This window comes from Cyanistes caeruleus, chromosome 8 (genome assembly GCF_971803275.1).
Source record: "Cyanistes caeruleus chromosome 8, bCyaCae1.hap1.1, whole genome shotgun sequence".
Lineage (NCBI taxonomy): Eukaryota > Metazoa > Chordata > Aves > Passeriformes > Paridae > Cyanistes > Cyanistes caeruleus.
In genome coordinates, this window is record NC_141708.1 from 3,688,899 (window position 1) to 3,799,734 (window position 110,836).

General features: G+C 43.2%; 1 protein-coding gene and 1 long non-coding RNA gene across 4 annotated transcripts in view; both read left to right on the plus strand.

Annotated features, from left to right (window-relative positions):
• The window catches only part of LOC147651826 (uncharacterized), a 10,148-nt gene extending 2,647 nt beyond the window's left edge, over nt 1-7,501 (plus strand). The window contains exon 2 of the long non-coding RNA XR_015289648.1: nt 7,219-7,501. This is a non-coding gene — a long non-coding RNA (uncharacterized LOC147651826). The remainder of the gene's footprint in view (nt 1-7,218) is intronic.
• A 34,544-nt stretch (nt 7,502-42,045) lies between these two features.
• CHST15 (carbohydrate sulfotransferase 15) lies at nt 42,046-85,972 on the plus strand. 3 transcript variants are annotated; one of them, XM_086899169.1, is made up of 9 exons: nt 42,179-42,240; nt 55,809-55,903; nt 67,087-68,154; nt 68,887-69,226; nt 72,888-73,034; nt 77,499-77,655; nt 81,442-81,598; nt 84,026-84,173; nt 85,323-85,972. In XM_086899169.1, exons 3-9 carry the CDS (start codon nt 67,612-67,614, stop codon nt 85,511-85,513), a joined length of 1,683 nt encoding a protein of 560 aa, XP_086755295.1. In that variant the 5' UTR covers nt 42,179-42,240; nt 55,809-55,903; nt 67,087-67,611; the 3' UTR covers nt 85,514-85,972. The 3 variants fall into 3 exon arrangements, with proteins under 3 accessions (XP_086755293.1, XP_086755295.1, XP_023785766.1); XM_086899167.1 differs by lacking the exon at nt 55,809-55,903 and having other exon boundaries at nt 42,046-42,240; XM_023929998.2 differs by lacking the exons at nt 42,179-42,240; nt 55,809-55,903 and adding an exon at nt 59,055-59,167.
• Nucleotides 85,973-110,836: the final 24,864 nt, after the last annotated feature.

Here is a 110,836-nt window from a genome sequence, read left to right on the forward strand (position 1 = left end):
GCAGCATTTAGGTGGTCAGCATCTCCTTAAAAAAAAAAATAAATCAATCCTAGCAATACTTGATACATTTTCCCTAGATTAAATCATAAATTTAAATCCATTTATTTCCCTTCCCCCAAATAAATAAATAAAAGAAAAAAATTAAAATGGCATTTTTACTTTTAATGCTTTTAAGAAAAAGCATTTCTCAAGAAGCTGCAAGTGGAGATTTGTTAACATTTCATTTCAGAAGATTTATGGCGTGAACAAACTCTCTCCTGGTGAAAAATGAATCAGTTTTTTTTCAGATCTCTCCTGAGGGTTTAGAGGAGTTTTTAATTATATAAATGAGATACTGAAAGAGAAAGGTACATATGTGTTTTCAATGCTTGAGAAATGTTTTCTCTGAGTTCCACACATGCTGCTGGACTGCTCTGCTGAGCATTTGCAGCAGCACAGGTTTGTAAAAGCCTCAGGAAAACAGTTGCATAATTGTATTTACTGAGTTTTCCCATAAAGAGCAGTTTTCCTGCCTGAGAAAAAACGTTTTCATTACAAAAGGTCTAAGTAAATACAGTCATGTTTCCAGAATTTATTACTTCTTGGGGAAAACATTTTATTAGGAGTTTTATTCCATTACAAATGTTGAATAGGAATTCTGGAGGAGTTGTGTTTGTTTTCTGAAGCGTGCTTAATTTAAGCTTCACCATTGGCCACAACTTCTTCATTACCATACTCAGTAATGGACTTGCATACATTAACATCCATTTCTATGTCCCTAAGAAGATTTTCAGGGGAAAAAAAACGAGCATTACATTAAATACCCCATTTTCTACAAGAAGAAAAAGTTATGGCAAATTAGGGATGCAAGATCCCAGCTCCCAGTGATGTCAGAGAGCCGAGAAAACAGGAAGATGTTTTTTATTTGACAAATTCCCTAAAGTAACTTGTCATTTCTCAGCTTTATTTCTCTCTATGAGTAACCTGAAAGTGACTTAATTTTTTGTTTTATTCAATTTGTAGTCAGCTAATTCCCCCTGCAGAAGGAGAGCTGATGAGCAGAGAGGGGAAAGTTTGGAAGTCCCACATGGGAAAGGTCAAGGATGGCTGATGAACTCAGAAATGTAGAGCCCTGCTTGGGGGTGAGCAGAGCTCCCAGCTGTCCTGTCTCCAGAAAGCTGAGAGAACAAATGAGGATCGGTTCCAAATCAGCAGATTTGAGTTGTATGAGGGAAAAATGGGATTTGTGTTTGAGGCTGGGTGGAGGAGCAGTCACACACTTCAGTGGAGAGATGCACCTCCTGTGTCAGCTCATCCCTATGCACATAAAGCCAAGGGGCAGGACTCAGGAGATGGGTTTGCTTCACAATTATATTATTCACTCACAGTCTTCCCAAGCTGTTTCATTCTTCTTGGCTGTTTTTGTTTTATTTTGGTTTTGTTGGGTTTTTTTTTTCACCTGGGATTGCTGCAGCACAAGTGGGCCGAGTCAAAGAATCTCAGAGGGAGGAAATTCTATCAGATGTCAATAAAATAAACCAGAAGAGCAATCAGCATTTAGGAAAAGGCTACAGGTGGTGGAGCCAACCTGAAGAAGAAGCTGGGGAATGGTTCAGCTGAGGAAATCTAGTATTGGGAGGCAAATTAGAAAGCCTAATAGTAAATGCCAGGATGTAGTATTTCTATGAGCATTTCCAAGTGTATAATGGCAAAACCTAAAAATAATGCCTTCTGAATGAGCTGTGTGTTTCAGAAAGGTTGAAAAAGAGAGAAATAAAGCCAAAGTTTTGTGTGATGCAACACCTGGGCTTGATGCTGAGTGAGGAGAATTAAGGTGAGGGATGCCATGGGCTGACACTGCCCAAGGTGGGGTACAGAAAGAATTGTTCAGGAGCAGCAGAAAGCACTTTTTGGCATAAAACCCACTGAAGGGTGCATGAGCAAGAGAGCTGCTTCCCACAGGCACTCACATCATTCAGTGTGGTGAGAGCCCTGAAAAATCTGCAGAATCATCAAATTGTTTAGGTTGGGAAAGACCTCTGGGATCATTGTGTCAATTAAACCAGCACTGCCCACTGCCAGCCCATGTCCCCACATCCACACATCTTTTAAATCCCTCCAGAGGCTGTGGAATCTCTGGCACTGCCTCATCTCAGGTGGGGGCAGGACTGTTCCCAGCCAGCTGCTCCCAGCCTTGCCCTGTGCCAGTGCCACCCCCACGGCGCCACCAGGAGCCACCTGCACCACTGCTTTTGGCAGCCACTGCAAGGTGATGAATTATTTCAGCAACAGCCAGCTTCAAAAACCAACCTGGGCTCAAGTTCCCTGTGCAAAAAAGCAGAAGATGAAGTCTGAAGTCCTAATGGAAGTTAATCTGTGAGTGCTGGTGCTGGATCTGTCACGCACATCTGTGTGTGACAAGCAGTTCTAGACCACCAGACAAGGAAAATAACTTCTCAGCTCTGTTTTCCTCTGGGACAATCTATTTTAAAACCATCATATTTTCCTGTAATTAAACCTTTGCAGAGAGTTTTAGAGCCACATGCTCAAAATCTGCAGGAACAGCAGAGAGCACAGTCCTTTCCAGGATCACACAGGGGTTCCACGAATGCTCTGGCAGGAGGGATCCTGCAGCCAGCCAAGGGAGGTGCTGTGGAAGGAGCACACGAGGCTGTGGAGGCTGTGGTGGGACATTTGTGCACCTGGAGAGCCCAAGAACCCCTCAAGGAAGAAAGCCCCTGGGGCTCTGGTGCAAAGGAAGGTTGGAACTAGGTGAGCTTTCCTGTCCCTACTCCATGATTCTGTGAAGAGATGAAATGTGGATAGGGGAGCTATGAACAGGATGGGATAACTGGCTTGGCTGGTGCTGGAGATGTTTCTCCAGCAACCCTAGAGGGCCTTTGTGGATTGCACAGCATTTCTGGCTTTGACAGCAGCTCCTTCTCCACAGCAACTGGAATGGATTAATCGTCCCCTACCACAGGGAGAGCATCTTAAAACAAACACCCAGAGCTAAGGCTGCTATAAATGGCAGCAAAACCAAGAGGGTTGCAACTTGCAATTACATTTTCTTTGCTAACCACTTCTGGATGGGGAATCCCAGCCCTTGCTCTGAGCTCTCAAGATCTTTCCTGTGCTGGATTTCAGCAGGTCCCATTCCCTAACCTGACACACACACAAACCCTGGGCGTGCTGGGCTTGCCTACCTGCTCCAGTGCCAGCACTGCCTGCTGCTTGTCTGCTTGGCACCCAGCCTTCCCCTGTTTTTCTGGGATGAGGGAAGGGAGAGACAAGGAGGCTGGAATGACTCACCAAGAATACAAAAGGATTGTGCATGTTTTTCACGCTCACTTTGCACGGCAGCCGCTCACATCCTCCGGCTGTCCCGAAGCAAGCAACCCAGAAAGAGGTGGGAGTCTCCACAAGCCAGACATGTTGTCTTCAAAATTACAAAGAATCGTGATTTATGCCATTTTTTTAAACATCCAAACCCCAAATCTTCTAAGCTAAAGTTTGTTCTTTTGAAAGATGGCGTGCAAGAAATTTTCGACATTTAAATTTTGTCTGGACTGTAGAGAAGCTACAGTGGGACTTAGACACAAATCTACAACTAATAAATTAGAGGTACTAAAATCAGGCAGAAGAGAAAGGCTCCCAGCTTTACTTAACTGAAGTGGATTTATCTGAAGAGGAAGGCTTTCCATCTCAGTTGAAAAATGAGATTATATAAAAATCCACCAGCGGAATGTGGCAGGTATCACAAAATTAGCCTTCCATCTTTAAATCTGTGTAGGCAGGGAAAGAATCTCCTCAATCCCTGACTCCTCACCCACGCAGGTGCTGGGAGCCATCCAAATCTTATTGCTTGAGGCAGCTCCATAAATCAGCAGCAGCTCCTGGCCTGGCCCCTGAAGTTGTGACATCGAGCGCTTGAAGCACTGAGGGTGAAGCTGCCTCTGCCCCTCTGACAAATTAAGTGTTAATTCTGCACTCACATCCTCTTCTCCAGGCCATAAAATGCACCCACAAAGAGTTTTGTAGAGCTTTAAACAAAAACCACTGAGAGCTTTTGGGGATTTGATCTGTGAGGATCCCCAGCAGCTTTGTGGATCAGTTCCCACCCTTGTACCTGGCACCAATTCCATCCCAAAAACACTGATGGAAAGAAGGGTTAGTGGGAAATCTGTAGCTCTGCAGTATAAAATTTGGAAAAAAAAAAGATGAATCTCTGATTTACATATCAACCAAAGGTTTTCCTCCTGTCTTTGCTGTTTTTTGTGGGTACAAAATCTCTTGGTCAGGGATGTGCCTCATCTTTAATGTGTAGGGTCCCCCCAGCACTGCCCTGTGTCGTGGCACTTCTGCCCCTGGACAGATAAATAAAACTTCCCAGGCTTCTTGAACCACCAAATGATGGGAAAAGGTTGCATTTCACAAGGCTTCAGCTGATTTGGCTCACCCCTGTCAGTAGGATGGGTGTTTGCTGCCCCTGCAAGAACAGACTGGAGGACAAATCCCTGCTTGACTGGGTGGCAGGATCACCCACTGAAAAATAGTTCTGATCAAAAAAGCCCCAGGTTTATTGCTTGCTAATTTTAAATCAAATTACCTACAGATTTGCTTGTTTGGAAACAAAGCTTGGCTGATTTCAAACTCAACATTTCAACAAAAAATGTGTGTTGGTTTCTGCTCTGAAAGAATTTCCTGTATAAAAAACAAGTTGCATTGTTATTGGAAGTAAACAAGGCAAATGTTTACAAATAGTCCATATGCAGTTTTGGTTTGGACAGGACATTTTAATTCCACCCATCAAACAACTGCAAAATTCATTCTTCTTCCACTGCTCTTTTTTAAAGGCAATAGAATCAAGCCAGCAGAACCCAGCCTGATAACTATAAAATAATATACAGTGTAAAATTAGGTCTTCAAATACACACACATAACAGTACTTGACTCCATCAGCATCTTGGACTTTACATATAAATGAGAATATGATGATTTAATATCCACTGATGTACGAGGGCAAGCTTTGACATACTGTAGAAGCAGAGAAATCTTTCCAATGCAGTTCACATATTTCATTTAAATCACAAGAACAATGTATTTAGGGAAAGAAGATCAATAGCTCCATTGCTTCCAGCCCTCTCAAATGCAAACAGGGCTGTTTTCTCAAAGGAAAAATCTTGCTGCTCGAAAAATCAGAGTCACAGACGGGCTTGGGTTGGAAGGGACCTCAAAGATCATCCAATTCCAATCCCCCAAAATGACATCAAGGTGATGGAATGTTGTGATCACTGCGGCATGCAGGATTCCTCTGGGCATTGCTGGAGTTAGCCCAAGCTGAGCAACTCAGCAGCACTTCTCCAAAGAGGCCAGCAGATCCAAGGTGGGAATTAATGTCAGGTCTCCCAGTGAGCCCACAAGCCCACGGCTCCAGCCCCAGCCGGAATTTTGCTCTCTGCCTCCCCTGTCTGGGTTCATGCTGCGTTTCGAGGGAGCACAGCTCATCCCCAGGGTTTGACGTGCTGTCATTGGGTGACACACATTCCAAAGATGTTGGACCCATGTCACTCCTTAAAACAGCCTCTGCAGCAGGCCAGCATTCCCTGGAGCTGGGGAGGGAGCAGGAGAGTGGAGCTGGGAGAGGAAACCCTCTCCCCTCCGGCTGAACGGCGCAATGGGAGGCTCGGTTGCCTTCTCCATGTCTCCAATATTCCACTGCAGGCTGAGAGGCATCGAGTTTTATGTCTGAGGTAAACACAGGGGAAGGAAAAGGAGAAGTCTTGCCAATGTTTGTGTAGCCTTGCTGCCTGATATCCTGCAACTATCGTACCGGGATTTGCATCATGTGCCAGAACTCGATGAGAATGATATTTCAAGATATCAACTCAGCGCGTGGGTGGATCCTGCTCCAAGACATCATTTTTTTCTTTCTTGAACTAGAATTTACTTACTGGAGAGTCTCTTTACACTGCTTGTAGGTTTTTGTGTGCTAAGGACCAGGTTAAAATAAATAAGGAGCAGAGGCAAGCCAGGGCAATCAATTTAATAACTGACATTTCTAGGGCACCTCTGGAGCAGATCACATCAGAGCAGTAATTAACTCCCTATTATTTATGATAAAGTCAAGTATTTGATGTGAGTAAAAGACGTAGGAGAGTTTTGACTGACAGCCTTCCATTATCACAGGCTGCAGAAGCATTTGTAAAGTTGTCAAGCAGGAGGTACCCGGCGTGTTGGGTTTGTCAAGCAGATGTCATCGTATCTGTCTGCGCCGATTGCTGGGATTGTGGGATTTACAACTGGGGAGCATTTTTCCACCACCAGAAGCACTGGCAGCTCTTCCTCAGCCTGGAAGATGAGTTGGCACCAGGACTGCTTGTTGGGCCCATGCCTGGATGCACCACGGCAGCCCACGAGTCTGGTGAGCTCCCAGCAGGATCCAGTAGCACAGAGAAGGATTTGAGCACACCAAACTGACACTCCCTTCAAAAAAAAAAATTAAAAAAATAGTGATTCACACTATTGATATCTCAGTGACATTTTAATTAACTTCAGAATGTCCAGGGTGCAGGAAGCTCCCTGCAGAATCCCCATCCTGCTGTCACATCTGCGGTGAGTTAATGCCACGTGGTGCATGCGTAGCGCACTCACTCGGCGTTTATTTGTGACAAGGTCAGCCCACGAGGCACAGCCTTGTTTTGGAAGCTGATTTCAGTCATCCCAAATATTTTCTGGGGAGCTGCTGTATCCACACCTGCGTGGGTGAGCCCTGCAGCTGCTCAGCAATCCTGGGAAGCACCCATGGCATGGGATCCCAATGGGATTGGGAAGCCCCAGCTCTCAGTCATCCCACACTGGCTGCTGTCTCTTCCAGGGCCAGGGTGAAAAAAAAGCTCACCCAGATTTCTTTTTGTGTGCAAAATGAACAAATATGGCAGTGAGAACACTTTTTTTGTACTTGAGGACTATGGAGAAGAGCTCTGGGAAAATGGGAACACGCCCTGATAAACAGCAGCTCTGGTATGAGTGTGATTGCTTTCAAAGCTGTGCACAACTGGTTTGTGCTTCCCAGGTAGTTCCTTTGAGATTAATTACTGCAATATTTTTTGTTAATCTTGGGTCAGGGAGGAAGTTTGGAAGAAAGAGTCGCTACTGACCTCAAAGTTGTAGATCCTTGAAAAACCCGAAGCAAATATATTTAAAATAAAGTGTATTTTTTTCTTTAATTCTCTTTAGAGCAATGCTGTTTCCCTGAGTTGGAAAGTGACATTTGAAAACTGCTGATGGAGATGAGAAATCTTGGAAAGAGTTTGTCACAGATATCACATGGTGGAGATGGAGAGAAGCTTCAGTATATTTATGCTAAAGCATTTCCATGGGAGGAGGACACAAGCTGAATGGAGTGATATTTTCCGTGATTCCAAGCCTGATAAATAAGGAAAGTACAGGGAGCACAATGCAGCATCTCCCTGTTAGAATCTGAGAAAAGCAGGCTAAAAATAAATGGTTTGGAGATAAATACTCTGTATTTATGTGCTGAGTACTGGAGGCTGTTGCTGGGCCTTTGTAGCTGTTGGTTGCAGCAGTGAAAATCACACGCTGAGGGAATGTTTGAGCACCACGAGGTTTCAGCACAAGCCCTGAAATTACCAAGTATTTTTAGAAGGTATTTTGCACCACAAAGAACCCATTGGGAGTGCATTGGGCTGCCCAGAGAGGCTGTGGATGCCCCATCCCATGTCCAAGGCTGGGTTGGACGGGGCTTGGAGCAGCCTGGGACAGGGGAAGGTGTCCCTGCCATGGCAGGGGTGGCACTGGATGAGCTTTAAGGTCCCTCCCAACCCAAACCATTCTTGGATTCTCTGAAAATCAATCATCTCCCTAAGATCCTACCACAAACAGCAGGGGTGGGCACCTGGTCACGTGAGATTTGATGAATTAAAATCAGCAATTCTCTAGAAAACATTCCATAAAACCAGAATTTTGGATACCACAAAGCCAAGAAAACCCCATTGCTTCTGCTGTTCACAAAGACTTTCTGATTGTTCCCTAAACTGTGAGGATTTTTAACCAGGTTGCCACGGTTTATATTCACCACCCCAAATGATGAGGACACATTATTACCCTGAGGATTTCAGCTGAAAGCTCCTCCAGTCTCCAGAAATTCATGGAGAGAGCACCCAAGTACTTCAAGAGGACCTCAGGGAAGAAAAGACCATTGAGAAGACAGCAAGGGAATATTGAAAATATTTGTCTTCCTCCATCAGTAATCCCTTCCCTCTGAGTTACCACTAAAGAAAGCAATTCCAGAGCAGAGGATTTTGAGTAGCAGTGGAACCATAACACCAGGGAATGTTATTTAATTCCAGAACCATAACAATGCCCAGCATTTCAGCAGCCTTACAACATAAGTCTTAGTTCAGTAACTTTTAGGATTTGTTATTCTTTGCCTTACCATCGGGTTGTAACATCATCCAGTTGGTTATCTCTACAAGGTTTAAATTTCCAATCTATTAAAGCAATCTTAGCAATCTATTATTTCTAGGCCATTGAGGGAAGGTTAAAATGAAAATTGCACTGGAGGGAGTAACTTCTGTTTCAAGTACAGGTTGAAAACATCTCAGAAGTGGAAAGCAGTAAGGTTTCAGTAGAAGAAGAGAAATGAAATGACTGATAACAGTCATTTAAAGTGATTTAAAGTGATTAAAGCAGCTTGAGAGAGGAAACGTGATAAGATTTTTTTCCCCCCACTAATGTAATGGGGAATTTTCAGTGCATGGTTTAGGCAGCTCCTACCTCTGAGCTGTTTTTGTACAACTGAGTTAGGTTTTGAGCACTACATTACAGGAATGGAAAAATTCATTTTCAGAAGCGCACAACAAGAGCAGCATCCATCTCCACCCAGCCATCCACGTGATTTAAACAGAGCTGCATGGCATGGGAGAAGCAGAGAACAGAAATATTTGGGAACAAGAGTGAGCCCAGCTGAAGGAAGGCTCTTTGACATTAAGACCTCGTGGATCCCAGCTGGATAAATCACCTTCACAATTTATATCTGTGTAGCTGTGATGGGCAGAATCCCAGAAGTGTTTAGGTTGGAAAGGACCTTAAAACTCATCTCGTTCCAAGCCCTGCCACGAGCAGGGACACCTTGCACAGAAGCAGTTGTGCCACAGACATAGCAGTGCTCTGTTTTGGCCAAGCTGGGTGTCATTTATCTAATTTTCCCCTGTTCCTGCAAGTGAGATAAATCCCAGGGAACAAAAACCATGTGTACCTGTTGGCACAGAAACAGCAGCAGCAACAGAACCTTGAATAAAAAAACCCATTAATACCAGGTCTGTTTATTTTTTGCTAGAATAACAGCAGTTGATTTTATTAATTTTTATGGTGCTATTGGGAAATTTAATAGTCCTATAAAAGCCAGTTTAAAACTCTCTGATTGTCTTATCTCTTCAAACAAATGCATACTCTGGGAATTTAAAGGAAAAAAAAAAAAGAGCATCAACTGGATAGGGCCATTATGATGAATAATTTCCCTCTTACTCAACTCCAGAGCCCTGACACAATAGACAAGAGCCTCCATGGTTTTTTTGGGGGGGAACATGCCAAGGCTCACTAAAAAGGGTGTTTTGTTCCCTGACCCCTGTCTGCTGAGGGCTCCCTGGGAGCTGCCACGTGTGCAGAGCAAATCGCAAGGCACCGAGGGCTCCTATCGAACCAGCGATTGCACAGCAAGTTGTTTGAAAACAAATAATTCAGTCATTTCATGTATTTTCACTCAGTAAAACTGGTTAGTGGCTGGTGGGGGTGAATGGCACGCTCAGTGAAAAGAACAACCACTCTGGGGCCACTGGAGGTGGGGCTCAAGGAGGTGGAGGTGAGGGAGTTTTGGAGGGTCCCAATTTAGGCAGGGGGAAGAGGGAAATGAACATTTCATGAGTGTGGGGGTGAGAAAACTGCACCTCTGTGTGCCCTCAGAAACATCACTGTGTTCATACAAAGGGTTGATGCACTGTGATTTGTAAAATCACAGGCCAGATGTGAGCAGTAGAGATGTGTGTCTACACTATCTCTGTACAACGTGCCATAGACACACAAAAATGTGTAAAAAATCCATTTTCTCCATTTTATATAACCACAGAGCTATACCATAGAGGCAACCACTAAGTGAAAATTACTGCCAGGCCTGTTTTGCTGCTATTTTTGTGGCTTTCTGATCATTTTAAAAGACAGCCATGCCCTTCTAGCTCACCCTTTCCTATTACACACAGCAGGCAGCATGGCCCAGCTCCCTCCCAGTATGTCCCAGCTCCCTCCCAGCATGTCCCATCTCCTTCCCAGTATGTCCCAGCTCCCTCCCAGTATGTCCCAGCTCCCTCCCAGCATGTCCCATCTCCTTCCCAGTATGTCCCAGCTCCCTCCCAGTATGTCCCAGCTCCCTCCCAGTATGTCCCAGCTCCCTCCCAGCATGTCCCAGCTCCCTCCCAGTATGTCCCAGTAGCCACTCCAGCAGTCTCAGGGCTCACCACCCCTCTGGGTGCCCAGTCTGCTGCAAACAGGGTTTGTCCCCCAGCTCCTCAGGGCAGTGTTTCTCACAGATCATGTTCCCATTGAGTTGTTCCTGGTTCTGACAATGCCCTTCACAGCTGCAATTTCATCTGAGGTAAATGAGACTTTTGAGGCAGAGACTCTAACGAGGAGGTTTTGCCTTCTGGGATCATCTCTGCTACTGACAGAAGCTCTAAGACGGATGTTTTATGCTCTCCTGTGCAAGACAGAGAATGAGAATGAGAGCAGCAGATTTTGAACGGCGTTTCTGTCCTTCTCCATGAGCTCAAACCCTCGGGCTGCTGCCAGGCTGGTTCTGCTGTGGGCTGGAGCTGGAGGGATGGGGAAGGACATGGGGCAAAGAGGTGACAGAGCAAGTTTGGGAAGGGAACATCCCAGGTTCACTCTGTGTCCTCCAGATGTCCTGAAGAGCCTGCAGAACACCTGCTCCCCAAATACTTTTATTTTGATTTTAAGTTACTACACTTCCACTTTTTAACCTAAAAGAGGATTGATTTAAGTTAGGTAGAAGGAGGAAATTTTTACAGTGAGAGGAGCTGGCTGCCCCTGGATCCCTGGCAGTGCCCAGGGCCAGGCTGGACACTGGGGCTGGAGCAGCTGGGACAGGGGAAGGTGTCCCTGCCATGGCTGGGGTGACACTGGATGGGCTTTAAGGTCTCTTCCAACCCAAACCATTCTGGGATTCTCTGCTCTACCCCAAACCTCCACTGCACAGGGATAAATTGGTTTTGGCCCAATTGTGTACATACTTAAGATGCTGTTCTCCCTCCTTCACCCTCCTCTGCATGCTGAGCATGCAACAGGCAGCCACAAGATAAATCTGATTTTATTTTTTATATTTTTCAGAATGAAAGACGCCATCTGTGCCATATCCTCCTGTTTATGTCTGCTGCATCTCTGCAGGCTGGAACCTGTTGTGGTTGCCAACACGGAGCCTCTCCAGCTGATGAACTTCTGGGCTTGGCTTTTGATTTTCTTTTCTCTCACAGGCATGACTCACATAATAGTGCAGAGAGAAAGAAAGAAAGAAATTTCCAGTTGCAGGGCTATTTCTGAAAGTGTGCTTGGCACCTGTGCTGAAATCCTGCCTGGAAGAGAAGGGGTGAGGTCCACAATACCCAAAGGCAGCGCCCTGATGAATTCCTGACAGGGAGGGTTGAGTGGTAATTCATCCATCAACCTGGGGAAGACTCTGTACCTCTCTTCCAGATAATTGAACTTTAATTTATTTAAATTTAATGGAAAACCATATGGAGAGGAACAGAAAGCTAATTTAAAGCACTGCTCAAAGCAATCAATATGTTAACAGATTCCTTCAACATTTCACACTCGGTTGCTGAAAAATGTTTAAAATGTATGTTTTTTTTTAATTAGTATTATGAAAACACAGGGTTTCTGGCATGTTGTATTCAAAACTCAAGAGCCAAAATAAGCCTCTGTTGTGAAAATTGAAATATACTCTGGAAGCACAAATCATTTTATTGGAAGTGGAAGTGACAACTGTTTAATATTTTACCCAAAAATGCACATCTCTGAAGACTTCTAGGAAGACACCTATAAATCCTAAAGGGCTCACATCACTGGGTTTCATATGGCCCTGAAATAAAAGCAGTAAAATAATTGTAGGAGTTGCATTAACAGATTGAAGTTGGCAGGAAGAACACACGAAGGAGCCTTTCAGTGTAAATGGATTAAATACAGATTAAAGCAGAAGAAAGCGAAATTCCCAATTATGCACATCAAAATTTTAATTATTTTCATATTTTCCTGATTCCTTTGATGCTCCTCAAGGTCAATTCTTTCCATTCTGGGTTTTGAAAACAAGTCTTTTTTCAATGGCAGGATAATTAACACTCGCCTACTCTTAAATGTTGATCTCCTAACACTGACCGTGTTCTGCCCCACAGCCAAATGTTTTTTTATTCAAGGTACAATTTAATTTACTTTTATATTAAACAAACAAACAAACAAACAAATCTGTAAGCAATTTAAGATCCTAGAAAAGAATAAATGTCCCAATTATATTTTATCTTATAAAAGTATAACTGTTCAATGATGTCGGCGAGTTTTATACCTGCAGTTTGTAATTTTCATGATGGTTTCATCTTTGTCAAGCTTGGAGAGTGCAAGCTGTAAAAATAAGTGAAAGGCTGTTCTTTCTGAAAGTTTAATAACTCGGGGTTGTTAAGAGGGCTGGAATCTGAAAGGAGCAGTAACTCCCTGCCATGAAATTTCAGCAACCCGAACAAAGTCTTATGGAAATTCCATAAATAGATTTCAGTCAAACCTCATTGAGGGCAGGTCTGACTTTTCTGTGGCTTTTTTTAAAAACAAATTATTGTAAGGACCCTTTTTTAAAAGACTTTTTCCCCTTTCAGTAGGCAAATGATCCTGCAGCATTTTTCATGTCAGATTTGCCGAGTCCTCTCCCAGAAACTTATTAGCAAGATGGCTCAGCTTTGCAGAAACTAATAGCTCCAATGGAAAAAGAGAAAATAATGGCTAAAATATCTGCTGCTATTTTATTTTATTTTATTTTATTTTATTTTATTTTATTTTATTTTATTTTATTTTATTTTATTTTATTTTATTTCATTTCATTTTATTTCATTTTATTTCATTTCTTCTATTTTTTATTTTTAATTTTATTTTTATTTTATTTCATTTTTCACAATGTCATATTCCTTCATGTTCTCTTTTTTTTTTTGCCCCTGGATTTTCAACCTCTTGGCAATGTCCTGACTATAGGAAAACAGACAATTAAAATGCTGAGGTTCTGCAAACTCTGCTTATTTCTTGCAAGATCAGTGTAACAGTAAATGGTGGATGCCAAATAAGAACAAGGGGCTCTTTTTAAATAAAATGCATCATAAAATTGGTCTAATTAAACAAAATTTGTCTTTCATTGGCCAGTCTGCTGGAAGGAATTTCTCTTACAGTGGAATGTGGAGGAACTGGAAATTGCCCTTTCTGTGAGCATTTTAATGCCCTGTGAAATAAATCTGAATGATGGGTAGGAAAATCCTTAAAGCCACTAAAATTCCAACAATGCCAAAGGAAGTGGACGTGTCCAGATTGCAGAACAGGTGGGAAGTGAGGTGTGAGCTGCCCCCTCTTGATGTTCAGGGTGGGAATCCCTCCCTCACTCCCTGCATTCCCTGCCAGGTGCAGCTGCAGGGATGTCCCTTCCTGGAGCTGAGAGCTGATGGTTTCACCATCCACACCATCTGCATCCCAAAAATATTCCTGAACCTGAGTGGGAGTGGCACCGCACCTCTCCAAATACCCCAGCTCAGTGTGGGACCAGCCCCTGCTGATTTCTAGGAACACAAGAAAACCTCCAATCCAAAGGTTCTCGTGGTCTTTCAAGCAACCAGAGCTCAGAAGAACAGAATTATTTAATAGCCTAAATAGGGTTCAATCAAAATTCATTGACAACTACTCAGCAAATATCCTTTAATCTCTTTGTGGGCAAAACCATTTTTCAAAACCTTTAATTTCTAATTTAAGATTCCTTCTGTTCTGTTACCAAATCCCACCCAGAAAGCTGCCAGGATCCATCTTAAAACAGCTTAGGTTCCTTCTCCCAGCATTATGCTTGATGGAGGGTTTCTAAAATTCAGTGTAGTGATTAGAGACCTTCTAATTCCACACTTAAATGTATTCAAGGCACACACACACAAATATATACACACCCATTTGATCTTATCTTACCCTTCCACTCAGATAATTCTTCTGGTTATCCCCAGATGATTTTTAGAGAAAATTATCATTTCCTTCTTGGTCTTTAATCTCCTGATTTCTCTGTGATACCTGAGGAGCTGAGCTGGGTAAGCCACAGGCTTCAGCTGCAGCCCATGAGCCACTCTGCTGATTTTCCTTTCCACTCATCCTGCAGTTCTGGTGGACCAGTGCCCATTTTCACTGCCCTCCTTGAATTTTTGTGGAGAATTTGGGGCAGTGGCAAGGAGCAAACAGTGACAGAGAGTTGCTTTGCTTGCTGAGCAGATCCCCTGTGGCAATAATGATGATGGCTTTATGAAATGAGCAATGTTAGGGGCTGAAATGATGAAAGGAGCAGACAATGAGATGTAAAGAAGTATTTTACCTAGGATTTCAAGGGCTTGCTCATGGGCTAAACTGGTATTTGTATTTTTATACAGTGAGCAGTGATTTCTTTTATTGAATCGAGTCCTCTTAGAGGCCTATACCCAAACCTTGAGACTCCTCTAATCTGAGACATTGGAAATTATTTCACAGCAGAAGCCTCAGTGATCATTGTTTGGGGTGGACATTGAAGTGGTTTGAAACTCCTCAGGTCTCTGTTTTCCTCCAGCCTCCTCTGAGCCTGGCTGTCCACACACACAGCACAGGGCTTGGAAGGGGGGAAGGACCATGGGAAAGCAAAAGTTCTGCTGGCCAAAAGTGCTGCTGGCCAAAAGTGCTGCTGGCAGCACCAGCAGGAGAGCCACGAGTGCTCTGTGGGTGAGGGGGGCTCTGATGTGCACCCATGGAAGCACATTCCAGCTTGGAATGATGTGCTGTGCAGACAGGAGGATCCAGGGAGCCTGGGAGGGAGGGCTGGGGAGAGGGAGGGATGGAGGAGCTGTGACTCCTGTGCTCAAGCTGGGAACCGCCTCTGGAGACGTGGCAAAGCCACCTGACCTCGCCTCAGTGGCTCCTGATGAGTCCCAGGATACTCTGAACTCATAAAAACCACTGAAGTCTCTCCAGAGTCCCTCAGAAGGTGAGGATGGCATCACACAAGGCTGCCATGAGTTAAAAACTCCGTGTGTGTGTGTGTGTGTGTGTCTGTGCTCCAGTGGCATCCATCACCAGGAGAGCACATTCCATGGACCAGCTGAAGGCAACACGAGGCCTTCATGTTCTGGAAGCCACCAGGAGCTTGTCCCCTCATTCAGCCTGTCTGCACTCCTGTGAAGTGCTTCTGGCTCAGGCTTTTTGATGTTTTTGAGAGCAATGGTGAGCATTAAGGAAATAGTAAAGATACAATTGTTTCTCCTGTAGATCACGTCTATGCTGTGATGTCTGAGCGCGTTTGCATAATTAAAACGTGGAATTCAGCAAGAGAAGTTGCCTTAGTGGATGACTCCCCTCACCCTCTAGAACCAAGCACCATCTGTCATTTGCAAAGAAAACTGGCTTTTCAACTAAGTTCTTTCTTCACTGGAATTTAGCATTTTTTATTTCCATGGCAGGAAGTCGTCCCTGGTTCCCAAGGTACAATTTGGGATACATAAATCAAGAAGTGCAGGAAAATTTCTGTTGCCTAGAGTGTGTCTGGCATGTGCCTGTGCCCAAGACATGGACTTATTTCTGGAAAACCTCACTGAAATTGGGAAACCCTTGTCCTGGATGACCCTCACATTATTTGGATTGCACACAGGGAGAAAATCCTTTCCTCCTTCAGGATTTGCTTCCCATCATCTGTGCACTCCCTCCCTCCCACCTGCTTCTCACCTTCACTTCTGCACTCCTCTCTGAAAGCAGAAATAACATCAGCCTCTTCCATCAGGTTTTTCCAAGCTGGATGGAAAATTTGCTTGGTTTTCTGTGATTCATTGTTGTTATTTCTGGTTTTTCCCTTCCTCAGGGTGGGAATTTGTGCTAGACACTACCTGGCAGAGAGAAAGCTGAGGGGAGAAGGAGAGGCTGGGCTGTGGGATTGATCCTGGGGCAGGGTGGGACTCTCTGTAGATGACAAAGGAAGAATCTCAGATCCTTCAGCACTTCTGCTCCTTTTGGGGGAAAAAAGTCTGGTCTCTTCCAAGCTGATGTATTTTCAATTAATTCCCTTTGAATATTTTTGGGAGCAATGCTGCCAAGTGAAGCAATGCTCCCTTAACAAAAATTACCCCAGGTGAAACTGGAGACCCCAGCATTCTCCCCCCAGTTTAATAAAGAAATTTATTTCTACCTCTTTTGTACTTCACTGTCTGTCTGTAGCTCAAGCTGTGCTGCCTCAGTGGCACAGGCTTTTCAAATCCTCTGCCCAGGGAGCTCCTTGCCCTCATTTCTATGGACACGGTGTGAAAAGCAGGGAGTGAGATCCCTCTGGCCACTCTTCACACCTCTGGGCTTGGCTGACATAGTCAAAGACAGCAAGCAGGGGTCACACCTGGCTTTTCCAAGATCCCCTGGGCACGGTGGATGCAGAAGGAAGATGTGACCTGTTCTGGAGCCCCCTGGATGCTGCACCCAGCACAGGGCAGACCCCTGGAGCAGCTACACTCAATCAATCAATCACCACTTTCTGCAGCACCAGCAGGCTCCCAGCTGGGCTAACACCAATCCCTGGGCTCTGTGGACTGGCTCATGAGGCTCCCCATGAAAGCAGCTTTTCCATTGCTGTCCCCAGCTCCCAATCCCCCCACAGTCCCTGATTTCTGCACAGATTCTCCAGTTCTTGTAACACCCAGCAAGAAATCCCTGTGGTGGTGTCTCCAAGTGCCAGCACATGTGGGCAGCTCCCTGGGCACACATTTGTGCTCTTTCCACTTCAGCATGGTTTAATGCTGTGGGGAAAACAGTTACAAAGGGGGAGAAAAACAAAACCAAACCCCAACCTCTCCAAGCAGCTGAATTTCATACTGACAAACCCAAGCTGCTCTGGGATAATTAGCCTCAAAAGTCAAAAGAAAAGAGCCAGATGTTCCCAAACCTGTTCAGCAGAGATTCTGCCTTTGATTGTGACAGTTTAGCATATGAAATAAAACTGTCTAGAGTTGGAACTGGAGTTTAATTTCTAAGATGGTTAAAAAAAAAAAATCTGCTTCATAGGAAGAAACTATCTCAGGAAGGAGCAAAGAGCTTCTGAAAACCAGCAGGATAAAAGGCACAGTTAAGTAAAAAATTTATGAATTTTACCCTCTGTAGAGTTTAAGTCCCAGCTACAACAGAAATTGGAGTATATGAAAAGTGATTATGCACACAACGATACAAATAAAAATCCCGGTCCTTATGATCTGCATCTATAATAATAATAATTATGGGGAACAAGTGGACCATCCCTGTCCATTGAAGAATTTGAAAGGAAGCACATGGAAAGCCCATGATACTTACAGTTTTTCAGCTGAATTTCCAGTATTTTTCATTTAACTTCAGTACTAGACTGGAATAAAGTCAGCAATGACACCGTGAGTTTTCCCATCTGAAGAACTCACCCCATTTCATTTGGGATTTTTTTTTGTGGATCTCAATTCAGGAAGCAACTGAAGGGACTGTATGGGGATTGAGAAAGAAAAAAGAGAAATGTGAGAGAAGAAGCTAATTAAGATTCTAGACTATTGGAAAATCCCAATGCCACAGAATATGAAAGGTCAGGTAACTAAGAAACAGTCAAATTAAATTTACTTTCCCCCTTGGCTTTCCAAGAAAACCTCTGCAGCCACAGAATATTTCACCCAAAGGAAAACTGCATGGAAATATTAGGTGAACTTGAGAGAAAGGACTTATTGAAATGCTTTCTGTAGAGCACTGGAACTGCTCAGAGCTGCTCTGGTACCTGCAAAGTGCTGGGACAGAAATCAGAGGCAAAGCAGCACTCAGGGTGATTATCTGATTATCCCTCCTGATGTGGACACACAACAAAGCCTGAGCTGCTTGGAGTCCACTCTGTGACCTTTCCTACTGCACTGCTCTAATCCAATAACCTCCAGTGCTGAATGTGGGACGTGTGCTCACAGATAAAATCTCTCTGGAGCAGTCAGGAAGAGGAATGGCTGCAACTCTGCCGAAAGGAGAGAGGTTCTCAAGTTCAAATCTTTATTGTATTTGACTGCTGGGGGAATCACTTACATCCTGCCCAGTGGCAGCTGGTGTCAGAGCTCACCCTCTGACCAGCCAGCACTGATGTAGCTGATCTGTAAATTTGTGAGCTCTATTAATCACTTCCCAGCTGGAATAATTTACTGGACTGACATAATCTCATGGTTTGCTGCAATATCACATACTCTGATATGATTTCCTTTCTGATAACATTTTTAATTCACAGTCCATACTGATTTATTTTTTTTTAATACAACATCCTACTGAGTTTGCACATCTGCTCAAAGTTATCTAGAATAAGTTTGTGATAACTTTGGGTAGGATGGTTTTGTAACAGGAAGGATGATTTTGTAATACACTGTTGTACAATAACAAACAAATCTCTTGCAGCTACATCTACCCTGGATTGAGCAGAGTCCTCAAGAAATTGTTCCCAATTAGTTCTCATTCTTCTGCTTCCCCTTTTAAAGCCATCCTTATCTAGATTTCTGCAAACATGCTAGCAAAGCCCATCTGAGAGCCATTCCTAAGAAAAACTGACTGGAATTTGAGTTTAGCTGAGCCTGGTATAGAATCAGAATTGTTTGGGTTGGGAGGGAACTAAAGCTCATCTCATTCCAACCCCCTGCCAAGGCCATCACACCCATCCCATTGCTTAAACCAAAGAGTCAGTGTTCTGTCAGGATGAGGATGGACCAAAGGACAAAAGCCTTAGACATAAATAAATCCAATTTTCTAATATTGTCTTGTCTAATGATGAAGTCCCCAGATACCCAGTAAAACTGAGAATTCTCCTGCTGTATCAGAATGCAGGCAGCAGCCCCCTGGATGGATGCAGCTCCCACATCAAAGGTAGCTGGGAAAGATTGATGGGTGTTAAATATTTCTTCACATAAAGCTCAACAAAACCCTGCAAGCTGAAACAAGTTGATTTTCAATAGTAGTGAAAAGGCCTTTAAAAATGTGACTCATGGAGGAAAAAGCATCTGCAAAGGATGTTCTTTTTAGATCCTTGGAAAAAAGTCAGTGCTGTTTCTTTGCTGTTTTTCAGGCTGATATCTACTTGCTGTGCTTGGTTAAAGCTCATCCCTGTGAAGGAGGAGAGAATTATCTTCATTTTTCACAGAGCATGGCTGAGTTTCAGAGACTGCCTTATCTAAGGTCACACAGGATGACAAAAGTAGGCACAGAAGGACATCCTGAGTGCTTGAAGCCCAGCCCTGTGTTGAAACTGTTAAACTTCTTCCCTGTGAGCAGGAACTGGACTCATAGCTGTATAATATCCTGTTTATTAGGGCCACTTGACATAGAGAAATGTTTTCAGGGAAAATTCATGTTTAATGAATTAGTAAAAAGAAAAGCTGCTTTTAAAATAGCTTCTGCCTCTAATTATAGTGGGAGAGGAAAAAACACTTCAGCCTCTTTTGCTGAAGAAAAGATATAAAAAATTCGATGTTGCTTTTGTTTGAGCCTCACCAGAACTCAGAACCTGCAGGAGTACAGTGAAAGATTATGTGTGTCTTATTTATACAGTATTTATTGTCTTAAAATATTTGGCCAAGTCTTCGTAACCACCTTCCTCCGAACAGAATCCACACAAAATGCAACTACAGTTATTTGGAGGAATGTACATGCTTCCTAGCACTCACTGGTCTGACAGGCAAATGTTAATTGGGTGAAAATGCTTCTCAATTTAATTAGGACAAAAATTGTCTGTTCCTATTCTATTGATCAGAAGAACAGACTGAAATATCAGACACAGACAAATGTCATTTCTGACAGTCCAAATCTTCCAGTGAATTAAAATAAACATTTATTTACTGCTCGGGAGGTTGTGTGGAAATATGATCAATGTGACTGTGAGGATGCAATTTTGGCACTCAAAACTTAAGGGAAGAAATGTTTAAAGAATTGTTGAAATGCATTTTCAGGCTTTGGTGGGTGAGGACAAAGCAAACACAGCAGGTCACTGAGTGTGACAGCGATGGTCCCTTGGTCTCTGCCTCATCCTCCCTTGGGTCTGCCTCCATGGAATTTTTCCAGACAAAGTTCAAGCTTCAGGGAAGGTTCCTCATGGCCCATCCCAAGTGTGTCTTCCCCTGGTGGAGATGGCTCTGGGATGCCTTGCTCCAAACAGAGCTTGGTCTGCTCATGGGGAAAGAGGTCCGTGAGTCAGGGGGGAAGTGGGAGCTACGTCATCTGCGAGCTGCACAGGGCACATTTGTGACAGGGTGAAGCCAGCTGGACATGAGCTGCTTTTCCATGGGCTGGAAAATACATCCTGAATTGTGCAATTGGTGTCTGTGGTGAGGGGAATCCGGCCGTGACACAGGAAGGGTCACGCAAGAGAGGACTCATCCCAGGAAGCGTGTGCAATCACCCTGATCATCTGCTGGGGAGTGCTGTTATCAAGAGAGACAAAACCCACACAGATCCAACCCAAAGCTCCTGTGCTGCTGCTGGGGATGTGCTCCTGCGTTTGGAAAGCAGCAGCACCAGTGTTTCACTCCCCAGCACTCACCACCTTGCAGGTAAACAGGAGGGAAGGAGCTCCACAAGCTCTGAGCACTTTCCTCCACTGTGTCCTCCTCTTCTGACCTCCCTGGGTATTCCTATTTGGCTTTTGCAAGCACAAACATCTTGATTTCTCCTTCTCCACTCCCAAGCACAACCACTCTCCCCTGTGCAGAACCAGGACTTGATGATCCTTGTGTCCCTTCCAGCTCAGGATATTCTATGGTTTTATGATCTCTGACTTTTAAGTCCCTCTCTGTGTTCTTCCTTGACCCAGATTTGACCTCTTGCTGCAAGACAACAACTTGTTCATAAAATGTTTTCTTTGTAAGCCAGTTCTTTATTTAGGCAGCTGCTTTTCTCTTTATGTCTGCACACCATGCTAAAAAAAAAAAAAGTTTCAGATTTTGTGTGTGGTGTAAACCTCACAGTTCTGCTTTTTACTTTCAAGCTTTGCAGTACCTTTCACAAAAAAGACACTTCCACCCTTGTGGGATCTCGCAGTTTATCCAATAGATCTTTCCAGTGTTTTCATTTGGGGTGAAAACTGGAGATGGGTGGCTCTTCAGGCAAACAGGGAAGAGAAAATGAAAACAGTCAACAGTAAATTCCCTGGAAAACAGCTCAGATTTTTAGATATTCTTAAATTGGTTCCTTAATCTCTTTTTCCAAGCTGAAAAAGCCCCCAAGTGAGAACTGTGTTTTACACGTCAAATAGCTCCCCACAGCTCTGCTTTACTGGGAGCCTTGGAGAAAGCTGTGGAACAGGAGCTATAACATGACCAGCAATTACCTTCAGTCCCCTTCTAAACACTTTTTGCCTCACTGCTGACATCACAGCCTGTGTTTTGGACAAATTCCTGCAAGATCTACCCCTCAGTTCACAGAAGAGTGCTGTCAGCACATGTCAAAGTGAAGAAGGAAGGCATAAGGAAATGGGGCTGGGCTCTACAGCATCCTCCAAGGGTAATTGGATAAGCAGAGCTCAGGCTTGGGGCTGGATCCTTAATTTTTAAAGTAGTGCAGGGAGAATTGAGCATTAACAAGAGTGGAAGTCCTCACGAAGCAAACCAAAAAGCCTGAAAATGTGAGTTTAAGCACAATAAGTGCCAGCAGAGAGATAATTGGGTGCACTTCTGGCCTTATCTGCAAGCTCTGCTGTACAAGGAGTCATTAAAAGCAATCTCCCGGTGAAAAAGAACGCCCGCCTCATATTGAGCTGTTTAAGTGGTTGCTGTAATTATGCTTACAGATGTTTTAAGAATACATGTGTAGGAAAGTGCAGGTCTTTAATTATAGGTAGGCTGGCAGAGAGTGCACTCTGCTCCTCTGCAAACAAGCCTGTGCTGACCCAGGAGTGACCTCCCAGTGTCTGTTTGGGGAAGACAGAGGCTGCTCTCCTTCTGCATCCCAAATCAGCTGCACTGGCAAGGACCCTCCTTGAAAACACTTCCTTGCTCCAGCTCACTGTGCTGATCCTCTCCTGGGAATGTCACTCTGGAAGGACAGATGGATGGATGGATGGATGGATGGAAGGATGAATGATGGATGGATGGATGGATGGATGGATGGATGGATGGATGGATGGAAGGATGAATGATGGATGGATGGATGGATGATGGATGGATGGATGGAAGGATGGATGGATGATGGATGGATGATGGATGGATGGATGATGGATGGATGGATGGATGGATGATGGATGGATGATGGATGGATGATGGATGGATGGATGATGGATGGATGGATGGATGGATGGATGGATGATGGATGGATGATGGATGGATGGATGGATGATGGATGGATGGATGGATGGATGATGGATGGATGGATGGATGATGGATGGATGGATGATGGATGGATGGATGGATGGATGGATGGAAGGATGGATGGATGGATGGATGGATGATGGATGGATGATGGATGGATGATGGATGATGGATGGATGATGGATGGATGGATGGATGGATGGATGATGGATGGATGGATGGATGGATGGATGGATGGATGATGGATGGATGATGGATGGATGGATGGATGGATGATGGATGGATGATGGATGGATGATGGATGGATGGATGGATGGATGAATGGATGATGGATGGATGGATGGATGGATGGATGGATGGATGGATGGATGGATGATGGATGATGGATGGATGGATGATGGATGGATGGATGGATGGATGGATGGATGGATGGATGGAGGAGGGATGGATGGAGGCACTTTTGGCTCTGGCAACTTCTTCCTGAGTTTCCCAGGCCTCATTTGCCCTGGTCCTGTGGGGAGAAGTAACAAAATAGGGCTGAATTTTCCCATCTTCCTCCAAGCCCAGCCCCACAACTCTCTGAACCTGCTGCCCCCTTATGTTGTCACTAAGCTCATGTGCTTCCAGCTGGTGGGGAAAAGTGGCAGCACCAGAGCCCTTTCCTCCTCTCCCCCTTCTCCTCTCTTGCTTCTCTACCTGCTGGAGGAATCCAGTCCACAGAGCCAAGCAGTGCAAAGAGGGAGCTGTGTTAATTACACGCTGTGTGGCATCGTTATATTATCTTTGATACTACAAGAAAACCACACTCCCCCTCCAGCTTCTTGCACCTTTTCCTTTCTTCAGGGCAATGTCTCTGGCTATGAGCGTGCAAAAACATTAAGAGTGGAATTAAAATGTATTAAGGAGAGCAACAACATCAGCATGCTTGAAAAGGTAATTGTCTGAGAGCAGGGGCTGTGCAGGAGATGGAATCTCTTTCTCAAAATGATGCCTCTTGTGTATCCAGGTACAGCTCAGCCCTCGAATGCTGTGCCACTTTTTAATGAGTTTTTACTTCTGTTAGCTTGGCAGAGCACCCTTAATGGAGAAAATCAGAATTTATTCCATTTTCTGTGCTGTTTGGCAGCTTGTTTCCTGTGCTCAGACCAGTTACTGGCTCTGGTGGTGCCAGGGGATGAAGATGGGGCAGAGCTGCTGTCCCAGTCTGGCTGTTTCTCTGTGCTTGTGGTACTCTCTGCATTCACCTGGAACACAGTAAAAGACAAGACAAACTTTTACTCTTCACTTTCTTCTGATTTTCTAACTGTAAACCAAGGTACTCAGTTTGTAATGATATCATTAAGAGGATTAAGCCCTTTATAAAAATGAAAATTAAATATTTGGAGACAACGAATCCTATGCAATTGTCAAGAACGTATTGCTCATATTCTTTTTCTTTTTAGTTTGGAAAGCACTCTGAAGGATAACTTTTCCCTCTCCCAGGTTATCTGTGATCCACAGGTGTGGCAGATACACCTTTATTTTGCAAAGAAAGATTTTCACACCCAGGTACCTTTTTGTGACTGTTGATGCCCCTTTGAGTTGAGCAGCCCTGGAGGGAGAGAGGACCCTAAAGTGGACCCTAAAGAGGACCCTAAAGAGGACCCTAAAGAGGCCAAGCCTGGGGAAAGTCCTCAAAGAGGTCTCCCCTGATTTTATTAGTGGAAAAATACCCAATAAACAGGAAGGAGGTGCATGTGGAGAGACCACAGTAAATGGAAAGAAAAGGGAGAAAAGGTTAAAGGCTGGTTGACAAATTTAAATGTGAATGTTTCCAGACTCTCTTGGAACTGGATGAAAGGTGCTGATCTCCTCCAGGCTATTCTCAGTGTTTTGGTTCAGGACTGAGATTCTGCATGATGTAAAATATGCTTTCCTGCTACACTTTGACCATTTCCTGACCTTAAAACCCAGAAAAACTTAACTATTTCAATTGGCTGGCCACAGTGACTTCTGCTGATAAGAGTTAAGACCTTTCACACACTTAAAACCTGTCAGCACAGCTTTTTTACTAAAATTATACCAGTTTTTTAGGAAATGCCTTCAGTGGCAAAGAACTGTGTAGAACATACATAGAACCACTTGAGAACTGCTGTCCCAGTGTTGGGGGTTTGGTAGATGAAGGTACACTCAAAAAATAAGCTTTGAAAACAGCCCTAAAAGTAGAGAATAAGGATAGAATAGAACCCCAGGAGGGTCTGGGCAGGAAAAAAACTCATCCAGTGCCACTCCAGCCATGATAGGGATGCCTTCCACTGTCCCAGGCTGTTGCAAGCCCCATCCAACCTGGCCTTGGGCACTTCCAGGGATCCAGGGGCAGCTACAGCTGCTCTGGGCACCTGTACCAGGGGCCTGCCCACCCTCACAGGGAACAATTCCTGCCCAATGTCCCATCTAACCCTGCCCTCTGGCAGTTTACACCCATCCTCCCTCATCCTGGCACAAGAGGAGCTGATTCTCCTGGTCAGGAAAAGAGTAGGTGGCCCTTCAGCACTTCACCCTACATGTGGATTCTTGAATTTTTGGTTGGAATGAAAGTGAGCACCACCTTGGACTGAAAGGTCTAGTCTGGACCTTCATCAAAATCAAGGAGCTCATCCTATGGGATTTTTAAATTGAACTCCATTTCAGTGTAATTGAAATTTTAATTGTAATTAGTCTCCAGATCTGCAAGCTCACGGGTTATGAAATGCCAGCACCATAAAATGCCTGCAGGTTTGCAAGCTGCAGCCTGTGTTCTTGGAAAGCTTGGGTGTAATCTCACATCACTTTCCATGAGAGTTAATTGAAGCCTCCAGTTTCCAGAGGCTCTGGGAGCAGCCTCGTGCCCAAGGGCCAGCTTTTCCTGTCAAATGAGGTTCAGGGGCTGGAGATTCAGAGGAAGCTTCAGAGCTGAGACACATCCTATAAACATCACCTCTGACTGGCTCTTGTCTGGAGTCACCCTCCCTTCCCCACTGAACTGAAACGAGGAACACAGCCAGATTATGCAACTGAGCTGTGCCATTTCTGCTCATGCTGTACAAATGTCTCCCTCTTTAGATAAACAGATTCCCTTCTCCTTATCTCCATCATCATCTTTGGAGTTAGCCATGGAATTCCAGCCACGATGGTCAAGGGTTTAAGTGGAGTGAAGGCTTTTAGGAGGAGAAAGTTTATCTTTTATTGGATTACTCTGAAAGAACAGATAAGCATCCAGGCATGCAATGTTGGAAAGGAATTCCTTGTTGGAGACCTTGGCCTTTCCCTCCAGCTTTTTCAGTTTGTCTAATAGAAGTATTTTTCCTTGCAAAGCTTGCCATGACTACTCCTGAAATGCTGCACAGAAGTCAGGGAACAGCAGCCTGGATTCCCAGTCAGGAGAGGCTCAGAGGCAATTTTTGAAGAGCTGGAACACCAGCCACAAACATGAGTTTCACGTAGGTCTCGTGGCCTCAGATAGGAGCAGCTCTGATGTTTTTTTGGCTGCAGACACTCAAGGCCATTCCTTGGCAGTGTTACAGGAGCAATATTTACACAAGGATGAAGGACAACTTTGTCAAGGCATTTGCACAAATTAAAAACTTTATTTTTCCTTGCTATTATTTATAGTAGCAGACTGGGGGGAAAAAAAAACAACAACAAAAAAAGCCTAAAAACCAAAACAAACCCAACCCGAAGTTGGTTTCCCTATGAAGGAATTTTAATTGGTTTTCATGGTAGGATTGAGTGAACTGTGAGGATGAGGAGGAAAAGGAAAGTATTTTTCCATCTTGTTGGGAATTCTGTGTTGAAAATGAGGAGCAGAGGCTTTAACACAAGGGATTTATGCTGAGTGTTCTGTGCTGAGCTGGAGAACAAGCCATTTTTTCACTCATAATATGAAGAAAATTTAGTTTGGCTTCAGGCTGATCCCTGAATATCTGATCATGTAGATAAAAATGTATTGAATTTAGCTTCAACTTTAAAAGAATAAAAGAAAAAGGAGAAGTCAGTCTTTAAAATCTGTAGCCACATATGGACCTTGGTAAGGTCTGTTGGTATTGGACACCCTGCTGGAGCTGCTCAATACACAGGAGATACACTCTGTGCACCAAAGAGCAGAAAAATAACAATGAACTACTAAGTTAACTCCCCTGATTGCTCTAGAAATGAACATAAGACATTACATAAGTTTCTGAAATGAATGGTCCCATAGACCTTTCATACAAGAAATAAACCTGTGCACCTGCATGGCTCATAATGGGTGAAAATGGGACAGTGTCCTTGGTAGCTGATGAGAGCTGTTTAGAAAACAGCAGTTTCATTTTGTAGGTGAATGTTGGAATTCATTAATCTCTTCTTGTTCTAAACTGGAATAAAATGTTAATGTTTGCTGGTGCAAGAATCGCTGAGTTAGCAGTTTTGTGGTTTTATAGTCGAAAAAACCCAAACAAACCCAAAGCAAAACTGAAGGTAACATCTTACTGAAATGAACCATTGACAGATTCATCAGGAAACTAGAAAATGGAGTCCAGATTCATTTGTCACCTCCAACACTGCTGCTGTAAAACCAGCCTGGTCCTGGTGCTGCTCCATGCCTGCCTTAGCAAGGACTGGTGGACACAGCCCCAGACATTCTCTGTTTCTGCCCCAGCAGCACCCAGAGGGTGTGAGACACAGTGAGCTTCATCCTGATCTGTTTTGGGATGAAAAAACCAAATATTTGGGAATCTACAATGCCTATCTTTCTGCTCCCAGCCTCACTTCCTCTCTGAAGTGCAGCTTTGGTCTCAGCACTTCAGTTCCACCTCAGCCCTGCCATGAAGCAGAGCTGGAAATGGTGGGAAGTTTTATGGCTGACACAAAGGGTGAAGCCAACCCCAGAAAGTCCATTTTGCTCCAGAGCTCTTTAAAGTGAAAAGCCTCAAACATTTATTCTTGCTGACAGATTTAGAAATGTATGAGGCTGTCAAATCCCAGCTCAGATGCAGTGTTGTGTCTGTCACCGTCTTGGTGGAGTTTAGATAGGAATGAGAAAAAGAATTTGTTTCCTCGGTAGCAGAAAATTGCTTATTTTACAAGGTGCCACGGAGAGTGTTATCTGCTTGGGATTTATGGGGTGGAGACTTTAATAATGCATTTCAGGCAGAAAGGAGTATTTGTTCTGTGACATCCTTCCCAGGGTGGTGCTTGGCTTTTAGATGCACCGTGGCTTGGAAATGACCAACGCGCCTATCGGGGAGCTGAGACACCACTTAACCCCAGGGCAAGGCAGCATCTGCACAGGGATGGCAGCCCAGATTTTTTCCCAAGACTCTGGGGCAGCTGGTGGGGCAGTGTCAGGGATGGAGCATCATTAAATGCAGCTCATTATTTTGGACAGCACCTCTTTGTGTGGGAGCAGTGGGGTTGGGGCCATAAAAAGCCATTCCTGTCGGACAGCACCGGGATCCAGTCCTGTGAAACACCGCTGGTATCTGAAGAGAGCAACGAGATAGCACGAGCCTTTGAGCCAAATAAGGATGAAAATGATGCTGTTGCTTCTGTGTTGAAGTCAGAGGCTCAGCAAACAGGCTGTAATGTGCATTTTTTTGGCCGGCAGCAGCTCTGTCAGCTGAGTGGAACGGCCACAGCCGGCTGAGCAGGGGGGAAGCGCCGTGTGACAAACAGCCAACAGGAGGGCAATATCAAGGAGGTGCAGAGAGTTATTTGTTGCTTAATGAAGAGCCTCTCGAGGCTGAAAATTTACAGTGCTTTCCCAGTTCAATTTTGTTGGAGTAGGGAATAAAAATAAGCATTGAGTGGAGCGCGGTGACATCGTGGTGCGCAGAGGAAGCAGCGCAGACCCCACAGACCCAAAATTATATTGACAAGGGAAGGCAGGCTGGGAGCACGAACCATCAAAGGTCAGCCAGGGCATGGTATGAGGGTGGTAATTAGGCCACTAATTAGATTCTCTAGGGCAGGCTGGGGATGGAAGAATGGTTCACAGGAGAAAAAGGAAGAAACAAATGCCCAGCGCGCTGTCAGATGTGTCCCTCGGGAACAATCTGCCTCATGATTGCCGTGGCCAGCCAAGTCCTGGTGGAAATGAGGAGCAGCCTGAGCAGCTGGGGGTGGGATACAAGGACCTTGTGACAGGAGTAAGGAGGTTTTCTTCACCAGAGAAACAGTGAAGTTCAGAGAAGGACCTGCTGTGAGTCCTCCACCATCCCCAGAGGAAAGTCCTCGGTCAAACAAGTGGGATCAAAGCTGGGGTTGGGTGAAGGAAGGGGAGGAATGGACTTGTTCGAGACAGGAATCTTCCCTTGCAAGCCAGAGTGCACTCACTGTCTGCATAATGTGTAGGTAATGGGAGTAAGGTGAATTAAAAAGGCTGAAAATATTCCCTGGAGAAAACCAGGTCCCTTGTGAGTACAAGAAACAGAGTTTGTGTCATACAAACACTGCAAGTTGATTTTCTGAGGTGGATTCTTTGCAGAATCACCCTCTCAGCTGACTTGTGCTTGGCTTCATCCTGATCCCCTCCTCCTGGTCAGATTTAAAAATCACATTTTATCTTATTTTTCATTTCCCAGGCTGTGAGATCAATAGTCTAGTCACACATAAACATAATCCAAATCTTCTTCTTGTACTGTTTTTGTTGTTATCACAGAAAGGACTTGGACTGAAAAGAACATTTTACAAAAGGTTGTTGATTCTGCTGGGATGGATCAAAGCTAGAGCTGTAGCATTGAGGGAAGAGAATTGAAATAGAAAGGAAAAAGTGAAGGCATCTGGGACACAACAAATGCATCTCTTTAACTGTGATTTTTCACCTCAGTTTTACTCGTTCATAGAAAAAAATTGTTCCCTGGCAGGGTGGGCAGGCCCTGGCACAGGTGCCCAGAGCAGCTGGGGCTGCCCCTGGATCCCTGGCAGTGCCCAAGGCCAGGCTGGACACTGGGGATGGGAACACCTGGGACAGGGGAAGGTGTCCCTGCCGTGGCTGGGGAGTTGTAAATATGTGAACATATATAGATATATGTATATATAAATATGTGAATATATAGATCTCCAATCTATCCACAAATAAAATCAGTGGACTGTGCTGGGCCAGCCAGCCAGGAGGGGAACTGAACCTAATTTACATTGCACTCGACTCTTGTGGTGTTTCCTTATCTCTGTACAGCTTGAAATTAGAGTTTGGAGTCCAGGTGCAGATTTTATTCAATATACAGCATGGAAAATCCTCCCCACAGTCAATTATCCCCAACATTAAAATCTGAGGGGGAACAGTCTTTTTGTGGATGGTCATTGGAAAGATCACAATGCCTTCAACTCCTCTGAAAAGAGCTCCCTATGGAAAAAAAAACAAACCCAAACTTGGTGGTGGAACTTTTCTGTTGAATCTTCCTGGAATTTGATCAGAATTACATCCAATTCAATGGAGACCATAAACGTCAGCAACACTTGTCCCATCACATTTTTGGCCCAGCACTGGGATGAAAAGAGGGAGATTTTGGATAAGGGAGAGGACTTTTGGAGCAGTTAATAATCCTCAGCTACAGCACAGTGAATGTGAGAGGCTGCTGGCCCAGAAAGTGAAGCAGAGGTCGCCTTTTCAGCTGCCCAAAGCAGAAAGCACCAGCTCCCTTCGCTCAGCTGGCCACCAGTGGAAAAGGAAAGAATAGATTGTCATTCTTTGGGGCAGCAGCACTTGCCAGCCTCAGCTGCAGGCAGTGGTGAGATTCCTTGTAGCCTGAGGAAGTGTCCAGCAGAGCTGCAGGGAACACAGAGTACGGAGGAAGGGCTGGCTCCCTGTGTTCCTGGGGTTTGGGAATGCTCTACCTTCGTGGAGCTGCCAGCCCGCCCGTGGAGTGTAAATCCAACCACAGTTTCTCCCTGCAGAAAAAGACAAGAGAAAAGGAGCAAGAATAAAAATTGATTGTGGAATTGGGACTAGAGGGATGTGGCAGGAGGCAGGGGAAGAGGAGTGCCCGATTTGGTCAGGACAGAGGTCCAGGGAGGGAGTGGAAATCGGAGTGGAGCATCCCGCTGCAGCCCCTGGGAGGAAACTCCTGCCAGGACAACAGGAATGGCTCAGCAAACACCTGAAACACTGAGCAAACACTCAGAAGCCTCGGGGAATAAAGCAAATATTTCAGCTTGGGATGGAAACGCTGATGTTTCAATCAGTGGGGCCGCAGCAATGATGGGTTATTCTTATTTCCTTGAAGGAAGTGGGCAATGCACAGAAATGGGGAATTTTATCACCTCCCACCCTCAAGAGATGTGCAGGGAGCTCACAACACCCTGGTGGCTGCTGAGTGCCTTCCCAAGCTCACTGGGCAATGCTTGGTGTTATTTGCAGGCAGTAATTGACAGCAGCAGTTTAATTAAACAAAAACAGCAAGACAGTTTCTTGCTAAAAGGGCAGGCAGCAATAATTTTCCAGAAATGGATCCTTCCAGCTTTCACTGAGGATAAACACTCAGAGCCCTTGCAAATTCTGGTAAGTGACTTCGAGCCTGCGTTGTTATCTTGCCTTTTTTTTCTTTTTTTTTTTTTAATACTGTGAAGTTGTTGGGAGGAATAAAAAGAGCCAGAAATCTTTATTATTCTTCCTAAGGGATTCATTGCATTCTACTTTGCATTGCTTCATCTTATTACCAATTTTCACTGTACATGCTTTTAATAAATACTTATTGCTATAAAGATAATAAAATTCTTATCACATTAATGGCTTTGCAGTGGTGTAAATGAAAATGAATATTAATAACGTTAACAGTAACCTTGATACAGTAGAACACTGGTAACTGGGAAATTTTTGAGTGTTTTACAGTACAAGAAACCTTTATTTTCTGGTTTTTCTCTGCCAGTGCTGGAAGGGAAAATAGGAGAGACAGAAATTTAGATATTTGTGGAAAAGGCTCAGTGATTATTTCCCATTATAGATCACTGCAGTCTGGTTTATTAAAAATATCTTCTCATCCCCAATTCTTCCCTGAGGTATTTCTGCTGCCTACCAGCTCTGCAATGAATGAATGCAGACACCATATGGGAACTTGTCTTCCAGGCTGTGTGTGGGTCTTTTGGGGCTCTGCTCAGATTCCAGCAGATGGGTCAGACTGACATTTCTTTTTTTCTTTTCTGAACCAGAAGAGGAAAAATAAATAATAATAATAATAATAATAAAGCAACAGGGCTACACTGCCATTGTAGGCAGTTCTGAATCTTCTCATCCAAAAAAAGCTGAATGAATCAACCACAGGGAATTTTGCTCTTTTAAATTGCATCCCTTTGCATGAAAGAAAAAGTCACCTGTGAGTAAATCAGCAAACAGGGTGATTTTTGCATGGCTGTACATTTCCCAAACATTCTCCTTTGCTCATATTTAGGCTGAGTTTGAGATTGGGAGCACACAGAGCTGAGCATCAAAGCTTTTTTGCATGATTTTTCTTTACCTGTGTTGGCCTAAAAACTCCAAGGGTTGAGTGGTTGTATGTTCTGCAGCAGAGAGAATAATCAGTTCTGAGCAAAAAGCTCTGTCTTAGTACAGCATGAGAGGAAATTCCAGTGTGCTGGGAGTGCAGTCAGAGGGAATGAGTATTGCAAGATTTCCAGTACTAAGCAGAGATTTGTAGCTGTAAAACCAAGGGTTTACGTGAGGTTAAGCCTCGAGATTTTCAAGTCTGAAAAATCTGATAATTAAGTTATTGTCTTTACTGGGCTGAGCCCTGTCAAGCTGCTCATTTGCTTCCATAGTTTGGGGACATTTTTACACACTAAGGCATAACTGTAACAGAATAAACAGCAATGTAAAAAACTACAGATGGTAACTGCAGAACAGCCAAGCTTTGGCTCCAATGGTGAATTCAAGTTTAGGGTTCCCAGCTTTAGCAGATGGCAGATTCCAGGCCTGACTTTGCATTGATGTAACTTTCTTAAGCGCAATCTTTTGGCGGAGGGGTCGAATTCATCGAGATTTTGCTTTAGCTGATGGTGCCATTGCCTCAAACATCAAATGTGTGTGTGGGTATGTCACTCATCTCATCTCAGGTGTTTGGGTTTGCAGTTTGGGGAGGGCAGCTGGATTTTACAACAGGATGGAGAGTGTCAGCCAACAGCTGGTGAGAGAAGTTACAAGACATGAAATGAAGAATTCCTTTTATATGATCACGTAGAGTAACATATTGCTCTGCTTCTAACTGGAGATGGAAATAAGAAAATGTGGCTGTAGCACTGTAGGAACCTGATTTAACTCCATCAACGACTCCTGCAGAGCCTGAGCTGTGCAAGAGCCTGACCTTGTTGTCAACATATCCTTCTTTTCCACAACATTATGACAGCGCTCCTATCACTGGCTAGAAATGAAAAATAGATGCATTTTACAGGAATATGTAGATCCCAGCAGGCACATTCACCTCTCTATGCTGGCACCACTAATCTGTCTCTCTCTATCACCCTGATTTACAGCAGTCCTCAAAATGCAGACTAAGGCCTCTCAGTGGTGTTTATCTCACTGTCACTTTGTCACTTTGTCTTGCTCCTGTGCCTCCAAGCAGGCAGAAGCTGGCAGCCACTGTCTCCAGCATAAAAGTGGACTGAATGGATTAAAAGTGGCCAAAGGGTGTTGTGGAAACCAGAGGTGTGAAGGAAGGTGGCCAGCTCTCCTAGCAAACAGGATGATTAAAGATGGCAAAGCAGCCTTGGTGGGTTAATGCAGCATCCACTGCCCACAAATAACACCATAATTTCACCATCCAGAAATACTCCAGGGAAATAAACATTTCTCATCATTGCCAGGAAAGCCGAATCATTAAGGAACAGAATGATGATGAAATGCAGAGAGTCTTGCTTCTTGAGCACAGCACATTAGTTTCTGGGACATGAGGCTCATTTGTAATGGGGATCTAATTCATATAATCAACACCAAGGCTAAACACTGAAGAGAAGATTTTCTGAAATAAAGATTGATTTCTGTGCCAGTCTTTCCATGCTAAACACAGTCCCAAATTACATTTCTGTGTCCAGGAGTGGGTGTTTAGAAGCCTAAATATCCATTTGTGCATACCAATGGGCAGCTTGCCTGTGCAACCCGAAGAAAAGCAAGAGAGGGATGGGTTTTCCAAATCCCAACTCCCTGGTGGTGCTTCTTGGCTCTGACTGTGAGCAGAACTGGCTCTATGTGCCTCTCTGTCCTCAGTATTCCTGGGCAGGATCCACAAGGCATTGAAGTGCTCCATGGCACCGCTCCGAGCCCTTTGGATCGGGATGAGGCTCTTGCTCCGTCTCATCTGCTGTTACAGCAATGCTTGACATTAATATTTCCCTCGTCACCACAAGTTCTCCAAGCCCTTTTCAAGCCTTTTTAAGGTTCACATCACACTCAGGGATGATGCAGAGGCCCTAATGACAAGGGAAAATGAGGACAAGAGAAGTGGCTTGCTCAATGTCACACGATGGCAACCCAGAGACTGCAACAGGAAGATTTGAGTCTCGGTAGTTTGCTCTGAGCCCTAATGAACACTAATGGCTGGCCATATTGACAATTAATAGCTCTTCCACTGGGTTCAACATACACAAAGTGCTGTTGAAATGCTCATTTTTTCACCCTCAGTGATCACTGGGTCTCTGCATGGTGTTCATCCCACAGCCCACTCCACTTTGCATATGTGGAAAAACACTGAGTTAACCAGATGCTGCTCCAGCAGTGGGAAGCTGAGAGTGGAAGTGGCATGAAAGAGGATGTTCACAGGGTCTGGCTGCTGGCATTTCACCCAGGGCCTGATGGAGGGGTGCTGGAGCTGAGAACTTGGTCTCCCTGACTGCCAGAAGAGGAGCAAGCTCCATTAGAAGCCCATTGAAAGCATCTGAATTAGAAGCTGTTTCTCTCTGCTGAGCCTCTGGGGAGATGAACATTAAAAGTCTCAAGCTAGACATGTGAATATTCTCCCTTAAGTGCTTATTATTACTCCCATTTTGCAGGTGGCTGAACTGGAAAGGACAGGACTGTGCTAAATTAAGCGAGCTGCTGGTTAGGCTCCCTCTCTGCTCCCCCATAAAACTCCTGGAAATGTGTACGAGAGAAAAGAATGCATAAATCTCCAGGGGAATATGTTTAGGTTGTAAAAATACAGAGACAGCATGGAAATACCTCCAAGTGCTCTGGGAATATATGGTGAGTCATGAGCACCGTATATTAAATGGTCAACGCTACTCCAACAGAAGCAATTCCTCATGCGAGACCACAGGAGTCACAGGAATTGGCTTTGCCCCAAACTGCCTGATTCAGCAAGATAGCAGCAGCGTGCAGAAACCCAGCTCTCATGTTTCAGCTTTTAGGAACTGGGAAAATGGAGAGACTGAGAGATTTTTGATGGCTTCAAGCGTGGCACTGTTTTAACTGTAGGAGTAGGAACTTAGCGGGAAAACAAAATGCGGTAAGAATCGATAATGGCAGAACCACAGAATGTTTTGACTTGGAGGGGACCTTAAAGCTCATCTCATCCAAGCCCAAACACCTTCCACCAGACCAAATTGCTCAGTATAATTATTGTATGAAATGCATCCCTCCCATGCTATTCCTTCTGCTTGTTCTGTCTCTCAGTTTTCCACCATCTCTGGCGTTCTTCCTAAAGCCAAAATTCAGTCTGCAAGCGTGCTAGTCATTAAAAATTATCATCTAAGAAAGTGTTTATCAGCTCCATCGTTGCAGGTGCACTGGAAAGAATGATTGCAGATTAAAATGGCTTTGTAACAAGGCCTGAGCTAGCAAAAAGGAAAAAAAAAACAAAACAAAAGGCAGAAAAAAGGTATATTAATTTTTCTGAAATTAGAAGATAGAATAACACTCGCAGGAAACATTTATCATTATGTCAGCAAGGAGGTTACGTGATTGATCTTTTTAATAATGGTTTTCATAACTTTGAAGGTAAAGACACTTGGTCTATCTTGGTATTTTTCATAGAACATCTAACAAGTTAAATTACTTTATTTGTGTATCTAAAATGAAGGCTAATATAGCAAAAGCAGGCTTGGAAATTTATCTTTTTGCAGTTGTACAGGGGCAGGGCCCATCCTCTGCTCCTGAAGGAAAAAATCAAGATGGCACAGGCCATGTCTATACAAGTAGACCCCACAAACTCAGAATTAACAAATCAGCCTTGGTACTTGAAATATTTATAAATTATGACTAAAAGAAACAGTCTTCTTTTTTTTTTTTTTCCTTTCTTTCTTTTTTTTTTTTTTCCCCAGCACTATGAGATGTTTGTCCAGAATGTAAATAATTTTTTTAAGGAAAGATTCATATGTGCACACACACGACTTGTATATAAATGTGCTTCATGCCACTTTATTAATTCTTGAGCCTCTGTTGAAGGCTGGGATTTGCAAGGAGCTTCATGAATGAAGAGCAGCAGATGGGAAAGAGGAAAGACTGGGGTATGTAGAGAAAAGAGCCTGCAAAATGCTGTTAATCTGTTTTTTACTGAGGTAGACAAAAGGGTAAAAATCACTTAAGGAAACAAGGCACACACATAATCCAAGCACTTATTAGAACACATCCCTGATCAAATTTGAAACACTTCATTTTGAATTCAGGAGCTGGAGGAGGAGTAATAAAAGACATGAAAGTGAAAACTCAGGGCTCTGGAGTGTGCATGCAAAGGCCCAGTGACCCTCAATTCCCTCCCAGTGCCTCAGAGACCAAATATGACAGCACAAAACTGATCTGGAGAGCCACAGGGACAGAAAAGGAAAAAAAATGCTCTGTAAGAGGAGCTAAACACCTCCAGGAGTAACAGCCTTCCCTCCTTAGCCACCAGATGTGAAACCACAGCGTTGTTCAGATGGGAAAAGAGAAACCTGGAGCAGAGATCCTGATGACTCCAGGGTGTGCCTGGAGTCAAAACCACGTGTGGTGAGGACAGAGAAGCCACCTGATCATTTTAGCACATCTGAGAAGTCTTAGAGCATCTTCCATCGTTTAATCTGCTGCTCAGCTGTCTCAAGCTCTTCATTAATCAAAGCTCAAAACGCATTACAGATTTCTAAAGATTTTTTTTTATTATTATGATTTTTTTATTAAAGCAAACCATTTAAACAGAGCTTGAAGGAATCTAATGTCAAGCTCCTGGCTGCTGCCTCTCCCAGTTTTGCCTCTCCCTGCTGTGATGAGCCCTTGGGTGCTGTCACCTCTCGGGGGGTTGCAGGAGCAGTGTGGAGCCCTCAGGCCAGCAGAGGAGCTGCTCCAGGTGCCAATCTGAACCCATCTCCATCTCTCTTCTGGATTGTAACTCCTTCATATCCCTTCAGACACTCCCAGAGCTGTGCCTGCAGCAGGGTTCAAAGCTTCTCCTGCCCTGGGAATCACAAAAGCAGCAGGTGTGTCCACAGGCTCCAAGGCTTCTCGTTGCACGTGGTGCCACAAAAGAATTATAGTAATTCTGAGCACTGAAGCATTTAAATTCTACTTTAATTGATTCCCAGCTACCTCACAACTCCAGCATATTGTTAAATCAGTGGTGGGTGAAAGTAGCAGGAGGTAACATCTTCTGCATTGCTGCAGGGAGAGCGTGTCTAAAACAAGGCAGTAAATCCTGGGTGCCTCATTGCCAGGGAGATGCAGACAAATTGGAAGAAATTCATAAGAAGAGCAATAAAAATGATTAAAGGTCGGAAGAGACTGAGTTATGAGTGAAGATTAAAGGAACTTAATATGCATTGCTTGGCTAAATGATGACTAAGAGGGGAATGATACCCTTCAACAAGTACTTGGAGGGCATAAAGATCACCAATAAAAGGGAGCTCTTTAGGGAGCTGAAGGACACACGGCCCAGGATGAAAGGATGGCATCAGGCAAAAGGCAACTGGCTCTCAGCTTCCATCATTAAAATCTAACAGACCACTTGTGGAAAACTGGATTCTGACACATTCACCTAATCAAGTTTCAGTTTTAATTTTTGCCTGTTCCAGGGACAAAGGCATTGTCTTCAATTAAAGGCTGAGCATGAATTCCCAGAGGCATTCCAAGGATGTGCATGCCAAGAAGAATAATTCCCAACCCAAGCTGGGAAAACAGCAAAAAAGTAATTCAGAGTATCTGAAGGTTGGTATACTCTTTACTCAGAGCTGAAGGATGTACAAGATATGAAATTAGTGATGCGAATGTGCCTGTTGCCAGGATACCGGGGGCAAAATGAGAGTAATAATGCATTTCTTTAAAACATCCACATTCCATTAATTCCGGTGAGAATCACACCAATATTTTAACGGGAGAACAGACAACCAAGAATAGCAAATCTCCCCACGATTTTCTCACAGCACCAACTCACAGTTGGGAGAAGAGCTGGAAATAATCCCTGGGGGTGCTGCAGGGCTGAGGCTGAGCCCAGCCTGGGTCAGGCAGCAGCAGCACATCCAGGGAAATCCGCCTGGAATTGGGCTGAGGAGCGGCTCAGAGCTCTGGAGTGCAGCATCCCCATCACCTGCTGGCTTTCCAGGCTCACTGCACAGAAACTCCCAGCTGGATTTACAGGTCCCCACCCAGCAAATTGTTCCCTTGTGGCTCCACCACACCTCTGCTTTCCCTGAAAAATGGGGAGTCCTGAAGGTGCCCGCTCAGGGGGATCCCTTGGGGGAGGTCCCTTTGCAGCTCAAAGGGGACTGGCAGGTTTTGGGGAAGTTTTGGTCTTTCCCTGTCGCTGCCCATGTCTGTTTCTGGTGGAATTAGGATCTGATGTATGGAAATTCATTACTTTGTGCTGGCACCCTGCAGCAAGGTCCCTTGAGAAGGGCTTTGGGAAGCGCTGCCTGGGGATGGAGGTCATGGGAAAAGGGCTCCCCAAAATCCTCCTCAGTCCTTGTGGGCAATGAGCTCCTTCCTCTGCTTTATGAGTTTGAGAGAGAGGAAGCACAAAGCAGAAACATCTGCCTTTCTAAGCCCTGTCTGTGAGAACAACCTAGAGATGCTGATGCTGGAATAGGCACGTGGAGGAAGAGCAGCTCGTTTCCCAGGATTAGCATCCCATTACAGCGGTGCTCTGAGGACACAATCTGATTTATTTATCCCAGAGTTAAATCTGGCTAGAAATGCACAGCTCTGCTGCTGGCAAACACAGCCACTGGACCTGTCCACCAGATTTCTGCCCCAAAGCACAGCCAGCAGCAAAAAAATGGTTAAAAAAAAAATCTCCCTTTAAATTCACAAGTTTGCACCACTAATTGTGGGCCTGCTTTTCAACACTGCTGAAGGACTCTCCCTTCTGTTTTACCACATAAGCCTGCTCAGAGCTAAGAAATATGTACAAACTTGTTTTAAAAGTGGGATGATTCTTTATATCTTGCAGAGTAAGCATGGCAACCAGCAGAAATCAGATTTACAGAGGTGGAGGTCAGGACCTTTCTTTTTGTGAAAACCAATCTAGTCAGAGATAGCTCTACTATAATTTCTATATTGAAACTGCTTCGTTTCCTCCCTCTTTGAACTCTGAATCATGAGAATTAAAGGTCAATCTTAGCTTTTAGATTTTTAGGCTGTTTATTCTGATTTTTCTTCCTCTGGCAATCGTTACAAGAGCATGTAGTGACAGGACAAGGGGTAATGGATTCAGACTGACAAAGGGCAGGGTTAGATGGGATATTAGAAAGAAAAATTCTTTTCTGTGGGAGTGGTGAGGCCCTGGCACAGGGTGCCCAGAGAGGCTGTGGCTGCCCCTGGATCCCTAGAAGTGTTTAAAGATGGGTTTGGAGCAGCCTGGGACAGGGGAAGTTGTCCCTGCCATGGCAGGGGCTGGCACTGGATGGGATTTAAAGTCCCTCCAAACCATTCTTTGATGCTGTGATTTTTCCTGGTAACACTGTTCCTGGAGAGGGATTTATTACACCCTTTTTATTTATTTTATTTTATTTTATTTTATTTTATTTTATTTTATTTTATTTTATTTTATTTTATTTTATTTTATTTTATTTTATTTTATTTTATTTTATTTTATTTTATTTTATTTTATTTTATTTTATTTTTTTATTTTTTTATTTTATTTAATTTTATTTTAATTTTATTTATTTATTTTATTTATTTAACTATTTATTTTATTACACCTAATTATTTATTAAAATTTGTGTTTTCCTCCCCCTCTCTCCAGGTAACACTGAAGGCAGTCTGTGAGTGTCTGGGATGGGCAGACTCAACCTTTTTGGAGTGCCTGGAAGTTGGAGCTGCCACATGTGGAAAACACCACCAAGATTCCTACTCCAGCTGCTGCCTGGTGAGAAATAATGTAAACAGAGACTTCCCCAGGGAATGAAGATCTTGTTTTCATGACAGCTTCTTTGATTTTTTTGTTATTTAAAAATACAGAAAAAGGAAGGGAGTGTAATTACACAGAAATCTGGCTAAGGATAATTGCTATTCAGAGCATCCCACGAGGCCAAAAAAGGCCTTGGAGGGCAGCATATTTAACTCAGAACAGAAACGCTGAGTATGTGTGAGCATTTTATAAATCACAGGTTTCACCTCGTCAGGGTCTTTATTCTGGGTGTTTTTTTCCCCTAAAAACCAGGTGAGATTCAGTTGTGATCTGAACAGAGATAGGTAAGTGGTGCTGTAGGAAATGTGTTTATGAGTGGCTTTTAAAATCTTCTTAAAGTTTTTATGTGGTCTTACAGGTGCACAATCACCTGCTTGAAATCTTTAATTTGTTTGGCTCTGAAACAGAGCTGTGTAATTTGTAAACTTCTGCTTTGCATTTTACTATTAAGGTACATATGGTTTCACTGCAAAACAGATTCCCACAGAGCTGTGTGAGTTCTAGATGCTTCTGAAAGTTAAAACCAAAGATGGGCTTGATCACAAAAGGAAGTACTAAAACTGAGAATTCACTGTTCTTTCACGTTCAGCTCGTGCTTCATCACTTCAAAACTCTTAGAAATAATATTGCTGAGTATTAAACATGTGGATTTAAGCTTAAGGAGGGAAATATGAAGAGTTTTCCTTTTGATAATATTGGCTTTGCAAGTGTTGCATTAAACCTTTGAGGGAAATGGTGTGTGCTGCATCTCAGAAGGGATGTGTGTGTGTCACAGACTTAATAACCAGACCATACATTTAACCATATTTATCATCTTAGAACCACAGAACAGTCTGGGGTGGAAAGGACCTTAAAGACCACCTTGTTTCAACCCTCTGCCATGGGCAGGGACACCTTCCACTACCCCAGGGTGCTCCAAGCCAAGCCTGGCCTTGGACACTCCCAGGGGCAGCCACAGATTCTCTGGGCACCCTGTGCCAGGCCTCCTCATCCTCACAGGGAACAACTCCTTCCTAAAATTTAATTTCCTAAAATTTAATTTTGCCCTCTGTCACTTTAACATATGTATATTCACTTAATATACATACATACATACATACATACATACATACATATATATATATATAATTTAAATTTATTTCTATTTTTTTATTTTTTTTTCTCGGTAGGATCTCTTGTTTGAGAGCAAACTTTGGACTGAACTGCATAGAATATTTTGGTTTCTTAGCCACGCTTGTGCTGTTGCCCCTGCAAGCCCGGAGCAGGGCAGTGGATGCTGCTGCAGCCTGCCAGGTGTGCAGCAGGGAAGGTCTGAGTCTCTCCAGCCTCGGAGCCTTGGCAGCACCCGAGCCACGACTCTCCTGGGGCTGACCTTTGCCTGCACACTCTGGGCATGCTGGACCGCTGGCTCGGACCAGCCCGAATTCCCGTCCGACAGCTCAGGAGGGGCCCGTCTCCTTCTCGATTCTCTCCATCCATCCCCTGCTGCTGCCGCGGGCGGTTCTTGGGGCCCGGGATACTCGGGGGATACCCGGGGGATACCCGGGGGATGCTCCGAGGATGCCCGGGGGATGCCAGGGGGATGCCAGGGGGATGTCGGGGGATGTCGGGGGATGCTCGGAGGATGCCCGGGGGATGTCGGGGGATGCTCGGAGGATGCCCGGGGGATGTCGGGGGATGCTCGGAGGATGCCCGGGGGATGTCGGGGGATGCTCTGCATCCCGCGCTGGCCGCCCTGGGGGGCTCCGTGGTGCATCCCCCGCTCTGCTCGCACCCCATCCCCTCACCCCATCCTCCCCGCAGCCCCATCACACACCCCAATCCTGCAGCCCATCCCACACCCCAATCCCGCAGCCCATCCCACACCCCATCCCGCACCCCATCCTCCCCGCAGCCCCATCACACACCCCATCCTCCCCGCAGCCCCATCACACACCCCAATCCTGCAGCCCATCCCGCACCCCAATCCTGCACCCCATCCCGCAGCCCATCCCGCAGCCCATCCTCCCCGCAGCCCATCCCACACCCCATCCCGCACCCCATCCTCCCCGCACCCCATCCCACACCCCATCCCGCAGCCCATCCTCCCCGCAGCCCATCCCGGGGTCCCCCACGCCCCCGGGCGCTGCGGGGCAGAGCCGAGCGGCAGCACTCCGCCTCCCGGGCTGCGCAGCGCGGCCGGGGAGCGGCGGGGCTGCTCCCTCCCCCTTCCTCCTCCTCCTCCTCCTCCTCCTCCTCCTCCTCCTGGTCCTCCGCCCCCCTCCCCCAGGGCAGAGCCGGCGGAGGCGGCGGGCGCGGGGCAGAGCGGAGCCGAGGCGGCGGAGGTAGGAGCGCGGGGATGGGCTGGAATGGGATGGGAGGGGATGGAATGCGATGGGATAGGATGGGATGAGCGCTGCGGGAAGGCGGGGGGTCCCCAGGCCGCGGCTCCCCGAGTTTGGAGGCGGCGGGACTTTGCGGGAAGTTGGGCGGCAGCAGCAGCCGCGGGGACACCGGCGGGCACGGCCGGGCTCGGGGGACACGGGGCTCCAGGAGGGACACACAGCTCCAGGAGGGACACACAGCACCGTCCCCGCTCCCCGGCACCCAGGGCATCCCCGGAGCCGCGGCAGCAGCGGGGAGCCCGGAGCGGCGCCGGGGGATGCTCGCAGTGCCCCGGGCAGGTCCCGCACCGCGGCTGGGCGCTCGGCAGAGAACACACTGGGAAAAGCGGCTTTCCTGAAAGAGCCATTCAATCCCACCTAGGATGGAGCCGGGTGCTGCCGTTCGCTGGGAATGTTTTCGGGTGCAGAGGGGTATTTCTTAAATGCGAGCTGTTAAAAATATCTTCATAGCTGCTGAGAATGCAGGCAAGGTTCAGTGAAGGGTTATTATGGTCAGAGTCTGTTAAGCTACAATTCACCAGCTGAACTTTGGCAGTCTCCTATATGGGCTTCTCTTTTTCTTCTTCTTCTTCTTCTTCTTCTTCTTCTTTTTTAATTTTCTTCTGCTGCCTCATTGTAATACTACAGCCGTACTCTGCAGTGATCTGACTGTCTCAGGCAGATTTGTAGGTTAATAGGATATGTGAGAGTATTGCTTGGATGGTGCATCCAAACACCTACCAAGCTTTAAGATCTGGATTATTTTTTAAATTTAATTTTAATTATTATAGCATTCTATGTCATGAAGTCCCCTTCACACTGATTTCCTCGCGCATGACATCAGAATGGTTTCACATCTTGAATTATTAGCCAGACCCAAAACCCATCATCATCATTATCTCCTGTACAACAAACACGCTCTTTTGTGTTTTGAGTCTTAAAAAATAGAGCAGAGTGGCCAGCTGGGCACATCACAGATTAAATCTCAAAGTTTGCTGGAACTGCTCATGAAAAGTAAATATTTTTAGGGTTTAACTGAAAATCATATGTGCTGGTTTGGATAAACAAACACCTGACTGAACAGCACTGCACTTGATACTAACTGGGGACTGCTTGATCTTTGGCAGAGAGAGAAATTTCCACCAATAAAACATCCCCAAACTTATGTGAACCATACATATATATTTATATCTGTGCTGCTGTTTATAGACATAGATATGCTTTTATATACAGTCACTCATAAACAATAAATCTCACTTAAAACCAGCAAACACTAACAGAGTAGCTGCCTTGAAGCCTCTTTTTGTCAGTGATTAAAATGTTGTCACACGTCTCATGCCCTGAGAGCTCCTCTGCTGCTGCTGGTGCCATTTCACTCTTGGGCATTGAGTCAAAGGATTCATCTGGCTCTTCACGTGCCAAAAGAAAAAAACCAGCTTGAATGCAAAAAGGAGGAAACTACTTGTATGAAGATTTAGTTGTGAAACTACCTTCTTTCTTTCCTTTTTGTCTTTTTTTTTTGTTTTTTTTTGTTTTTAAATAGCACTTAGATCGTGTGTCTGTGAGCTGCAGCCACCGTGCAGTTCTGAAATCAATAGCAAAATAGTTCTATGGTTCAGATTTTGTCATGAGAGGAGGGCTAATCTCAAATTCAGAGTGTTTTACTTGGTGGTTTGTAACAGGAACTTGATCAAACAGTGGAGATTTACATTGCAAGACAATTCCACTAATGCAATGGGAGGCAGTAATGGATTTTTATCTTCATTGCTAAACTAAAAGCAGGTATCTGGAAATCATATTAATGGGAAGGGTGAGGCAGACTCTCATATCTGAATTATTTCATGGTGAAGGGGAAGGATGAAGGTGTATAATCCACCAGCAGCATGAACAAGGGTGGGATTATGTAGGCATAATCACAGAGATGCAAATAAGCTACTGCTTACGTTATATTTTAACATTATTTTAAGCAACCTGTGGCAGGAGCTCTGTGAGAATGGGCAGTTTCAGTGGTCAGAGCTTTTGTTGGCAGGTGATTCCAGTGTTACTGAAGGTGTTTTCAAGGATGGGCTGAAGCACCCCTCAAAGCACTGCTTTATATTGAAGATCAAGGGGTTTGAGGGATGGCAGCAAACTCTGCCAAAGCTGATGAGTTACTGCTGGCCAAAAGGGGTTTCTTATGGAATTCCTCTGCTGAGCAGGAAGGGAATCCTTCCCATTATAAACTACTTTTCCTACACTGAGTGCTTCCTTACATGTTCAGGGAGCTGTGACTCAGGGCTGTGTCACCATCAGGTGCTGATACAATTTCTCCAGAGGTGAGCTGGCTGCAGAGGGCTGGTCTCACCAAAATGACACGTGGATTTAGGGACTTGGAACACCCAATTGTGCTTCTCTTCCAGAGCAGATGCATCCCTTGGCTGAAGAAAAGTCAAAGACACAGATACTGATATCCCCCTCTCCCTCCTAATTACTCCTACAGTTAATGTATATCCCACAGTCATAAATACCAAGGAAATGTGCTCTTAAATCACTCAGTGCTACTCTGGGCACTTGCCTGATGTGGATCTCTGTTTCAGACATCTCAGAGGGTTTGCAGATGTACCCTGATTTGAACTGGGCTCGTTAATTGCTGTCTTTAAAGTCCCATTTTCCCCTTTAACCCAACTGTTTTCCTCCACACCTCACACAGGGAGGGGTAATTCTAAATTCCCACCATACTCCTTGGCTGGAGTTGTGTTGCTCAGCTGGAAGAATCCAAAGTGCTGTGGAAAAACATGGTAGATTTCCAAGAAGAGAGCATTTTCTTCACCGCTTTCCCCCACAAATTAGTATTTCTTATTTATTTATGTTTTTTACTGAAGTGCCCTGTTTTTCTTGCCGACCAAGTGTGGTGTCAGATCTGGAGTCTAAATACAGCCATTCAGGGGAAGGGATCTGTAACCTCCTGCAAGTTCTTATTTCGGAGCAGCCTGAATTGCACCCATCTCTCCACTTACACTGCAATTTCACTAAAACCAGCTAATGATCTATAGCCCTGCTGACCTGTTCTCTTAAAAATCTGTGTGTCTGACAGAAAACGTGTTGTGTTGTCCCCATGGCCTGCTGGGTTGTGTTTCCCAGGCTCAAAGACATGATTACAATTCTGTCCTGGTGCCTGGCTTGGGTTTTTACAGGCGAGGGAAGCTCCAGAGGAGGTGGAGAGCCTTGCAATGGGAGCACTGTAATCCTTTGATTACACAGCTGTGCCTGACATGCCACTAAACAGCACTTTAGGGGCAAGCAGTTAATGTAGCTTTTCCATGGAATATTTATTAATTTATGTTACACCTGGTTTCCAGCAGATGTTGGACGTGGCGTGTAAGCTTTAGCTGTGAGGAGCGTCCTCCGAGGGGAGATAGGCACAGGTGATGCCTTGCAAGAGGAAACAGAAGGAAAATGCTGTCCTGCTGGGTGCTGGTGGCAGTGACAAGGCAGCTGTGGTGGGGATGAGAGCCCTGTGAGGTGCTGGATGTGGCATTCTCTGTCCCACTGCCTCTGTCCCCTCTGCTGGCACCAGAGGTCACAAGGCACAATCTCAGAGTGGTTTGTGTGGGAAGGGAACTTGAAGCTCGTGCAGTTCCAATCCTGACACCTTCCACTGCCCCAGGTTGCCCCAAACCCATCCAACCTGGCCTTGGGCACTGCCAGGGATCCAGGGGCAGCCCCAGCTGCTCTAGGAACCCTGTGTCACCCCCTCCCAGAGAACATTTTTTCACAATATTCCATCTATCCCTGCCCTCTGGCAGTTTGAAGCCATTCCTCTTGTCCTGTCACTCCATCCCTTGCCCAAAGTCTCTTTCCATCTCTCTCAGGCACTGGAAGGGGCTCTAAGATCTCCCTGGAACTTTCTCTTTGCCAGGCTGAACACCCCCACTCCCAGCCTTTCCTCACAGGATTGATGCTCCAGCCCTCTGGTCGCTCTGGCCTGGAGCACCTCTCCTGCCCAACCCTCCCACCCCAACTATTGCCTCTTCTCATCCCAGATCCATCCTCCTCCAGCTGCTACAACAGCCTGAGCTGCCTGGAACAACTTATTTCCCAATCCCCAGCACCTGGCTGCTGATTTCCTTCTGGCCCTGCCAGGAATGGGGTGCTCCACCTCAACCCCAGGGACATTTCTGGAGCTCCTGGTGGTGTGAACCTTCCCCTGTTGGTTTGCTGAAAGCAGCCACAGCTCCTGGGGACGTGGGGGGCACGTGGCTGCCTCCTGTGCCACGAGTTTCCTTGGAAATCAACCCAATCCTGTGGAGAATGGTGGGATGGAGCAACAAGGAGCCAGCCCAGGCTTTTATTTGTTTATATACCAAGCAGCTCCAAATATTCTAAAACTTACTATGCCATCATTTTCTCACCAAATAAACACAGCATTTTATAAATAAATGGGGCTTTAGGCCAAATCTGTATCTAAGGTGGGTTGTTCCTCACTGTAAAAGGTGCAGATCTGTACCTAAATAGCAAAATATTCAAACTGACATTTTTCTTTTGCTTCACGCCTTCCAGTAGGAAAAAATAAGTTTCACGAGGAGATATTTTCTTCCTGTAGAGAAACCTTGATTTTCAGTGTGGGTGAATGTACCCTGCTATCTAACCATAAAATTAGAAAAACTGATGAGAGTGAAAAAGGCTTTTGTATTATTATATTTTACTTTGGTTTTGCATTTATTGGTGTTTGGCTTAAATAAGCCAAGTTTAAGTTAGACTTGTAACTTCTCAGGGTTGCATGGAATGGAGGGAAGGTCATTTCTTTCAAAAAAGTCATTGAGTTACAGGTGGGTTTGAGCTGGGAAGAACTCTGAGGTCAGACAAGAGTGAAGATAAAATGTAAAGTTCAAAGTCATACAGAGGAAACAAGATAAGACTGCTTTGAAAAATGAAAAGCTCTGCAAGATACAAAGGCAAAAAGAAATATAAAGATTTATGTGCAGTGTGTGTACTCAGGAGATGGAAGAAGCCTTGTAGTGTTGAAAGAGTGCTCTGAGGATGGAAAGCACATGGATGTGAGCTTGTAATGTTGGATGGTTTGCCCAATTTCAGCTCTTGGAACAGTGTGGAGAAAAAGCACTTAATTAAAAGTGCTTTAGAACTGGCAGCAAATGAGTGGTGAGATACCAACAAATAGGAGAGATCTCAGGGGAAAAAAAGCCAACAAAAAACCAACCAGAAATCAGGATTCTGGAGGGTTTCTCCCATAATTTGGAAGAAATGTAAGAGCCCAGTGTCAACCTTGTTGTGCCTAAATTGGGATATAATGGTCTGAGTGCCAGAATTTATTAATCCAAAGAAGAAGAACTCTGACTTGTGCAGCCAGGAGGTTTGTCTGTGTAAAGCCAGAAATAGGAGGAAGTGGAGAAGGATGGTTTAATAGTTTATTAGGAGAATGTATCACATAATGAGATGGGTTTGCCTGCAGGCCCAGCTCCTCACAGGGGAGCTTCATCTCCTGAAAATTCTTTAGCAGCTCTTAAAACCAACACTTCCTTGCAAGCCCATCAAATACCTTATCTAATATTCCTTCCCAGCCTCTTTGATTTTGGCTACTTCTTAGTTGTAATTTGTCTTTTTTGCTTAGCTCTGTAGATATTAGATAATGTTAAACAGATATTGGTAATGTTAAGTAAATTAAATGGATAATGAATCTCAAATTTTTAAGCTCATCATTTTGTAGATGTATTTTGCTGTGTTAGGCTGGTGGTTGAGCTCCTGCTCTTGTCTTCCACCCCTTCCTAGTGCATTTTTGGGGCTGCTGCTGTACAGCTCATCCTTGGGATTGCTGAAGCCTGAGGACATTTCCTGGGGCCACTTCTGGAAAGGATTTTGGGTGCTGCTGTTCCAGTGGAAGAGGAGCAGGTTTTGAATGTGTCCATCATGTTTTGAGCCCAGGTGATTCCAGGGAAGGAATTCTGGTTCACACTGTAAGATTCACACCTTCAGGATCAGGGATTCTCTCTCTGCCTGCTTCGTCTCTCCGTGGAGCTCCGGGCTGGGATAACTCTGAGACATCTGGGTTGTAACTGCAGCTATAGCAAGCGATAAAAACTCAGATAAAAACCCTGCTGTGCATTAAAGACTGCCAGTAGAAACTGCAGCACGAGATGTTGTGATGGGCTCTTAATTTAAGGAGACAAAAACATGTTCTCGAGCACTCCAGCATTGAGTAGTACAGCTTTATGCCCTGAGCGACTCATCGGAGCCGTTCGTAAAGTAAATAATTTAGATGAAAAGTTTCATCAATTATAAAGCTCTGAAAACAGTTTCTCAGGTTGAGGATTAACTTGCCTGAGGATCAGATAAGGATAAATCAGAATGAAACCACTATTGCGCTTGACATTTAGTATTAGAATTACTTTGCAAAGCTATTTATGCCATCTTTAAAACAAGAAATGAGATGTGAGAGGTGAGCAGAAGGGAAGAGTGGAATCTGAGCTGATCCTCTCTCTCACTAGGGGAAAAGGAAATAAAAATTTGTCTGACATCAGGTGATTTTAAATAGGGAAAAATTAACCCTTCAGAGTAGATTTCTGAGCATTGCTGGGGAGATCAGCAAAATGAAGAACACTCAGCAGAGTCGATGCAATCTAGGTCGGTATCCGTGAAAATCCCACCTGGATTTATCTGGCATTAGGCTGGATCAGGAGTAATTCACCTTTTGGGGTTCATTGGTGTGGGGGGGACCAGAATCTTGTGGGAGTGGGAAGAGTTCTCCACTCTGTGAGGAATTCAGAGCCCTGTGCTCACCAAGGAGTGAGGCAAGGCAGGAAAATCTGTGTAACCCTCCAGAGCTTGGCAGGGAGCAGCTTTTACCTGGAGTCAATAACTCTCTCAGATGGGTTCCACTCACCTGCTGCTCCTTGCTGCTGCAGCTGTAAAAATTGAGCATTCTCCTGGTTTAGCATCAGAGTTAGAATGTTGCAATAACTCATTTCTCTGTAATATAGAGGAATGCATAAAAAGCCTCTGCTGAGTTTTGATAGTGTTTCCCTGTAATGATACCCATTAAGTGGGTGTAGTCATATCTCCAGTTTTCCAATTCTTTTTTGTCATGCTGTGCTGGTACATTGGGTAATAAATGGAAAAAAAAACATAAAAAAAGGCCCTAAAAATGTGCTGTGAAAATGCTGATAAATATGTAAATACCAACAGTATCTTTTTTTGGACTATTACAATTCCTACAATCTAAAGCTTTCCAAAACTGCAAAATAAACAAGCACCTTATGACAATTAATATTAATGCATTAAAAACATGCTTGTTGCTGAAGTAACAGTATCCCATCATCACTAAACATTTTACAGTGCAGAACTTTAATCCCCTCCTTGCTGTATTTTAAAAGATAGCAGATAATTCCGAAATAGCAAATATCATTAAGTTGAATTTAACAGAAAACTTGGAAGGTTTCAAATGAGACAACATAAAAGCTGTGTTCATTCCAAACAGCAATTCTCTGGATGAACCTCTAGCTTCATTAAAGTCACTGAAATGTCTTCCTGCTGACTTCAGCATGCCAGCATTTCAAAAAATAAATTGAAATGGGATCTTTAAAAGTTTTCTTCCTGATGAGTGGCTGGAGCTAAAGCCATTCAGCTGTGCTTTTCTGTGCATATGTTATTTAGCTCAGCCAGGAGGTCCTGAGGTGAAGATAATGTCTGGTGGGGATGAGGGAATGTGAGCAGGAAATAATATTTCTCTTTGAAATAATCCATCAGTAGCTGTGCTGTCCCAGAGGCCCCTTTTTCTGGAGATCCTGCAGATGTGGAGCCCCCTTTCAGCTCTGAGGGGAGCCAACCATGCAGGTGGACATTCCTCTGAAGGATATTTAGGCCTTAAAAGTGATGGAAAAGCCCCAAAGTCCAACTCTTTTATTTATTGCACTGCTGCAGGGCGCAAGAGCAGCGCTCAGACACGGCTTTGGGGACATTTTTAGCTTTGTCCTCTTGGCATCAGGGGTTTCTATGCAGCAATTGAATAGGAGGAAGGAATTAATTTGATTTAGCCATGTCAAGCTGAAAATGAAGTTCCTCCTTGCACATCCTTCGAGGAACCCTCAATGGTCTGGATTTAGCTGCCATCCGCTCCATTTTTACTGGTATATTTTTGGACTTCCTCTGCTGATAAATATTTAGAGTCTGTTTATCTTTCATCTCATTTTTGTTACATAGTGCTTACAGATAATTTTTTTTTCCCCCCATAAATACTTATTACTGCAGAAAATTGGTGCTGCAAGCCTTGATATTGCAGTGCCAGCAATTTTGTAATTTTAATTGAGGCTGGCTGACAGTACTTCTATTAATTATCCAGGAGAGGCTTATGGCTTTCTGAAAGAGAAGTGTATTTCTGGCTGGAGGAGTTCGAAGGGGAGTTGTAATTGCTTTATGTCTGGAGTGCAGGTTTAGGTGCAGAAGGCTTGGCTGAATTAGATGTGGCCATTGCTGAGGATCAATAAAGCATGAAAAAGGGAAAAGCTGTTTCAAATTTGTAAAAGTTGTAGTCACCAGGATGCTGCTAAACTCAGAATGAAAAATGCAGCTGTTCCTTCTGGGTTTAATTAAAATCCAATGAAGGACAATTCAGAGAGACCTGAGTTGATATTAATTACTTTGAGCATGGGAATTATCGGAGCAGGTGAAGGATTTCCTTCACAAAATTCTGCAGAGTTGTTTCTTACAGCCTGGCTCTGTGTGATTCTCTCTGGTGCTGCCCAGCTAAATCTTAGCACTCTTTTCCTGTGCTTTCCGTATTCCTTTGTGGAGTTGTGTTTTCCCTGATGTGAATATGACAGTCCCACTTTAATTGGATAACAGCAGTTGTCACCCTGCAAGAGGGACTGTGATGCCCAGGGGCCTCAGAAGTATCTGCATGAAAAGAAATAAATAAAACATCTAAAAAAGCTTTGCTAAGAAACAGTAAATTTAAAAATTGATTTGGTTAACAGCATTGAAATGAGGTGCCTCATTCTATTACAGCATAAAGCCACCAGATGTCACTTATTTTGTGCACCACTGTTCTGGGGAGAAGCATGCCCTTGGCATGGAAAAGATTTTAAAAATAAAGGGCAACTTACTCTAAGTGGCTTTGTTTCTGTTTGTATTCCTAATTGGCAACCCTTGATAAATATTTTCATCTTAAAATAGATCATATAAACTCATTTCTCACAGATCAGACAGACTTGCATTTTTTATGAGCCTTAAATGTCAGCAGTGCCATTTTGAGATTCAGTCTTTAAGAAAATAATTAATAGGCTTACTCCATTTTCGGAAGGGGGAATGTACATTTTATGGATAGTTCTGAACTGTTCTGTCATCAAAGGCACTTCAGCCAATGGCTCACACAGATACCCATCTTCAGCCAAGTTAGAAGCAGTGAGAGGAGTTTTTAAAGTCATACAGGAGGTGGAAGAGGGAAAGGAATACTTCTGAAATCAGAGGCTAACATCTTCTGGATGTTGGTGCAGTTTCTGGAGTGGTGCAATCCATCCTCAGGGTTTAAAGGCTCCAAGGAGAAGTGGAGCAAAGGTAGATGGGGACGTGTCTCTGAAGGGGAAAAACAACACTTGGTACCCACTGCAAAGCTGAATTTCCTGCTGTGGGCGGGCATGGCCAGTGCCAGGGAGCTGGAGAAGGTGACAATTCCTCACCAGTGAGAGCCAGCAAAGGGTTAGGTGGACATTCCTCTGAAGGATATTTAGGCCTTAAAAGTGATGGAAAAGCCCCAAACTCCTTATCCTGGCTGTGCCCTGTTCCACTGTGGGTTTCCTCTCCCATTACCAGACATGCCAAATTGAGAGGTGCAGGCCCTCTTTCTGCTCCCTGCTAACACAACCCTCATGCTCTTTCATTTTTTGGCCTGTACTCAAAGGCAGCACCATTAAAAAGAGGAAATTTAATTTTCTGGACTTGAAGCAGAAAGGCTGAAAATTGAGTGCTTTCCTGAAGGAGAAGTGATTTTTTATTTTTTCACCCCCCAGTGGTGGTAGTACCATAGTTTGTTTTTACATTTTAAATATGTCTTCTCCCTCAGATTTCAGCTTGGGATGGAGTCCCACTCACCCTGTGGATCTCATGCAGGTTGGAGGATGTAAATCTACAGCTCTGAGTGAATGATGTGAGAGCTGCTCTCCAAATAATTTTCCATTTCAGTCCTCAGGAGCAGCTGTGCTGAAAGGCTACCTGCCTTCATTTTTCATCTGAGGTGAAAACTGCACTCCAGCATGGCATTCTCTAGCTGGAGGCAGAGTACATGACACATTTTCCCCTCCCTTTTTCTTCTTTGCTTGAGCAAAAATAGAGGTGAGCAAAACACTCCTTAACTAATAGAAACAGTGTTGGCTTCTAAACGCAGCAAATTTGTATTTTAGCACCTCGTATGAAGCCAATTATATTAATGAGGGTTCCAGTTCTTAAGCAGGAGTTGTTTATGACAGGGAGGGTTTCATTTCCTACTGCAGGTCTTGCACCATTGCTCCTGAAAGTGCCATCTGCCAGCTTTGGCCCCAAAAAGTGCTCCCTGCCACTTCTGTGCAGGGAAATTCTGGCACAGCTCTGGGATGGGGAGCATGACTGCAGCTTGGGAAGCTGGGAAAATTCACTTTCTCTGTCTGCTGAGCTTATGAAAGGCTGAAATTCATTCTGTTTAATATGGTTACCAGGGGAAAGTCAGAGTCGATGCTGTCTGCCTTAGATGGTTTATTTAGAAATTGGATTGCTGGTGGCTTTCTGTCTTGTGTAACACATATCTGAATTTCATTCAGAATCCCTCAATTCCCAGGTAATGGGATTCTGGGTGGTGAATTAGGAGATCTAGGTTTTTCTTGGACTTCCACCGTTTTATTCCAAATGATATTACAGGTGACACAAGTCAGAACTCTGTCCTTTTGTCACCCAGAAATGGAGCAGCACCTTTGAAAAGCACTCTGAGATCTGGTGTTGGGAGTTACACACCCTTTCTGGACCACAACCAAATCCCAGGATGTATTTGAGTGGCTCCTGTGCATGGCATGAATAGCTACAACTACATTTCTCATTTCACCTGGGGCAGAAGCGTCTCTGTAAAAACACTGACAAAATAATACACGTTGTAGTTAAATGTCCGTGTTTGGATAAAACATTTTGTCTGTTCCAGGTCAGTTTTCTTGCCCTATGTAAGTAACCTAAAGGAGGAATAGTAAGAATAACATGAAATGCAAGTTTTCATATGCAAAGAAAGAAACCCATATAATTGTGAGATTTCATTCTGATTTGCTATTCTTCTCAAAATGTAATTTAAACCACTGAGCCATGCAATAAAGAAACTGAGGTGTCTTATCAGCATATGACTTATTTTTTCACTTAATGAGAAGTGTGAATTTTTTGAGTTTATAGATTATTCTGAACTTCTGCAGTCACTTACTTTGATTAGAAATGGTTTGGATGCTGAAGGCATTTCCCAGGATTTAAACATGCAGGAAAACTGCAAATTAAATCAAATGATCAGCAGTGAGACTTATTTCTCTCCTGCACTAGGATGGTGTTCTAGAATGCCTAATTTCCCCCACACTGGTGAAGTAAATGCTGTGAAAGGAGCAGGACTTGGTTATTTACATGGAAAAACTGTGTAGTCACAGAGTGGTTTGGGTTGGAAAGGACTTTAAAGCTCGGCTCATTCCAGCCCTTCCACTACCCCAGGCTGCTCCAAGCCTTGTCCAGCCTTTCATTTTTGTCCAGGAGGGCCAGAGAACCCATCCCTGGTGCCTTCCCCTGTGGGGTCTGGGGCTCTGCAGGGTGGGAGCTGCTCTCCTGAGGCACGCAGGAGATGCCCCAGGGGACACCACACTCGAGGTGCCACCTCCCCCTGGACAGCAGGAGCACAGGGATGAGCTCCTGGAACAGTTCTTTGTCCAAAGGGTGGAGGTTTTCATGGCAGGAGCACCACAGCAGTTCATGAAGCAGAAACACAACCAAAACAACCTTCAGGCTCGGGAGGGCTCTCCCAGCTGGGTGACGGTGCTGGGGTGCTGGTCATGGTTTAGAGGTGAAGGCAGCAGCTTGAGGTTGATGGTTGGACTCAGTGGAGTAGAGGACATAAAGCAGGAGGGGCTGCAGTGCCCAGAACTGCTCCAGCCCAGCTGCTGAGTCACATTCCCAAAGATTTGATGGAATAGGTGGCATTTCTTGGCATTTTGTTGCACGTTGCTGGGCGTGGAGTGATCTTTGCAGGAGACAATGATTGATGCAGCTTGTGGAGGCACCTGCTGTGCTTTTTAAACACCCTTCTTGAGGGTGGAAAGTGCTAAGGAAGCTGAGCACAGGGCAGCTTCTACAATGCCTTGTTCCCAAAACCATACAGCTCCTTTTGGTGCCCACTAAAAAGTAGCTCAGTAGTGCTAGTGATAGGACAGCTGAGGATAGAGGTGATTTTCCCATTTCTCTGGATCTGAGGCTTCCTCTTGCAGCCTGAGGCATCAGCTGGACTCCTCTGCTGACCAATACAGCCTTTTTCTCTACAGCTATCTGCATATAATATGCATATTTTCTTTATCATTGTTTCATTGTGCCCAGGTGTCATGAACGTTGCATTTCTCAAAGCTTCAGTCCTCACTTGCCTGATAAGGCTTTAGGGGTTTTCCTTAGTGTTATTATTTAGGTTATATAGCAGTGCTTAGGAGGAATAAATGGGCTTTCTGCAACAATCTCTTCCAGCCTAAGACACCCCAGGAAGATTTTATGTCAGTGTAGTCCATGCAGCAGAAATAGATTAAGGAATTTCTAATTTATTTCACATTAAAAGCATCCCCTCCAAATGTATCTGTATGCTCTTGATGCCATCTTAGTCTCCTGCGTGTTTGAGAGCTTTGAATGCATTAGCAGCCTAAACCAAGTTATTACATTAATCTCATGGAATCAAAGATTCATATCTTTGACTCAAGGTAAACACCATCAGCAACAGAGAAATTTAACAGATGGAAATGCATTTCAAAACTTGGGAGGCATTTTTGCTGGAGATTTTTTTTGTTGTTGTTAGATATGTTAATTTTGCTGGAGTTTGTAAGTTCCTGCAAAGTATTTTGTGGGATGTATTCTGGAGATGCTTCCAGTTCTTTGCAGTTTTATAATGTTAACACAGTTTCAATCTTTCTGCATTAGAAACTGAGCTTTTTGGGTTATCATTAACAGTCATGCATCTGTTCTTGAAAGTCTGGCTGCCAACTGCAGTTGATGGAATTTGTGTCACTTCAGATTCCTTGTGTGATTTGCCTCAGTAAAAGGTTTATTTCTAGCAGTGGAACCCAGCTCAGAACTCGTGTTGGTGCCATTTCAGCTGCAATGTCCTGTAGCCACTCCGTGTCCTCCTCTATTTGTCTGGAACCAAATACATCAACAAGCACCGCTGTTTAAAAATAAAATCTCATTTTACCTCCCACTGTTCACTTTTGTGCTCTGCTGCCTCCAGGGACATGAGGATTTTTCATGGGAGCAAGAGTTTTCTGGCTGGAGCAGAGCATTTCTCCCTTTCTCCTTAGAACTCTGGGCTGTCTCAGGAGATTCTGTCCCACTGAGCAGATCTTGGAGCATCCTGGTCCCAGGCATCCCCATGGAGCTCCCAAATGGTGTTCAGGTAGGGATCAGTAAGGATCTGAATAAAGAACTTGTGCTATCTTGGACCTGCATCAAAGGTGGGCTTTGTCTTTGCAATTTCTCACTTCAAAACCTAAAAAAGTGAATTTTTGACCCCTCTGCAGCTGAAGCAGAGGGACAGTGGTAGGTTAGTTTGGGACAGTTTCTTAATAACAGAAATGATGTAATTAACATATCCATTGGGGAAAAAGGAAAAAAAAATCTCTTGAAGCATTTGCCTTGGGTTTCCTCTGCCTACAAATAAAAAACATCTAGTTTTCTAAGCTAAATGTTGTCTTTATATTGCAGAAAATGTTGCAGAAGAGGCAGGGTGTGAGGGACTGCATGCCAATTTCTCTTGGTACATTCATCATTATGCAGAGCTGGGGTTTTGGTTTGCTTTTCTAATTTCTTTTTCCCTTTGGTTTTTTTATCTTGTTTGTTTACAATCTGGAGGCCAGCTAAGTGCAGTGTAAGGCATGAAAAGGTATTTGTGGTTGTTTCCTTTCCAAGTGGAAAACAAGCACACTGAAGCCAAACACGGGAGAAACCTGCAGGAATAGAGAGTCAAGTCAAGGAGTCAATGGTTCAGTGGCTGAGGAACAGATTTTCTTATTATTGTCCAGGGTATTACAATATTTACTGATGTAGCATGAAATCTTTTTCCCTTTTGTTATGACTGTTGTAAAGTGGGGGCTTTGTGCAGTTACAAGATTCCTGGGCTGGGTTTTGCCCTGTTATGAGGACAGCATCAAGAGCTGTGATATTTTTGAGAGGCTGGTGACATCCTCTCCCCTCCACTCGTGGAAATCAGTAAGTTAAGATATTTGAATTCCTTTGAAGCTTGTGATAGAAGTGTTGTTCTTTAGATGTGATGACATGGAGATAGGAGAGGACACGAGAGTTTAACCCATTATCAAATGGCTTTGGGTTCCACATCAGGTGTGTGCTCTGCCAACCACATGTGCCTCAGTACAAAAATACCTACAAAGCCTGTGCTGCAGAGCTGCAGAAATGTCTTCAGAATGATGGGATCTTAGAAACTGCTTAATAAAAATTTATTGCACTTCTGTGTAGGTACAAAGCACGGGCAGAGTGCTCACAGAGGAGTGAGTGATGGAGCCCAAGCCTTTGATGAAACACTTAAAGAATAGTGGTAGGAGACTTTGGGAGTAAATGTTGCTTGACTTCTGCAGAATAAACACTTTTCTAGGAAGCTGGAAGCAGTATGATGATATTATATCAAAAAGGTTTTGTTTAATTAGGTGTAGCCAGCAGTCACCTGAAAGAATTGTGTCTGGTGATATTTTTAGGGGTAACTAATTAGAAATTTCTCAGGAATGCTTAGAGCTTTCTTGGGTTTTCCACTTTGGGCTCTGAGTCTGCTTCACTTTGTAATAAACAAAGTGGTTCCTTGGTTAATGGGCTGAGGTTTATCTGATGTGTCACTGCTTAAAGAATTAAAGTTGTTGAACATTTAGAAAAGTTACTACTAAGCTTTGAGCAGAGTTGGTTGTTTTTTTTTTAAGTACTGAAACAAAGCCCCAGTTGTGATTTGGCATCAATGAATAGTTTGAGTTGAGTAATTTTTGTTTGAATTTACAAGAAACTTTAATGACAGACTCTAATGCTGAGTTTGTCTTTTCAGGATGCAGCTGTGTATGTTTCCTTTCACCCACTCAGCACTAGATGAAAGATGAAATGCCCTATTCATGAAAAAGCACTTACATGGTACTTATGTACAGATGAGATACGTTTTTCCATCCATTTCAATGCATGTCTCACAGAGAAGGTACCATATATGAATCACAACCAGAAGAATTCAGATGACTCTGTTAAGATAGTAAAGTTTATGGAGAAAATTCAGCTTGGGGGTGGAGGAAAATCCCTTCTCAGCCACTAAAAATCGAGCGAGCAGCTGCGAGCAGTTACGTTGCTCTAGAATCACCATAACTGTATTGTGTTTAAAGCAAAGTTAAACCTCACAAACAATGGATCCCCTTTCGGAAAAACTGCTTATATATGAAATGTGAAGGTGTATCAGATGAATTCCAGTAGATATCATTTGGCTGCATTACTGCATGCAAAACCCTTTTACCACAGCTTGAGATAAACAGGCACAAAAGGCATTACGTGATGCAAATTCTATTTATTCCATACAATGTTATTCATCCCTCAAAAGCAGCCTTAAATTAGCAGCTGATCTCTCACAACCCACAAGATTTAGCAATTTGTGCTGCATACCCCTTGCAAAGTGGCAGAAAGTATTAGAGATAATGTGGTGGATGGAATATGTTCCTCACTTTAAATCAACCTGAGGTAGCAGCTGCTAAAGTCGAGGAAAATCAAATGTGTAAAAGGAGCAAGATGGTAATCAGAGTAACTCATAACTGTGAGTTATGCCCACTGTTTTGCAGCATGTCAAGGCTGAAAACGCTTGGCAGGACGTTGGAAATACTCTCAGAACATTTTTCCCCCACGTGCTGGTTCTGGACCAGTAATCAATGCAAGAGACAAAGAGCTGGGCTTAAAATAACCCTTCAGCCCTGGCAGATCCCTTCCTGCAAACCCAACTGTGCTCACCACCTCTCCCTTGGGTAAGAGTCAGCTGGCACACTGACTGTGAGGTTTATTTTCTTGTGAAGTGATTCCACTATCCCAGGTTGCTCCAAGCCCTGTCCAAGCTGGCCCCAAACACCTCCAGGGATGGGGAATCCACAGGTTTTTCTCGTGTTCAGGTAGAGCCATGGGATCACTGTGCTGTCCTCACCCAACTGAGCTCTGCATGGGGGGAAAACCTTTCTCTCTATCGAGTAAGCTGCTCCAGAAGAGCTGTTTGAGTAAATTGCAGCAATGTCTATCCAGAGAGTCAATGAAGCAGCCCTGGGAGGCTGAAATTAAACAGGATTCACAGTGGATGGGAAGAAACAGGTAACTACAAAACAGCTGGGTTTGAGACGTGAGCTCTGTCAATACCAGACCAATTCTTTGCCTTGGGCGTTTTCTGAAGATAAACACTTACTTATTTCTGATTACAGCCTGACTGCAGGGCTTATGAGAGCTGTATTTAGAGATGATATTTTTTTTCCCTCTTGCCAACCCCCAAACCTCTTCAGTTTGTTCGATAAAAATAACTGCAGTGAAAGAGCTTCATAACAGATTCAGCCTTCGTGCTCTGTGGTTCCCTGTTGCACTCACACACAGAACAGGAATTTGGCTGATTTGTGGGATGAGAGTGGGATGTATTCCTTGAAAGAGCAGGCAGGTAAGAATTCCTATTATTGTAAATTATTGTGATGTCCTGTGTTGGAAATGAAATTTCAGCGGCTGTTTGATCTTGTTAAAAATGCAATCCAAACATTTATGGCAAGACCAACCTTATCACATTCACTTTCTGCACCTGAAGTTGTATTTCAGGTGATCCCTGTGTCTTCCCAGGGAGCTCCTTGCTTATTTATTTTTTTTATTTTTTTATTTTTTCCCCATATACTAAAAGAAAGTACATAGGACAAATTTAGACTGAACAATTGTCACAGATATTAAATCATTGCATGAATTGTTTGACTTTCTATATCTGTCTTTATCTTATTTTGGCATTGGTGTCTCTCTGAACATTTAAGTGAATGCACTTTTTCTTAAGAAGTGGTAAAAATTTAACTCCCAATGGCATCAGAAATTTATTCTGGCTCTTGGTGAATCCATCATTTTAATGAGAGACTGGCTGTTTTTTGTTAAATAGATGCAATTTCTGGTTGTGTTCTGAAGGTCAGAACTTTCTAATCCTGCTCCAGATTTTTGGGAAAGGATTCTGTGAGCCCCAGAGGACGGGAGCATTGGTTTATCCCTGTTTCCATGGGAGGACCCCCAGGACCATGTGGGGTCTATTGGGAGGCTGCTCACAGTTACTGTGAGGATTAAAAATAAAGACACTAAACTTCGACCATGCAGAATGATTTCTGAAAGTGGATTAAAGTGGCTTTTTGTGAACAGAAATGCACTGGAGTAATTTATGTAAAGACACAGGTTTTTTTTTTCTTACAGTATGCGACTCTTTCATATTCAATATAAACCTGTCAGTGATTCTGTAGCAAGGCACTATGTGAGATGAATAGGAACTAAGGGAAGGGAAAAGATGAATTGCTGGAGCTGTTGCACATCGTAGGCAGCAAGTTTTGATCAGGAGTTGAGAAGCCAGTGTGTACTGCAGGCAAAATTCTGCTCCAAACATCCTCAGAAATGTATGAGAGCAGCGCTCTGCTCCGTGTTTGTACAAGAGGGAGGATTGAAACACATTGATGGGAGCTCTGCCCTGACACAGGAGCTCCAGGCTCCTGTGTGCTGCCACAGGTGGGGTGGCTGCTGGTGGTGTTTTTTTATCTGCCAGGGTTTCTGCACTTTTATTTCTGGAGAAATTGCTGATTTTTGGTTCTCTTTTCTTTTCCTGCCTGCCATTTTTATTCTGCAAGTAGCCAAAAAAAAAATCAAAAAAGTGATGAATCTGATTTACACTGATGTAAATGAGATAGAATAGAAAGAAGGAGCACTGAAGTCATTAAATAGAATTAGTGGCTTGTTTTTTTTTTCCCTGCTGAAAAATGCTTTAATTTAAAAATGGGTAATACTGAGTTCTGTAATTTTCACATTCTCAAGGCAGACCAAACAAGAACACATCAGAGCATGTGGCTGTGGCGTGTTAGGAGTGCAGGGAACTGGACCTTGGTTATTTCCAGGAACTTGCACAAGCCTTCATGTGCAATAACAGGTTTCTGGGGGAGGGCATGACCCTGCTGTCCCTGATCCAGGCCAGAGAGCTCCCCTTCCCAATCCCCACTTTTTTTCCCTTGCTTCCAAGCATCTGTTTATTCAGACAGTGTTTATGCCCTAACTGAGTGGTGATTCAAGCTCAGTAATGTTTCCTGAGCACTGCAGCCCAAATAATAGGAGTCATCTTTATGTGATTGAAATGACTACTGTGATGCTGATTTTAGGGGAGTTTGCTGATTTATTTTTTTTGCAAGGAATTTGTTCCTTTCTCACATTTTATTTGGAAGTGTATGGATGAGCAAGGAGCAGATTGTGTTTGGATTAGATTCTGAGAAAGAAACCAGCTGGGTTATGGAAGAAACCTCTGTTGTTTTTTAGGTGAGATTGCTGATTCAGTGGTGATTCAGGAGGTTTTCTTTGGCTTTAAAAGGCCATGAAATGGATTATTTAAAGAAAATTTTAGACTTGAACATGTGTTCAGCCGTTGTTCAGCAGGCTGAGTGTGTAACCATGGGCTGTGGCCACCTATTCTTGCTTTTAGGGTGTACCTGATTTGCAACTGATTGCCTTGAAAATGGTTCTGTGGGTTTATGCAGCATCTTGGGAGTTGCATTTATTGATGATTCTTTAAAAATTAGGGAGTTTAAGTAAATAAAGGAGCTTTACATAACTTCAGTCTGCAGGAGGTTGCTGAGCTTTGTAATGAGTCCTGTGGCTTTTCTAAATCACTGCAATTGCTTTTTTGCTTGTTTTTATTGTTTTGTTTTAGTTTTTTTCCCCTTTTTTTCCTGCCAAGAGTTTTCAGAGGTCAGTGATTCATGATCCTCTTTTTATTGACATATCATCTTTCTGGCATCTTCTGATTTCTCTGAGGTAAAGAGATGTGAGTTCAGGCAAAGTTTATTTCCAAAAACGTTATCTTGAGGAGCCAAATGTGTCCAATAAGCAGGAGAGAGAACATCTACGATTATTTTTCCCTTTTCCTTACATAATGTTCTTTCTTTTTTTAATTTAGTTTAGATTTTTATTGCTTCTACTGGGGTATTTTTTATTGAAATGGTACAACCTGCCCACTCACAGGATGAACTTCCTCCTGTTGTACAAATACTTCACTACCCCTGTACAAATACTTTAGGTTGTTTGTGAGTCTGCTCTCAATTCTAACCATTTCCAGTAAGCTTGGTAGCTAAAAAATACCTGTAATTGTAAGGTTTTGCAGGTTTTTTTTGTGTCCAGAGGTCATAAATTCATCCTGCATGGGCTGAGGAATTGCTGTTCTACACGGGCAGTGTTGCACCGGGTGACGGAGGAATGGAAAAGGAATTACTCGGTTGTGCTGCGTTGCTACCAAATATTGTTGGGCTTTTTCTTTCCATATGAAAATGTCAGGAGGATTTCACTCCACCAGCCTCACTTTGCCCTTTCATGTTTCCATTCCTCTTGATGTGAGTCATGGAAAGTTTATCATGGTAGGGCTGTGGGCAGCCTTTCGCTTCCAGCCCTTCATCTCTCTGTGACTCACCACAGCCTCGTCTTCACAGGAGCCTTCCAGAGGGAAACCTTTCCACAGGGAACTTCATTTCTGGAGTCTTCATGGAGGGCGTGGGATCAGCTTTGCTCTGAGATGTCAAAAAACATCAGCAGAGCAAACTGAAACTTGATAGAAACCAACCTTCCTGGTCTGGCAGGGAAGGCACTTCGGCAGTAGGAATACTTCTCCAGATTAGGGGAAACAATTCGGAGACTATGGATAAAATAACATAGCTGTTACTCTAAGAATGCCATTAGATATATTAAATTAGGAGCAATGTGATGTTAATGGCCAGATGATTCAGCAGTATTATCTTTTGCTTAATTTTTCTCAGGGTTTTTTTTTTTTTGTTTGTTTGTTTTTTTTTTGATAAAAGTGTTTATTCTTAATTTTATAGCATCTGTAGCTTTTCAATTAGGCTTCATCCCACCTAATCTGAGAGCTGGTGGATTATTTTCGCATTTATGCCTTAGACATCTATATTTTAGGTTGTGACCTGCCCATCAGGACTGATTTACCTGAAATCTTCTGTTCTGTCGTGTGAAGGGTGGAAACAAAGTGCTGCACTGACATAAATTCAGGGGAGCATTTATACCCCAGGATGAGAAACGTGTTCCTGGTGTACCTGAAATGTGTTTATGAGAGGTTAACAGCCACCTTTCCATGTGGTGGGAGGAGAAGCTGACTGTGATTAGAAGTAATGAGGCTACTGCAAAATTTAGCCTGAAGAGCACCAGCAAAAGTTTGATTCATCTTTATTTTAAAGAGTTTTGAAAGAAAGGAAAGCATTTTAAATATTAAAGAACTGGTGACCTGGAAAACAGGTCATACACTTAGGTATATATATATGTGTGTGTGTAAAATCTGCTCAATTTGTTTTCTCTAATTCATAGAGGAGGAGAATTCTGATTATGTGACTGAGCATAGGAAAGGAATTGCTTTTTATAGCCTGGTCTCTTCTCCCAAGGGACAAGCATTAGGACAAGAGGAAATGGCCTCAAGTTGCATCAGTGGAGGTTTGGGCTGGAAATTAGAGAAAACTTCTTCATCAAAAGTGTTGTTGAGCACTGGAACTGCCCAGGGCAGTGGTGAAGTCACCATCACTGGGGGGGTTCAGAAGCTGTGTGTGTGTGGATGTGGCACCTGGGGACATGGGGCAGTGCTGGCCTTGGCAGTACTTGATTAATTCTTGGCTTTGATGATCTGGGAGAGCTTTTCCAGCCTCAGTAATTTCATGATTCTGAGATTCTGTAGCCATTTTGGTTGCAGTCTTCCTTTACAATCCTCAAAGAGGAAAGGGAGGGATTTTATGAAATGTTTATTTAATAGGAATAATACAGAATTTCAGATATTTTATATACAGTCAACAAAACCTGTGTGGACGATGAAAAATCTTGCATGTTTTCTTTTGAGAGGAATGTCTCTTTTTACCCTTTCTATGAGATGAGTAGGGCCTGCTGGATGTTGTATTTTCAGTGTTTTTGTGGTTCCTGCCAGCCTCCTCTCCTGCATCCTGGGCCCCCAGCAGCCCCCCTCTCATGGGCTGCAGGAATTGCTCAGGGAAACTGGCATTAAAACATCTCACCTGTCTGCTATTAAGTTCTCTGTTGCACATAAATACCTTTGTTAGCTTGAGCCTGCTTCAGTTCAGAGCAAAGTCCCCCTGGCTTCAGTGGGAATATATTGAAATCTAAAAGAGCTTTTCCTTTTTCCCCCCCATTCCGCTGTCATCTTGTATATCCACATTTCCTCCTTAGGCTGTTCCCAGAGACCCTTATTTTTATGAGGAGGGTTGCTTTTGGCCAAGGAGCTTGCAAAGGTTGCTGTTGATTTCTGCTCTGTGGTTAGGGCTGGCACACGTTAATGTACAGCAGACAAATGCAGTATAGACGTAATCATAAATAATTCACCCTTCCCTTCAACGAGGGGAAATTACATGCTACATTATTCAATATACAAAGACGCTGCTTGTTGTGTAAAGAGAGTAATTTTCTGCCAGTGAACAGCCAGCAGCTTTGCAGCTAAAATATAAGGAGACACACATGGTTTATTACCAGCTCAAGCCTCATAACCTTCCCTCTGCCTGCAATCCACATCCTTCTGCTCTCAGGAGTGGAATACAAAGAGGTGACGTGTGCTGGTGGCTGTGGCTGCTGGGAATGTTGGATGGCAGGAACAAAAACAAGGCACTGTAGATGTCTTGATTTCATGGGGTGAATGAGGGAAATGAGGGGTAAAATCTTAGGGAATGAACTTCTATCAAAAACTTCTTGGGAAAGAGAAGGGAGTGGCACTAGGGAATTATATCCTTTTAGATGTTTCTTAAAATTATTATTTTTTTTTATTTCATGAAGGTGACAGTGGAAAATCATGTAAAATGGCATGTTGGCAACTAGCAGTTATTTAAAAAACTAATGAGATCAATGTCTCTGTTCTATTAGCTGAGTGATCTGTCATTGTCCTGTGATAGGTCATCAAACTGATCATCTAATTAAGCAGCCTGATGCAGTGCTTGTGCATGAGCTGGCAGAGTTATGGTTGCTGGTGGAACTTTAAATTTCCCCTCATGACTGGTGTGATTAATATCTCAGTTTTACTGTAGCCTAAACATATTCCTATTTTTTTTCCCTTCTATCAGCTTCCTGATAAACCATTTTCTTCACCTGCCAAAAATGTAGTTAACGTGGTTTTTCCTTGGCTTTGTAATATTTGTAGCAGATTTTCATGGGAAGTGTCTGCATCTGGGAAGGGTTCAATAAATTCCAGTCCATTTTTTTAACACACAAATGGACACAGGATAGGACAGAGAAGGTTATGTGGTTTTTCTAAGGTCCTGTGGTCTGTGTTCATTAATGTATTTTTGATTGCTCTTTTTACAGATTTGAGAATTGATGTCAAATACACAAACCTGGAATTGATCCCATCAGGATATCTCAGATAAATCTGTTCAGTCAGTGTCACTGAGCAGGTTTTTTTTTTTTCTCCACTGAGCTGGATTTTTTCTTCCTTTGAAATAGCCAGTGCATGGAACTGGTTTATGAAAGTAAATATTGAGGAGCTGGAGAGAAGAGGTCTGGGAGGGAACTGAGGTGGATGGCAAAGAGGAGGAGCTGAGGGTAGAAGGATTGCATAAAAACAAATGTGTAGAACATGATAAATGTAATTGAAGAGATGCTCTAGGGTGGGTTTTGGTTAGCAGATCTTTTCTAGGTGCTGCTTTAACCTGTAGCCTCTTCTTTGTGCTTCTTTTTTGAGAGGGGCTTTTTTCACCTTCCTTTTTTGTCTTTTGTGATGAAGGCCCTCATTTCCATCCTGTCTTTTTTACAGGGTTTGTTTGTTTGTTTGTTTGTTTGTTTGTTTGTTTTGATCTATCTCTGTGTTCATGACTTCCCTATTGGGAGGATGCTGCCTGAAATGCCCTGACACTGCCTCTGTCTCTGGCCCCCTTTGCTTCCTCTTTGAAAATGTTTGCTCAGGGTCTTATTTCTGCCTGAAATATTTACTTGGGAAGTGGAAACTTCTCATTCTTGCCAGGATTCCCTTTCTTGTCCTCCTTCTCACCACCACTGGTGGTATTTGGACAACCATCAAGGTCTTTCCAACCTTTGCTCCTTTCCACAGTTCCTCTTTTTCTTTTGGATATTTACTGGGGGGATATTTTATGCATAAGAAAGAATAAACTTTCTAGGCTTAAAATGACCCATATGAATCTGGTTTAAAATCTCTAGTTGTTTAAACTTCTGTCAAAATCATCACAGCTTTGCTCCTTTGGAGAAGTTTTTAAGATTGGTTTCTTTGAGAAGTCTTGCTCTGAATTCTTTCCCTTTGGTTTAAATATAGTCAATAATGATTATGCTGTGATTTCTGTCTGCCTCATCTTGGCTTAGAGAATAAACTCATTAAGGAAATGAACTTTTTTGGGGGGAAGGAAAGTATTTTGCAAATACTTTTGTTCAATATTTATCTAATTATTCTTGAGTCCCTGAGATCCAGCCTACTTGCTCTGATTGCAGAAATCCTCCAATATGTGACAGTGTTCAGTGGGAGAAATGTCAGAGTAGAAATAATTTTTACAAAAGCACTTTGTCTTGTACAAAAATGCAGCCAGAAGGATGATGATAAATGTGGGATCTGAAGTGACTGCTCCATTTGATCAGGACACTTTGGTAAGAATGAACCAGGAGTTATTATCTAGAATTATAGCAGTGTTGCTTAAGCATTAAAAATAGGTGTTGATAGAGCTAAAGGCAAAATAGTAAAATTGTGGGACTCATAATAGTAATGATTATACTTCTCTGATTTGGTGAATAATAAGAGGACCCATCATTTGGTCCAGAAACCTGAGATCCTGTCATTAGCTTTTCCCTTGTGTCTGTTTTTTCATCCCTTCACTTTGCTGAATGTTTTACTTGTGGCTTTTGATTTTGATTTTTTTTTTTTTGGTTTGGCTTTTTATCTCCTATGTTTGAAAGCAGACTGTTACTTTATCCCTCAAACAGGGTCCTACCCCCTTTCAGGACTGTTAATTTAAGGTCTCCAGGAGCAGATAGAGTGTAATTATTTAAACCTGTGTCACTGGATACTGTCCAGAAATGCTCCCAATATTTCAAGAGCAGATTAAGATCTGTTGGGTGGGTTAGTGAGTCGTGTAGCATTACCTGTGCTAGCAACCAGTCCTTGATGTGAGCAGATGGGTGATGGAAAATCAGAGGCAGCTCATTGTGAACCTGGAGCCAAATGTTTCCTGGGTTTAATATCCTGAGTGCTGTAATTAACAGACTTGGGCATCTTTCAAATAGAAATCTGAAATGACTCGTGCTCTGCCATGGCTGTGGATGGTGTGGATGTGATGTCTGGGGGTATATAAATATCTGGGTTTGTTTCTCCAGGTTGGACAATGCCTCTCTTTGGAGCCACCTCTGGGAGGATGAAGCTTCCAGCAGCAGTGGTGAGGTTTGGAACTTGCTTGTTTTAAGAAAACCTGGAAATTTCTACCCATATTTGCCTGTTCCAGCATAAAGCAGAGGACAATGAGTTATTTTTATTTTTTGCATATTTTCACACTACGCAACAATTTTTCTTCCTTCTCATTTTGTTCAATGGGAAAAACTTGAGCCAGTTTTGTAGCTGATCCTTACTTCGCCACATTCCTCTTACTGAGCCAAATTCTTGGGAACCACATCCAGAGTACATCTATTTTTGTCTGTTGGTGGTGGTTGGGCCTTCTTTTTCTTTCTGTGACACATGTCACACTTTTTATTCTGTTTTGAACCTGCCCTTTTGCATTGCTGAGTAGTTGTAGAACCACTCCAGGAACGAAATCGTTTCAGACTTGCAGAAGATGACTCATCTGCTTCAGAAACATTTTTATGGCTGCGCTCGGCTCATTAATGTAGGAGTTTAACAGTAGTAATATGAGGTATTGCATTAATTGCTGCATACATTTATTACCAAATGACTTGCACAGACAGTGTTTCAGATGCCGTGGACCTGATCACAATAACCAGAAGTGTCCCGTGTGCAGAGGAGAAAACAAAATCCCTTTGTACACCGACAGGAAGCAGATGAAGTGGCTCGCGGTTCTGGAAGTGAGGACTGATCACTGTGAGAGCTGGAATGGGTTTTTCTGCCTGAGGAAGGGGAAGCTCTGCAGTTTGATGTTTGGGTTGATCATAATGACTCTGGTGATGGTATCCTACATGCTGACTGGAGCCAAGCATGGCCTGTTGCTGATCCCATCTCCCTTCCATTACGGAGCTTTTGCTAGCAATCCCAGCTTAATGGACAATGAAAGCCTTAGTGACGTGAAAGACTATTACCAGCCTTCAAAAATGAATATTTCATATGTAAAGGATTATCCAAGCATTAAATTAATTATTGACACCATTACTTCAAAGATAGAGTTTATAACAAGGCAGCGCCCTGATTTAGAAGAGCTGAGGAAGCAAGAGCCACATGTAAGTATGAACTGAGCCTTAAACTGCTTTTTACATCCTTATTTCAAGGCTTTTGGATCAATCTTTTGCCCAGATATAAAAAAGTGTAGCTGCTTGGATATTCATGTGGTGATTTACACCATCTAGTCTCCTGATCCACAGCAGCTGAGAGGTTGATATGGTAGGTCACATCCCTCTGAGTCACGGGCAGGATGGATGGATGGGTTCTATAAATGGTCTTGACACCTGAAGCAAAAAATCAGGCAGTCTTCTGATAGCTGTACAACATCACTGAACTTTTACCTTCTCTCGTGCAAAATCATTGTGACTTAGATTTACCTGTCACCTGAAATGATAAATAAGAAAAGAGCCTTTCTAATAACTTCTTGCCAGGGTGCCTTCCTGAAAATCATTGCAAACCTTGTTGTTCAGAGTTAAAAACTGGAAGGTAATTTGATTCGAGTATTAAGTGTTTGACTTTAAAAATCAGTTCCTGGGGTTGCAGAGGGGTTTGGGGGTGATTATTGAGGCCCTTTCTGGCCTTAAAAATAGAAGGATTTCTAAACACTCCTCTCCCAGTCCATTGGGTAGCACAGGCTTTGGTCCTGGTGCCATCAGAAGCGATAAATGGGGTCAGCTTTGTGGGTAGAAATATCCAGGCAGTGTTTCTGTCCCCTCACCGTGCTAAGTAAGGAAAGTACGGCTGTTGATTGCTCGCTGCCATGACTGAAACTGTCGTTCTTTATGTTGCAGATGTTTTCGGTAATTCCTAACAAATTCCTTCCAAATAGCAAGAACCCCTGTTGGTACGAGGAGTACCGAGGGAACACCACCGCGGACCCTTACGCCACCAACTCCTACGCGCTCTACTCCAAGCGCTTTCGGATCATTTTCGATTACCTCAGGAAGGTATTTTGGAACCACCTGTACCACTACAAGGACAAACACTACCGCCTGCGCTGCCTCCCGCACTTCTACATCATCGGGCAGCCCAAGTGCGGCACCACGGACCTGTACGACCGCCTCAGGCTGCACCCCGACGTCCGCTTCTCCGCCATCAAGGAGCCCCACTGGTGGACCAGGAAACGCTTTGGTGAGTGAAAACGCCCTTTGCCATCCAGGCAAGGTGTCTCTCTCAAATTTTTTTAAGTATTTGGGGTGAAGTGTATAGATTTTCTCTGTGTTGGCTTGCCTAGAAACCGCTGGAGTTGGTGGTTTTGAGAAATCCAGGATGCTCAACCTGCTTTTGTTTTGGGTTGAACCTCTTGAGGAAAAGCACATTTCACTCTATTTGCAGCGGTTTGGAAAATCTAAGGAGAAACAAAAACAGTGGATAAAACTGACCTCGTGAATTTATAAAGACAAGAAGAGAAACTGTGAGGTTGTCATGGGGGAGTTGAAGAGCAGCAGTGATAGCTTTGTACTGCAAAATTCTGTAAAGCCTTTCTTACATCAATAAATTATGGGTCACTATTTAAAATTTCAGTCCTCATGCTTCAATAAATACAGCTGTGGCAGGAGCTTCATTAGTGCCCCAGCTCTGACCAGCACTGATCAGCAGAGATGCTCTGCATGAGGAATCTCTCTCACACTGAGGGCCCTGCACATATTTTTGCTGCTTTTCCTGGATGATATCAGTATTTCCAGCTCTGAAGGCAGAGTTGAATAGCTGGGGTCATGGCCAACTGGAGCAAAAGGCATCCACCCCTCGTGATTTCACCTCCAAAGGGCGTCTCGGGGCAGTGGGGCTGAGCACAGCCCCAATTTCATCCATCTGAAGTGTTTTTCTCCTTCTTGCCTCTCTCTGGATTCTGAGGAAGGTCAGTCTAGTGCTTGGAGATTAGATGAGCTGCAGAAGACCCAATTTAATTTCCTAACTGCTCCCCCCTACATGTGGGTGAATGTTTTGCCTTCTGTATTCCACCCAGGCATTGGATTTTCCTCTTCTTGGATCTGGCTAAGTGCTGGCATGCCCTCACTTTCTAGGACTTTGGTATCAAAGATCAAAGACTTTTCAGTGATTTTACTGTTTCCAAGAGGAAGATTCATCTTATTTTAGTGGCATCTTAATTTCTGTTTCTCATTTGCTGTTGCTTTATGGCAGACACTGACTTTGGAACAGGAAAACTGGCACTGGAGGGTAGATGAGGACTTTGATCACTACTTTCTTTTGGTGCTTTTCTAAGCTTCCTTGGAATGGGAAAAATAGTGAATTTCTGTGGCTAAAGGCAAGAAAGGACACTTTCAGAGGCATTGGGACACCAGCAGTGCTGCTTCTGTTCTTTATTTCGAGATCATACCTCAAATTCTTTATTTCTCCTACATGTGGCCTTGTCATTTCCATCTTGTTTCCCTGTGCCCTGGACCCCAGAAGAATCTTTGAGCCCCTGCAGAACAAAACAGGGTTTTGCTCCCTGCTTCTTGGTGAGGAGGTCTCAGTCACAGAGATGGGATTTCATGATTCTGCTGCTAAATTTTCCATTTTCTTCCTTTGCAAATGCCGTAAGAAAGCTGCCAGTATAAATACTTTGGGCATTTTCTGAAGACTTTTTTGGAAACTAGGATGTAAAGGAAAGTGATGAAAATACAGCTTTGCTTTTGAGATAACTCATCCTGTTTGAGAAACACTGGGGGCACCAGTGTGAGTTGAAGAGTGAAACCAAGTCAAAGGAAGAGAAGTATCGTGGTGCTCCTTGAAGACCCAAGAGAAGGGATTTGTTCATCACAGTCAGCAGCTGACTAAAGACAAAATCTGTGAATTATAAAATAGTTTGGGTTGGAAGGGACCTTTAAGTTTATCCAGTTCCACCCCCTGGCATGGCCAGGGACACCTCCCATTATCCCAGGTTGCTCCAACCTGGCCTTGGGCACTTCCAGGCATCCAGGGTCAGCCACAGCTTTTTCTCATGTTCAGATAAAGTGATGAAAACAAGGGACTGTCAGTAAAATCTGTGGAGGATTTTGTGTTCCATGGTAATGCTGGCAGGAAAGGCTGAACCCGAGTGATACCTTAAACTGTTTTACAGCAAATAGTTCCCTCTACCTACATTAACCTCAACATAAATGTTTGGAATTAATTTTGGAGGTATTCCACCCAACCTCACTTCAGCAAGGCTGGGCTCACTAAAGCTCTGAACCTGACCTAGCAAACAGGCAGAAGAATGTAAAAAATCAGGCTGGAGTGCATCTATCTTGAGAACAAGGGTGAATTCCAATCTTTGTGCTGGCATTCACAAACCCTCCACTTGCAGAGTCTTGTGGTCAGCCACTGGGGACAAAGTGCTGATCCATGAAGAGAACATTCTCTGCATAATTCACTTTTTTTGAAGTTGTTTGTAAAGCAGGAGAATGAGGAAACATTGCAGAGCTCATGGTCTCATGGGAGAGGGGTCTGTAGGAATGACCTCCTGACCATCTCAGCTGTCTGCCACTGAGAATTAAAGATCAAGTTTGTTCCTGGTGGCTCAGTCCTTTAATTCTGCCCTAAAAGTACATTAATGGTTACTGTTTAAGAATGAAAAAAAGAGAAACAGAGAATATGACAAACACACAAGTGAAACTGAGACAGCCAGCGAGTGGCTGTGACTCCTTGCTATTGTGATTAATAGCTCCTGGCTATTAACTTGGTTTGGTTTCTAACACTTGAGCTGGACAAGAAAGTCTCTTTGTTCAAATGGCATCCTCTGATTCAGTGGATTTTTATGAGACTGACTAATTTCAGCTGAAGTTAAACAGCCCTCTGGGGAGGCCCCATTTTGCAAATCACTCCTTTCCCCTTCTGCTGGGATGGTTGATGCTCCACAGGACTTTGTCTCAGCTTGACTGTCTCTTTCTCCTGGCTTCTTGCCACTGTTTCTGTTCCCAGGAGTGGGGTGGCAACAAACCAAGGCTGTCTGTAGCACCATGCTTGCACTTTTTTCCCCCCTCAAAACAAGTCAAAATATGCTGTTGAACTTTCTTCTACCCTCATTAAATCCCACTTTCCTAAAGGGGAAAATCAGAGGCAATGGACAAAGGAACTCCCTTGCTGAGCTTTCCTCTCACATAATTGATAATTATTGGCCTTGTGGGAACAAGAAAGGGAGAGCTGAGACGTCCTGTGTGGGGAGCATGTACAGCAAATGGAGAAGTGAGACTAGATTTGGAAACAGGAGTGGGAAAAGGAGTATAAAAATCACAAGATGAAGCTCAAGATGCTGAGAAACGCAGGGGGAAGGTGATACTGAACTCACCCTGGAGTGTAGGGAAGGAGAGGAGGAAAACAAGATACTACCGTGGTGCTTTATTTGCATACCTGTGAAAGGAAAAAAGCCATGAATGATTTCCCAGTGTGTGTTGATTTGCATATTTGGCATCAGAGCCTTTGCTCAATCTCAAAACAGTAAATCTAGTGGGAGTCCAATATTACTGCAGTTTACATGGGTGCAAATGGAAGTAGAATCTTATCTTCTATATTCCTTCCAAAAGCTAAATTTAGAAGAAGATAAATCCGAGCTCATTCATGCAGGGACTACAAAACAGAGAGCTTAAAATAATTCCTATCACTGTGAATTTATGGCGTAATCATTCAGTAGCTCAGATTCATTATTCAGTTCATTTTTGGCACTTTTATCTGAGGGTTGCACTTGGGCTGGTCTGGTGCTGATGTTGGCTGGCTCGGAGCCAACCACCTCGGTTTGCACCAGGGGTTAGTCTTGCCCTGTTGTTGTTCTCATTGCTGTTTTTAATTCTCTCTTTGTGGCTGTTTTTTTCAGGAATCATCCGGCTGAGGGATGGATTCCACGACCGCTACCCGGTGGAAGATTACCTGGATCTGTTCGACCTGGCAGCACATCAGATCCAGAGCGTGCTGCAGAGCGATGCAGTGAAGGAGCATGGCAAGAGGAACAACATCATCATTGGTAGGGCAAAAACAGCCCCAAAATTCCCTGTAGCTCCATTTCAGCAGCACTCAGAGCTGCCCCCGACGTTGCTCTTCTCTGGAGTGCCTGGAAGCTCTTGGCTCTCTTTTCCTTCTTTTCCTTCTTTTCCTTCTTTTCCTTCTTTTCCTTCTTTTCCTTCTTTTCCTTCTTTTCCTTCTTTTCCTTCTTTCTTTGTTAAGAAGCTGTGATTATCTTTAGAAAATTCCTGAGCTCATGCTGTATATCTGATGAACATCAGCATTTAATTAATGTGGATTTTTTTTTTTTCCCCCAAGAATGAGAATGACTTTGGTGACTCCTTCAAACAGAGTTTTCATTTTGTTTTCATAGAATCATTTAGGTTGGAAAAGCCCTCTAAGATCATTCCATCCATCCATTCCCCCAGCACTTCTGAGGTCACCACTAACTCATGTCCCCAGGTGCCACATCCACTTTAAGTATAATTCTGAGGGGATTCCTGTGGTGCTGGGATTGTGGTTTCCAAATGCTGGAGCAATGTCTGGGATAAATCAGTAACTGGGGTGTTATGACACACTGGGTGCTGCAGAGATCCTGGAGCTGGTGGGAGATGTGGTAGCAAAAGTTCCCAGTGGATCTTCTTAAGCTCCTACAGAAGAAATTGATATCATTAATTGGTATTAAATGACATAATTACCACTAGAAATGGTCTAGTAGTGCTGTTTTATTGTACTTGGGGGAAGTCCATGGTGAGCACTGGGCTCTGGGGAGGGATCCCTGGATTGCTTTCCACGACACAGAGTGGTCAATCCACTGGGCCCATCCAGCCTGGTCCATCTGTGCTGCTTTACAGTGCCCATGAGGAACATCACTAACTTCTAAACTCTGCTTTTGCTGCCTGCTAAAACCAGAAAACTGAGGGGATGGGAATTTTACCAGTCACATTTCTGGGAAACCAGACACATTCCATGCAAAAAGTAATTGTGCAAGTCAAAGTTCCCTGTCAAAAAGAGACTTTTCAAGTAGGCTCGAAGTCACAATTCTACAGAAAACAGAGACGAGATTTTTGCTCCCTGCCCTCAGAATTTTGAAGGTTTATAACCTGGAATTTTCACCTATTTCTGGATGGATGAGGCAGTGATGATGCCTTAGGTTGGTTAAAGCAGAGCCTTGTCTGAATCACATTTGTTCAGTACTTCCCCAGCCTCCATTTAAGTCCATCATTCACTTTATTCAACATTTGTAACACTGAGCAGCATTTCCAAGATGGGGTTCTTAAAAAATGCTGCCATCAAGGACATCTGCAGATTTTCCTGCTACTTACAATAATATCTCCTGTCCTTTCATGGGTGAAGTGCTTGTACTAATTAAATTCACTAATCTAATTGGCAACGTACATCTTTGATTACCCACCTCCTGTTGCAGCTTTCTGCAGAGTTCACTTTGTGTTTCTTTTTCCTGTGGTCTCATTTCTTGTGTCATTAAGGTTCTGCTGGGTTTTCTTATTAAGTTTACAGGAAAAGCCTTGAATGATTATACTCATTAAGGCAGTCTTTTATGACCTTGGTAAAAAACAAAACAAAGCCATCTAGCCCAAAATGAATCTGTATGAATATCAGGTTTGCTCATAATCTCCCTTTTTCTTATTTCAGATGACTGCAAAGAAAAAAAAAAATCAAATTAAACCATAAATATTTCAGTAATTCATCATGTTATATTACTTTGAAAAGTTAGGCTTATTTGGATATTAAACCTAGCGGGTAATAACTGCATTTTCAAAAAAAATACCCAAAAAACAACCAACATCTGTTTAGAAATGAACCTGAGAGGACAGAGCTGATCCAGCCCGAGGCATTCTGAGCAGGACTTGTTTATGTGGGATCATTAATAAGATAAATTCAGAGGAATGACTTGTGAAAACACAATATGATGTTAATCCATTAATGACTGAATGAGGAGGTTATGCACCGTTCTTTAGGCAATTTAATAATTCATTTGATCTTTAAGTCCATAAGAAAAAAAAATAATTCAGTTGAACTGGCAACTGTAATTAAACATAATTAATTGGTGGTGGTTAATTTATTTCATGTTTAATATGGCTTGTTCTCTTTGCAGGTATTAAACCTGTATTATAAAACAAAACCAAACACTGTCAAATTGTCAGGAAAATTTTTATATGCCTGCTTCAGGAAATGAAAATTATAAAAGTCAGCAGGGACAGAGTGATTATTTTATTTTTTATATATATAATTTTCCCCCCCCATTCTGTTTGTGACAGTGATCTTGTGGGAAGATTTACCCAGGTTTTGCTGGGCTGGAGTAGCACCTTGAGCCTTTTAATGCTTTAGCCTGATTTGGTTTTGTGCCTGTGATCTTGGGTTGGACCTGACAGTCTTGGAGGTCTGCTGCAAGCTTTATGAATATGAGATTGTCCCTGACTTGTGCCCTGCCTGCAGATTTTGGGTGGTGGAATTCACAGTTTCTGTGGAATGTGGGCTCTGATGTTAGGAGAATCTGCACATTTATGTGTAAAGGCAGTGGTTTGGTTTTTGGTGGTTTTGCAGGAGTGCAGGGAGGTGTTTGCAGGTTTGGCCAGGCTGGTTGGGATAAATCCAGCAGAACATCCAAGGTGACCAGGGGACAGAGCAGAGAGCTGTGGAGGATGATCAGATCTACTCCAGAGAGGAACAGGTGGCTCCATGAGCTCACAGACTTTAATCACCTTGGCATCATTGAGGCAAACACTTTCAAGGGAGCGGTTTCAGCCCTGCAGTGCCCATCAAGGGGATGGAACAGGGACTTCCCAAGGCCACCCCATCCCTGGAGATGTTCTCATCCCTGGAGATGTTCTCATCCCTCTCCAGCAAATCCCTGCCCGCAGCTGCTCGGACCCTCCGCATTCCCCCACGTCCTGGTGGCTCAGGAGAGGTTTCTGTGGCAGGGCTGTCTCAGCTCCTGGCCTCTGTTTAATCCTTTGTGTTTCTGCCTCACCCAGCGTGGGAGCCAGGCTAATTGAGTTTTAATTGACAAGTCGAAGCCTGCTGGTGATTAGGCAGTGCTTTGGCTAATTAATTTAGAATGGAAGAGTGGAGCTGTTGTGGACACCCAGCTACAGCCAATGGACCTGATCTCCTCCTCTTGAAAAGAGGCAAAATGAATGTGACAGAAGATTAATGTGTTTTCTAACAACTCCCAGACTTTATTAATGAATCACATTATATTCAGCTGAAGTTTGGAGCCAGTACCTTTCTCATGTTGTGTTTTGTCTGTATTTTTAAATCTTTATTGGGCTTTCCCAGCAGAGGAAGGAATTAAAAAATAAGGAAATAATGTACAAGTCTATAAGCCTACAACATTATTATTTTTTTAATCTCCTTCCCTTTGATTTGAGAAACCTCATTAGCAAGAATTAGCTTTCATTAGACTGTCAAAGAGTGCAAGTCCCCAAAAAGCTTCTGTACATGTTTTATTGAACAGTACTGTGCCACATAAATGCCAGGATTATTTAAAAAGGCAGAGAAGGTTATAAAATTCAAAACAAAATACCAAATAATTTATTTAGCAGCTGAACCATCATATACCTCATGCCAGCAGAGATTTTTACTATGTTTGTCACTGTAGCACTGCATTCCCAGTGAGCTTCTTCAGACACCAAAAATACCAGAATCTGGTATTTACCAAAGTGTGCTATTTATTCTATAAACCCTTTATCTATTAATTATTGAAAGATTATTCATTGAATAAAAAAATATTCATTGTTCTACATGAATAATTATATAAAAAATAATATTCCAAACCTCAATGACACATCTCAGCTACTTTTAAAATATTTCTTACATGCTCACTGATTCTCCTGATTATGTTTTCTGCACTGTTGATCAGCAGGGGTGGTGATTTCCACATTTTTCTGTGGGAAATTTTAGTTTGTTAGCAAGCTGCTGCTCTGAGGTTTGGCCAACCATTAAGGCCAACCTGTGGGTGCTACAAAGAGCATTTCAAGGCTTCAGCAGGGTCAAACTCCTGCCTCCTCCAGGCCAGGCTGGATGGAGTTTGGACCTGGCCTAGTGGAAGATGGCAGGGATGGGAACAGGATGATCTCTAAGGTCCCTTCCAGCCCAGATCATTCTGTGATCCCATGAATCCTCACTGGAAAATGTGCTAAAACCCTGAGCAGCCCATTCCAGCCCAAATTAAATCTATTTGCATGTGCCAGCCACCAGCAGGAAGCAGCGTGGTTATGGAGAACAGTATTTCAGGTGGAATTGAATAAAACCTGCCTTAACCATCCCTGCATTCCCAAAGGCACAGGGCAGTGGGATTGCTGCAGCTCTGGGAGCTTCAACCACAGCAGCCTGCAAGAACTGAGGTGTGTTGAAATTCATGGAGTCAATTTTGATCTGCCTATAGCACTTTAAAATTCAGCCAATTTCCACTCCAGCATGAGGAATGGAATGAGTTACCAGCAGAGATGATTTTCATTTCCAGGGGAGGCCAGTGCCTCGACAATGTGGGACAACAACGCTTGGATTTTCTTCTATGACAACAGTACTGAAGGAGAACCTCCCTTCCTAATCCAGGATTTTATCCATGCCTTCCAACCAAATGCCAAACTAATCATCATGCTGAGGGACCCTGTTGAAAGGTGAGCAAGAAAATGTTCTTGTTATAATAATATTTTTAGTTCTCACTCTGTTGGATGCAAGTAAATATTCACGTGGTGTTTGAGAGCTACTTGGTTGTGAGAAGAGGGGTTTTATTCTGTGTATTTTGGCACAGGTAACAGTGATAATGTTTTAAAGAGAAGCAGGTGTGAATGCCATGAGTGCCATTCCTGGAATCCTGAGCTACTCTGAAAAAAGAATTTATAGGTTTCCAAATGCAATGTAATGCCATTATCTGAGCTAATGTCCCTGGTTCTTAGCGGGGCTATTTAGACTAGGAGGGCACTGCATCTTCAGATCTCAGCAGAAGTGGTCCTGGGAAATGTTTCATTTAATTTAAGTAGTAAAATCTATGTTTTCATGGGGTTTGCAGTTCAAACTGATTACTTAATAATGATTGAGAATGATTAAATAGCTCTGGAGTCAGCAAATGATACAATTTTTTTTAAACTCTTTAAAGTGCTTGGTGAGACACTCATGTAAAGTTTCACTGGGCATTTGTAGCTTGCACAGCCAAAAGCTACAGGGGGATCATCCTTGATCTTCCTGACTTTGTTTGCAGGCTAAATGGCTATGGAGAGTCAGGAATGTCCAGCTTTCCACTCGCATTTTGCTTTTTCTCTCCAGATTTCTGGGACATTCCTTCCCACTGTGTCCTCTTTAGCAGGATAATAGCGATGAGGGTGATGAGGAGGGTGGAGGGGGTGGAGGCAGAGTCCACAAGGATCAGACTGAGGGGGTGTGAATTCCTCCTCACTGCAGCTCCACGGGGATATTCAGAATACTTGTGGCAGGGTCAGTGCTCAAGGGAAAAGCACCAGAAAAACTCAGGGAAGGAAGGGGGGGCAGGTGATGATGAGGATGGAGATGATGGCAGGGGATGAAGATGATGATGGGGATGCAGATGATGGTGGGGATGCAGGTGATGGTGAGGATGCAGACAATGATGAGGATTGAGTGATGGTGGGGGATGAAGATGATGATGGAGATGTAGATGATGATGATGGGAATGCAGACCATGATGAGGATAGAGATGATGATGGAGGATGAAGATGAGGGGGATGCAGGTGATGGTAGGGATGCAGACAGTGATGAGGACGGAGATGATGGTGGGGAATGAATGATGATGGGGATGCAGATGATAGTGGGGGATGAAGATGATGATGAGGGATGCAGGTGATGTTGGGAATGCAGGTGATGATGAGAATGGAGATGATGGGAATGCGAAGGATGATGAGGATGGAGATGATGGCAGAGGATGAAGATGATGATGGGATGCAGATGATGGTGAGGCCCAGGCTCTGGTGGCTCTGGGAGAAGAGCAGACCCATGGTGTTTGTGCAGGCAGCCTGTACCCACTGCCCAGCAGCTCCAGAGCTTGGGTGGTGCTCCCCAAGGAGCTTCCCTGCCGGCAGGACGTGGCTGTGGTGAGAGCAGGGCTGGGAGATGTTTCCCAGCTCCTGTCAGGAAATGCAGCTCTCAGCTCCAGCAGCATCTCCTGACCTCAGGAGTTAACAGATGGTAATTTCATGTGAGAGAGAGGCTGGAGTGGCTTCCTCGTGTAAATTAGTGACAAACTCCCTGATTGCCTTAACCACCCTCGGTAACAGGGCTGTAGCTCTTTGCCAGCTTTAGCAGGGGTGACAGAAAAAGTCAGCTTCATCTCCTTTACTGTGTTTCTGACAAATTGGTTCCTTTTTGTTTGCAGTTCCTGGCATTCCTGATGGCTCATCTGAGCTGCAGGAGCAAAAGGAAAAGGGACAGGCATCCACTGGTGATGCCAGGCAGTGGGACAGGTTCCTTGGATCAGCCAGGAGAGCAGGGGCTGGGACAGGCTCTGATCCAAACTGCACAAAGTCTGGGCTATGCCCAGCAGGGAATATTTGAATGACATCTTTCTTTGAGGTGCTTGTTGTCAACTGGTGTCATTATTTCATTGGAATGGACAGAGGTTGAAGGGAAGGACTTCAAGTAGCCAGAACAGCTGAAATTCTAATCAGCAAAGGCAGATGTCCCCAGAATTAAAAACAGATGGGAAAAAAACAAAAAGAAAAATAGGAAGAAAATCCCAACTGCCCTGCAGAGGGAGAACTTTTCTTCAAGAACGTAGTTTTTCATAAGATGCCAACAAGTCTGGAAAATTATGCATTTCTTTTGATACTAAGCACTCATATTAAACCTTTTTAAGGACACTTCAGCCTGGCCCATGCTGTACCTGATACCTGCTGGCTGATTTTTCCCAGGAAAAAGCCTTTCACAGCTCAGTCCCACCATCCCTGGGACAAGCTGAGTCCTGATACCCACATTTCCTGCAAGCAGGAGATGCTGTTGTGTGTCTAATTTAGGTGAACTCATCTGGCCTGGTCCTTCAGCTTTTCCCTTTCTTTTTTTTTTTTTTTTTTTTTTTTAAATGAACAGAGAGTTTTCATTTGTTTCACATGGGAATTAAAATCCTGTTCTTTCCATACACTGACATAAATAATGACTGCAGAGGGGCTATTCCTGTGCTTAAGTGCTTTGCTGGATTAAGGCCTAAACTTTCCAAATGAGGTGTTTTTAAGTACCCACGGAAATCTAGGGAAGCTAAAGGATAAATAAAGTAACTGCAGTACAAAAGGTTATTGCAGTAATAAGTGAGGCCTAAATAGGTTGGTGTTTTTATTTCTTAAGCACCTGTGGTTTTTTGAAAGAGGCTGAAAAAGATGTAGGATTTCTGGAATTTTGTTGAGAGATGGGTGCTCTGGAGGCATCAAATCTGTGCTGCAAACATACCTGGGGAAGTGACTTCTCGAGTGATACAAAATTGTCCTCAAAATCCTGTGGTTATTGTTGTGGTTCTGGTCATTCTAAGCCTAATTATGAATGGAAGTTAAAATATGTTCAGCAAATCTAAAATTTATGTCACGCCTGAGCACTTCCTTTGTCTCTTTAAAACATGTTTATAATGCAAAAGCCTAATCAAGGTTTCAGGAGTTAATGCTAAAATTGACATTTTCCCTGCCTGTAGGTTTTGGGTTGTTTCACCACATCACCCCCAAAGGAATTTGAATATACATTATCTTTTTAAAGTGATTTTAAGTAATTGTAAATCTCATGCTAAAAGTGTGCAATGAGGGGATAATGCTTTGTAACTTAGAGTAACTAAGTTTTAGTTAAGAAACACATCTTAAAAATAATATATAGAAAAGCAGCAGGTAGAATGCTGTAAATTGGAAGTTTTTGATGGGAAGTCAGCATAAGATTGGAGGTGAAGCTTCCTGTAAAAGGAATGGGAAATCTGGACTCTTTCTTACTTGTGATGGGAGCTTGGTAATAGTATAACAATTACTCTTTCTAACTCACCTAAAGTTAAAGTTTCTAAAATCAGCTTTAAGCTTGAGAGACAAGGACTCTGTCCATGGAATATCAGGTGCAGAGGGGCAGCAACATCAGCCGAGACCAGTTCTGTTCACAGAGAACGTGAATTTAAAATCTAAAAATTTGCCTTCACGAGAAAACATTGGCTCACATTTTTTCTAGGGTCAGGCCTCCAGGGATGTGGACCTTGAAAGTGCAGTTCAGAATCCCCTGGAGAGGGTTTTTCTGTAAGCTAAAACTCATTAAAATGAATGGAAAAAGTGTCACTGGGCGACAGGCTGTGGGTGGGATGCTGTTACACACACGTCCCCTTTCCCTGCGCTCCTGCAACTTGGAATTGCCAAATTTGTCATGTAAATAAAGGTTCTTCCGCTCCCTCAGCCCCTCACAGCCACGTTTTCCCCCGGCAGGTTGTACTCTGATTATCTGTACTTCGCCAGCGCCAACAAATCCGCGGAGGATTTCCACGAGAAGGTGGCGGAGTCGCTGCAGCTGTTTGAGGGCTGCGTGCTGGATTTCTCCCTGCGAGCCTGTGTCTACAACAACACCCTCAACAACGCCATGCCCGTGAGTATTTCCAGCCTCTGCTGGCTCCTTGCTGCTTCAGCCTGGTGGAAAGGTCGTCAAGGCACCAAAATCCTGCAAGGAAGCATTAAGAGATCCGAAATTTCCCCCTCTTTTGTGTGCTTTTACGTGCTCTGGTTTGCAGTTGATGTGATGGCGCAGGGAAAAGTCGATCTCGCAGATATTACAAATATCCAAAGTCCAAATCTGACCATTTGTAACAGTGGAGGATGTAAATATGTGTATAAACATGTAAAAGATGGTGTGGGGGCCCAGCTGTCTCCTCAGCCTGTTCCCTGGTGAATGCCAACAGGGATAGCACAGCCTTCCAATTGTGCAAGTGCACCGAGAGCACATTTAGTGAAGATTACAATTTAATGGGAGAGCTTTTTGCAGATGTCTCCAAAAAAGTAGCTCTGGCAAAGATCCTTGTGGTACCAAATTGCCTCAAAATCAGAATAAATTATGTAATAAATTATGTGTTCTTTTGTAAGAAAAGGCTACCAATAACTAGATACAATCTTTTCCTTTTTTTTTCTTTCCTTCTTTTTTTTTTTTTTTTAATTGTGCATGCCAGAAAATTATACAAGAAAACACAGAAACTGCTGGCAGGGGAATGGATAAGTATTACAGGCTTAAGATTCCAAAATGCACAATTTTAGCATAGAACTGACTTAAGATTTTGCTGGAGGGCAGAGAATCATATGGAAGAGATTGACTTGAAGTATCACATCTGGCCAGTTTGCCGTTCAATCCTCTTTTATTTGCTCAGGCTGTGAAGGATTCGGAGGGAATAGTTCCCTCCTTTGCCTCTGGATTGAGGTTATTGCCTCTTCCACTGGATAAAATAACAGAACTAGAGTGTGTTGCATGGGCTGGAGCCCCACAGCAGCAGAGCAAACAGGACACTGCTCTCACTAACCAGGCAGGCTGGAGCTGCTCATCCCTCGCTGCAGCCCCCAGGACTTCCTCACACACCACTTGCTGCTGGGCAGCGTCACAGAATTTTCCAGCCATCTGCTTGCACAAATGTATTCCTTCCAGTGTGGCAGAGAAAGGTGGAGAGAGAGCCAGAAGGAAAGATTTTCCTCTTCTGTTCATCCTCAGGGTGCAGAACCCATCTCCATTCGCTGTCTCCAGCAGCCCTCTCGAAGAAGATGCTTTTGGAAAGGAGCAGAGGAGGCCTCTCTCCTGCAGGTGTTTTAATAAAACCCACGTGCCAACTGTGCTCCTCAGTGGCCTTTTTTAGCTTCTTCTTCAGCCAAGTTGCTAAATCTGTTGTGTTTGTGGTTTGCTGTGCGTTGAAAAGGTGAGGATTGGTGTCCCTGGTGAGCTCATTAGGTTGCTAATTCTGTGACTATGCCAGGAAAAAAAGGGGTTTGCTGTTTGTTAATGTGTTTCTGGAACCAGAGGGGTGTCCTAGGTGGCTGCTGAAGGATGCTAAAGGGGAAGAAAGGGGTGGTTTGGCACCTGGAATCAATGGAAAGAACATGACCCAGGGAATGGCACAGTGACCAGGGTGATCCCAATTTTGGCCTGCCAGCACCTGAAGAAGTGTCAAGGAAGATGGAGAAAGTATTTACAAGAGCCTGGAGTAAGAAAAGAAACATTAAACCACAAATTTGCCCCAGTGCTGAGTGGAGTGAGGCACTGACTGAGGGCTGGGGTGCTGCCCCACCAGAATTATCCCATCTTAACCTGGTGTCTTAACCAAGTAAGATTTCTGGTGTAGCACATCTATAAAGAAATCTGCTAAATATGGACACTTATGTTATAAGCAGCCAAAGACACACACCAGAATCACACAGGAGGATAATAATTCAGCAATAATTAAAAAAATGCCTTTTTTTTAGAGGAATTTGGGCAGCAGTGGAGGTCATGGGGCAGTGTCAGAAGTGAAAGGAGTTGTTGTCTGACTTCATGGACCCTGGTAATGCGAGCTGAAGATGTTAAGTCTCTTTTATGAAAGATGCTTAAGACTTGGGATTCATGTTCCTCTCCTCTGAGCCTGAAGGAATTTAGAAAAATATTTATAAGCACAGTTGGAGACTGGACTTTTTAAGAACACCAAGGCTACTCTTTTTATGTTTCAACTTGTTATGTAAAATTGAGGAGGGAAGAAAAACAGAGATAAGGGCAGGAGAATCTGCCTTTCCCCCTCTCTGGTCTGACACAGTGTGGTCTGGGTGCTCAGACAAGGCACCATCAACACTGCTGCAGCTGAGGTCTCAACTAATTATTGCAAACAGAGGATGCAGCAAATTGCACCCAAATCTAACACCTGACAGCGAGGCAGAATATTTTCTTTTTTGTCAGTCCTTAAAAGCACATTTTGGGGATTTTTTTTTCCCAGATAACAGAGGTGAGTGTTGTTTTTTACAGCCAGAAGTGTTGTAAGGTGAACTAATTTGGTTTTTTTTGTACTTACAGGTGAGGTTACAGGTTGGGCTCTATGTTGTGTATCTCCTGGACTGGCTGACAGTTTTTAACAAAGATCAGATCCTTGTTCTTCGCCTGGAGGACCATGCATCAAACATGAGGTACACCATGCACATGGTGTTCCAGTTCCTGGATCTGGGTAGGTGCTTGCTGGCTGCTTTAAGTGTGCAAAATCATTATTATCCTCCTTCTTTTAGGTTGGGTTTGCTTTTAATAATAAGAGATAAAAAGCAAAGCAGAGGAATCTGGCTTGAAGGATGCATTAATCTCATTGCCTGGAGTCAAGCAAAATTAAATTCTCAGCTGCCTGGTGTTAGAAGATCTTAGTGAGTATATAAAGGGAAAAAAAAACATCCAGACCATTCAGAATGCAGGGATTTATCTTCCCATACAGAAGCCAGCCCTGCTTCTGCAGGCACTCAGGGCTTGTTTGCCACTGAGGTGCAAAGTTATCCCCCACAGCTGTAACAAACTGAAGTGCTACCAGCCCAGAACCTAAATCTGATGAAAGGTTGTGTTGGTAGCCGAGGAGAAGGGGGAAATTGTGTTTTTGCTGTGCTGATTGAGACATCTGTTGCTAATCCTCGGAGAAACGCCGGCAGACAAAACGTTGCCCAATGTTGATTTGACAGTAGCAAGAGAAAGAAAATGTGGCTGAAAAATTGTCAGTCTGGTCCAAAGATTGGTCTAGATGATGAGAAAGCTTGGATGTAGCAGGCTGAACAGACGAAAAGCTTGGCATCCGCTTCCTGAATATGGTTTGTGCTGGAAAACTCCGTGGGTTTTTATCTTGCCGATGCACATTTATTCCCAAAGTGGGGGCATCACTACACCTGTGTCCACTTTGGTCCCACTGCCAGCCTCCAAAATAAACAAAACTGAGTGCTGGGTGGAGATTGCAGAGTTTCTGTTGGGTATGAGTCGACTCACACCATGAAATGAAATCACAGCATAAAATACCTGCAGCTCCAGAATGGATGGGAATTCGTCTTCAGTCATTGGGTTTTTATCTGAGAACAGGTATTTTCCTCCAAGAGTGATTTATGCTGCTTTTTATAGAGATAATTAATTAATGGGAGAGAAACATGTATTATTCCCATATTTACCAGTAGTGATTAATTTTACTGACCTACACCAGTATTCAATATTCTGAAACGTGGTGGCTGCTAACAAAAATTACATTTTTCTCCCCCAAAAATGGCAAACCTTCTGATTTAGTCATTAGATTTCTTAGGATGGACATTTTGGGGGAAAATATTTGAAGATAATATTCTCTTTTTTTCCACAGGACCTCTGAGTGAGAAGCAAGAAGCTCTGATTACCAAGAGTCCTGCATCAAACACCCGAAGACCTGAAGACAGAAGCCTGGGCCCGATGCTGCCAACCACCAAGGCAATTTTAAGAGATTTCTACAGGCCTTTTAATACAAAACTGGCACAAGTTCTTTTTGATGATGCTTTTTTATGGAAGAGGACATAACGTGTAAATTTCTTGCCACGACTACAGTGCTTAAAGGAGTTTTTATTTTTTTAAATTCTATTTTTGTGTGTGGATATTTTACATTATTTTCCCATTCCAAAGAGCAGCCGATGGATGAGCTGAGAGTCTCACCTTCAGCCAGCACACGTCTCAACAGCTCTACCACTTTTTCCTTGGGAGAATGGAAAGCATCTTGCTTTAATCAGTTTATTGCAACTTCTTTCACCCCAGAAAAAGAGTGGACAAGCATCAGGACAATGATGTCTTACACTCTTCCACGGGGGTGTTGAAGTGTAACCTTCTCTGAGATGCTGCAACACAGAGCTAGCATCAGTTTCCTACAGTTACACTTATAATCTCTCATTTTCAATATATGTTATTCACTCTTTTTTTTTTTTTTTTTTCCAAGCAATCAATGTCATTTAGTCATTAAAATTTTTAATTGAATTCAACCTAAAATTCTGTTTCTTTTTGTCAGCCTGTTTACAAATGGTCTTCACTAACATGAGTTAGTGTGTTTGCTTCATTCTGAAGGAAAGATGAAGTGCATTCACATAAATTTCCAAGTCTCATTTATGTCTTCAAGATAAATGGACTTTTCTAGCCACAGTTCTCAAAATAGAAAATTTTATAATTGGGGCATGAATGGATGGCTGAAACCTAAACAGGCCAATTTGGTGTTTAGCATAACAAATTCATTGCCTTCCATATTTTGTTCATGTAAGTATGAGTATGTATAATTTATTCATATCACTCACATGTTTTCCCAGGAAACCACTTTTATCAAAAAATTCTTGGCCATGGAGAGCTTTTGTGGATATTTCTGCTAAATTCTGCAGGATTTCTCTTCTCCATTGTGAAGATTTTAAAAGCCATATGAAATTTTGCTATTAAAATCACAAATGAGCAGGATTCTCAGTACCTTACAGAAAGGATGTGTTACCTGAGGAATTAGGTTATGTGTTTCCCTCTTCAGGAAAAATGTCTATATTTAGTTAAAAAAGTTGAGATATGCAGACTTGAGGGGGAAAAAAAAAACCCCAACCTTTTGGAAGTTATGGAGAAACCTGGGACGAACTGAAAGTTTTTATTTGACAAAAAAGATCAGATTTTTCTGTGGATGTGCAGCAATTCAGCCTTTGATTTCAAACACACCTGGTTAGCTCACTGTCAGCTACAATCTGCAGCCTTCTGCAGGTGGAAGTCCCACCTGAGTAAGGGATTTTTTTGAGAGATAAATTTAAATGCTATCATTTCCTCTCCTGGGCTAAATATTTCCTCCCTTAGTGTGTGTTGAGTGGGTCAAAGCTCCTGTCCAGCTGAGCTCTCAAAACCCCAGAGAATCCTCTCTGATTGGCTTCCTGTGTCCTTTCAACCTTGATGCTGGACCCCACAGTGCAGTTTTATTGAGGGATTCACAAGTACATTTACAAATATTAAATGTAATTTTTCCCTATTCCCCCTCTGTGAGGACATATTATTCACTTCATGTGTTTTTAAATTGAGAATTAATGCTGAAAACTTGATGGATCCTGAACATTTCACACGGGAATGGGATCGGTGACATGTGAGATGTTTTGCAACAGAAAACTGTTCCTCGGTTCTTTGCCAACTGGTAATGTGCTGTTTAAAAAAGGATTCAGTCTGGGGTTTGGAAAGCCTAAAATAAGTATTTTAGTCAAGTATTCTAGACAACCAGAACAGATTAGTTCTAGTTCAGAGATGTTCACAGACCAAAAATGGTTGCAGAGCTGAGAATGGACTACTTCAGCAGTACAAATAAAAAGTATCATGGGGCTGTGAAACAGAAAATCAGAATGAATTTGCCACCATTTGCAGATGTAAAAAATTCAGTCAACAACTTATTTACACCAAAGAGGTCACCCAGCTGTGCTTTGATTTGGAATCAACACCGTGTGGTCAGGATGACTCCATACAGATGTTTCCTAACCTGGTCTGCCACGGTCAAATATTTCCATTTAATTGTCAAGCCATGATCTAATGATATTATTTTACCAGCCCTAAAAGCTATAATACATCTGTCCTTATCATTAACTTGAGCACCAAACAGCTCCCACACTCTGGTTTGTGTCTGTGGTCCCTCTGAAGGTGGAGTTTTCATGGAGGCTGCTTTTATGTCTCCATCACCTTCGTGAGCTCCAAAACAGAATCTCCTGATTTTAACACATTGCAGCCTTAAGCTGTTGGGTTGTGGCATGACCAAGAATCAAACAGCAGCAAATATTGGTCAAGAAGTCGTTTTGGAGGTAAGGATATCACTCTCTAGCTCAGGCTGTAAAAATGAAATTGATCTGGTGAGTCAGAATGAAATAAAACAGCATTTCCTCAAGAGATGGGGCAGTGCTGGGTGTCAGAACCCCTCTTCCTCAGCCACAGCCAGTCAGTGGCTTCACAGCAAATCCCTACACAGGACAAGGCTCACCCAAGTTCTCCCAGCTCCCTTTCCCTTTCTGCTGACAATCCTAGCTGTGAAAAAATTCAATTTCATTGTTATTAGTCACTGTAGCGCTGAGGTGAGCCACATCCCCCAAAGAGCAATTTGCCAAGAAGTTGGAATTAATATCAAGACAATATGTTTTCATTTTTGATGTTTTGTGCCAAAATCTAGCAGTGGCTCCTTGCAAAGACCTCAGAAAATCTGTGTCTCATGCTTTTGCTCTTATCTCTGCTGAACAAAACCGATCAGACAAAGGTGCAGCTTTGCCCAGTGCAAAGGCACTGAGGAAAGGCTCGTTTCCAAATATTCTCACTGCTACTGCAGAGGAATGTGAAATGTGTTTTCTGTAAGACCTTGAGTGTTTGGGCCAAGCATCGTGGCTGTCTGGAAGAAGTACAATAAAAACAAAGGATCTCCTGCAGGGGAAAACAGGCACTGCTTGGTGTGGAGAAGGGTGTGGTGTTATCACTGTGTGTGCTATCTTCAGCCTGGCAAACAGGATAAATGGTGAAGCTGGTGCAGTTCTGAATGTATCTTTCTGCCAAGAAATTAATCCATTTTCCAACTAAGCCAAATGTTCTTTTGTTAAAGACAAGGAAGTCATTCGTGCTTGGTGCCCCTCACACAGGTGAGGGGATGTTTGATAAGACACAGCCTCCATTCGCATCAGGGGAGCTTTAGGTTGGGTTTTAGGAAAAATTTCATCATTGGAAGGGTTGTCAAGCATGCCACAAGCTGTACAGGGCAGTGAAATCACCTCCAGGGGGATTTAAAGGACCTGTGGATGTGGGGCTTGGGGACATGGGTTAGTGTGGCTTTGGCAGTGCTGGTGGATGGTCTGGGATCTCAGAGGTCTTTTCCAACCTTAATTCCAGCAGTGTGTTTCCAACGGGAATTCTTGTCTTGCAGTACCATCTTGTGGCCAACCCCAGCACAGCTTTGTGCCATGAACGTGGCTTTTTCCTACTCTAGAAAAATAAGAGGAAGGTGCAAAAGGAAAAAGATAATTTCTACTTCTTTTCAGATGCTCGCAGGAATAAAATTTCCAGTGCAGCTCAAGAGTGTGTGGAGATGTGCTGGCTTGGCACAGCCTCAGCCTCATGGAATCACAGAATCATTTAGGTTGGGAAAGACCTCTGAGATCACAAAGTCAGAAACCCCAGCACTGCCAAGGCCACCACTGCCCCACGTCCCCAAATGCCACATCCACGCGGCTTTTAAACCCCTCCAGGGATGGGAACTCCACCACTGCCCTGGGCAGCTGTGCCAGGGCTGGACAAACCTTTCCATGAAGGAATTTCCCCTAAAATCCAATCTAAACCTCCCCAGTTGCAAATTCCCTCTTGTCCCTTGTTACCTGGGAGAAGAGACCAACCCCTCCTCATCCAGGGAAGGATGTCACCAGCAGCTGGGGCCAGGAGCTGCTCACCTCTGCTCAATTCATCCGTGTCCTGCTGGGGACAGATGCTTTTAAATCACAGCTCCTGTGAAAACTCTGCACTGCCTCAATCAATAGAAAAACCCTCAAAATGATTGCCAGCGTGGCAGGGGCTTAATGGGCTGCCAGGCTGGAAGCTGCCATTAAAATTAGAGGCCTGCTGTGTATATATTAAAGCACAATTAGCAGAAAATAAGGTCTGAAAGAGGCACGAATAGTAATCACTGCATGGCAGCTCAGAGGAAAGACTTTTACCCTCACCCTCATCATTTCTGAGCTTCCCTTTGCTGGTGAAAATCTTCCAGCAGGTGTTGGTGTGATGGTGCCTCAGGTGCACTGGCAGAGGTGTGGAAGATCTACTGAAAAAAATGCTAAAAATACAACTTGGGAGGTTTAAAATTCCAGTTTGGTCACTGAAGGGGCAGCTGCTGTGTGACACTGAACAACAGGGCAGCTGCACAAAACACCTTCCTTGAGGAAAACAGGGAAGATTTCCAGTTCTTTACTCAGTCTGGGAACGTCTGACACGCTTAGAAAATGATTTCTTCCTCTGTTAATGAATGGCAGTGAGGAAAGGGAAAGGTTCTGCTGCTACTCAGAACATTGCAGCAGATGAACAGCCTCAGAGCAGCTCCCAAAACTTCATTTAATTCAGGCTACAGAGGCCTAAGCCATAGATGACTTGCAAATAACTTGGAGTTTTGCTTTTAAAGAACCTAAAGCCAGCACATCCTGATTATTGAACACACTGGGTGACTCAGAGACCAAAGATTTGAGGCTGGTGCTGCACTGTCTGGGTGCTTAATTGGGTTGACACACATTATTTCCTCCTCTAGATTGTTGAAATCAGTGATAGAAAGCAATGAAAACTTCTGGCCATCAATACAACCTGGGCACTCCCACAGGGCAAGGAGGCAAAGGCTGTGGTAAAACAGCTACAGAAAGGAATGGAGAAAGGGGAAAAGTAAGAAAGAAATCCTGCAGCTGTGTCTAGTGAAATCCTGAAATGCTGAGAACAAATTGATGACACAAAATTGCATGGAAGAAAGTAAAGCCAAGCAAGGGAGACAAAAAGCCCAGAAGAAATAAGACAGAAATAAGCAGAAAGGGATGTGTGGCTGAAAGATGGAAAGATTTTTTTTTTTACCATCTGAAAAGGCTTAGGAAAAGAAAATAATCACATAACCTGGGAAAGTATGTTGGCTTGATGGGAAAGGCATCAGCTGAGCCCACTGCAGGCTTTGCTTTTGTTGTTTGTTGCACTGAGAGGTTTAAATTCAGCATCAGGGATGGGATCCATAGAAATGTGGGTTCCTCACTTCCTCTGCCTGGCTTGGACAAGACTCAAATGCTTCATTTAAGATTGGGAAGGAGCAAACACTGTGAAAGGGAATGGAACAATTATCCAGGGGAAGGTCTGAAAGAAGAAGAAGAGGTGCTTGACTGGATTAAGAGTCTGAAAGAGAGGCTAAAAGCTGCATTTCTGGCTAAAACAGAGGAGAGGATTGGCATTAGAGATTTCTCAGGTATCATCTGTCCTTGAGTGCAGGCTTTATGTGAGAGGACCCATAAAAGAGCAGGATGTATATAACAGGTGGCAAAAACATAACATGCCTTTTATTTTGGGCTCTATCTGGGGGAAACCCCATTGATTTTAGGTGCTGGGGTGTGCTGCTGCTGCTAGAGACAGGCTGGGGTGCAGCACTTTGCCACCCCAGCCCTCCAGCTGCAGCTCTGAGGGGTCACCAGGTAATTTTTTGTTTTCCAGTGGTGTAAGAGCAGCAAGAAATAAGCATGACTGGGCCAGCATCACTCCACGAGAGGGCAGAGCATAGCTGGAAATTCAGCTGCAGCTGGAAATCCAGTGCCACAGCCAGAGCTAGCTCCTTGTCCTGCATCACAGCTACAGAAAATGACACCTGGAAGGTGGAAAAAGGGGGGAAAGGAGGGACATGTCTGATAGTGTGGGTCTAGTGGGAAAAAAATACAGAGATTTCACCAGGATTTCAGCAAGTCAGGGAGAGAAACTGGTTCCCATGCACTGGAACATAAACACACACATAATACAATATACCTCGTATATAACTCAACATTACTCATGCAAATCATAACTGGGAGAGTTGGACAGAAGGGCTGAAACACTCAGCAGTGTAATTTACACACACTGTAGAATCATGGAATTGTTCAGGCTGGAAAAAAACCCTTTAAGGTCATGCAATCCACCCTCACTACATTGATGCTCCTCACACAGAGCCATTGGCATCATAATCCCTCTCCTTTCTCCTGCATGATCCAACCAGAACTGGAGGAACTTAAACTCACTCTGATCCTCCCTGCTGAATGCAAATCCCTTCTCAAACCTCGATGTAATTTTGAAGGTGCCAAGTAAAAATCCCACTCCCTTGCTGTGAGTGGCAAATGTAAACCCAGCTCCTCTTGGTTTATAATTTCAGTGCAATATCCAGTTATCCTGTATCAGATTAATGAGATAATCAGGTAATATCAGGAAAAGGACACATGAACAATTCATCCCCACTGAAAATTCCTCCTGTGACAGTGGCAGTGACCCCTCAGCTGCCAGCTCAGTATTCATTGAATTATTAACAGCATTTCCCAAGTGCTCTGTGCCTCACAGTGATATTATCACTGCATTTTTTGCTTCAGTAGTACTATTAATCCATGAAAACAAAGTTTCTTGGACTGAAAAAAAATTGAAACAGCACCTACTAAAGTGGCAAATAGGAGTCAGTCCTTGATGGTGCTGTGCCATACAGCCCAGGGTGAATCCTGGAGTATTTGTTCCCAGTCCAAAGCCAAGTGAGCAGGAAGCCTGGCCTGTTCCAATGTTAATGTGCTTTCCTAAAAGTGGATTAAAAAACCTTTCACTTCAGCAGGTGGTGCTGCAGAGCAGTCCTGTCACTGTAACCATGTCTGAGCTTTTGTCCTGCTGCATTTGAGAACCGAATTTATACATTTACATCGGGCTGCTCTCAACAGTTTCCCTTTCTTCTGTAGGTGCTAGAGAAGTGAATATTAGCTAATGAACGCCCCAGGAGGTACCTCTTGCTCTGGAATTACAGGCTGGGGGGTGAAGGCAGCACAGCAGGAGCTAAGGCAGGTGTTTGAAACAGAACAATTCAGCAAGAAATCAGCCCTGAGCTTCTGAAACCAGGAGGCTCAAAGCACTTGGACTAGCAGAAGTGAATGGTTGTGAGGATGATAAAACCTCAGGAGGCAGGAGCTGTAGGTGTTCAGCACTGCAGGAGGCAGGGTTTGCTGAACTGAACTGCTGCCAGAGCCACGAAATTGGGAATTTTAACACTTAAGTTGAGGAGCTGCTGTGCTGAACTGAAGAACTCAGGGCAGAGAGGGATGAAAGGCTCCAAGTGCAGCCCTGGTGAGGATGAGATGATTCATTTCAGAGAAACTGAGGCTCGTGCCAGACTGATTTGGTCCTTCAGCTGCAAAGAGAACCAGCTAACAAGAGATGTTTGCTCGCTGGTCACTGCTGTCTTGGCAGGTATCTCAGACATTTTAGACTGTCAGCCTTTAAAATTTGAAGAGCTTTCAGCTGTGGGTGTTCAAAAATTTGTTATTGATCCAAGGATGACTTTTTTTAAGATTCACGTATTCTTCATTTTTCATGTCTTCTGTATTTTCTTTACTTCCAGGGGTGCTGCATCAAGGATTTTCCCACAGACAATAATACACCCAGCTCATGGCTGTAGTCACCAAACCTGAGGGACAGGAAGATGGTCTTGCAGATATCCCCTGATTCCTTGGGATTCAGAAGGCTTTAAGGATCTCCTCATCCCCAAATCCTCCTCAAACCTCAAGGGAGCCTCTGACAGCAGCCCTGGGCTCACCTGGCCTTCCCTTTGAGGCTGGCAAACCTCAGGATGCAAACCAGCTGTGCTGGCTTGGCTTTACACCTAAACTGACATTATTCTATTGTTATTCTGAGAGTAAAATAGCACCAAAAGTTCCTTGTCTCATGAGATAACCTGGAAAAAAATAAATATGTAACTCAGGCAGCCCAACTTACCCACACGTGGCTCCAGGTGAGAGGGCTGAAGGACAGGGGAGAGAATTTGGCCAGGTTTGTATCCAGCTGTGGGGAGAAATTCCTCTGCTGCAAGGAACCAGCCCAGTGTTTGCTTTCTGCTGGCTTGAAAAGGACAAGGCAAAAGGGGATATGTGGAATGTAACTGATTAGAATAAGGAGCTTGAACAATATCCTGAGATTGTTTTGATGCATGGAGCTGTTCACAAAGCTTTGTGAGGGTAGCCAAAAACTGGTTCTCATGAAGGTGAAGAACTAAGAAAATATTTTTATTTTTTTTAAATAAAATTCTTGTATATACTTTGAAACATGCACATTGTTATTTAGCCCCATCCAGGCCTGGGTCTCCTAACATATTTATCCTGCTTTTCCCCAGCAATTTCCACACACATGCTGCAGATTTTCTGCTTTGCCATTGAAATAATTTCCCAGAATAAGCTGGGCTGGTTCCTGGTTGTCCTTGTTAAGCATTTCCACCCCAGCCCAGTTTTAGTGAACAGATGCAACACGAAAGGCTCAGGTTTGCAGGTCAGGTAGATGCAAACACTCACATAATGCCAAAGTTTTTCATGGAATCACAGAATCACAAAGTGGAAGGGACCTCAAAAACCATCAAATCCCAAACCCCACCATGATCACTGCCATGAACACATGCATTTTAAAACCCATCAGGAAGAATATTGAACTATAAATATTTATTTTTTTTTCCCTGAACTGCAATCTCTCAGAGTTACTCCATGTTAAGGAAAATGCACACATTGAGATGCAAAGCCCTGAGAATATTATTCAAGAACAGCATCTCTAGGTGAGTCACAACAGGAGATGCAGATGCCCAAAATGTACATGCAGTGCTGTTCATTGCAGTTTAGAAATCATTTTGCCTGTTTAAAGTCAATTTGAATATGACTGTAAGGGGAAGCAGCACCAATTCCCAGCATCTAAAACTTTGTTTTTGTATTTTGTTTATTTATTTAAATATTTATTTGTTTATTTATTTTCAGACAAACCCAGGTGTGCACTGCAGGGAACGTGGGATGGCTGGAGAGGGTGGGACAATGCCAAAGTCACCCGTGGAGAGAACAACAACATCACTGGACCTCCTCTGGGTGCTTCTTTTTGTAGGAATCCAGAAATGGAGAGACATTTCTCTGTTTGTCCTGTTCTCCAAAAAGGTATTAATCCTATTTATCACTGACAGAACGGCTTCCAAATATCCCTGGGTAAACCAGGATTTATAAAAAAATTAAGTAGAAAATAGTAGAATGTTTAGAATGTGACTGAAGTAAAAAATGTAGATTTTAGAGTGTTTAATACATGGAATAAAGATAGAGGAAAAGAAGGTATGGGTTTTAGCTCTCTTTCCTTCTTCTCCATGATTCTGCAGTTTTTAAGAGCACAAAGAGTGATTGGTTGAAAGTTAGTCACAGTTTTAGCTACATATGTAGATATAAAAACTTATTTGTTAATTTATAGAAACAATACCCGTGTCTATTATTAATTGGGTAAAAACGGATATAAAGATGAAACAACTGCGTGATTCGAGGCCCTTTTGTGCCATCAGAACCAAAGTGTGCCAGGTTATAATGATTTGAACTTCCAGGAAGTCTGGAAAGGCCTGCCAAGTCTTTAATAACATCTTAATAACCACAAGAAACAAGATCCTAACGAGCTTTGGAGTTTTCTTCCTGACCCAGAGGACTGAGATAAGGGGGACTCCCAGTGAGGAGTATCCCCAAGGAACTCAGCTCAGAAGAGACCAAGGAATCCAGTTTGAGAAGTGCAACAATCAAAACAAAACAAAACAAAAAAAAGTTAGACTTTTGGTGAGAAGACACCTCCTTTCTCCTGCACTGACCTGTGAGGGTGGGATGGCACAAACCCTGCTTTGCAGGAGCAGCCAGCAGCTGGAGGAGGCTTTTCCCCAGTGTTTGTCCCACCCAGGGCAGGTCACAGCTCAGCAGATCTGTGTCCAACACACCTGCTGGGAGCCAGCTGGTGGCTGGAGGGGCATTTCTCACACCAGGAATTTGTTCTGAGCACCAAATCCAAGCTCCAAGCGTGGGCTGCTGTCTTGGCTGTGTGAGTCAGAAGGATGGAGTGGCCTAGTTTTAGTAAAAGAGGCACTTTGGGGTGAAATGTTCAATCTTCTCACCCCTGGAAGAAAATGTCTCATCAAAATTTGATATGGCCTTGGGATCTTGGTGTTTCATCAACAAGGCTTTTCCAGATGCATAAATAAGAAAAGACTGGAATATTACAAACTGCTTAGCCAGAGGGAAAAATTAAAAGTAGATCAAAAAAGAAAAAAGAAAAAATAAAAAAAAATCAAGCATTTACCAAAAATTGATGGACATTTCTATACACATTTGGGAGTTTTATCCAACAGCAATACTGATGCTCTTGCAGGGAACAAAAGTTACTGGGAATTTTCCTACACCACTCCTCCTTTCTCCCTGGGGTACTTCACAACATGAGCTTTGAGTTGAGCTCCTGAATGTGTTTCTGGGATAAATTCTGTGGGCTGTAGGATATAGATCACCTCAGATGGGGTTTTAGGGACCCTTCAAAACTGAGCATTCATTTATATGGCAACCTTTCATTTCATGGGATGGGAGTTGATGACCCAAGTGGTCTTTTTCAGATCCTTATTAAAGAAAATTAGTGAAATAAATGATTGCTGTTCTGGGGCTCTTCTTAATTGCTAGGATGAAGCTCTTATATAATAAGGAGAAGATTTTAATTGGTCATAATAATGTAAAAGAAGGTTTGATCTCTTTGTACTCATCATCCACCTCCCTAGTGAAAATAACAGGTTTTCTCTTTACAAGAGCAGTAGACAAAAATCACTGTTTGTGGTGAGGTTTTTTTTCAGTCTAGCTATACAGAAAGTCCAGTTATACAATATTCCATCCCTGGAAGTGTCCAAGGCCAGGTTGGATGGGGTCCTGAGCTCCTGATCTAGTGGGTGGATTGCCCCCCCATGGCAGGGGGTTGGAACAAGATGAGCTTCAATGCCCCTCACAACCCAAACCATTCTGTGATTCCATAAAAAAAGTCATTTTCCATTTTACAACCTGCATTTCAACCTTTTAAGAAAAGAGTAAGAGAGATTTGGGCTGCTGAAATTCTGTAGGGTCTCTCAAACACTGCATTTATCCCTTTGCTCTCTTTTCCATCCTTCCCAAATATCCTTGAAATTATTCCCATCCCCCCATTTCTCATGGCCCTGCAGTGCTGCTGGTTGGGCTAACATCAAATGAGAGAGAGGCATTTTCAGCTGCAGGGTTGTTACCCCAGCATAGAAGACAAGAAAAGCCCAGGCTCCTGTTAATAGATCCTCTCGGGTGGATTAGAGTGAAACGACACTGAAGGATCAGTGTTTGCAAATATACAAATGAACGGTTTATTGTAGAAAAATTGGGTTGCACAGGAAAACAGCTACAGAGCTGTTTTGGTTGTTGTTATCCTAGGAATGTGACAATATAAAAGCATAAAAATATCACTTGTGAAAATGTAGAAGAAGGAAAGGATGAGAACAGAAAGATCTCACCACTCCTAAGCCTGATGACGAGACCTGTGGCAATTTTGATGGGTGTTGGTCAAAGCCACGGTTGAAGCCTGGATCCATGGGGTGGTGGGAAAAACCCCAAAGAAGCAGTGGGCAGAAAGCTCCAGGAGCATCTGTGGGGTTTGTATTACTCAGGTTAAATGGGAACACCCGGGTGCCTCCCCTGGAGTTTCAGCTGGAGGATGGAATGTTGTGGAGCAGACACTTCAGGAGTCACTGACACCTCCTCGGGTGGCACAGCTGATGCCACATCAGGCTGTGGCCCATCATGGCCCATCAGCAGAGGGGAACACCTTCAGGAAATGTGTGAATTTACCACAGCTGAGTTCACTGATAAGGACAAAGAATCAGCTCTGTCTTCCTGGGTTCACCTCTTCCCTCATCTCATTCATCACCAGCTCTGCTCTAACTGGGCTGTGCTCTGCACCACTCTACAAGGGATGGATTCAGCCAAAGCATCAGCAGGACTTTCATTCTGCGCAGGTACCACAAATATCAGCTTTACTGAGTGCTCCTGCACAAGGTTCTTTGTTGTTGGACCGTGGTGTGTCTATGAGACAAAAAAAAAATCTCTAAAAAGCATTTGATAGGAAATTCTATACTTTCAGATCATTCCGGTTTAATTAAATGAAAAAAATATTGTGTGAAACATGTGAACTGCTGCTAATGCCACGTATTGAAAAATGCAAAGTCCAAACCCACAAAATATGAGGCTAATTAAAATAAAACATTAGGGCTTTTCCTGAAACTTGCATTTCCCTGCTTCTTACTCTATTTTCGTGTTTTCCTTCCTGGCCACGTAGGCTAGAAATGAGCCTCTTTTTAAAAGAAAGCTGAGACTTTTACACATTAAATAAGTTCAGCTGACAGAGCCCTAAAGAAAATAAATATTCCTAACCAGGTGAGTTGTACTAAAGTCTCCCATGGCTGGCATGGAGTGCTGGGTGTTTCTCCTGGTGCCTGGCTGATCTCCAGCCCTCTGCCAGCTCAAGGCAAACATTGGGAGCCAACAAGCTCCATGGATTGGCCTCATTATTGCCTCATTATTTACCCCCTTATTGCTGCAGGTGATTTGGTTACTCAGGTAGAGTTCCTTGAAAGCCAAGCATTTGCATTCACCTATTTTCATAAGATTCTGCTCACACTTTGACCCTGAACCAACACATTTCTGTGCTTTTACCGTGACAAACACCACATAAATGAAAAATGCATTTTCTGTTCTAACACCTGAGACTCAGGAAATACCAAATCTATGCTGAGCTAAAGGAGGAGGAAGTGCCAACACAGGAAAATAGAGCAGGCCTTGAATCAATTAGCGCCACATGGTTTTATTTAATGCATTTATTATGGTTTCTACTCAAAAGCTAGCCCTTGCCCAGTTACATAAAGCTATCATTTTCTGGATGGCAGGACTGGAACTGTCTTTATAAAATCTGATATTATTTTGGTTCATTATTCCAAGAAAAGTTACTCTTTACTTTTAACCCCAAACCTTGCTTTATGTCATTGTTCCTTCCCAGTCCCCCATGAAGGGAGGAGCTGGTGAGGGATGTGCTGGGGGTCTGGGAGGGAAATCCTGAATTATTGGCATTGAGGAGCTGATATCAATGTACAGCCACAGATTTGTGTCACCTGAAGGTCCAAGCTTGGGGATGTTCCTGTATCCTAAGAAAATAATAGAGCTCATTGTGTTCCTGCCCTCTTCTTCTTATTTCCTCCAACTCTTCCTTGTTTATCCCAAACTTTTGTTGCCACTTCTCCTCCCCCTTTAACACCAATTCCCATAATCAATTACATCATACTTATTTTGGGGTCTGTACTGTACATATAATCTAAAAATATTAATTTCCATGTATTTTCTATATAAAATGCCATATACTTCTCTAAACTTTGGCTTATGTGAAGAATAAAAGGAATAAAGTCAGATGGTTAGAAATTTCAGAGTTAGGTTTAAAAATTAAAGGAAGAGTATACACATATTTAAAAAAAAAAAAAAAGAATAAATCAACATTTGAACACATCCTCCTGAAATCTCCTATCTCCTCTCTCTGGTTCATGGTTAAACTGTCAAAACACTCTACAAAATGATCTGTGGATCTACTTTCTTTGCAGAGCTGACATTTTACAGGTGGAAACAAGCACAGAAACAGCAGTTTGTGTTGCTGTTCAATATAGGACCAGTTCCACTGATTTCCAAGGTGTTACCTGACCAATGTGACTTTTTGATATAAATATATATATTTATTATTTTTTAGAAAAAATGGAAAATTCGAATTAAAATGTGAACTGAAATCTCTGTTCCATTGAAAAGCACTTTAAGGACTGATACCACTCTGCCTCATGCCTGACAGTGTCATAGACTGAGACCTTACTATTGAGAAATTATTTACTTAAATCACTACAAAATCACAAAGAGCTGCAAATAAAGTACTTGAAGTTTTCAACTATTTGGGGCCAGAACTACAACCACAATGGCCTAAGTTTTGAGTCCATGGTTTCACTCTAAGTTAGTTAAACAGAACATGAGTTAGTTAAACAGAACAGTGGGGTTTTGAGCATATTTTCTTTGGGAATTCCTGCAGTAGTTACTGTGGAACAGCACATAACATAATCACAGCCTTCCAAGTGTTAATTATTCTAAAAAGCAGGATAAAGATTATATTCCTGACACGCAGCCAACTTGGAAATTACCCTCTTATTAAAGCTCTAACCTGAGAAGAAAAATCCTGTGACTCAGGACTCATGAGAGCATTAAGAAATATAGCAGGATCTTTTCTACTTTTTGTTCCCTCTTTCCTTCAGGGGTAGCAATAACAGCAATAACAACAACACGGGTTTTACCATTTTTAAAACTGAATATCTTTCCTTGGTTGCAAGATAATGACTTTGCTTACCTTGCCTGGAGTCAACATGGCATTTTATAATTTTTATTAGTGTTTAAGGTTAATCATCGTAATGTTGTTTGTTTTTTTTTTCAATCAGAAAATTGGACTAATTTTACTTCTTTTTGATGAAAATCCAGATGAAATCAGTGGCAATTATGTCACTGACTGCAGCACTGTAACACCACAGGATGCAGCTTGTTCTCCACAGACAGCAGCATCTTCTGCTGGGCACCTCAGACACTGCAGGGCTCAAACTGAGGAAGGTTTTGGTTCCTGTTTTTAGGGGAACCAACCAGGATCAGGATTCAAACCTGCACAGATTGAGGAATGCCACTGAAATCTCGCTGCTGGGCTGAACTTATTTGTTTTTCTTTGCTTAAAGAACATATCTGGATGTGCTTGTTGTTGCTGGGATAACCTCTGGAAAGCCTAAACAGACTGCAAGCAACAAAACATATTTTATTAATGTACCGTGGGTTATTACCAAGGAATGGTAGCAAATTCAGAAAAATCTGTTCTGATTTAAATTAAATAAACAAGCTGGGTTTGAGATTTGAAAAAGCTTTTCAATAATATTTCTGCCTCAGATTGTGCATTTTTTCATGCTGATAGATATGAGGAATAACCCTATGGAAGTTGCTGGAGAAAGATGAATGTAGGGGGAGAATTTAGGAGAGGAATCTGAAGCAGAAACCACAGGCTCATGGTAAAGGAAAAGAGGAAGTGACTGTTGTATCTTGAAAGTGAAATTTATCTGTTACACTGACATTTTGAGGCTGTAGTTAGAGGTCCTTTGAGAGTAAATATTATTACACAAAGAAAAAGAAATGGTAAGGTCCTGACAACACAAGTTGCCAGCAATTTGATTCATTGCCTCAAGTAATTCTTGCATGTAAACAGAAGCCCCCCAAACCCACTCCCACACACTGCTGAAAATGTGTTCTGTGTCTTGTTTTGTCAGCTGGATGAAAAGCCATGCCACAGTTTGTTTAAAGAAAAAGCTTTTTATTTCACAAAACATTCTCCTCAGGAAGCCACCAGAGACCAGCCTGTAGAGCAGAAAGTACAACAAACAGATCCAGGGTAATCCTTACCCTGAGAATTCTAGGGTAAGCAAAATACATTTTCTAATGTAAAAAAATCTCTGCCTTCCTTGGACATGATGTGTGATGAACCCACCATGGATTTATCTTCTAAAATATGAACAAGGATCTTCAAGAAAAGAAATTTTAATTACTGTTTATCCTCTTGAGTGTGTTCTGGGGGTGTTATTGATTCGCTGTGTTTTTGTATCCACATCAAGAGTGTTTGAATTCAGAGATATTCCCACACAACCTTCCTTTTGTGACAATTCTAGATACAGAATCCCAGAATGTTTGGCTTGGAAGGAACATTAAAGCTCATTTAGTGTCACCCCCCTGCCATGGGCACCTTCCACCATCCCAGGCTGCTCCAAACCCCAATGTCCAACCTGGCCTTGGACACTTCCAGGGATCCAGGGGCAGCCACAGCTGCTCTGGCCACCCTATTCCATGGAAAAAGCTCTGCCATTAATGTACTGGTGACATTTTCCTGGTGAATTGTGATAACTTTGCCTTTAAATGCTCCCTACTCCACATTTTTGTCCCCATCCTGGCTGGGATCTGCCAGACACATTTCAGACTCATCCTTTACTGCTCAGTGGGGAGGGTAAAGAAAAGTCAAACCAGCCAGAAAATTCCAGCTCCTCCAAGAGAACAGGAAATAGGACACCCCAATTTGAATTACTCTTGGATCTTGGGAACATTATGAATACTTCTGGCTTGGTGCTGTCCCAAAAAATTGAATTTGTTCAGACACATTCATTTAAATAAACAGAGAACAATCCATTTCATTTCTAACTGGAGCAGATCAAAAAACACTCTCACATCTATTTTTCTTGTCCAAGTCCCAGACAACATCCCTCAACTTTGTGTTCTTGGTTTTGTGAGAATGAAATCTGGCAAAGAGTGAAAAGCAGCCAAATATGGAATAAATATTTTTCAGGGAAGGCAACTTTAACAGTCAATCCATGATAACTCCCTGAATTACTGTCTTCTTAAACCCAGAGGAAAATGTTGTTACATAGTAATTTTCTACAGATTTTTTTTAAAAGTGATATATAAAGCCAGTGAACATCGGCCTTTGACAATTTTATCCAAATTCTGCCATTTTAAAATATGCTTTTGATCCACTCTGAAAGTGGAATCATGTGAATAATCTCTTATTCAATTAAAATATTATTTTTGTTAAAAATTAGTGTTTCCATTCATTTTTTTTAGTTCTTTCTCTCTTTTTACAATTGGCTCAAAGATTGTAAAGGCAACTCAGCTTGTGGGCTGCATGGGCTTTGTCCCAAGACAGAGTTCTGCCAGCTTATTATTCCAGTAAAGAATTTATATTAGAATATAAGGTACAGACAGGCCAAAAGAACTTTATTTTGATGTTTCTGAAGAAAAAAAAAATCAGATGACAAGTCATCCCGGCTAAAGAACAATGACCAGACTGAAAGGAAAAGTTTCTCCCTGTTCCACCTGGGTAAAAGCCTAAGATGGTGAGGATTTGCATTCAGCACTTTCAAAGCACACTCGTTTTTGGTTGGGTTTCTTTGCATAAAAGTCTGAATGTTCTGCAGAGAGATTGAAGTCAGCATCTCACTGAGCCTTTTTCAGCAGCAGTCTTTGCCACCATCTACTGAGGGGGATTTTCAGTGCCAGGGAAAGCAGGAGATTGCAATCAAACACAGCACTTTCCAAAAAGGCAGCTGTGATTCCTCCCCTCATTTCTGAACCTGAGATTGATCCATTTTCCCCTCATTTGCCCAGGGGAGAAGTCTCCTGACTTCTGTAATTAAAACATTTTAACCAGAGGATGGGAGAGAAAAGAAAACAGAGGCAGAGGAGGTAAAGTAATTTTCCTAACCTTTATTCCTCAATTCAGATGGAGACCCTGAGGAGACCTCAAAGCCCCTTCCAGCACCCAAAGGGACTCCAGAAGAGCTGGAGAGGGACTTTGGACAGGACACAGGGGATGTCTTCCCACTGCCAGAGGACAAGGATAGATGGGATTTGGGAAGGAATTCCTGGCTGTGAGGCTGGGCAGGCCCTGGCACAGGTGCCCAGAGCAGCTGGGGCTGCCCCTGGATCCCTGGCAGTGCCCAAGGCCAGGCTGGACATTGGGGCTGGAGCAGCTGGGACAGGGGAAGGTGTCCCTGCCATGGCTGGGGTTGAAACTAAATAAACTTTAAGGTCCCTTCCAGCCCAAACAATTCTGTGATGATATAATTCTATATAATTTAGATGATATAATTCTATGTAATTCCCACCTTCCCATCATGAGCTTCAGCAGGATCCCAGCATTTCTCCCAAACCACACCAAAGCACTTTTCAACCCAACAATGTCAGCACACAGAGCCCTCTCCTCTGTCAGTGTCACCTCCACAGAGCTCCTGTGGTGGGACAGGTTGGGGGACAACCTGCTTGGTTTTATTTTATTTCATATGGTTATTTATTTTATATGGTTTTATTCTGCACCTTTGTGACACTTAGGGAGACAAAAACAAGCCAAAAGTCTTGTTCATTCTTGAATGAATTCTTGAATTCTTGGGAATTTCTCTGAGTGCATGTGGGTGAAATCATCAAGTCTCAGATCAGCACCTCAATCCTTTGGCATGGGAGAGGCATTTCCTGGCATTTCCTGGTATTCCATGGCATTCCATGGCATTCCATGGCATTCCATGGCATTCCATGGCACAGATGGCTGATAGTGATGACCAGAGCAGCACAAGGTTGACAGTGGATATAAAGAACTGTTCCCTGCACATTTCAAAACCTGTGCCACTTAGACAAAGAATTGCTATTTTCTTTCACACTGAGTGATTCCAGAGAGTCCCTGGAGCCTGCTGGGTCCCCAAGCTGGTGAGCTCATGATACTTTTAATAATCAGCATTTATTTCCGTGTGGCTGGGCTGATAGACAGACTGACAGGATTTACCTTCAGGGCAGAAATGGCTCTGAAACTGTAACAGCAGCTTGGAGGGATTGATGTGGAGTGGTGCTGGTTCTCAGCCTGCAGGGGCAGGATTGCTCCGTGCCAGGGCAGGATGAGAGGTGGGCTGAGAAACTGAGCCAGAAAGAAACCTAGTGTTTCTATTTTTTTTTTTTTTTTTGCTTTTTTGTCCCCAGGAAATGAGATCTCTCGGCTGGGGGGTGTTTTGCTGGGAGGTGTTCAGAACAACAAATGGGATTATTTAATTTATTTATTTTACTTTTTGTAGTTTGGGCGCTTTAAATCAATAGATTTCTGCCCATCACAGGCAGTGCAGTGACATGGCACAGCAGTGACAGCCACCCTGGGACTCATGGCAGTGTCATTTGGGGGTCTCCAAGCCACCACAGACATCAGGGGGATCAGGGGAACCCTCAGCCCAGCCACTGGGACCCCATTCCAGACCTCACAAGAAGGGGGCTCGTGAACACCCATGACAAGCTGTGAGGGACACTTCTGTTTTCTCCATCCCCTCTCTCTGCCTTTGTGCCCAGCCCTGCCTGCTGGAAGCAGAAAATTTCCTTTCCCCCAATTTGCTCCTTCTAATTGCCACCGTTTTCAGCACGAGAGTTTTAGTGTTAATTTGATTTTCGCTTCAGCCTCGTTGTTTTCTTCTAATCCCCTGAATTCCCTAAGCTTTCCATCCTAGCAGGGCTGTTGGATGCTTTGTTTCTGCTGGTAAATCTAAATTATATTCCCTAACCCCATTTGTATGGAAGATTAGTAGGAAAGCAGGCTGAGGAGAGGGGGTAAGTCAATCAATGAATTAACCTCCTGGTTGAATGCCACAACATGTGACAGGACAAATGCATCATGGTTTAGAAATACAAATTTCAACAAGGGGGATTAGTCCAGTTTATGCAAAAATAACCCCAGAATGTTTGCTTTTAAAAAACGATGCCCCAGATGGATTCAGCCTCTGGAGCTTCAGCAATGTGCCTGCCACATGAAAAATGTGCTCTCGTGGAGGAGTGGAGACTCCAGGCTCAGTATTGATTGAAATTTATCAGCATATTTCAGAGGAAACAGAGGGTTTATTTCGTGTAGACAACTGGCTGAAAACAATATTTAGTTGCTTCCCAGCGCTGAGCAGAGAGGTGTGTGGACAAAACTGTGTGTGTAAAGGTGGGCAAGGCGGAAAACCAAATCCTTCCTTCCAAGTCCTAGAGGAGGCAGATCACTGCTCACCCTGCAGGAGCAGCTCTGGCACGGGAGATGTGATTTGTGTCTCCCTGTGGAACTGGAAATCAGCCATGGGACAGCTGGAGCCTGGGAAACTTCAGTTCTGCATGGGGGGAGAAGCTGCTGATCCCTGGGGTACCTGGAGCAGCTTCTTGCTCTTTAATGAGGGAAGAGCATCCTGCTCCTTTCCTTGAACTCTTGAAGAGGAGACGGCTTAAGAGGATGAGTGAGGATCACAGATTTGCTGTAAATCTCCCCATTTTCCTGTGGGTAGACCAGCTGGGGCCAGGAACTCTTTCTGAGGACACACAAATCCATATTTTCCATCATGGATTGCCTCCTGGCATCCCTTTTGGCAGGCTCACACTTTTCCTTCAGCTGTGTTTAAACTGTCTCACAGGTCAATGAAACAAGAAATTAGGTTGAGGGACAACCTCCAGCTTGCAGAAAAACCCCCTAGGATTTTACCATTCATTGACTGGCACAGACTTAGTTATATTTTAAAATGGAAATTTTGTCAATTAAATATTTCTGCAACCCAGGAAACATCAACTAAAATTATTCTTCTGGTCTGAGTGGAAATAAAGCACTTTATTAGAAATGCTGCACTCCAGTTCTGCTTTAGAGTGTATGTACCTGTCCTGTGTATGAGAAAAACCTCAACCACCTTTAGATACAGCAAAGGCAAAATGTGGCAGAAAATACAAGATAAAACTCATGGTTTAGATTTTCACTGAGATACAGCATCTGCTGATTTAATCTAAATTAAAGCTTTTTGAAAAACAGAACAGAAGGACAACGACTTTTCTATATTTTCAAAATAATTTCATGAATCAATTAATAATACAATCGAAATTATCTTGACAATTTAGGAGCTGTTTATTTCCACTACTTACAATGCAGAAAACAAAAATCTGGCATCTTCCTAAAGTCATATTTTCTTGTAGCAAACACATCTGTGGTTCATACAGACTAAAGGAGCAGACAAAACTGAGATTAAAAACACTGAATAAAAAGTTAAGCTTGTTACTTAACAACTTCATAATAAAGGTCATTGCTGCTCACATGACACTCACTATTAAGTATAAAAAGTGTTTTAATTTGGGACCTTTCTCCTCACCCTGGAAGTGCTACAGCATGAAGATACCAAACTAACTCATGTTATGTGCTCCACTCTTTGGCAGATCGACCCTGAAGAAAGAATTTCTCACTTAAAGGGAGACTAATTATATGACCTTTGCATTTTGAGGATCCATCTGGAGAATTTTAATCACTCAAGACAGCATGAATGGTTCAAGTCAGCTCTACTTACAATCAATTACAACACACAAGCAATTTTATCATCTGCACGAGCCAGAAAAGAGGCACCTTTATAGAAAAAAATTCTGTTTACATCAATGTTGTAATACATCTTAAGATTTATCTTTTCCCTGATTGCAATCAGGAGATCAGAATACCAGCTCTGATCAATATATAGTAGCAGGGACAAGGTTTGGACAAGCTGGGATTGAGAAGAAGTGCAACACATTTTCTAGTTCAAGAAGAAAGAAGTCTATTGACTTCTGAAAAAATAAAAAAAAAAATAAAAAAATAGTGGGATATGATTCACTGTGCTCTTTTACACAGGAATCCAGAGCCATGAAACTCCCAGAGATGCTTTGTAAAGTCATCCTCAGCAACACTGTGCCTTTGGACAGAGAAACACAGCCAGGTGGGAAAGGCAAAGAAGGAGATGGGGTGGGCAAAAGAGAGGCACTGAGTGGAGAAAGAGAGGTTGGGATGGCAGTGGAAAAGTGCAATAGAAAAGTGCAAGTGTTCTGAAATGCTCATGCCTTCCTCAGCTCTGTGGAGGTTTTATTATGTGCATTTCTCACAGTCATTAACAGCCATCAGGCTCTGGAGAAAAGCTCTGCATGTTTTTCCGTGGACCTGCCAGCTGAAGAGCCCAGTCAGATCACTTCTCCCCTTTCAAAATGTAGATTAGATCAGAGAGAACTTGATTATCTCTGCAACTTGCAAAGATGTTTTCAATGCAAACAAGAGGCTCTCAATCTTCACTTTGTTAAGCAGAACAAATGTGAAGTTTCTCATTATAAGGCATCTCTTCTAGGCTTTTAAATTATGTATTGCTTTTTAAAAGTTCTGCTTCATTTCCTATCCTACTGCCAATTCCCATTAAAGTTAGAGCATCAAACTACCACTGAAGATCCTGGCTGAAGAATTCACAGGTTTCACCAGTGATTGTCACAGTTCTTTTCAATAATCTTTATCTTCTTACACCTCACATTTGATAATATCCAGCTGCCTCATGGGCTGAGATTCACTGAATTTTAACTGTTAAGCTTATTAAAAGATATCACTGCTATGGCTACTGCTCAACAATGGGTTACTGTCGGTTTTCTGTGCCATTGCTCTGTCAGTAAAGTTGTTTCTTATTAAAACACTGCAAGTGAGGATGTGTAGAAGGCAAAGGCTCTTTTACAGAAATGCAAAGAAACTGCATTCTTTAGTTCTGGAGCAGTTCAGTAATTTTCCCTAAAATACTAACTCAGCCTCCTTTTACTTATAAAGATGAATAGATTTCACTGCTCAATATCAGAGAAGCAAATATTGACTCAGTACTGACTCACAGACAAGAAAACATTGCAGAAGGACAAATCAAATTGTTGGCATCATTGGGAGCTTCAGACATAGAAACTCTTGCCTTGCTATTCCACTAATGACTAATACCAGTTTTAGCAAGCACAAGGCAGGTCTGTATCTCCATGATGAATGAACTGAATATTACAATATGAAATTGAGCTCAGCTCAGAAATGAGAGTTATCTCACCTTTGGGACATGGCAGATCCTTAAACCTGGGCTCTTGTGGTGTCTTTGCTTCCCAGAGGGATCCAAGACCAAGGGGAATGCATTCCATGATTCCTCTTGGACCACAGATCCTGAATCAAATCAATAGCTCATCTTTGAGCTTTGAGTAGAAGATTTTATATACATGCATAATTCCAGCTTTTTTTTTTTTTTTGCCAGAGATCCTTTGTTATTTTCTTAAATATTATTAGTTCAGCCACAGGGAAAAAAAAAAATATTAGGAAAACATTTGGGAGATTTTATTTCAGGTCTTGGTTTTCACCCCAGTATCTGAAGCCGAACAAAACCATTTCCCTTAATTTCAAATCACATCATTATTTGCATCACATCACATCACACTTCGGACAAACTGACCCAGAGCCTGACAAAGTCTCTTTCTCCACATGGTTTTTCTGTTCTCTGCTTTTCTGCTGAGAACATGAAGAGGCAGGACACAGATACCTACAGACAATCCCTGAAAATTCACGTGGAAGTGATCTGGAAGATTATTTCTTCACCTGCCCACTGTCCTCTTTGCTGTAAGAACTTTCCAGAGCACATTACAAAGCTTTTTCCAGCTCTGCTATGATGCTGGTAACCTGGAGTGGATGTGGAGCTTGGCCCCTGTGGAGTCTGTGGGGTGGAAGTCTGGGGAAACTTGGTGCCAGGTATCTGCATAAATATGGAGACACCAGCAGCAAGAATTGGGTGGGATATTCCCTAGTACAGAGCACCAAACCTGTTCAAATTTCAGGAGATGAGCACTTCCCCTTACTGAACTGAAATTACCACGGTTGGCTTAGGGAAATCTATAGTAGGAGTAAAAAATAGTAACACACTGCTGACCTGAAATGCATTATGGTTTTATTTCCAGAGACAGACTCTGCTATCAGATGACAACAGACATGAGTGAAGCCAGTAGGTGGTTAAAAGCAGCATTTATGGGATAAACATCACCCAGGCCTTCTGCCCCTATTGCTGATGATGTGGGAAACATGCTGGTAGGGCTGGGGGCCTTACAGAATTTTTAGTTCTATATTCCTGTATGGGGGGAAATTAAATATTTTTCTGTTGTGACAGATGTAGAAAATTCTTAGATGTACCCTTTAATTTCCTTCATCCATCAGTTCAGATTGTTTTTAAATGGGGATCATAGGGGAGCCATATGCTCAGAGACATTCTGTACACTGTTCAGTCGAACAGAACTGCACTTGCTCCTTAGCAGGCTAATTTTTCACTCAAATGATGTTTTCTGATGGAGTTTCCCAGCAGTTGGTGGCCTCTTCATTGTTGCAAGGGCCATTTCAGCGAACTCCAAGCTCTTATGGCAGAAAATCTCTTCCCACATCCTTCTAATTGCTGCAGACCTCTCCAGATGCAGCTGATGCACACAGGTTTTGAGCAGTGACAGGATCAAAGCAGAAGATTGTTGTGAGATACTGTATGCATTATTTGAAGGAAATCTTTCCTTTGTCACAAGACTCATAAACGTGGCTGGATCTGCCTTTTGCTCCCAGAGGGACAATGGTTCCTTCTCACACCTCTGAGCACTCAGCAAAGTTTGGGAACTCCCCCCTACCTTTCCCTTTAATCTGTAAGGTTTTCTCAGTGGGATTCAAGCTTTGCAGAATTCAGATTTTGAAGAAGATCCTGCCTCAGATGCCTTGCTGTTTGAAGAGCTGCACCTTTTTTTTTTCCACAAAGGAGCATCTAGCTCTGAGAAGTTGCTGGCACTGAAATTCCCACAGTTGTTATGAGAGATAAATACTCATAAATGCCCTTTTTTCTTTTTCCCCCCCCTCAGCCTTTTATTGCTTATGAAGGAGGCCCTGGAAACAAAAGGAGGGTGAATTAAGATGAGATAAAATGATTAAAATTAGAGAAGGATGAAGTTTTTTACAATGAAGGTGGTGAAGCTCTGGAACAACTCCCCTCATCCCTGGAAACTTTGGGGTTGGATGGGGCTCTGAACAGCCTGGTCTGTGGAAGCTGCCCATGGCAGGAGGGTGAACACAGGATAATGAAGTTTTCTTCCAGCACAAACCATTCTGTGATTCCATAAACCTGTTCATTTTCAGGGATGTGCAGTCAGACCCTGTTCCAGGGTTTCTTTCTTGGAAAGGAGCAGGTTCTGCATGAGGCTCTGCCCAGAACCTGGGGGCTAAAAGATGGCATCACCTCCAAGGAGGGGAGAAGAAGTGGTTTTAAAGGATGATGGAAATGCCAGCACTGGGCATTGCATAAATATCACCTGCTGCTTTCTGGGAGTGTAAATCAAGACTGGATCAATTCGGAATAAGAGATAAAAGGTTATAAAGTGCTGTACCTAGAAGGGAAAAAAAGCAAGAACTCTATTGCTTTTACTCTCTGCAGTCTCTAGTAACAGCCCCCAGCATGGGAGATATTTTATAGAACAACATCTGGAGTGCAAACAAACCAACAATTTACACAGGGGCATGTGAAAAGGTTTGACATATGGTATTTATTTATGAAATTCAAAGAGCTGCCTGTATTCAGTTTACATTCAAATATTCCCTGTGTCCCACAAAGAGACCCCACGTGTAGGCTGAAATAATTTCGCTGTATTTACTCATGATGCTGAGCTAAGTAATCTCTACTTGGCAGACTCAGATTGTGCAGACATTAATCACTATTTTCTCCATAGAATAGATGGATGCAGCAATGTTTTTTACAATAAATATCAGCAACAAATTCAGATCTGAGAATAAAAAACTCACTCAATAAAATGTGAAAATTCTGTGAACAACATTTGCATCAAAACAAATTTCTAGAATGCCAACATATAAAATGCAAGA

Excerpts from the sequence above, each read along its gene's own strand:
- CHST15 (XM_086899167.1), top strand. The coding sequence starts at position 67,612 with ATGAGGTATTGCATTAATTGCTGCATACATTTATTACCAAATGACTTG. Across the intron at positions 77,656-81,441 it reads CTGAGGGACCCTGTTGAAAG|GTTGTACTCTGATTATCTGT; the intron begins GTGAGCAAGAAA and ends TTCCCCCGGCAG. Across the intron at positions 81,599-84,025 it reads CCCTCAACAACGCCATGCCC|GTGAGGTTACAGGTTGGGCT; the intron begins GTGAGTATTTCC and ends TTGTACTTACAG.